Source organism: Vicia villosa, linkage group LG7 (assembly GCF_029867415.1).
Source record: "Vicia villosa cultivar HV-30 ecotype Madison, WI linkage group LG7, Vvil1.0, whole genome shotgun sequence".
Taxonomy (NCBI): Eukaryota; Viridiplantae; Streptophyta; class Magnoliopsida; order Fabales; family Fabaceae; genus Vicia; species Vicia villosa.
The window spans coordinates 85,607,917-85,752,095 of record NC_081186.1 but is presented as its reverse complement, the minus strand read 5'-3'; the positions used below and the strand labels follow the sequence as shown (position 1 = coordinate 85,752,095).

General features: G+C 36.6%; 7 protein-coding genes across 13 annotated transcripts; 6 read left to right on the top strand and 1 right to left on the bottom strand.

The window, feature by feature from the left end:
• The first annotated feature begins 547 nt into the window (after nucleotides 1-547).
• On the top strand, nucleotides 548-3,060 carry LOC131617686 (dormancy-associated protein 2-like). Its single transcript, XM_058888949.1, has 2 exons — nucleotides 548-700; nucleotides 2,582-3,060. Exons 1-2 carry the CDS (start codon nucleotides 586-588, stop codon nucleotides 2,887-2,889), a joined length of 423 nt encoding a protein of 140 aa, XP_058744932.1. The 5' UTR covers nucleotides 548-585; the 3' UTR covers nucleotides 2,890-3,060.
• A 28,302-nt stretch (nucleotides 3,061-31,362) lies between these two features.
• On the bottom strand, nucleotides 31,363-64,713 carry LOC131621055 (uncharacterized). 3 transcript variants are annotated; one of them, XM_058892265.1, is made up of 5 exons: nucleotides 63,995-64,713; nucleotides 63,733-63,838; nucleotides 61,815-61,975; nucleotides 61,567-61,673; nucleotides 31,363-33,330 (listed from the first exon to the last, which is right to left on the bottom strand). In XM_058892265.1, exon 5 carries the CDS (start codon nucleotides 33,298-33,300, stop codon nucleotides 31,450-31,452), a length of 1,851 nt encoding a protein of 616 aa, XP_058748248.1. In that variant the 5' UTR covers nucleotides 33,301-33,330; nucleotides 61,567-61,673; nucleotides 61,815-61,975; nucleotides 63,733-63,838; nucleotides 63,995-64,713; the 3' UTR covers nucleotides 31,363-31,449. The 3 variants fall into 3 exon arrangements, 2 of the variants coding, with proteins under 2 accessions (XP_058748248.1, XP_058748247.1); XM_058892264.1 differs by having other exon boundaries at nucleotides 63,990-64,712; XR_009289422.1 differs by lacking the exon at nucleotides 31,363-33,330 and adding an exon at nucleotides 60,965-61,063 and having other exon boundaries at nucleotides 63,990-64,688.
• Nucleotides 48,428-49,817, top strand: LOC131621056 (abscisic acid and environmental stress-inducible protein-like). The gene is made up of 2 exons (XM_058892266.1): nucleotides 48,428-48,612; nucleotides 49,425-49,817. The coding sequence occupies exons 1-2, from the start codon at nucleotides 48,498-48,500 to the stop codon at nucleotides 49,766-49,768; spliced, it is 459 nt and encodes a 152-aa protein (XP_058748249.1). The 5' UTR covers nucleotides 48,428-48,497; the 3' UTR covers nucleotides 49,769-49,817.
• On the top strand, nucleotides 56,740-57,776 carry LOC131621057 (glycine-rich protein DOT1-like). Of its 2 annotated transcripts, none has more exons than XM_058892268.1 (3): nucleotides 56,740-56,929; nucleotides 57,014-57,097; nucleotides 57,386-57,776. In XM_058892268.1, exons 1-3 carry the CDS (start codon nucleotides 56,836-56,838, stop codon nucleotides 57,616-57,618), a joined length of 411 nt encoding a protein of 136 aa, XP_058748251.1. In that variant the 5' UTR covers nucleotides 56,740-56,835; the 3' UTR covers nucleotides 57,619-57,776. The 2 variants fall into 2 exon arrangements, with proteins under 2 accessions (XP_058748251.1, XP_058748250.1); XM_058892267.1 differs by having other exon boundaries at nucleotides 56,743-56,929; nucleotides 57,014-57,103.
• A 518-nt stretch (nucleotides 64,714-65,231) lies between the features above and the next one.
• LOC131617685 (uncharacterized) lies at nucleotides 65,232-66,453 on the top strand. 4 transcript variants are annotated; one of them, XM_058888948.1, is made up of 4 exons: nucleotides 65,232-65,390; nucleotides 65,553-65,963; nucleotides 66,135-66,209; nucleotides 66,243-66,453. In XM_058888948.1, exons 1-4 carry the CDS (start codon nucleotides 65,297-65,299, stop codon nucleotides 66,290-66,292), a joined length of 630 nt encoding a protein of 209 aa, XP_058744931.1. In that variant the 5' UTR covers nucleotides 65,232-65,296; the 3' UTR covers nucleotides 66,293-66,453. The 4 variants fall into 4 exon arrangements, with proteins under 4 accessions (XP_058744931.1, XP_058744929.1, XP_058744930.1 ...); XM_058888946.1 differs by having other exon boundaries at nucleotides 65,556-65,963; nucleotides 66,135-66,453; XM_058888947.1 differs by having other exon boundaries at nucleotides 65,553-65,957; nucleotides 66,135-66,453.
• Nucleotides 66,454-74,862: 8,409 nt separating this feature from the next.
• Nucleotides 74,863-75,546, top strand: LOC131617683 (uncharacterized). Its single transcript, XM_058888944.1, has 2 exons — nucleotides 74,863-74,984; nucleotides 75,075-75,546. Exons 1-2 carry the CDS (start codon nucleotides 74,900-74,902, stop codon nucleotides 75,410-75,412), a joined length of 423 nt encoding a protein of 140 aa, XP_058744927.1. The 5' UTR covers nucleotides 74,863-74,899; the 3' UTR covers nucleotides 75,413-75,546.
• Nucleotides 75,547-97,888: 22,342 nt separating this feature from the next.
• LOC131617682 (uncharacterized) lies at nucleotides 97,889-98,800 on the top strand. The gene is made up of 2 exons (XM_058888943.1): nucleotides 97,889-98,003; nucleotides 98,358-98,800. The coding sequence occupies exons 1-2, from the start codon at nucleotides 97,919-97,921 to the stop codon at nucleotides 98,732-98,734; spliced, it is 462 nt and encodes a 153-aa protein (XP_058744926.1). The 5' UTR covers nucleotides 97,889-97,918; the 3' UTR covers nucleotides 98,735-98,800.
• The last annotated feature ends 45,379 nt before the right edge of the window (nucleotides 98,801-144,179 follow it).

The window sequence follows — 144,179 nt, the reverse complement described above, 5'->3', positions numbered from 1 at the left end:
GTATAAAATCTTTGTCTTGAAAATGGAGCTTTGTAGGGGAAATTACTCATTCCAATTGTAGTTTTTACGAATTTAACAAAGATCATTTGTTATACCTTTCGCAAATCTAATTGATTTGTAATTTCTTCTGTCGCAGGTTTCTCCCGTTTCTTGTATAAAAAGGCTTTGAAAACCCTTAGTTCTCTCTCCTGCATATAACACTAAATTCGTTGGGTTTATTAACTCATAATAGAAAAAGAAAATTAGTAAGTGAATCAATTAAAACCGAATTCTAATTAACTCTAGGTACCAGCTGTACTATATCAAAAGCTTACAGAGGACCACCTGAGCCGTTCTAAATAGTGTGGGCATTATTTGAAATGTATCTGCATGAGACAGCACGAAGACATATATAGGACGGTCAATAAATTCTACGCTTCATAGGCTTTGATTTTAGTTCTCAAAAATAAATTTGAACAAGACGAATAAAGATTACTTGTTAATCCATACTTCCCTCCACTATATATACCACATAATTTCTTACTAGATTTTTCATCGTTTACTAACACATTTTCTAATTGATTCAACTTGTCTAGTTTAAAAGTAATGGATTCGAAAAATGCTATAATTCTCATCCTAGGTTTCTTTGCTACGATTTTTCTTATCTCCTCAGAGGTGTCAGCAAGGGACTTAACTGAGACTTCCTCCCATACTGAAAAGGGTGAGCTATCAATTATTTTTCTTAATTTAGGCTTGAAAAATGTTTTTCAAGGGAATTTATAGGAATTTTAAATTGATATAAACTTTTGTTTTCTATAAAGTTATTCAATAGCATTTATTTACAAAATTGTAAAATTTGACTGAATCCACCGTCATATAATCTCATATAGCATTAAAATAAATTTAATGTAGGGTGGAGATAACCCTTATAAATACTTTAGGTCATATATTATCTTATATAACATTCTTAATATATCTCCTCAAATAGAGAATAGAATATTTGGAGCGTGAAAAAATGTTGGATAAACTAATAGCAAACATTTAATAGTAGGTAATTCATCGAATTTTAAACGAAATTTTTGATATCATAATAAAAAATGTAGTGTGGTCTAATTAATTAATTTATATAAAACATATTTATAAGGTGACGATAACTCCAACTTATAAAAACATGTTAAAATCTCTTAATATTTTTCTATGTGATTTTGGATAAATTGGTTTTAGTTAAAAGTGAGATCAATATTAAAATTATAGGGTTGTCTTAAATAGTTTAAGAGTTCTGCTTTAATTTAAAAATTTAGATAATTAATACAAAAATGAGAAATTTTTAAAGAAATATAATATATTTAAACTTTAAATAAAATCTAAAATTATAGAAAATTAGAAATAATTTTAAAATATTTCAATATCAATATAAATTCGAGTCTCATAAGTATCGTTTCATTTATGCTCTTAAAATTTCTCTATTTAAAGAATATTTGTCCGGTATCAAACCCCTTAACCAATGTTGGTGATTTTAGTATCATCAATGCAATTTTGGTAGTAATGTGATTTACTGAAGGCCGATGCAATTATGCGTTAAGCTTGAAACGAGTTAGGGTAGTGCGGAGTGCACGCTCGTCGAACCAAACGCGTAATTGAATATGAATAATAGAAACGGGGTTCCAAGGGGCGGAGCCCCTGGCGGGGTCCAAGGGGCAGCGCCCCTGGCGGGGTGCGGGGCAGCGCCCCGTCGGGGTCCAAGGGGCGGAGCCCCTGGCGGGGTCCAAGGGGCAGCGCCCCTGGCTGGGGTCCCTTTCCCAACGGACTTAACCGTTTTACCGAACAGATGCTTCGTTTCCAACCAACATAACTGTTTTTTACCGAACAGGTGTGTCTGTTCGTTGCTATTATTGGTCTCCTATATAAGGAGTCTTTCGGTCTCGATTTGAAATACGAAATCATACACTTCCTCTACATTCTGATCTGTTCTCCATTGTCAGAAACAGATTGATTCTTCAAGAATTATCCCCGCAAAGATTTCGTGAACCCAGACAAGTATAGGGTCGAAATACTTTGTTCGGAAAGTGAACGAACACGATTCTTGAAGATATCCAGGATTATCATACCATTTATCTAACAACCAATTATAACAAAGTGTTCATTTATTTGTATTTTATTTTTATAAGCAATTATTTTATCAAACCCCTTACCCAATTTATTAACAAAGTGTCAATTTATTTTTTATGCTCCAACACTTTTACAAGTAAAAACAACTTAAACAATCACAACTTTTTTAGATACGCGATTGGAAATTTAGACTATTCATAGACATTACAGATACATATTTTTCAATTTAAGTTGGACAACAATTTGAATTTCAATTTTAAGTTTGAACTTAAAATTCTAACTTATGTTGGTATGAATTTTAGATGCAAGACCAATTATTCTCCTATAAAATTAATTTTAACTCATTTAAAAGTTAGAAATTCAAACAAACATATAAGCATTTAATATCACATATAATTTCAGTTTTGACATTTGTTACCTTTGAATGAAACCAATTGGATATATATCTGTAACATTAAGTAAACATATAATTTACATAATATTGTATTTGCAGAAATGATGGATGAAAAGACATTTGGTGGTGTCGTATATCATGGAGGCTACTATGATAATGGTTATCCAGGAAATGGTGGTTATTTTGGCGGTAATCCGCGTAATAGAGGCAGGTACAATGCTGGTTATGATGGTGGTTATGGTGGCTATAATGGTCGATATGGTGGTGGTTATCCAGGTAATTATGGTGGCTATAATGGTCGCTATGGTGCCGGTTACCCGGGTATTGATGGTGGTTACGATGATGGTATTGGCGGATATGGTGGTGAAGTTGTAGATGGGCAAACTAAAGACAACACGCATAATTGATAGTCATATCATCATACATGAAATTTTTAGTAATAAATTTCATGGATAAATAACTTATGTACACAGCATAGCATAAAAGGTATAGATAGACAACAATTTTTATTGTTATTATCTATCTTGCCATATATTGTATAAAGATTTCACTAGTAGAGATCTTTTATAAATAAATCATTGTTATGTATCTATAATGATGAGTTGGTTTTCAGGTATATAATATACAAAATAATCGCTATTGCATAATTCGAATGAGGCTGTTTTAAAAAAATTCTACCTACTAACAAAATATTACTCTTTTGTTTAAAATAAGATTTTCCTTAACTTTTTAAGCACAAATAAAGGAGACTTAAAATGAAAGGGAAAACATAGAGCACCAAAGTGTTTTTTATAAGCAGCATCAAAAGTGTTAAATGATCCATCCACAAAGAACATAATTCTAAAAGAAAGAAAACTATAATAGAAGAATAAAAAGACTGAACTGTTGCAACGATATTTTTGTTTAATGATATTTTATTTAATGGGAGACACAAAGATCTAAATAATATAGTTTTTTGTTTTTTGTCTGCTGTATTTGTTTTTTTTTTTTCATAAGCAAGGGATTATATTAATAGAGAACTAGGGGTTCTCAACCCGATTACAAAGATCAACGGGAACACCCGACAAAAAGAAAATTACAAGCCAATTACACTTACGAAAGGAAGCCCAAAGGGTCCTTACAAAAATCGTAGAAGTTGTAATTGGAATTAGTAATATTCCCGCAAAAAGACCAACGCCACACCGTAAGCTTTATATTCCAAACAATATTATTTACGCTCCAACCATCATTCCGGAAACAAACGCCATTTCTAGCGATCCAAAGACACCAAGTAACCGCTAACCAAACCATTCCCAATTTACACTTCTTAACTTTCATGAGTTTAAAGAATGAATGCCACTCCATAAAACTAGGTAAACATTCATCCTCCATTCTATCTCCTATACCAACCCATAATGCTATATCATTCCAAATCCTTTTTACCACCCAACAACCAAAAAAAGTATGCCTAGCCTTTTCTACATCCACACCACAAAAAGAACAAAATAAATTATCTAAGGGGAGAGAGATACCTCTAATCAACAATAAATCCTTTGTAGGTAGTCTATTGTGAAATAATCTCCAACCGAACGCCTTGATCTTGAACGGAACTTCCAACTTCCACAAAATCCCAAAAGCTTCATAACTTTTACTAGGAGGGCCAAAAGGAGTTAAACTCTTCAAAAGAAAAGAATAACAAGAAGCTACCGAAAACTCAAGATCCTCGTTGTTGCACCACTCCACTTCATCTCTCCCCTCATTCCGGCCTTCCGCACCGTCCAAGTAACTCCTCAAAACCGCCCCCTCCCCTCCATGAGTATCCGCCTCTAAACCGAAATCTCCCCATTTCCATCCGTCACAACTCCACCCTCCCATTGCCGCCACGGAAACAATTTTTAATTTAGATGCTTCGAAAAGGTCCGGAAAAAGGACTTTCAAAGGAGCTCCTCCCCACCACTTAGCAAACCAAAAAGGGGTATTAAAACCATTGTTAATGGAAAAACTACAACATTCTACAATCGGGTCACAATACCTACCATGGGAAATATTAATGAGATCCCTCCACCAAAAAGAACTACTCAAAGAAGGGGACGACCCCTTATCCCCACTCAACATCTTGTAAGAAAGATCACCATAGCGGGCTTTCAATATAGAGAACCAAAGGGAATCGGTGCCTTGAAGAATCTTCCACCTCCATTTGAAAAGAAGAGCCAAATTAAACAAAGCAATATTTTTAACTCCCAAACCTCCCTTATCAAAAGAGAGATTTACATCCGCCCACTTCACCCAATGAATCTTCTTTTTATTCTCCACTCCCCCCCATAGAAAATTACTTTGAATGGTGGTAAGCTTTCTTAACACTTTCGGAGGGACTTTGTAAAAGGACATAGTGAAAATGGCTAAAGAACTAAGAACAGATTTAAGAAGAGTGATTCTACCTCCCAAATTAAGAAACCGGTTCGTCCACCCTTCCAAGCGATTCTTCATCTTCAACACAAGCGGGTTCCAAGTATTTTCCTTCCTAGGATTAAAGCCGATAGGAATACCGAGGAAGTAAAAATTGCTCTCTTCCACTTTGCAAGAAAGGACATGGGAGGCCGCATCCAAGAAATGGGTATTAGAATTAATTCCAATAAGCTTGCTTTTTTGGTAATTAATTCCGAGGCCTGAAACCACCTCAAACGCACGGAGCACCACCTTAATAGCCCTAATATGCTTCCAACTACCTTCCCCCACTAGTAGAGTATCATCCGCAAATTGAAGAATATCCACCCCACACGATCTCTTAATGTCAAATCTAGCATAATCCCCATTCTCCATAGACCTTTTCACCAAAGCCGATAAACCTTCGGCAACCAAAACAAAAAGAAAAGGTGAGAGAGGATCACCTTGTCTCAAACCTCTAGTAACCGCAAACTCTTTTGTTGGACTCCCATTGACAAGAATCGACATATTGCTATTAAACACCAATAGCTCCATCCACTTCAACCATCTTTGGCCAAATCCCATTCTTTTCATCATGTATCTCAAGAAATTCCAACTAACTTTGTCATAAGCTTTCTCAAAGTCAACTTTAAATATTCCAAAAACTCCAATTAAAAAAAATTGTTTAAAGGAATAAATTTATAATTTTTGAAATATTGTTTTTTGGAATAAATAATTGGAGTTTTTGGAATATTTATAAAATATATTTAATTTATTAAAAAAAATTAAAAGAGTTAAATTAATTTATAATAGGAGGTTATAGGTGGTTATCTCTTATACACATGAACATGAGAATGTAATTAGATTCTCACCCTTTTGTATGGAAATACAAAATATCTAGAAAAAAAAATTAAAATAACCATGTTTAATAAAAAATATACAAGAAAAACCATGTTTTCGGATTATTTACCAAACTGTCTAGGTTTGGGACCGACTGGAAGTGAATGCGCCAAACCATTTGGCGCATATATACCTAACTAGCCAATCCATTTGGCGTAAACCCTAAAAAAATTAGGGCAAAGGGAAGTAGCCAATCCAATTGGCGCATGCACTCCAAAAACAACACATAGGCGCCATTTCATTTGGCTCCTATGTGTTGTGCCTATTTTTTTTTTTAAATTTTACCTGTTTCGGGTATTTTCGCGCACCGGTTCGGGTATATGTCTGATAAATCGATTCCGGAAAATGTCTGATAAATCGATTTTGGAAAAACAGAAGAATATGTTTGAATAATGTTTGCCTTGGCAATTTCGGTTATTCACTAAAGCACAATTTATTGATGAAAGACGGAGGCAAGGTTACAAGAGGTGGTAAGCGAAACTGATACAATGCTTTAAAAAAAAATACAGATTATACTAAACTTGCGACGAGCCCGAGCCACGATTAGGGCATCTTTTTATATTGTGCCCCACCTGACGACAAATGCTGCATTTTCGTTCCATTTTGTCGTGGACGTCCATTTCGGTTCTAATCCGTGTACTAGTGGGACGCCCTTTTTTCTTTCGCCGCATTGCGTCGTTGTGCCAAACTACCTCTCCTTCATAGTCAGGCCAGTAATCCTCCTTGGCCACCACAGGAAACGCAACACTGTAAACTCTAAGCAATGTCTGAGTCTTGTAAATCGGAGACAGTAGTGATATAGCGTCGCGGTGGGTATACGCACATGCTGCTATGACGTGCGAGCAAGGCATACGAAAAGCTTGAAACCTTCCACAGTCGCACCAATCTTCGTCAAGAAGAACCCTATATTGTTGTCTTGGCAATCCCTCATTGTGGTCAATTGTCTCGCGCACACTGAACGTGCGACTGAATCGGTCGAAAGAAGTTACTTGGTGAGTGTTTGCTTTTGCCGATTGTTGTTGCATAAATTTCATGCAGCTATCACTTAAAAGTTGGCCAGATTGCCTAACATCACCCCATCTCCTGCCTCTTGTTGAGAACAGTGAAGCCATCCTAAAGTATGTGGCCTCCACCAGTGCTGTGATTGGAAGGTTACGAATGCCTTTGAAAATGCCATTCATGGATTCCACGAGATTGGTTGTCATATGGCCCCATCGCACGCCTTTGTCGTAAGCCCTTGTCCATTTCTCCCTGGAAAGATTATCTACCCAACTACCTGCCTCTGGATTTGTCATTACAATCTCACTCCGATAATGCTGGAATGTGGGTTGGGTCAATGCATAACCAGCATTGACCAGGGCCTTTCTTAGATGTCTGTCCTTGATCTCCCGCATGAAGTTCTGGGCGATGTGGCGAATACAATAGACGTGTTTTGAAGGGGGGTCATGCCATCCGTTTGCTGGATTATTATAAGCACTCTCTATGGAAGCGTGCCTATCAGAGATTAAACAGATGTCAGGCTGAGGAGCAACATGTTCTCGGAGGTTCCTTAGAAAGAAACTCCAAGCCGCTGCAGTTTCACCTTCGACGATTGCAAACGCCACTGGAAATATGTTGCTGTTCCCGTCTTGTGCAACCGCCATGAGCATGGTGCCTTTGTATTTGCCGTATAACCAAGTCCCATCAATTTGAAGTATGGGTTTACAGTGTGCAAACCCTCGTACACAAGGTTTGAACGCCCAAAAAAGCCGATGGAATATTCCGTTTCCTTGGACAGGGTTTCCATCCGGGGCATGCGCGGGCAATGTCTCTAGAATAGTAACAGTGCCAGGTGCGTAACTATGTAGCGCATTGAGGTATCGGGGAAGTATTTTGTATGACTCCTCCCAGTTGTCGTAGACTGTCTCAATTGCCTTTGTTTTTGCAACCCACGCCTTTCTGTAAGATGGAGTGTAGTTGAAGGTTGTAACAATGTGTGATATTATATTTTTAACCTTCAGAGACGGATCAGAGCTTATGAGAGGCAAGATCTCCTGACATATGAGATCGGCACTGAGTTTTGTATGATCCTGGGAATTGTTAGGGTTGACACACGTGTGTTTCTGCGTAATCGACCCTATTTTCCATGCATTACTTCTCTTCCTATAAGAAGCCAAAAGTCTAAACCCACACTCTGGATTTTTACAAGTGATTACATACCGTTCCAGGTTTGAACGATCTACGTCAAAATCAACATTGTTCGCCATGTGCCATTTTTTTATTCTTCTCAGACAAGCCTCCTTAGAAGGAAACTTGTCTCCTTCCTTTAATTCTTCTTCATTTTGGATGTAGGGTGTGAAGAAGATGTCAGATGATGGTTCGTCACCTTGCAGGTTCAAGTTACTCATATGTGCTGGAGGTGCGTACGCATGAGCTGGAGGCACCAACGTTTGCTGATCGTCGTCGGATTCCTCGTTGACCATGTCGTCAAATTCAGTTTCCAGATCGTCTTCTTCCTCGTCTATGACGTCAACCTCGTCTTGCTCGTTGACTGGTGGGTCAATAACTTGTGACTGGACAACATTAGTTTCTTGTGTCTCAACCTGTAGAGTAACGTACAGCTCGATGGATTCCAACCCAGAGTATTCGTGGGTGGTAAACATATCTTGGAGGTCTTCGTTAGTGGCAATCTCCATCTCGTAAAACTTGACGGTGTTGTCTTCATTGAAATGTGGACATTGGTAAAAAACACTTGCAATAGGACCCATTGCAATCTTAGAGTATAGTCGCTGAATGAAGTACGAAAATGTTGCTCTTTTGCTTAACAACAATGGTACAACCTGAGTGTTTCTCATCACAAAACCGGCTATTTCATGAGAGTAGGTCTCCCCGTTCAGATGGGCATGCACAAGGTACTGGGTTGATGAAGTCATTTTGACGGGGAAAGTGTTTGGGTGTTGTAAGCTCAAGTCAGATTGGGTAAAATTGTTGGTGGGGGCTGTAATGTTTAGAAAATATTGGTATGCCTTATAAATTGTGCTTCTTACATCCTTGCCAACACATAGACACGCTGATCTATGTCAAGTACCCCATCACGCGTCTGATAAGATTCCTGATAAGATTCCTGCAACGATTCCTGATAAGATTCCTGCAATGATTCCCCCTAGACAAAGCATGCATGCAGCCCTACATCTAGCAGCTAGTTCTGAAATAAATATTTATTTATATATATATAATAAAATATTTATTTATATTTATATATTTATTTATTTATATATATATATATATATATATAACTATTTATTTATATTTATATATTTATTTATTTATATATATATATATATATATATAAATATTTATTTATATTTATACAAAACATGCATGCGTCTGTATATGTCCTGAAACGATTCCTGATAAGATTCCTGCAACGATTCCCCTAAACAGAGCATGCATGTAAACCTATCTGGCAGCTAGTTCTGATAAGATTCCTGAAACGATTTACTTATATATTTATATATAACTAATTATATAAAAATAATTATTTATTTATATATATATATATATATATATATATATATATATATATATTTATATATATAAATATATATTTATATATTTATTTATTTATTTATATATTCATGTATATGTTTTTATTTATATCAAAGCATTCATGCAGCCCTACATCTAGCAGCTAGTTCTGAAATAAATATTTATTTATATATATATATATATATATATATATATATATATATATATATATATATATATATATATATAACTATTTATTTATATTTATATATTTATTTATTTATATATATATATATATATATATATATATATATATATATATATATATATATATATATATATATATATATATATATATAAATATTTATTTATATTTATACAAAACATGCATGCGTCTGTATATGTCCTGAAACGATTCCTGATAAGATTCCTGCAACGATTCCCCTAAACAGAGCATGCATCTAAACCTATCTGGCAGCTAGTTCTGATAAGATTCCTGAAACGATTTACTTATATATTTATATATAACTAATTATATATAAATAATTATTTTTATATATATATATATATTTATATATATATATATATATATATATATATATATATATATATATATATATATATATATATATATTTATATATTTATTTATTTATATATTTATTTATTTATTTATATATTCATGTATATGTTTTTATTTATATATATACATAATATATATATATATATATATATATATATATATATATATATATATATTTTATATATATATATATATATATATATATATATATATAGTTATCAACACATCCTATTTATTTTAACACAGCGACCACATTAATTTTAATTGAACGATCCGGTTTTGGCAACCCAAAACAACCGGTATATCACAATATTACATTGCAAAATAACACATAAAAACTTGTAGTACACGCTCGATCATTGCAACAAAGACAACAACACTTTATCTAAACTACTCAAGTATCACTGCAAGAACAAGTTGATCTTCAACGCCACGGTTAACCTCTCCACTGTGTGTCCAAAACATTAGATCCACGTCCACGTCGTCCTTCACACGGTCCCAATAATACATGTAGGTGCCTTCTGGATTATTATCCGTCAACGTAATGTATGGACAACGGTAATCTATCTGTTTAACTTTTCTGGTTGGACCATCTAGTTGACGAAACCCAGTGTTGATGGCTCTAACAATTCTCTGGAAATTCCAATGGGGGTTAAGGCAGACACGCATGTGACTACCTTCCTCAAAATAAACGACAGCCCAAACTGAGTTCATTTTTTAGTGTTTGCAGAAAGAATGAAGAAAGAGTTGGTACTTCAACTCCACACACTCATACCTTTATTTATAGTGGGTGAAATACAGGGGAAAATAACTTTGTTAATTATTAATAACTTAAATACTAATAGGAAACTTGGTAATGTTAAAAAAACATTTCATTAATATATGCTCAGAGCATTTAATTGGACGGTACAGAAGTAATTGAAAGGGTAAAGAAATTGCGACATCTAGGATATTACAACGGTTAGGACAATGTCTTCTCTGTCCTCCATCATTCGAGTGCATTGAATGTCGTCCTCCACAGTCTCCCACCAACGCTGTCTTTCAAGAAAAACACCGCCCCTTGTTCTAAGTCTCTTGATAGATCTGATTTGTTCGCCTGGACTCAACTCTCCGTCCAAAAACCTTATTAGGGTTCTCTTAAGCTGGTCCATAGTTTGAATGTTCCAAAACATCACCTGCATGGGAGGTTTGACGGCAGAGAAAATGACGTATCCAGTCCTTCGACGATAGTCCGGTTGATAGTCGAAACGCCTCACAGGGGGTGGAGGCTCTGAAGTCCGGTGCGAGCTATCTGGCCTTATTTGAGATCTCATTTTTGCTTGTGTGTACTAATGCACATAGTAAACCCTAATTTATAGAGGGACGGACGCCTTGCCTTAGGTCTGTATCACAATTAGGGTTTCGTATACAAGGCACACACGTAAACCCTAATTTTGAAAAAAAAAAACAGGGCCTTCTAATGCGCCAAATGGAATGGCGCATTAGTGAAAACAAACAACAGGAAGGCGCCAAATGGATTGGCGCATAAGAAGGAATTTTTGAAGAAGAAGCCAAATCATTTGGCGCATGTGTATTAGGTGTGGACCCCCCAGGGCCCCACATGGTCCCCACCTGTTTTCTGTCCTTCGCATGCGTCCGAAACGAGTTCCTGTACCCTAGCATGCGCCTGCATGATTCCTGCACGACTCCTGATAGATTCCTGCAAGGATTCCCCCTAGGCAAAGCATGCATGCAGCCCTAATCCAACAGCTACTTCTGATCTACATGCATATGTCTTTTCACCGAAAGTTAGTCAGCATGCATGCTAACATTTTCTGCACACGCAACACCTATCAACTATGGAAGTGTTGAGTTGTCCAACATGCATAATGTTACCGTTTTTGTGTGATGGGTATATAAACCACTTAGCTCTGCAGACAGACTCCTCACCACTTTCACTCATCTACTCCCACACTAAACCTTCTGCCTACAACTTCCAGATTTCATACTTCAACCATGTCTCTTTTAACAATGGGAGATACACACCGAGGAACACCAGAGAACATCGCTACCTATGTAAGTATTTTAGTATAACATTGATAACATGCATCTGCCTGAGAATATGTAACTGATTTTTTTTGCATACATTATTATCTCCAGGACGTTGGACGTTTCCGGACTCGTAGTCACTCTACTATCTCTCCAGACGACCGCATAAAACCATACTTGGAAGTGGCGGGTTTCGGACCGATTAGTACCATAGCCGAGTCATCTATTGACCACAAATTTGTTCTTGCGTTGCTAGAACGCTGGAGGCCCGAGACACACACGTTCCACCTTCCAACAGGGGAGTGCACCATAACCCTGGAAGATGTACACATGTTACTAGTGTAGCAACCTGCCTAAAAAATTTAGCTTAGAGAGTCGCCACCTATTCTGAAGGGCGAATAGGAAACCCTACGCAGTATAGAGATCAGGGTAAGATACTATATTCAGGTCGAGGGAAGGTGTTAGGCACCCTCAACCCTTTCCTATGGCTTTGAATCTAAGGTAAAGGTTTATAGCAAAAATTGAGGTTTATAGCTAAGGAAGTGAATAGAGGGAAAATTGAGATTTTGAGGAAGGGGACTCGCCTTGTTGCCAAGTGCCTACGTATCTCCTTATGGAGAATCAGAGTCAACGTAGTTCGGGGAAGGGTTGTACGCCTTTAGAATTTGAATTGAAGGTGTTTGAAATTGTTTGTGCTTTGAAAAGCGTTTTTGAATTGTCTAATTGATGAGGATGAAAATCCGTAGTTTGATTTGAAGTGTTTTGAATGTTTTGAGTTTTGGGCGTACAACCCTGATTTTATTTGTTACCATTAGTTGCAATAATCAATAGGTTTGATTACCATGGCTAACGGATTAAAGGGAGGATTGCTAACCACTATAATCGATTGATTCAATTATCGCGAATAGCAAATGCGCGTGTTTTAATTATCGTTACCCCTCATAATCGATAGATTCGATTAAAATAATAACGAATTTGGATGAAGAGAAAATGCTAATCATCGTAACCAATAAGATGGTTAAAACCATTTAGCAAAATAAATATTAGTATTTTAATTTATAGGATTTGATTAATTAAATTAATCGATTATTAATCATCGCGACCAATAAATTTAGTCGGAACGAATAATAATTTGAATCCTAATGTTTTGATACTTTAGCCCAAATGGGAGGGAGCAAACCCTAATATATTAATATATTTCTCTAGGGTTGTTGTGATTTATATAATTGTTTAAACCGATTAAATAAATTAAATCGGATTAGTCGGATGATCGAGAAAATAATCCTAAGCCTAAATCTAATTTAATTATATCAATCCTAATTTTATAAGTTAATTAAATTAAATATTAATATTAATCTAAATAAACAATAAAACAAATAAATAAATAGATGCATAGGAACCTGGAACGAATCTTATGTGGTTAGCCCTTGAATGCCCATGGTAGAGGTGCGGATGCTGTATGTTAGATCAGGACTATGGGAAATCCTGTGGCTGACACTGAGGGTGCGTGATAGTCTTGTGCTGGCTGTGCGCACTGAATTTAGGATTGTGAACCTGCAAAATAAATCCACAAAATAATGTCTGGGCTATGAGTAGAACCCATGCCCTTTGAGTCAAACGCGCCTTTGCTTACCACTAGGCCAAATCACGGACTTGTTAGTCATATGGAAACAATGATTGAAATAAAAAACAAACGCCATGATGGCTTAGTCAAAGAATAGTCTTCGTGGGCCCTTCGTTAATGGTGCTGCAGCCAATAAGAGCAGAGAGAGAAGTCTGACTTTTTGACCAGCCAACAATTTTGTTACACGCAGGATCAGACGGAGAGAGAAACCGAGAATAGTTTGACCAACCATTCCCAGCACGCCACACGTTGCGCGTCACTATTCCTCCTTCTTCTTCAATTAGCAGCACCCATTTACCTGCGGAATTTGTTTCGAAAATAGATGCAGATTTACCTGCGGTTTTTTTTGCATGTTCATCTTCTCCAATTCTGCAATCTTGTGCCTGCCATGAACAGCGTAAGACGACCTCAAAACTCACCCAGATCCACTGTAAAAGACCTCCTGAATCCAATGGTGCTTTCGTCTTCCCCTGAAACGCACTGTAAAAGCCAATACGAAGGAGAGCAAGCTTATGCCCTAGCAATGGTGGTTTATGGTTTCGGTCCCCAAACTCATACGTAAAGCATCATGATTATTCTAAATCAACTCAGAGACATGTTAGTAGTCTCAAATCTCATTATAACATCGTGATATATGATATATGAATTTCAAGAATATGAACAAAAGTGATACACATGGAACACGAATTCCACACGTGATTTAATGATGCGTATTACCTGGATCTACTCTATGACGTACCAGGAATGGAATAGGATGAGTTTTGAACCCTGAGATCACTTGGAATGATGGATATAAAAACTCACCTATTCTTGAATATTTTTGCACTTGAAACCCTAGCCTCCTTGACCAATTTTTCGTCCTCCCCTATTCTCCATGTTTTTTTTAGAATATATATGATCTTCTTAGGGTTTCTAAATGGGCTCTTGGATCTCTTTAGTCATGAGTTGGAAGTTTGATTGAAAAATATATATTATTTCCTTCCAAATTTGGAAATTCTTCCTCATCGACCATGCAGACGAATTCTTGTTATTTTATGAAGTTGTATGGGCCTTTTATTTGATTAAAAGTAAACTCCTATAATTTATTTCACTATTTTATGGTTTTATTTAATTTATTTTAGCATTTTAAATGAATAAAATCCAAATAAATCAAATAAATATCATAAACATGTGGGAATAATCTTATGGACCTTTACTTGTGTGTCAATCATGTTTAGAGTCCAAAACTCGGGCCTATTAATCCAAAAATGCCAAATTGTGCAATTAGGGTTTTATGCATCTTTTGAAAATTGACCAACTTCAACCATGTGCATCTCTCTCAATTTTAATCATATGAATGAATTCTAGGACTTTTTAGAAAGATAAAAGAGTCCTCTAAATGACCTTTTTGGTTTCATCTCAATTGAAGCATCCATGCTCAAGTTATGAGCTTTAAACTAAAAGGTATATTTCATTGACTTTTCGGAGGACCTGTAATGTTTTTGTCCATATCTCCCAAATGGTCCATTTCTTGATCTTGGTCCCAACATCAAAATTGTAGAGGATGAAATTTCCTTGAGAATAGGCTTTGGTTGGGCAATTTTTGATAAACCATGTGAGAGTTATGACCAATCAAAGTTGAGTTGACTTTCTCCTAAAGAAACCCTAATTTGAACCTTTACATTTGTTCATCTCTGAGTTTCTATTAATGGATCATGATCAATATTTGATCAAATGATGGATATAACCTCACATACTTGATGTTGACCAAAAATCTTGAAGCTTGACTGTACTTTGACTATAGTTGACCTTTAGGTCAACATAGTCGATTATCGATCATCTGAGTCATGGAGTGAGCAATCCTTGGAATTGAAGCTTGACTTTTGACCTGGAGATACTTTGAGACATATAAGATACCTTGAGATCCATTGGAGGCCTTGGAGATTCACAATCCTTTGATTGAATATAGGAGGGCAAATTTTGGGGTATGACAACTAGGCCTTCCAGTTGACGGTAAGGCAATTAATGGCTGTGTTATGCAGGCTAACTCCTTATGCTTTCAGGCTCTTGGCATAGACTTGGTAGAGGGACAGGTTGGTGCAAGGGGACAGGGCATTAACCTTAAGAGGTTAAAGCTTTATTATGATCGGTTTCATTTGGATGATACGTCTCCCCAAGAGACCATACTTCAGAAAACTAGGTGTTACATACTCCTGCTAATTGGAAACGTTTTGTTCCCAGATAGCACTGGTAACACGGTTAATTTTATGTATCTTAGTTTGTTAATGGATTTTACTAGAGTTGGTCTGTATAGCTGGGGGTCTGCAGTGCTGGCTACGGTCTACCAATCCCTATGCAAGACCTCCAAAGCTGATACTTGCACATTCTATGGATGCGCCCTGTTGGTGCAGGTGTGGGGGTGGTGGAGGATGCCCATACTGGCCCCTGTTAACAATGGCGATTGGGGCTTTCCGTATGCGTTGAGGTAATTTATTAGTATACCATAAATTTTAATACACAGTTGGTGGATTATGATCTACTCCAGACTAACTAATCCACTACATTTATGTTGTAGATTTTGCGTGAAAGGTATGGACTTCCAACTAAATCCGCGGTCAAATATAACAATGTATCGCACGCTGATTGATCACCTAGGACCTCAACAAGTATTATCTCTAACCTTTTTCTCTTTTATATGTTTATTTTTATAAATAATTTCCCGAGATAATGTATAACTCTTATGCATGCAGTTTATATGGAGACCGTATCTCGAATGTGAGCATTAGGGGTGGCAAAGTGGGCGGCCCGCCCCGTTTAGGCCCGCCCCATTTAAGCCCGTCCAAAAGCGGGGTGGGGCGGGGCGGGCCTACTTAGGTGTCCGAGCTCAAAAGTCATGCCCGCCCCGTTTACTAACGAGTTGGCGGGTTGGCGGACCGGCTGTCGCACGCTCGCGAAAAATGAACAGAGTCGCCACCAATATATTTATCCCATAAGGGAAAGGAATATCAGAAAACCTAACAAAGGAAGGAACAGGGTCTTGCGACCAGAGAATCAAGGTACGGGAGTCGGTTACGCGAGGGGAAGGTATTAGCACCCCTCGCGCCCATCGTACTCGATGGTATCCACCTATGTTTGTTTCTATCTAAAGGGTGTATAACTATGTCTATGTCTAAATGCGAAATGAATGCAAAATGTAGGGAAAATAAAGAATTGTACTCGCACGGGCCCTACCCCGCTGCCTACGTATCCTTTTCAGGAATCAGAGTTACCGTAGCTCGGCTAAAGATTTTCTGTTTGTTTTTGTGTTTTTTAGTTGGGCGGCGTTAACGCTCACGCTCTTGCATAAGGGGACAGCCTAGGATGCAATGGAGCGGAGATAACTTGCCCTTAAGAAAAGAAAAAAGAGATTGGTTTGTGTCTTTTAGGGTAATTCCATGATGACGAGAACCCACTACAAGGTCTCGCATCACTTCCTCACTTTTGTTTTAAGTCTGAACATTTATTAGGTTTTTTGAAGTGTTTTTGGTTGGTGTTTTTTAAGGGAAATTAATTTGTGACTTAGATCATACCAAAAAGAGTTTTGTTTTGCATATTTAGAGAAAGCACATCGAGGCCTACGCCACAATCGTTTCTCTAAATAACGGTTAAGAAATACATCGAGGTTTCACACCTCAATCATTTCTTCTCCGCTAAGTAAAAGAGATACAAAAAAGAGTTCTTTTGTGAATATTTAGAGAATGCACATCGAGGCCTACACCACGATCGTTTCTCTAAACAACGGTTAAGAAATACATCGAGGCTTCACACCTCAATCATTTCTTCTCCGCTAAGTAGGAAAGAACGTACATCGGGGCCTACACCCCAATCATTTCCTTCCTACTATGGAATATAGTAACGGTATGATCTTCATCGATATTTATTGAGTATTTTAAAAGTTGAAAAGAAAAAGAATGAAGGAAGGGAACTATTTCTAAATCTAATCTAAGTTGTCTAATATAAGGGATTTAAAATGAAAAACTATACAATTTATTAACAAAAACTATACATGAAATAGGTAAAGGAAAATCAATACGCGGCAAATAAAATTGAGAATTATAGCAAACAAACGGTATTCACAAACACACATATATCAATTAGTTCTGTAAAAAAAAGCAAGACTAAAATTAATTCCTAAGTCTATTAACAAGTTTATTTACAAGGAAGTGATTAAAACAAAGAAATTCAAATATATTGTGAATTAAGAGATTTATTAAAAGGATTAAAACAATTGAGAAAAATTAACAAAAATCATGACAATTATTTACACACCCTAAAATATCTAAAACAAATTTTTATGTATTTTTATTTGAATTAAAAAGAAATTTAAGAAGCAAAAATAAAAGAAAACAAAAAATAAAAGGAAAACTAGAACTAAACTACCAGGGGGTGCACTAGCATTTTCAAATGAATTAAAATCAGTTGTGGGCAAAATACAGGGCCCAAAATAGGGGGTGTGAAAAGTAAGGGCGCTCAGGCCCGGTCCATTGGCTCGTGAGTGTATTAGCAAAACGGGGGTATAATCCACAAAGTAACAGAGCCCACTCAATTCCGTGGCCCAGTCACACTAACTACTCACTTCCATCTTTTATTATTCCCCTTTATTTTTAGTCAGCAAAGCAATTATTTCTTTTATTCTTGTTGTTCAGCAATTATTTTCATGTGGTTTTGTGTGTGAAACGTGATATGGCACACACATTATATCAATTGGTCAAAGATTTTAAGTCACAAAAGACAAAAACAAGCCATAGGCCAATCAACAGCCAACACACAATATTCCAATCATTGCATAAAAGACAAAAACGGAACAAAATAATGAGGCCTAAACCACTGAGTTACTGCCACGTCAGCCAAAACGGGATAAACCCTTGACCTGTGCACAGACGCCGGAGACAAACTCCGGTCGTCTTCTCCGGCGAGTCCCATGGTGGCGCAAACTCATCGTGCCCAGAAATACACGAACTCAACGTCAATCCACTCGGAATCTGCTGCTGATTCCAAATCTTTCATTACAAACCTCTAATTCTTTCTCTCATTCAAACAGTCAAAACACCAACGATTTTATGCAAACCGAAGTTAAACAAAAACTGAATCTCAAATGTGTATGCATCTACGGTAAGCTACATGAGATATAACGAGTTTCAGATCTTACCTGAGGAAGATCTTTGATTAATCGCCGAGGAAGTATTTCACACTCTTCAAGCTCCTCGTCGCCAGTGATGAACTATTATGGAGTGGACCTGATTCCCTGAGATCTTCTTTCTGATGCCTGAAAACCGAGGATCTTTCTCAATGAAGATGGTGATGATGCTTCAGGATGTATCTTCCAACGCGAAGTGAACTCAGTTCATCGTTATTCGTAAGACTTGTAGTGCGGCGATGAGGAAAATGTGGATGCAGAGGCAGTGATATCAAGATGATCAATGATGGAGGTTGAAAGGTGATGAAGGTGGTTAGGAGGTTGGTTTGTGATGATGCTGATCAGTAATGGTTGAAGGTGGAAGAAGAAGATGGAGGTGGTGGTTTTGAGATGAAGAAGTTTGTTAGAGTTTGTTACACTTTTGTAACAAACTTTACGAAGGGAGAGAGATGAGCGAAAAAGAGGGAAAAGAAGAGTGAAAAGAGAGAGAAAAATGGGAGAGGAGAGAGTGATGTTGTGATGTGAAAACTGAAAATGGAGAAAATGAAAGTGTGTTTTTGTGAGTTGTGAAGGGAGTTGCTTATATAGTAAGGTGAGGTTGCATGGAGTGTTATGGTGTGGGTGTTGTATTGTAGTATTTTGCATGGGCATGCATTAATGTGATGGCGTATGTACGCTGCGTGGGCCTGGAATCTTGGCTCGACTGGATGTGCGGCATACGTTTTGCGAAGGCATGACTTTGACGACTCGTGACGGTTTCGTTATACACCCAATAGACTCCATCCTCGTCTCATGCTGTAAAGGGCATGGAGGAGAGTAGAATAATACCAAGGTTGAGTTTATGGGATACTTGTGGAGTTCAAGAAAGGGGTCTCAATATGGCACGCCATGTGTTTGTCGTAATGCGCGCGTGTGCCTTAAGACTAAGGCCCGGTTTGCCACGCAAGACCAACTTGACGGGGACACGACTTTAAAGCCTCGTAATTGATTCAATACACATCCAAATGATTTGGTTCTTGGCTTGTTGTGTAGAACACATAGAGTAGAGTGGGGGCATACCGAGCTTGTATTAGATAGACCCTCGTATCGCTCTGGAATTAGTTCCAAAAGTGACGCGCCACATGTTTGTAAAAATGCTTGCGTGTGCCAAGAAACTTATGCCCAGCAATCTGACTTGAGTAAGTGAGAATTTTCCATCTTTGACCTCCCATAACTTTCAAACCATGATTCAAATGAAAAACTTCCCAACTTCAAAATTGTAAAGGGCCATGAGATGAACAAAATTGATGTTGACATTGTCTTGAAACAAAGACTTTTGCCACGTGTAAATTTGTCCTAAAGTCAGCTGATCAATCAATCTTAAAACTTCAAAAATTTTCTAAGTATTGAACATAAGTTCAATATGTTTCTTCCAACTTTCCATCCTTTTATCTCCTTAACCAAGCCTTGAATGAGAAAGCCTTCAACTAGAGAATTGTAGTATGCCGTGATCTGAGTATTTTTGCTTTTGAACTCGACTTGAAATGATGCCTCGAACCATGCAAAGTCTGGACCTGAAGTGGGCTGCTCATCAAGTTTTAAGATGTCAAAGTATTTTCTAAGTGTTGAAACTTTCCATTTTTGTCATTTTTCTATTTTTGGCAACTTTTTGTCAGACCCCTGATTTCATCCATTCTTTGACTTTTCTTGACCGATTCTCCACCTAAAGTCAAAATTCGACTAATTCTTCCGATTTCGACCCAAAAGTCAACTGTCTTGATTTTTCCGACTATTGATGAAATTCCCGATTAAATCTCTTCCACTCACATCCAGTCAAACAAACACATCCACACGGTCAGTATGAGAAGTTTTCCACACATAGAAGCCGCTTCTGATTAAATGTTGACCAAAGTCAACTGGTTGACTTTGGTCAAAGAAACCCTGATTTAAAGAACCAAATGATTTGCAAGCTTGTACCCTCTAATCAATGCCCTGATTTGAAGCAGAGAGACACCCCGATCCAGGAGGACTTCAATGAACATAGAGCCACATGATTATACCTCAGTTTCCTCATTCTCTGATCAAACTTCTTTGCAATGGAGCCTTTTCTTGCTAGCCTTTGAATAGTACCCATGGTATGGATGCATGAGTTGAATGACCTAAGTGATGTAAGTACATGAATGCAAAGCCTAAGCCAGTTAGAAGTAAAGGGGTAGGACAAATTTGGGGTATGACAGCTGCCCCTATTTAATCGTCTTAAACCTGAAGGTGAGATTGGCGTTAGCCTTTCGAACATTCAAGGTAGAAGAAGGTTAAATATCAAGACCTGAAATTTGTCCTGAAGAAAAGATAGCGTGAGTGTTATTTTTGTTTGATATCTGCTGGGGAAAGAGATTTTTGTTTTTCTGATGGAAATATTTACAACGGGTAATGGGTTCGAATGGTGGTATCCGGTGATGTGGTAATGGTGCCGATACAAGGTTCTCGGAAAAGGTGGTATTTACATGGAAATGATCGGGAGAGAAGCAGGTTTGACAGAAAGATAAGGTGACATAGACAATTGTTTTGAGGGAGATACAGACGAGCATCAAAAGGAGGTACAGACGAGTATTGAAAGGATGACACATACGAGCATCAAAAGAGATACAGACGAGCATCAAAAGAGATACAGACGAGCATCGAAGGAGATACAGACGAGCATCAAAGGAGATACAGACGAGTACAAAAGAGACACAGACGAGCATCAAAAGAGGTGCAGACGAGCATCAAAGGGAGATACAGACGAGCATCAAAAGGGATACAGACGAGCATCAGAGGAGATACAGACGAGTATAAAAGAGACACAGACGAGCATCAGAGGAGATACAGACGAGTATAAAAGAGACACAGACGAGCATCAAAAGGAGATACAGACGAGTATAAAAGAGACACAGACGAGCATCAAAAGAGATACAGACGAGTATAAAAGAGACACAGACGAGCATCAGAAGGAGATACAGACGAGTATAAAAGAGACACAGACGAGCATCAAAAGAGATACAGACGAGTATAAAAGAGACACAGACGAGCATCAGAGGAGATACAGACGAGTATAAAAGAGACACAGACGAGCATCAAAAGGAATACAGACGAGCACAAAGAGAGATACAGACGAGCATCAAAGGAGATACAGACGAGTATAAAAGAGACACAGACGAGCATCAGAGGAGATACAGACGAGTACAAAAGAGACACAGACGAGCATCAGAGGAGATACAGACGAGCGCAAAGAGAGATACAGACGAGCATCAAAAGGAATACAGACGAGCACAAAGAGAGATACAGACGAGCATCAAAGGAGATACAGACGAGTATAAAAGAGACACAGACGAGCATCAAAGGAGATACAGACGAGTATAAAAGAGACACAGACGAGCATCGAAAGAATGACACATACGAGCATCAAAAGGGATACAAACGAGCATCGAAGGAATGACACATACGAGCATCAAAGGAGATACAGACGAGTATCGAAAGAATGACACATACGGGCATCGAAAGAAGATACATACGAGTATCGAAAGAATGACACATACGAGCATCAAAAGAGGATACAGACGAGTATCGAAAGGATGACACATACGAGCATCAACAGGAGATACAGACGAGTATCGAAAGAATGACACATACGAGCATCAAAAGGAGATACAGACGAGTATCGAAAGAATGACACATACGAGCATCAAAAGGAGATACAGACGAGTATCGAAAGAATGACACATACGAGCATCAAAAGGAGATACAGACGAGTATCGAAAGACTGACACATACGAGCATCAAAAGGAGATACAGACGAGTATCGAAAGAATGACACATACGAGCATCAAAGGGAGATACAGACGAGTATCGAAAGAATGACACATACGAGCATCAAAAGGAGATACAGACGAGTATCGAAAGAATGACACATACGAGCATCAAAAGAAGATACAGACGAGTATCGAAAGAATGACACAGACGAGTGTCAAAAGGAGATACGGACGAGTATCGGAAGAATGACACATACGAGCATCAAAAGGAGATACAGACGAGTATCGGAAGAATGACACAGACGAGTGTTTAAGGAGTTTGGTAGATTGAATTACTGGGGATTGGGATACCAAGTGTCGGCACCATGGTTGGAAGAGATTTGCGATGGAGTAGCAGATATCAAGTGAAGTTTATACGGATGACAACTTCTGTGAGGATGCACCATCGGCTTGATTGAGTGATGATTTGTACTGTCTGGCTTATGCTTGGAATGCATGCTTGAATTTTCTATGGCGTAATGATCCACTTTGACGGATATGCTACGCTTTTGGAGATGCAATGTTATATGCAATGAATTCTATATGCAAAGTGCCAAATAAAGGCATTCGGTGGAACCGGAGAGTAGGATCATTGGGGTCCGTTGCCTTGTGATCTTGAACCGTCATCGTGAATTGATATTGGAACCCTACAGTACCAAAGATTATTGGTAACTGCGTTGAGGGTTGGAATATAGCCCTGCTGGGGAGGAAGTGACTTTACTCGACTTTCCTTACATCCTATACTGCTTGGGGAATCATGAGTTCTTTGGGGGACCATTCTTTGTCTGCCGGATCGAAGAGGGATATGGACCTTTTCAGGCGCTCCGTGCTTACCAGTACTGATGAATTACCCTTTGGAACTTTCACGTGGAATGATGATGACCTTTGTGACATATCATGAGCCAAGATGATGGCTAGAACCTGCAACCTGCACAGAAAACAACGTTTGGATGCAGATGGCGCCCCTTAGAGCACCTTTATGTTTATGTAACATCATGTTTCGTTTTAATTTTATGATTATTGCCCCCATGTTCTCAATGCAATGTTTAATAACGAATTAAATCACACCTCGCATGCGTAAAAGTGAAAAGAAAGAAAGAAAGCTTTTGCATCAAAAGATCATTTTATTGATGGAATGCCCGTGAACAGGCTTCTGTACAAGGAAGCAACTCCTAAATGAGGTAGTTGCGAAAAAGAAAATACAAATGCAAAGAGCAAAATGGCAAAGAGAAATGCTCGGATTTCCACTAAAACTGATATTGCTACAGTTCCCATATCCTCGATCCTCTCAATGCTTTGCTTCAGAAGGGTAGTGGTTGGATTGATCTGTCCGTTCTGCCAAGGGCGTATAGTGGTCTTTGTGAAAGATATTCAGACTACAGCCTCTCGCTTTTGATCCCTAACTTTTGCCTGGATCGCCCTTTCGGGTTTTCAATCCAGCGGGATGCCCCTTTTTTGCCTAAGTCGCCCTTTCGGGTTTTCAACTTAGCGGGCTATTCTTTTTTTTTGTTTTATCCCTAATTTTTGCCCAAACCCTTTTGGTTTGCCGGGATGCCCTTATTTTTGCCTAGGTACGTCGACCTAGCGGGTCTTTTATGCGTAGTATTTTTTGACTGAGTCTGAATTGACTGGAAGCGGAACGTCTTCCCCATCCATCTTTGTCAGGATTAAAGCCCCACCTGAAAATGCTTTCTTCACAATGTATGGTCCCTCATAGTTGGGAGTCCATTTGCCCCTTGGATCGGTATGAATTGGCAAGACCTTCCTTACGACCAGGTCACCTGTGTGGAATTCTCGAGGCCGAATCTTCTTGTCATACGCTTTCTTGATCCTCTTTTGATACAACTGGCCATGGCAGATAGCAGATAAGCGTTTCTCCTCAATTAGATTGAGATGATCAAGCCTCGTTTGAACCCATTCTGTTTCATCGAGTTTGGCGTCCATCAGGACTCTCAACGAAGGAATTTCCACTTCGACAGGTAATACAGCCTCCATGCCGTAGACAAGAGAGAAGGGAGTTGCCCCAGTTGAAGTACGAACAGAAGTTCTATAGCCATGCAAAGCAAATGGCAACATCTCATGCCAATCTTTATACGTTCTAACCATTTTCTGGACAATCTTCTTTATATTCTTGTTAGCAGCTTCGACCGCGCCATTCGTCTTTGGCCGATAGGGCGATGAATTGTGATGTTCAATCTTGAACTCTTCACACAACTCTGCCATCATTTTGTTATTAAGATTGGACCCATTATCAGTGATGATCTTGTTTGGAACCCCATATCGGCATATGATCTCTTTCTTGATGAAGCGAGTAACGACTTGCTTAGTCACATTCTTGTAAGAAGCAGCTTCAACCCATTTGGTGAAGTAGTCGATAGCAACAAGAATAAATCTGTGTCCATTTGAAGCTTGTGGCTCTATCCGTCCAATCATGTCTATGCCCCACATAGCAAAGGGCCAAGGCGACGTCAGGACATTCAGAGGAGTTGGGGGAACATGAATTCTGTCAGCATACACTTGACATTTGTGACATTTCTTCACGTACACATAACAATCACTTTCAATCGTCATCCAGTAATATCCTGCTCGCAAGATCTTTTTGGCCATAGAATGTCCACTGGAATGAGTTCCGAAAGATCCTTCATGAATTTCCCGCATGATCAGTTCTGCTTCGTGTCTATCCACGCATCTGAGCAAAACTGAATCATAGTTTCTTTTGTACAGGACGTCTCCTGACAAGAAGAACTTGGATGCTAACCTTCGAAGCGTTCGCTTATCACCAATCGTAGCATCTTCGGGATACTCTTGCTTCTCAACATACCTCTTGATGTCGTAATACCATGGCTTTTCATCATACACATCTTCAGTAGTGAGACAATGAGCAGGGAATACATGGGCAGGTTCCTTGTAACGGAGGATCGTTATGTCTGGTACTTCTTTAGGAGAGCTAACTCTGAACATAGCCGCCAAAGTAGCCAAAGCATCTGCCAATTGATTTTCCTCTCGGGGGATGTGATTGAAAGTGATTTCCTCGAAAGCGGGCAACAACTCCAAGATATAGTCCCTATAAGGAACTAAATTGGGGTGTCGTGTTTCCCAATCACCTCTTACTTGATGTATAACCAGGGCAGAATCCCCATAAACCTCAAGGATCTTGATCCTCATATCAATGGCCGCTTCGAGACCCATTATGCAAGCTTCGTATTCTGCGACATTGTTTGTGCAATCAAAGCATATTCTAGCTGTGAAAGGGATGTGGGTTTGACGGGGAGAAGTCAAAACTGCCCCAATACCATGGCCCATAGCATTTGATGCACCATCGAACGTGAGAGTCCATCGCTCTCCTGGTTCGGGTCCTTCATTATCATCTAGTTTCATGATATCTTCATCAGGAAAGTCAAACTTCATTGACTGATACTCTTCTAATGGCTGATGAGCAAGATGATCTGCAAGGACACTTCCTTTGATGGCCTTCTGTGTGACATACTGGATGTCGTATTCTGATAAAAGCATTTGCCATCGGGCTAGTCTTCCTGTAAGAGCTGGTTTTTCAAAGATGTACTTTATCGGGTCCATTTTGGAGATCAATAGAGTGGTATGAGTCAACATATACTGCCTCAGTCGGCGAGCAGCCCATACCAAAGCACAGCAAGTTTTCTCGAGTAGTGAGTAGCGGGATTCACAATCGGTAAACTTTTTGCTCAGGTAATAAATGGCGCACTCTTTTCGACCAGACTCGTCATGTTGGCCCAGCACACACCCCATAGATCCTTCAAGCACAGTTAAGTACATAAGAAGCGGTCTTCCAGGAACCGGAGGCATGAGAATTGGTGGTTCTTGGAGATACTGTTTAATTTTCTCAAAAGCTTCTTGACAATGATCATCCCAACGGATATCTTGATTCTTGCGCAGCAGTTTGAAGATGGGTTCACAGGTGTCAGTGAGATGAGAAATGAACCTGGCTATGTAATTCAATCTCCCAAGGAACCCTCGGACCTCTTTTTCATTCTTTGGTACTGGCATATTCTGTATTGCTCTTACTTTGTCAGGGTCGACCTCAATCCCTCGTTGGCTCACAATGAATCCAAGTAATTTTCCAGATCGCACTCCGAAAGTGCACTTGTTTGGATTAAGCCTCAACTTGAATTTACGCAAACGAGCAAACAGTTTCTCAAGATATACCAAGTGTTCCTCCTCAGTTTGGGATTTGGCAATCATATCGTCGACGTACACCTCAATCTCTTTATGGATCATGTCATGGAAGAGAGTCACCATCGCTCGTTGATATGTTGCACCAGCATTCTTAAGACCAAAAGGCATTACTTTATAACAGTACGTACCCCACGGAGTAGTAAAGGTAGTCTTGGTCATATCTTCAGGAGCCATTTTTATTTGATTATAGCCAGAAAAACCATCCATGAAGGAGAATACCGAATACTGAGCAGTGTTGTCGACTAGCACATCAATATGGGGCAGAGGGAAATCGTCCTTCGGACTTGCCCTATTCAAATCTCGGTAGTCGACACACATGCGTACCTTTCCGTCCTTCTTAGGAACGGGTACTATGTTTGCAATCCAAGGAGGATACTCACACACAGATAAGAAACCAGCCTTCAACTGTTTTTCAACTTCTTCCTTGATTTTCAAAGCCATATCAGGTCGAGTTCTTCGTGGTTTTTGTTTTACCGGCGGACATTCTGGTTTGAGAGGTAGCCTGTGCATAACTATATCCGTGTCTAAACCAGGCATGTCTTCATATGACCAGGCGAAGATGTCAACATACTCTCGAAGCAACTCAATCAACCTTCTTTTTACATCACTTTCCAAAGCGGCACCTATCTTGACTTCTCTCTTTGCTTCTTCTGTACCGAGGTTGATGATTTCTATGGCTTCCTGATGTGGCTGAATAGATTTCTCTTCTTGTCTCAAAAGTCTCGCCAATTCCTCGGGGACTTCACAGTCTTCCCCACTATCCTCGTCAGCTTGGTCAATTGGATTCTCAAGGATATTAAGACGTGGAACTGTAACATTATCATTTTTGATGGAATTCGAACCAGATCTGCACGATGGATGATTTATGCCTTAGAATGCAACACATAAAAAGAAAAGGGAAAAGAAAAGCTTTGCCATTTTTGAAAAAGTTTTTAAAGTAAAAAAACAAAAATGAAAGAAATGGAACAGTAATTGCATGCGAAGATATGATTTTCATTCAATATTAAACAAATTGAAACAACATGGGGGCCCTTCTTTATACAAGCGGTCAAAATGCTTAGGGCGAAGCATATGACTTATCGAAACAAGAAAATTACATCTCCATAAAAGTGACTCTGGGGACGTCCAAGATAGTCCAATTGTTGAGCTCCTGTCCAGGCGCAGCATGGCAAATGAATCTGGAGAGATCTTCTTCATCATCATCATCCACGGCGAGAACCTGACTTCCAGAACTGGTGCTTGCATTGACGAACACTTGAGAAATGGGGGGAATCACCTTCTTTCCAGGAATTATGCTGAGCTGAGTAGAGGAAGATGGTTGATACCCAAGGCCATACTTGTCTCGTTTCTCATAAACATCAATCAGCTCGCCCCAGGCACTATGGGGAGTACCAGCTTTTAAGAAGGCCTTAGCATCATTCAGAGACGAGAGGGGTGCTCCGAGTTCCTTCTTATTTTCAACCACGGGGAGTTTATCAACCGACACAATCTCTAAGGCCTGAAAAGGTGTCTCTTGTATCTCTCCCTCCACTTCAACATAACGGTATGACGCCAGATTATTGACAATCAAATCCTCTTCACCAGTGATCACAACAATCTTGTCATTCACAACGAATTTCAAACACTGATGGAGGGTAGATGTCACAGCCCCAGCAGCATGGATCCAGGGACGACCCAAGAGGCAAGTGTATGAAGGACTTATATCCATGACATAGAAGGCAATATAGAACATGTGAGGGCCAATCAAAACAGGCAGATCAATTTCCCCTTCTACGGACCTTCTGGAGCCATCAAACGCTCTGACACTCACAGTGCATGGTCTCATCATAATCCCATCCATACTCAGCTTAAACAAAGTAGTCTTGGGCATCACATTAAGAGAAGAACCAGTATCAATCAGAACTCGAGACAACACAGCATCCAGACACTTGACGGAGATATGCAACGCTTTGTTGTGTGCCCTACCCTCAGGTGGAAGCTCATCATCAGAAAAACCCAAACAATTACCAGCAGCAATGTTGGTCACAACCCCTTCAAACTGAGGCACGGTAATGTCTTGAGTTACGTGAGCGGAAGCCAGAACTTTCATCAGAGCATCACGATGAGCTTCAGAATGTACCAAGAGAGACAAGATGGAGATCTTGGCTTGGGTCTGATCGAGTTGGTCAATCACTTTGTAATCACTTTTCTTAATGATTTTCAAGAGTTGCTCGGCATCTTGTGCATTACGTGTCACAGGAGGATCAACAGCAACTTGCTTTCCTTTTGCTTGTGTACTAGCCTCTTTATTGGTCTCTTTAGGAAGCGGAGGAGGGGCAGCAAAGATCCGACCACTACGGGTAATGCCACTAGTGCCAGTAATATTAGTGATGCTCGAATTACCCACCGGAGGACAATCATATTTCTTCCCTCGAATATACACGGCATTATAACTCCAAGGAACAGCCTTAGAATCATTCACAGGAGAGGGAACAATAGACGAGGTTGAAGGAGTCGAAGGAACATTTGGAACCTGAATAACCAATGGAGTCCTCGGAGCTTGAATGACCAAGGGAGTACTCGGAGCACGAACGATCAAAGGAGTACTCTGATTCTTTGACACCTCAGCAGGATGGTAAGGTATCTCTAGAGTAGCCACATCTTCGACAGGAACGACCCTTTCCACTCTAAGAACACCTTCATCCATTAGTTTCTGAATTTCTTCTTTCAACCTAGTGCATTCCTCAGGGTTAGAAGAACATTGCAAACAGTAGTCATGTAGTTCACACAAAACCTTTTGTTGCTCAAGATACTCTCTGACAACTGCTAGCGGCATCCTTACCTCATTAACATCACTTACTAAGATCTGATCATCACATAACTCAATAGCATTGGTCGCACCGGCATGGGGAGGCATAGGATTATTCTGCACATTAGGACCAGTAGGAGTGAACGAGATGAGTTTGCCATCGAGAAGATCCTGGACTTTCCACTTGAATGCCCTGCATTTCTCAATTGTGTGGCCGGGAGCCCCAGAATGAAATTCACAATGAGCATTCGCATCATACCCAGGAGGAAGAGGGTCAGGTGGAGGACCCATTTCGCGGAGTTGCACTAATTGACCAGCAAGTAATTGGGGAAGAAGCTGAGCATACGGCATTGGAACCGGATCTATACGCCTGTCAGGGTATCTTTGCCTCTGTGGACCTCTTTGACCTTGAGGCCTAGGATTCTGTTGGCGACTCTGAGAAACAGCAGCTTGTTGTTGTGGTACGAAAGGCTGTTGGGGTGCCATCCATGGTTGTGGAAGAGCAGCAGCATATGCTTGAGGGACATACGGACCTGGAACAGCATAAGGCATCGGATAATAAGGAGGTGGAACAGCAGAATATGCAGGAGCTCGACCTTGGTCAACAGAGGCAGTGCTAGTCTCACCTTCCTTCTTCTTCACAAACCCAGAATACGGCTTCTTACCATTACCACTTGAGTTGCTAGGATTAGTAACACCTTGAATGGTACCAGCTTTGACACAGTTCTCAACCCTCTCACCAATGATGACCACATCCGAAAAGGAGGGAGAAGTATTACTAACCATGTGCTGAAGATACGGCCCTTTCAGAGTCCCCATAAACAGATCAATCAACTCGCGGTCCAAAAGAGGAGGTTGGACACGGGACGCAAGTTCACGCCACCTCTGGGCGTATTCTTTAAAAGACTCTTCAGATTTCTGTGACATATTTTGTAGCTGGGCACGGCTGGGAGCCATAGCAGTATTGTAGTGGTATTGTTTCAAGAAGGCGTCGACAAGTTGTCCCCAAGTACTGACATTAGACCTCTCAAGTTTCATGTACCATTCCAACGGGGCTCCAGTGAGACTATCCTGAAAGAAATGCATCAGCAGAGGCTCGTTCTCAGCATGAGCAGCCATCTTACGGCAGTAGGAACGAATGTGAGTCTCTGGACAGGTGACTCCCTTGTATTTATCAAAATCTGGCACTTTGAATTTCGGGGGAATAACAATCCCGGGTACCAAACACATAGCAGCAGTGTCGAAACTCGAAGTTTTAGCAACCTCAACAGCCTTAAGACGTTCTTCAAGAGCTTGGTACATCTTAGCAGTCTCAGTCAACTCAGCAGTAAGATCATGTTCAAGATCAATAACCTCATGGTGGTCGTCCACTACTTTCAGTGTCTCATTAATAGGAGTCTCTTTAGTTTTCACCCCTCCGTCAGCAGAATTGGTAGGAGTATCCTTGACCAAACTAGCGACGCTCTTTCTGAGTTCATCCTGTCCTTGAACGACGGCATGGAGAGTCTCCATAAGTTGGGCCATTCTTTCCCCCATAACATCCATATCCCTACGGAGGGCAGCTTGATTCTGTTCAAATTGTTCCATGATTCTCTCGTTACTCCTGGTGCGGTAAGGATGTAAGAAAGTCAGCTTCGTCGTCGGGAAAGAAATCTGTTGCTGAAAAGGACCCCAATCAGTTTCTTGTGCAATAACCTGAAAAATGCAATGTGATAATGTGAATGTATGAGTGCATGTGTGCATATGACGTGATGTGCCATTTTCAGAGTATCCAAGATTTAATATTGATCCAGAATAGCTAACAACGTGACAAAAGGTAAGTATCAAGAGAAACTAGTTCTTTTTTATTCATAACAGGAATTTAAACTTGGGCAAGCCATACATCAACAAGATAGTTCAACAAGGGAAATAAAAGACCCCATCCAACAAGTCTGGTGGTGGTCGAAACATACAGACTCAAACATCAATCCATCTGAATATAAAACAGAGGTCCTCCTTGTCTGAAGTGCTCATCGCTCCACTTCTTAGTTTCATCAAACAGCTTCTTGGTTGCTTCTCGATCTCTTCCTTTAAGAAGGCTTTGGATCACCTCATCTTTGCGAAACAAATGCCCATCCAGCTTCTTGCAGCACTCCCTGAGTTCGTCACATCCTTTGCATTCTGGGAGATAATCCTTCTCAGATATGTCTTCCATCATTCGATCTCTGAGCTTGGCATTTTCTTCTGTTAGTCGAGTATTACGAAGGTGACTTCCTTTCAGTTGAGTCTCAATTGCCATTCTTTTAGTGGTCTCTTCTTCCAGTTTCTTTTTCAGATTCTTCACTTCAACTCTAGCATCCCTTTCTATCTTGAGCTTATAAGCTTTCAAGTCTTCTCGGTACTCTTGCTTGAGTTTCTCTTCTGCTTCTTTCATGGCCCTTTTTAGGATCTTCTGGTGATCCTCGACAATAACAGTAGTATCTCTTTCACCTTTTTCCGTTCTAGCCCTCTTTTGAACTCTGGAAGATCCTCCCTTCAGCATTTTGGCTTCGTGTGTCAACTCAACTCTTTTCTGGTCCACAAGACAATGTTTCGGTTGCACATCCGACTTCTTTTCGTGCAATTGGGTGCTTTCCATATTTACTGGGACGCAATTCTCAGCAGGCATAGTGGCAATTGGAACCTTAGATGGTTGCTTGTACAATGGGTTAACCTTCGGGAAAGGCAACAGGCGATCTTTAACTCTATTTTCAACCCAATCTGTGTAGGCTTGTTTGGCAACGGCATTCTTTTCACCAAGAGAAATCTGATCATTTGTATGGATGTCATTCCAGGCACTCACCACTTTTTCTAGCCCCTTTGGATTGGTTCCCTTTTCAAAGCAAACGGATTCAAATATTTCTTTGTCTAAAGGCTTGTTTTCAAGTGCAAAACCCAATTGACGCAGCGCTAGCTTAGGATTGTAATTGATAACACCTTTTGTTCCTATGAGGGGAACATTGTCAAAAGTACCACAGCTAGTTATAACTTTCTCTACGTCCATCCCAGTAGGACACCAGACAATGTCATTTCCAGTAAGCCCCATGATCCTTTGATGCCATTTCTGAGTAGAAGTAACGAAAGGACCACTTGTAGGCAGGTGAGACTTAAACCAGGTGTATAACAGCGGCAAACAATTTCTTATGGCTCCTCCTTTCCCATATCGAGAGTGAACAGAATAGTACGTATCGGCTAGCAAAGTAGGGACCGGATTCTTCTCCACAAAAAGACATATAGCAGCCAGATCAACGAACTTGTGAATGTTAGGGAACATTACGATCCCATAAATCAAAACGGCCAGAAGGGCGTTGAAGGCCTCCCACATCTTTTTGTTAGCCAACTCTTGGGCCTTCTCAACCAAGAAACTCATATAGAAACCCTGAGTGCTACCATTCTTTTTCCAATTTCCATGAACATCTCCTATGCTCAAATAAAGAGCATTGGCAATGTGGTCCAAATCAGGTTTCTCTGGGACGCAAACGAAAGGAACCTTGTGTTGAATCTTGATATTGAGAAAGTGAGAGTACTCCTCGAGAGTGGGAGCCAACTGATAGCCTGAGAAGGTGAAACAACGCAAGTCAGGATCATAGAACTGGAGAAGAGTAGATAAACCCCATTCGTCGACGTGTGAGTCCAAAAGAGTCAAGATGTTTCCATAATTCTCAGTGAACACAGTTTTATTATGACCAGTGATCAATCCACCCAATTGCCCCAACTGAATCAAGCCTTCGCGATGGAAACTGTAAGTGTGAGTACGCCTTGTAGCTTCTCTGGTAGCGGTCACGTTGTTAGCCATCCTGGATGAAAAGTAATAACCTCGGATACCCTGAAAAATGGCATGCATATGAGAAATAATACTATTTTCTTTTTTCCTTTTTCTTTTTTTTTATTACATCTTTTCTTCTTTTTTCTTTGGAAAATAAATATGCCATGATGAAAATGATGCAATGGAGGTTCTCCCAATATGAGAGAGTTGTTGTGTCGTCTCTGAGCAGAATCACAAGTCATAAGGTCAAAGGTTCGGCATAGGTGCCACACAGCCATAAGAACAATAGTCACCAACAGAACAGAATAGTCACCAACGGTACCTGTCATGTATATCCCTCCCCACTCACAGGTGAATCTAGGTCAGGGTAAGGTCATGAAACGCAGTATACGGTCCGCCCGAAGGTAAGCATCATCACAGCGCGGATGCGGGTGACGATAATACCTCCGTTTGAAACCACTACTCTGCTCGTAGTCACATGATCCATCCCGAGACGTACACCTCGAGACAAACCATGCTCCCACTCTATCCTAGGGTACCTAAAGTGCACTCATAGCCTGGGTATTGGGCCTTTTACCTCATAGAACATCCCACCCAACCTGCAAAACAGAACAGAAGACCCCAAGGAACACAGAATATAATCCATATGCATGATGTGCAGACAGAAATAACATGATATGCAAGCAGAAAAATAAACGTGCAAGCATATATACAAGGTATAGACATAAAAGCAAATAAACACCCAGTAAATAAACAAACAAACGCAGGCTAGGATCGACTCGCTAAGGATGGACCAGCAACAGGTCTAGCAACATCCCCAGCAGAGTCGCCAGCTGTCGCACGCTCGCGAAAAATGAACAGAGTCGCCACCAATATATTTATCCCATAAGGGAAAGGAATATCAGAAAACCTAACAAAGGAAGGAACAGGGTCTTGCGACCAGAGAATCAAGGTACGGGAGTCGGTTACGCGAGGGGAAGGTATTAGCACCCCTCGCGCCCATCGTACTCGATGGTATCCACCTATGTTTGTTTCTATCTAAAGGGTGTATAACTATGTCTATGTCTAAATGCGAAATGAATGCAAAATGTAGGGAAAATAAAGAATTGTACTCGCACGGGCCCTACCCCGCTGCCTACGTATCCTTTTCAGGAATCAGAGTTACCGTAGCTCGGCTAAAGATTTTCTGTTTGTTTTTGTGTTTTTTAGTTGGGCGGCGTTAACGCTCACGCTCTTGCATAAGGGGACAGCCTAGGATGCAATGGAGCGGAGATAACTTGCCCTTAAGAAAAGAAAAAAGAGATTGGTTTGTGTCTTTTAGGGTAATTCCATGATGACGAGAACCCACTACAAGGTCTCGCATCACTTCCTCACTTTTGTTTTAAGTCTGAACATTTATTAGGTTTTTTGAAGTGTTTTTGGTTGGTGTTTTTTAAGGGAAATTAATTTGTGACTTAGATCATACCAAAAAGAGTTTTGTTTTGCATATTTAGAGAAAGCACATCGAGGCCTACGCCACAATCGTTTCTCTAAATAACGGTTAAGAAATACATCGAGGTTTCACACCTCAATCATTTCTTCTCCGCTAAGTAAAAGAGATACAAAAAAGAGTTCTTTTGTGAATATTTAGAGAATGCACATCGAGGCCTACACCACGATCGTTTCTCTAAACAACGGTTAAGAAATACATCGAGGCTTCACACCTCAATCATTTCTTCTCCGCTAAGTAGGAAAGAACGTACATCGGGGCCTACACCCCAATCATTTCCTTCCTACTATGGAATATAGTAACGGTATGATCTTCATCGATATTTATTGAGTATTTTAAAAGTTGAAAAGAAAAAGAATGAAGGAAGGGAACTATTTCTAAATCTAATCTAAGTTGTCTAATATAAGGGATTTAAAATGAAAAACTATACAATTTATTAACAAAAACTATACATGAAATAGGTAAAGGAAAATCAATACGCGGCAAATAAAATTGAGAATTATAGCAAACAAACGGTATTCACAAACACACATATATCAATTAGTTCTGTAAAAAAAAGCAAGACTAAAATTAATTCCTAAGTCTATTAACAAGTTTATTTACAAGGAAGTGATTAAAACAAAGAAATTCAAATATATTGTGAATTAAGAGATTTATTAAAAGGATTAAAACAATTGAGAAAAATTAACAAAAATCATGACAATTATTTACACACCCTAAAATATCTAAAACAAATTTTTATGTATTTTTATTTGAATTAAAAAGAAATTTAAGAAGCAAAAATAAAAGAAAACAAAAAATAAAAGGAAAACTAGAACTAAACTACCAGGGGGTGCACTAGCATTTTCAAATGAATTAAAATCAGTTGTGGGCAAAATACAGGGCCCAAAATAGGGGGTGTGAAAAGTAAGGGCGCTCAGGCCCGGTCCATTGGCTCGTGAGTGTATTAGCAAAACGGGGGTATAATCCACAAAGTAACAGAGCCCACTCAATTCCGTGGCCCAGTCACACTAACTACTCACTTCCATCTTTTATTATTCCCCTTTATTTTTAGTCAGCAAAGCAATTATTTCTTTTATTCTTGTTGTTCAGCAATTATTTTCATGTGGTTTTGTGTGTGAAACGTGATATGGCACACACATTATATCAATTGGTCAAAGATTTTAAGTCACAAAAGACAAAAACAAGCCATAGGCCAATCAACAGCCAACACACAATATTCCAATCATTGCATAAAAGACAAAAACGGAACAAAATAATGAGGCCTAAACCACTGAGTTACTGCCACGTCAGCCAAAACGGGATAAACCCTTGACCTGTGCACAGACGCCGGAGACAAACTCCGGTCGTCTTCTCCGGCGAGTCCCATGGTGGCGCAAACTCATCGTGCCCAGAAATACACGAACTCAACGTCAATCCACTCGGAATCTGCTGCTGATTCCAAATCTTTCATTACAAACCTCTAATTCTTTCTCTCATTCAAACAGTCAAAACACCAACGATTTTATGCAAACCGAAGTTAAACAAAAACTGAATCTCAAATGTGTATGCATCTACGGTAAGCTACATGAGATATAACGAGTTTCAGATCTTACCTGAGGAAGATCTTTGATTAATCGCCGAGGAAGTATTTCACACTCTTCAAGCTCCTCGTCGCCAGTGATGAACTATTATGGAGTGGACCTGATTCCCTGAGATCTTCTTTCTGATGCCTGAAAACCGAGGATCTTTCTCAATGAAGATGGTGATGATGCTTCAGGATGTATCTTCCAACGCGAAGTGAACTCAGTTCATCGTTATTCGTAAGACTTGTAGTGCGGCGATGAGGAAAATGTGGATGCAGAGGCAGTGATATCAAGATGATCAATGATGGAGGTTGAAAGGTGATGAAGGTGGTTAGGAGGTTGGTTTGTGATGATGCTGATCAGTAATGGTTGAAGGTGGAAGAAGAAGATGGAGGTGGTGGTTTTGAGATGAAGAAGTTTGTTAGAGTTTGTTACACTTTTGTAACAAACTTTACGAAGGGAGAGAGATGAGCGAAAAAGAGGGAAAAGAAGAGTGAAAAGAGAGAGAAAAATGGGAGAGGAGAGAGTGATGTTGTGATGTGAAAACTGAAAATGGAGAAAATGAAAGTGTGTTTTTGTGAGTTGTGAAGGGAGTTGCTTATATAGTAAGGTGAGGTTGCATGGAGTGTTATGGTGTGGGTGTTGTATTGTAGTATTTTGCATGGGCATGCATTAATGTGATGGCGTATGTACGCTGCGTGGGCCTGGAATCTTGGCTCGACTGGATGTGCGGCATACGTTTTGCGAAGGCATGACTTTGACGACTCGTGACGGTTTCGTTATACACCCAATAGACTCCATCCTCGTCTCATGCTGTAAAGGGCATGGAGGAGAGTAGAATAATACCAAGGTTGAGTTTATGGGATACTTGTGGAGTTCAAGAAAGGGGTCTCAATATGGCACGCCATGTGTTTGTCGTAATGCGCGCGTGTGCCTTAAGACTAAGGCCCGGTTTGCCACGCAAGACCAACTTGACGGGGACACGACTTTAAAGCCTCGTAATTGATTCAATACACATCCAAATGATTTGGTTCTTGGCTTGTTGTGTAGAACACATAGAGTAGAGTGGGGGCATACCGAGCTTGTATTAGATAGACCCTCGTATCGCTCTGGAATTAGTTCCAAAAGTGACGCGCCACATGTTTGTAAAAATGCTTGCGTGTGCCAAGAAACTTATGCCCAGCAATCTGACTTGAGTAAGTGAGAATTTTCCATCTTTGACCTCCCATAACTTTCAAACCATGATTCAAATGAAAAACTTCCCAACTTCAAAATTGTAAAGGGCCATGAGATGAACAAAATTGATGTTGACATTGTCTTGAAACAAAGACTTTTGCCACGTGTAAATTTGTCCTAAAGTCAGCTGATCAATCAATCTTAAAACTTCAAAAATTTTCTAAGTATTGAACATAAGTTCAATATGTTTCTTCCAACTTTCCATCCTTTTATCTCCTTAACCAAGCCTTGAATGAGAAAGCCTTCAACTAGAGAATTGTAGTATGCCGTGATCTGAGTATTTTTGCTTTTGAACTCGACTTGAAATGATGCCTCGAACCATGCAAAGTCTGGACCTGAAGTGGGCTGCTCATCAAGTTTTAAGATGTCAAAGTATTTTCTAAGTGTTGAAACTTTCCATTTTTGTCATTTTTCTATTTTTGGCAACTTTTTGTCAGACCCCTGATTTCATCCATTCTTTGACTTTTCTTGACCGATTCTCCACCTAAAGTCAAAATTCGACTAATTCTTCCGATTTCGACCCAAAAGTCAACTGTCTTGATTTTTCCGACTATTGATGAAATTTCCGATTAAATCTCTTCCACTCACATCCAGTCAAACAAACACATCCACACGGTCAGTATGAGAAGTTTTCCACACATAGAAGCCGCTTCTGATTAAATGTTGACCAAAGTCAACTGGTTGACTTTGGTCAAAGAAACCCTGATTTAAAGAACCAAATGATTTGCAAGCTTGTACCCTCTAATCAATGCCCTGATTTGAAGCAGAGAGACACCCCGATCCAGGAGGACTTCAATGAACATAGAGCCACATGATTATACCTCAGTTTCCTCATTCTCTGATCAAACTTCTTTGCAATGGAGCCTTTTCTTGCTAGCCTTTGAATAGTACCCATGGTATGGATGCATGAGTTGAATGACCTAAGTGATGTAAGTACATGAATGCAAAGCCTAAGCCAGTTAGAAGTAAAGGGGTAGGACAAATTTGGGGTATGACACCGGCCCGCCAATTTTTATTTATTTATTTATTTTATAATTTGATTTACCACATAATTTACAAAAAAATTAATTATAACCAAAAAGGTTGATAAAATATATTTTTAGAAAACGCACAATAAAACTTCAACATATCTTAAGTCCAAACAGTTCAAAAAATAAAACAAATAAAGATCAATTATAACAAAAAAATAACGAAATAAACTCAACCACAATAAAAAAGCGTATCAAAATGAATAAATAATACATATCACTTTAATCTTATTTAAAAACTAACTACTAAAAAACTCAATTAAGCATTTACATAAAATAGATAGGGATAACAATTACACCGCATAATACATTACGGTGCATAAAATAGTACTGCATAGAATATCAACACCTAACTTTCTCACTAATTACTTCATATAAACTTTTATATTAACCGATTCCTTAATAGTTAAATCTAAAATTTGTCACACTTATAGACTCATCAAATTCCTCCTTTTCTTAAAATCAACATCTATTTATAAAGAAAACATGTGAATTAATGTATTAACAACGTAATAATTATGCATGTTATACAACTTTTCTTTTATTTCAAGTTTTTCCAATCAACACATGTATTAGAAAGTTATAGAAAGAACGTTACAACTATAATTCAATTTGTATGTATAATAATTTAGAATACAATTCAATCAATATAATTCTAAGAGAAGAGTGTTATTTTTATAGTTAAAGTTGTTTTAATTCTAAATAAAAAATAATCTTTTTAACAAAAAGCCCGCGGGCAAAACCCGCCCCGCCCCGCCTCGGCCCGGTTTTTTAAGCGGGTTAGGCGGGGCGGGCCTACTTAAGGTACCGAGCCGAAAACCTCAGCCCAGCCTGCCCAAAATGGCGGGTCAAACGGACCGCCCCGGCGGGCCAGACCCGTTTTGCCACCCCTAGTGAGCATGTGCCTAGAGCTCAGGATGCAGAAATTTGGACCACAAAGTGTTGCATAATCCGGTACAACATCATTGAAATGCATCATAGTGACCGTGTTATGCTACAGTTCAGAATGCGCCAACGTATACCAGACCCTCCAATTGACGTGGGACGGTGGCACCTCAAACGAGTCAATCATCAATGGACACACCAAAACTGGAAGGATTTTGCACCCGAACACCGCCAGATGTGGAAGGACCGTCGCCAATATGTCCTCAACTTCCCCGTCAGTGACCATGAGATGAAACCGACCGCCGAGTACATGAGTTGGTATCGTACAGCTACATCCCCTAACCTGTTTCTTGCAGCTCCGTTCTATTTGATTGATCCCCGTGCTCACAATTACATCTTACCACAACAACAACCTGAGGAGGAAGAAGAAGTAGAAGAAGAACAACAACAACAACAACTACGACAACAACTACGACAACAACAACGGCAACAACAACGCCTACAACAACGCCAACAACTACAACAACAACAACAACAACTGCAGCAGCAACAACAAAATATTTTCAACACTCCGTCCCGTTCCGCACACAACTACCGACATCCAAATATGTTCCAATCCCAGTCCCAGCCTTTTCAACAATCTGGAAACCACCATCATTCCTCGGGCCAATATGAGACCCATTCACAACCATTAGGATTTACAGCGTTTGCAGGGTCCTCAAGGCCTTTCGGCCACAACCTTACGCCCAGTTCTTCTAGCATACATCTAAGTCCCGACGATGGTCCTTTTGGTGATTCCTCTCACCGAGGCACCCCCTCCGGATATGCAACACCATCGAACCAATTCGGATTTGTTCAAGGTAGTTCTAGTGATGCTGGATGCTACGCACCTGAAATCTTTTCCCAAACCACTCCACAACCACGACTTAACGCTTTTGAGGGGATGGGTCACCGACTTTACAACAGCCGTTTACCGGAAAATTATGGGGGCGTGGACGAATTCATAGACAGCGACCCACGAGACATCCCAATTCCAGGCCCAGTGACACAGACCCAACAAGAAGCACAAAGGGGCAGGGGCAGGGGTCGAGCTAGGGAAAGGGGTGGTGCCAATCTTCGCGGCGGGATGAACGATCGCGGCAAACGTGTGATAACAAGACCAGGGTGCGGAACGGATGGCTATCTTGGTGATGGACGCCATTGAGGATTTAGTTGTGTTTTCTTCAATCAATTGTGTCAATGTATCGTTTATTTAATCAGTCGTAATCGATGTTTCCTTTCTTTAATCTATTATAACCAATGTTTTGTTTTCGGTTATCAAATTTCATTTTACATTTTGTGCACTACATTTTTACAAATAATACAGTATTTAATCATCGATATATATATATATATATATATATATATATATATATATATATATATATATATATATATATATATATATATATATATATATATATATATATAACATAACTATAAAAAATGCAATTTTAAAACTATAAACCCTAAAAAATTAGTTTTAGAACAAGGTTAAAACCTATGTATTTAACAAAACTTTACAAAATAAAATTTGGAAAAAAAAGAAAAAAAAAATAACTTAAATAATTTAAAAAAAATTTAAAAGAAAAAAATATAGTAACATTACTTAAAAAAAATATTGAAAAAAAAAAAAAAGGGGGAGCACACTTAGGCGCCAAATGGTATGGCTATTAGGGCAAAATGCCTAGCCTAATGCGCCATTCCATTTGGCGCATACACCCACATTTTTAGGGTTAGCCAAATGGTTTGGCGTATTCACCTAAAATATACACCTATGCGCCAAACCATTTGGCGCATTCACTTACATTCGGTCCCAAACCTAGACATTTTGGTAAATACCCCGAAAACATGGTTTTTTTGTAATTTTATTATTAAACCTGGTTATTTAAATTTTTTTTCTAATATCTAACTCAAGTTTAAATCATATTTCGAATAATAAAAGATACCCGAGTATAATTTATTAAAACTTAAACCAAACGTGCGAATATGATTTCCAACCTCACACATTCATGGGAATAAAATTTACTAAGTAGGTCGGAATCGGCGCGAAAGAAAAAAAAAATTAAATCCATGAAATAGAAACACCCTTAAAACTCTCTCTTGAAAATGGGCAAGTGCTATATATATATTTAAGGGAGTTTTTAATTGTGAAAGGAAATATCTTCTCCACTTAAGATCTCATACCTAAGATATATCCTCGTTACAGCCCATTTATTCACCATAAGAAAATAATTATTTTAAAAAAGCTTTTTAATACATCCTATAAGGTGAAAAAGAATTTTATAAAAAATTAAAAAGTTCTCTCAGTTTGCGGAAATACATTTTTGGGCGCACTATTTATATAACACAACACGCACAAAGATACCGTCGTAGCCAAAGAAAATTTTATCTCACTGATACATCTCTGTCACATACTTCCTCTATTTTTTTTATTATAAGTCGCTTTGGAACAAAGTTTATACCACAATATAAGTCGTTTTATAATTCTAATGAATAATTAATGATATTTTTCCTATTATATGATTATATCCTTAAATATTTAATATTTTCTCGCCTTTTAATTAAGTAAATTTATCTTCCACATGTCATTAATAAAAGATAATTTTGTAAAATTCTTTATAATTTCTCATTTTCATACAACAATCATTATTTTTCTTAATATGTAAAAGTAAAAAACGACTTATAATAAAAACCGAAGGTAGTATTATGAAATGAATATTGTTTATGTGTTCCAGTGAGTTACTCGAAGATGTATCTTCGAACAATTGAAGGGGGAATTTGATAATCTGTCACCTTTGCATGTCAGATTTTTCCAAATATGCATCCTCGAAAAAATCAAATGTGTTATGGCTAAAAACAGCCACCTGCATGATCAGACCCCATATCCATTTTTCTATAAACCCTTTCCAAAAACCCTTATATTCTCAATCAAGATTTTCACTCCAAAACTTCATTCTTGTGTTTCATCAAATCAAAAGGAGCAAAAAAAGTTGGAATTCAAGATAAAATTCATTTATTTCAAGCCTCATTGCTCACATTAATCATGTTTTGAAGCTGAAAAAAGTTACGTAGTATCCAAAAATGTAGAGTTTGCTATACACTTATGCCTTTTCCTCTTCTCTAAAACCCTTTTTTTCTGAAACTCTTTTAAGTTGCTTATTTGTTATGTTGCATTAGGGATTAAAAAATTCCTTTAAATAGTTTTCAAATGGATTTAGCCCAAATAAAACAAATCTAATAAAATCTTTTTTCCTTTTATTTTTTTGCTAAATAAATGGTGGGTCCCACTTTATGAGTGAGTTCAACCTACAAATCTCCCCTCACGACTTAAGTGGGAAGGAGTTTCTCCACAATGCCCGCCTTCTTTTTGTAGTTGATCATCTTTATCGCAGGCAAAGTATTTATCATCATATTTGAACAATTCTCGTTAGTATGAATCATTTCAAGTGAAATTTTTTTGTCTCCGATGCATCTTGTATCAAATGATACCGCACCTTAATTTTCTTTGATCTGGAGTGATATGTCGGGTTCTTACCAAGATGAATTATACTCTAGCTGTCATAGAACAACACAAACTTCTCTTGTTCAACACCTAACTCTTGAAGGAATTTCTTCATCCACAAAAGTTCTTTAGCCGCTTCAGTTTTTGCAATATACTTAACCTCGATAGTAGATAAATCAACACAATTTTGTAATCTTGATTTTCAAGACATCTCCTTGCAAAAGTCATCATGTATCAAGAAGTGAATTTTCTAGAATCAATATCACTAGCCATATTTGCATCAGTGTAGCCATATAACACATGATCACCGCTCCCAAAGCATAAGCACACTTTGAAAGTACCTCTAAGATATCCGAGAATCCACTTCACTGATTGGCAATAATCTTTACCACGATTGGAGAGAATTTGACTGACAACACCAATAATGCAAGCAATATCTATCCTTGTGTATATCATAGCATACATCAAGCTACCATTTGCAAATGCATAAGAAGCATTCTTCATATTTTCTTTGCCTTTTTCACTTGTAGGACATTGTTTAAAATTCAATTTAAAATGACTAGAAAGTGGAATACTCACAGGTTTTGAATTGGTCATGTTAAACCTCTTTAACACCTTCTCAAGGTAATTGTGTTTAGACAACCACAAGATACCTTTCTTCCTGTCACGATAAATTGTCAACATTTACATGTCATTAACCTATAACAAAAGAATAATAAAATCACCATTGGAGAATTTCTTCACAAACACATAATGATCAGTAGGAGTTTTACCATAACCATTTCTTTCCATGAAAGAATCAAACAATTTATACCATTGTGGCGAAGCTTTCTTGAGATCATACAAACTTTTCTTCAATTTACAAACAAGCTCTTCTTTATCTTTGACTTGTAAGTATGAAGTGCGCCTAAGAGGGGGATGAATTAGGTTCTTAAAGTTTTTATCGGTTTTTGGTGATGTATGGATTATTTTTCTGGTTTATGGTGAAGTTATGGAAAGAGTAAAATGCAGAAAAATAAATGACACAAGGATATATCATGGTTCCCCTCACAATCTGAGAGTACTCCAGTCTCCTTACGCAGTAAGAGATTTTACTATTGTTGGTAACTTGTACAAGACAAACCAATTAAAACACGAAGAATAATCCTCTTGGATTTTACACTAAGTCCACTAAGAGAACGATCCTCTCAAAGTGATTCTCTTACTTCTAACAATCCTTGATAGCAAGGTATACACAAAGTATTTCTAGTTTTTACAAGAGTTTTGAAGTTGAACAATATATCAATCACTTGATTGATCTTCTCTTTCAAGCAAAACAATTCATAAACATATATTAGTGCTCAAGTTTATGAATATATGAGAATGTTTTATGAAATTTATATGGAATGATGTGCAGAAAATTTCTCAATGAAAGTTTAAATGTATAGAACACTTTGTTTGAAATTTTTGTGAGAAAAAGTTTGTAAATTATATGAAAGAGGCGAGGATTTGAAATCTGATATGCACGGTATTTATAGGTGAATATATGTCCTTTAGAAAGGTTGTATATTGATAGAACAATGCAATGGTTAATGGTTTAAAAGAAAAATTCGTTTGGACATGCAACAGGAAAAAAATGTCACACTGGTTCAGTGGTAACCGGTTACTTGAAATGAGGTAACCGGTTACTCTGTAACGTAGAAATTTGAATTTTGAGCCCAGGTAACTGGTAACTTAGTTGAGGTAACCAGTTACTTCACCTAAAATATGCCTTTTTCACGTAATCAGTGGCTTTGTAATTTTGAGGTAACGGTTACTTGGTTTTAGGTAACCGATTACTCTAAAGCAAAAAAATGTGAAAAACTTATGAAAATTACTTGGAACCAAATGCAATGTTATTTCTTTGAGAGGGTAATGCATATGTATGAAAATTTGTAATGATTAATACTTTAAAAGATAAATTCGTTTGGACATGAAACAGAAAAAAAATGTCACACTGGTTTAGTGGTAACCGATCACTTGAAATGAGGTAACCGATTACTCTATAACCTTGCCTTTAGAAATTTGAATTTTGAGCCCAGGTAACCAGTTACATAATTGAGGTAACTGGTTACTTCTCCTAAATGCAATGTTACTTCTCCTAACTGGTTCCAGGTAACCGGTCACTTGAAATGAGGTAACCGATTACTCTATAACCTTGCCTTTGTAATTTTGAGGTAACCGATTACTTGCTTTTAGGTAACTGGTTACTCTGAAGCAAAAAAATGTGAAAACTTATGAAAATTACTTGGAACCAAATGCAATGTTATTTCTTTGATAGTGTAATGCATATGTATGAAAATGTGTAATATTTGAGCATTAGGATATCAATGTTTAAGGTTTAGCTGTTACCCACTATTTTGAAGATCAATCACAAAGCTAATCTTCATTAAAGTTGCCATTTTGATCCAAATGCCATCATAGTTATTTTTCTCATCCTTTTAATATTTATGTTGACTTTATCAAAACGAGTGCTTCATGCAAATATAAAGAAGCTTGATATTACATAACTTTGAAACCTTCAGGTCGCTCAATATAGATCTCTTCCTCCAAATCACCAAGAAGGATGTCAGTCTTTTCATCAAGTTGTTCAACATCTAGATTCAAGCTTGTTGCTAATCCTAGCAACTCAAATAGATTCCATCTTCACCACAAGTGAGAAAATTTCTTCAAAGTCAATACCTTTTCTCTGATTAATACCATTCACAATCAATCTTGCTTGGTATCTTGGTTGATATTTATTCTCTTCAGACTTTATCTTGTATACCCATTTATTCTTTAGTGTTCTTCTAACCTTGGGAAATTTCACCAACTCAAATGTGTGATTCTTATGCAAGGAATTCATATCTTCTTGCATGACCTACAACCATTTTTTTATCAACATTTGAAATGGCCATTTTGTATTATTCTGTCTCTCCATTATCAGTGATCATCATATACTCATGAGGAGGATATCTTTGAGAAATTTGACGCTCTCTAGTAGATCTTCTCAACTCAAGTTCAACTGGGGGCTCAGATGGAACCTCTTCAACTTGCTCATTGTGATAAGGTGCATGCTCATTGGTTACATTATCATCATCTACTTGTATATCTACCCCATCAACAAAATTTCCACTAGGAGGTTTAGGCATAACATAAGTGTAACTTCTACCATCAGTTTTGGCTTCTATATTTTATCAAAATCTCCATTAGCTTGGTCTTCAAGAAATATCACATCACAACATCTGATAATTTTATCGTTAACTGGATCCCATAATTTATATGCAAACTCTTCATGACCATAGCCCATAAATGCACATTGTTTAGAACTTTTATCAAGGTTGGGATCTCTCATCTCTTGGAATGTGAACAAAAGCCCTACAGCCAAAAACTCTCGAGTAACCATAAGAGACATTTTTCCTGTCCATACTTTTTTTTCACATCACCTTCAAGTGGAACAAAAAGAAAAACGAGAGGCTTTTGATAACTTTGCATGAGATAGCATACACTTCACTTTGTCATTAATCGTGATTCATTCTCTCTACAATTCCATTATGTTTAGGCGTCTTTGGAACCTTCTTCTCTAGCTTGACTCTAGGATCTTTACAATACTTTTCGAATGGACCTCTATATTCACCACCATTATCATCTCTAACACGTTTTAGCTTCCTTCCTATTTATCTTTCAACACTTGCATTAAAGTGCCTGAAAACATCGAGTACCTGGTCTTTAGATTTCAAAACAAAAGCCCATACTTTTCGAGAGTAGTCGTTAATAAAAGTAACAAAATACGATGCACCACCTAAGGAATTACCGCCATCATTCAAACATCAGTGTAAACTAAATCTAGAATATTTGGCTTCCTATGAGAACCATTACTATTAAAAGAAACTCTATGTTGCTTATTAGAAAAACAATGAGTGCATGTTTTTAGAGGAGTACCTTTTACCTGAAGAAAATTTTTCTTTGCAATTTTGAGTCCTTTCTCACTCAAGTGACCAAGACGTGTATGCCATAAGTCACTAGATGTGTCTTCAACCGCATTCACTTCCTCCTTGCATAGCTTTATAGGCATCCTGTAATGAGTTGTGGAACTTTTCTCCTTTGCTATCTCTAGTGTCCCTTTAGTGATTTTACATATGTCACTACTACCAAAGTAAGTGTGATAACCTTCAATATCCAAGGCTTTGACCGAAATTAATTTGAGACAGAAAATATTTCGTACTAACAATTTCACAAACTCCCTCATTTCCCATTTTTACCGTTCCAAAATCACCAAGTGTGTAAGATGAGAAGAAAGAACGCCTAGGAGTAACATGGTCCGAGGCACTTGAATAAATAATCCAAGTTGAATCTTAACATGCAAGGTTTATGAATTTATCATCATAAACAATGTAGACATCACTATCACGTACAACTGTTGCCGTGTTTTTATAATTTTCCTTCTCATTACCTTCATATTTTTTCCTTGGATATTCTCTTTTGAGAAATCTGCAATTCAGTTTTATGTGCCCCACCTTGTCACAATTGTAGCATAAAATTTCTTTTCTAGTTCTTAAATTTCTTTTTGACTTGTCGGGACTCTCAGATTTGTCACGCTTATGAAAAATTTTAGTTTTGCTTCTCCCTATTGTCTCGGTAGCTAGAACTTTAGACTGATTACATTTCTTTTTTTTTTTTATTAACTTCTTCATTAAACATGCTATCTTTAACCGTTGAAATTACCAATTTCTCATTAGCCGAATTTGTAATTGTCACTACAAGAACTTTTCAATTATAAGCAAGGAATTAACAATAATAAGACTTGCAATTTCTTAGTCATCTTCTCATGGATTCTCTCATGCTTTACTACGCTGCCATCTCTCTTTTTCATTTCAATAATTGATTGATCAAAGAAAATAATAATGACACGTAAAAAAATTAAAAAAAAATTATTGATATTAAAATTTAATGGAAACATGAGCATTGAGAGTATCTAAATCTATATAAAATTTAAAAAAAAATCTTAGTGTTTTAACTATTCACCATCCATCACCTTATTTTTTACTAATCTTTGGCTTATAAACTTATAATAGAAAAAGAAAATTAGTAAGTGAATCAATTAAAACAGAACTCTAGTTAACTTTAGGTACCAGCTGTACTCTATCAAAAGCTTACAGTGGACCACATTTGCTACTCTAAATAGTATGGGGATTATTTGAACGTATCTGCATGAGATAGCACGTATACATATATAGGACGGCCAATAATAACTTCTACTTTTCATAGGCTCCAATTTTACTTCTCAAAACGAATACGAATACAATAAAAACAACTATTTCCTTCCAATTTTAATACATACGAGCTACTTTTCACCTACCAAGTAATAGTTACGTGTTAATCTATCCTTTGTTCAACTATATATAGCACATAATTTCTTACTAGATTTGTCATCGTTTACTAACACATTTTTCAATTGATACAATTTGTCTAGTTTGAAAGAAATGGCTATGAAAAATGCATTAATTCTCGTCCTAGGACTCTTGGCTATGGTTCTTCTAATCTCCTCAGAGGTGTCAGCAAGAGACTTAGCTGAGACTTCCTCTCATACTAAAAAGGGTTAGCTATTCGTTATTTATCTTAATTTAGACTTAAAAAATATGTTTTTTCTAGAGGGATTTAATATTAATATTTCTATAATAATTTTCCTTTACTAATAGTAAATTTATGCTTCCTATAGAATTATTCAAAGGCGTTTATTTAAAAAATAGTACAATTTGTTTGAATTCATATTAATATTATCTCACATAGCTTTCAAATAGATTTATTCTTCATTGTGAACACGTAGGTTTAGTAATAATTTAAAATAAGTTTTAAATAAATTGGTTGTTGAAAATGAGTTGGATATAAAGAATATATAGCACTCATGTTAAATCAGATTAGTTGATAGTTATATAGAGATATATCATAAGTAAAGTGTAAGTTCGAATCTGCATATATTTGTTATTCATCTTTTTGTGAATTTCAACCATTTTTCTAATTGACTTAAGAAAATAATAAAGAATATATGGCTGTTTTAAACAATTTAAAAGTTCTATTTTAATTTTAAAAATAAACTCTTAATAAAAAAATTCAAAAAGAATAAAACCAAGTTTAAAAGTCCTATTCACATTCATAAAACCAAGTTGTTCTATAATACTATGTTTGGCTAAACTAAGCCAAGTTGCTCTAAAATATTTCTACCTATAAATTTAATTTATTGATTCTTTTTAATATATTATTATTATAGAATAAAATTCAGCAATACATCATTAAAATAAAATATATATTTTTTAGTTAAAAAGAAACATAATAGTTCATTAAATATTTAAGTATAGAAACATGTGGCAAAATTTGACTAAATTTGACTAATTTACATATTGTATATGTAGAAACTGTTGAAAAAACCATACAAGGTCGTGGAGGCTACAACGGTGGTAGTTACAATGATCGTTATTCTGGTAATGGTGGTTATGCGAGTAATGGAGGCAGGTATGGTGGTTATCCGAGTAATGGAGACGGGTATAATGGTGGATATGTTGGAGGTTATCCGGGTAATAATGGTGGCAGTTATAATGGTGGCAGTTATAATGACGGTTATTCAGGTAACAATGGTGGTTATAATGGTGGTATTGGCGGTGGTTACCCACGTAATATTGGTGGTTACAATGATAATCGTGGTGGTTATGGTGGTGAGGATGTTGATGGACAAACTATAGACAAGACACGCAACTGATAACCATATCATCATACATGATACTTTAATAATAAATTTCATAAATAAAAGACATGTGTACATACCATAAAAGGTTTAGATAGACAACAATTTTTATTGTTGTTATCTATCATGCCATATATAGTAACGAGACTTCACTAGTAGAGGATATCGTTGATAAATACATCATCGCTATGTTTATGTATATGTGCTGATGAATTTATTTTTAAATAAAAGTAGTGGATGTATGTTATCATGTGTGTAGGATATACAAAATAATAATAATAATTATTATATAGTTGTTACGAGTTATTTAAAGAAAAGTCCACTTACTAATAAAATATAAATCTCTCTTAATGTTTGAGGTGTAACTCCACATTCATTGTTTTCTCGTGTGTTTTGGGCTTTATCTAGTTGGCCTAATATGAGTTATTGTATTTTACTTTGTAATGATATAGAATATAATAATTTATTGTAACTATATTTTAATAGAGTAAAAGTTAGTTACAGTTTCTCTTTTTTCTCAGTCTCTTCTACCATCATCATCTTCATCTTCATCTCCAACCATCTACTCTAACTATAGGTATATAAAATTCCGGTTTGGATTCATAGGAAGTGAAACACGAGTGTACGTGAGGTTTGTGATTGTTTTAATTGTAGATTCATTTAATTCATAGTGAACTGAAGATCAGAATCGTTCCAGAATCACATTTCTTGATTTCGAGAGATCGTGAAACACAAGTGTTTGGTGAGATCTGAGTGATTTCTTGCACAATATCGAAGATGAACAGTGAAACAGTAGTTTGAATATAAAACTTTTGGTGTTTGATAGAAAGAATTAGAATCGGTGGATGATTCAGATGTGTGTATTGTTTAGCGTTCAAGATATGCTTGATCTCGTCAACAATGGTTACACGTCAGTTGTTGTGGTTGCAACAGAAGCACAAAGAAATGCACAACGATAAAGAATGATCAGAAAGCGTTATTCTACATCCATCAGTGTGTGGACGCAAATGTGTTTGAGAATATCTTTAATTCGACGACAACGAAGGCTACATGCAGGGACACAATACAGTACTATTGCGGTGATGCATCAGTGAAAAAGGTGAAACTTCAGTCTCTACATAAGTAGTATGAGAATCTCAACATGAAGAACAATGAGAACGTACCTGAGTACATCTCCAGAGTGACTCTGATCACTATTGAGATGAGAACTTGTGGAGAAACATTCTCAGAACAAGTGATTATTGAGAAGCTACTGAGACCACTTACTCCTCAGTTTGATTATATTGTTGTAGCTATTGAACATTCTACGGATCTGAGCACCATGAGAATTGAAGAGCTGTAAAGCAATCTAGAACCACAAGAGTTGCGTCTAACAGAGAGAACTACTGAGAGAGAGGTAGAGCATGCTCTGAAGGCATCTTCTGGTAGAAAGAGTTAGAAGCCTTTTTTGTCAGGAGACAAGAAGAGACATGGTAATTGTCAGAAGTCAGAAACGTCCAATTCTGATGAGAAGAAACATCAGAAAGGGAAGGGGGAAGCTTAACAACAGATGTAATAATTTTGGTCATTACGCTTTTGAGTGTTGGTCAAATAAAGAAAAGAAGTCAGAAGAAACAAATATAGCCAGAGATTATGATGATGAACCTCTGATATTGATGGCTTCTGATTTTGATAATAGTGAATTGTCATAACGGTGATATATGGATATTGGCTGCTCAAATCGCATAACTAGAAACAAACAATGGCTAATAGACTTTGACTCTAGAAAGAAGACAAAGATTAGATGTGTTGATGATAAGTTCCTTAATGCCAAAGGAATAGGAAATTCCATAATCAAAGTAGAGAATGGTAATACAGTTTTAATCAAAGATGTTTAGTATGTTTTAGACATGAAGAGCAATCTAATGAGTGTATGTCAGCTAATTGAGAAAGATTTATTAGTTACTATGAAGGATAATCTCTTGAAGTTGTATGATTTTGATCAGAAGATGATTATGCAATATGAACAGAGAAGCAACAGAACATTCAAGCTGAATGTGGATATAGCTGAAACTAAATGCCTCAATGCATAAGGCGATGAAGGTTACAATGAGTTGTGGCATAAGAGATTGGGGCATTTGAACTTCAGAAGCTTTGGGCATCTGAATTCTATAAAGTTGATACATAGCATTCCAAAGATTGTGCAGCCTAAGAGATTATGTGAGATATGTATGAAAAGTAAGCAACCTAAATTGTCATTTGCATCATAAATGGTTCCAAGAATAAAACATGCTTTGGGAGTTATGCACTCTGATATATATATATATATATATATATATATATATATATATATATATATATATATATATATATATATATATATATATATATATATATATATATATATATAGTTATCAAGACTTACTCCTTATCATGATCATTGATTCTTCTCAATCTAATGGTTAAAATTAATGAATATTATTTTTCTCTCTCCATATTTAATTACTTATTAATTTTTACCATAAGATTGAAAAGAATCAATGGTCATGATGAGGAGTAATTCTTGATATATAACTTAATTACTCTTGGAGTAAGAATATCCTTCCTATATATATATATATATATATATATATATATATATATATATATATATATATATATATATATATATATATATATATATATATATATTTCACTTTGAATAATATATGTGTTAAATGGTAATTTTTTATATTAAATATAATTTATTGTTTTAGTGTTATTCTATTAGAATTTAATTTGTTAATCTAAATATATTAAAGTTTACGATATGAATTTTGATTTGAGCAGAAATGAAATGTAATTGATTTTCAAACTCATAGAATTGGTGGTTGATTATGAAGTCTTATTCTTTTTGTTTATCTTTTAATATTAATTTGCATAAGAGATTATAACTGTATCGTGTTATGTAAATCTATGGAATGATAAATTGAAATTAAAATTTTAAAATATGGATTGTAAATGACTAAAGTGGTCAGATTTATCAAATATTTATGATTCCAAATTATGCGATTGAACTTTGATTCGGATTTATGTGAACTTATTAGCATGTTAACTCGTGGAGGAAATAAGTATTTTATTACCTTGATTGATGCCTACTCTAGATTCACATATGTATATCTTTTAAAGCATAAAGACGATGTTTTCAATGCATTTTAAATTTTAAAGCGAAAATTGAAAATCATTTAAATAGAAGTATTAAAGTTCTTATGAGTGATAGGGGTAGAGAATATTTTTTTATTGAGTTTAATGCATATTGTGAGGAATATAACATTATACATGAATGTTTCGCACCTCATGCACCATAACAAAATGGTTAAGCCGAAAGAAAGAAAATGACTAAGTTAAGTCCTCGAGGGATCAAATATGTCTTTGTAGGCTATTCACTTAATGTTAAAGCATATATACTTTTGAATTTGGAGTCTAATGTAATTATTGAATTCATAAATGTGGAATTTTGAGAACCTTATCACAGAGGACAAGGATTTCGAGATTCCCACAAATAAAGAACCTCGTGAGAAAGGTTCTTCACGGATTATTGAATCACAAACCAAAAGTTCTTCACAGGTTGTTGAAACACAACTTGAACTTAGGATACGCTAGAGTTTCTGAAAGGCTAAGGATCAATGACTGAACAAAATCAATTATCGACTTATTTCTTTTATCTAGTAGAAGAAAATAGTGAGAATTTTGTTCATAAAATTCCTATTATTCTTCAAGTGGAAGATAATCTTAAGACTTATAAGGAAGCAATAACTTCAAGGCACTCCTCCTTGTGGAAAGATGCTATATAAGACAATGGATTTAATAATGTCAAACCACACTTGGGAACTTATCGATCTACCTAAAGGTTTAAGCCCCATTGGATAAAAGTGGGTGTTTAGAAGGAAGTATCATATTGATGGTACACTAAACACTTACAAGCATATAGACTTCAGATACGAAGAAAAAGAGCCATTATTCATAAAATATCTCAGGGAGAAAAAGCTTTAAATCTTTTGAAGTAAAACACGTACTCAGGGAGAAAATCTTGAAGCCGACCTTCTGTTCAAGCTTGTCTGCTCGAAGACGACGGGGTACAATTAGACAGTAATACAAGAGACTCTCAACGCCACCTATATTGTGGAGGAAGAGATATGGACCTTGGAAGTAGCCCCTGATTCAAGTTGGATGTCACCTATAATGAGTTATCTGCAGGAGGACGAACTCACTCAAGATGAATGCGAGGCATAATAGGTCCGGATGCAAGTTTCCAAGTATTCTCCCTTGGTAGGAAAAATCTATAAGACAGGAAGAGCCTCCCTAATGCTGCAATGTTTAAAGGAACATTAAACTGCCCTAGTCCTCGCTGAGGTTCCTCAAGGAGCATGTTTTACCCACAATGGCGGCAGGGCTCTCGCCCACAAATTACTTATAGTAGGTTACTATTGACCTATCTTATAAAAAATAGTGTAGTGTTCTTCATGAAATTTGAACAATGTCAGAGAAACTATGACCTACATCACTCCCTAACTGAGTTTCTCCACTTTATGATTAAGAATTTTAACTGCCCCGACGCTAGAGGGGATGCGATCGAAGTATGACCCAAGAGACTAAAGTTAAAATTCTTGCCTAATGGTTTGGACCAAAGTCCAGCCTGAGTGACTCAACGCTTCTCCTGAGGGTCCTAGAGTCTCATCAAACAGGCTTAATGTATAATCTCGCCTAAAAAAATTAGAGTCCCAACAAATAGGGTCATCTCAATATGTTGCGTAAGGGAGTTAGAGTCTCATTAGATAGCCTCTATGAATAATCTTGACTGAAGTACTTAGAGTCTTGTTAAACAGACTCATCTAAACGCCTCGCCCCATTAAACAGGCTCATCTAAACGTCTCTCCTGAGGGACTTCAAGTCTCCTCAAACAAGATATCCATCCTAAAGTCTTAGCCGAAGGTTTAGGAAAAAGTCTCTCCCGAGAGAGTCAACACCTTGCTTTAGGGATTTAGAATCTCATCAAACAAGATCAATGTATAACCTTGCTAGAATAACTTAGATTCCTACCAAACATGCTCATCCAAACACATCGCCTAAGGGACTTGAAGTCTCATAAGACAAACTCAATGTATAAGCTTTCCTGAAAGAGTTAGAGGCCCATCAAATAGGCTCATCTTAACGCCTCACCTAAGGAACTTGAAGTCTCCTCAGACCATATCCAACCCAATGTTTCGCAAGAGGGACACGACCCAAGTCTGGCCAAGAGACTTAACTTAAAAACCTTGCTTGAGGGTTTGGACCGATGTTTTTCCCAAGAGACGCAACTCATTGCTAGAGGAACTTAGATTCTCACTAGACATGGTCAACGAACAATCTCGCTCAAGGACTTAGAGTCCCATCAAACAAGATCATTTAAACGCCTCATTTAAGGGACTAAAAGTTTCCCCGGACAAGATCCAACCTGAAGTCTCTTCCGAGGTACGCAACCGAAGTCTGACCCAAGAGACTTAACTTAAAAGTCTTGTCTGAGGCTTTTGATCGAAGTCTCTCCCAAAAGACTCAATGCCTCACATGAAGTACATAGAGTCTTATCAAACCTGCTCATCTAAATGCCTCGCCTGATAGACTTGAGGTCTCCTTGGACAAGATCCATCCAGAAGGACGCGACTGAATTCTGACCCTAGAGAGTTACTCCCTCCGTTCCAAAATATAAGAAAAAAATGCATTTTCTTGTCCCAAAATATAAGAGAAAAAAATCATCATTCATTTCTTTCAAGGTAAAATTAAATGCAAATTGCATTTAACTTACATTCTCTCTCATCATTTCAATAACCAACAATCAATTAGATTTTTTTTTACATCTTCCAAAACACTTTATTTCAAGAAAATCATAAGTCAAATGATTGTGTTTTTACTTTTCTTAATAAACGTGATTTTGTTTTTTTCTCTTATAATTTGGGACGGAGGGAGTAACTTATTAGTCTTGCCTGAAGATTTAGACTGAAGTCTCACGTGATAGACTCAATGCCTCGCTTGAGGGACTTAGAGTTTCATTAGACATGCTCAACATATAAAATCTTCTAAGTGACTGAGAAGGAATTAAAGCACTTTGGCCTTTATCAATGTCCTTGTGCTTGAGGGATTTGATAGTGATATATTTGTAAAGACCTGTAAAGGGCGAGGAAATCATGGACGCCCTTCTACCGCCCGCAATTGACGCCTTTAATGCCCCTTACTCAACCCATGAAAACCCGGAAAAAGACACCTCTCGAGTATAAAGAATTCAGAGTCAATAGACAAAATTAATCTGCATCTTCATAGAAAGTAGGGATTCAACTATCCACTACTATGACTAAGTCAATGATTGTCATTCTCAAAAAAGCTTAACTACAGGCTCATTGACATCTACAAAATACCTAATTCCTAGCATGAGAAAAAATATCTCAAATACACACAAAATATCATCAATAATACATAACTCCTCACCTCACTTGAGTTTGCTCTCTCTATAACAAAAACACTATCAAATATGGTTTCTCACCACTACGAACAAAGCCTAAACCACCAAAAATTACTAAGGTTTTGGACTATCCTAAAAGCTCAGAGGTGTCACACTTTTTATTTTTTTACAATTTCACAAGTACACCTATGCAAAAATATAATTAATTTAATTAACTATTAAAATTATGATCACTGTTTCATAAATTTATCATATTGTAACACGCTCAATAGAATTAAATATTTAACTAATTGAAATTATAATATTTTTGTACACTGTTTTGGGTAGTAGAAAAAATGTATACATCTAGCATTTTCTGGAAAGTTATATTTGACATTTGCCACATGCCATTTGTTGATAAACTTGGTAACCATAATAACACACATGTCTCATTCAAACACTTCAATTGCTAAGCCAGTGATGATGAGGATTCACAATATTCACATATCCATTGTCCCCACAATCTGGAAAATGAATTTCTTTTTATTCTTCATCGTGTCTTTTCTTTTCATTTAATCACTATAAATAGAATGTCCACAACAACAATATTCATACTTGCAACAAAACTTAACATATAACCCAAGTTGCAAAGATGAATATCAAGCCCATTATCTTCTTGTTCTTCCTCTCCGCACTACTTCTTATCGCTTCTGATGCAAGTGAACCGTCAAAAGATGAAAAACAAGGTATTTTATCTCAAAGCACTAATAAAATTTTCTAACAACGTATAATGATAATAGCATTATCTAAAAATGTTTGTATATTTGCAGCTACAGTAGAAGCATCCAAAACAATAGGTGGATCACATGGTGGACATGGCGGTGGACATGGAGGTGGGCATGGCGGTGGACATGGTGGAGGTTTAGTATTATCCTATATAGATTATTTTCGTCGTTTTTCTCATAAAATTGTGTATTTTGATTAATTTTAATTAAAAATAACATAAAATTGTGTTATTTTTAATTTTAATTAAAAATAAAGAATAAGTATATCATAAAGTATTAATTTTTTCTATTATAAAATTTTCTAAATCTGCTACACTACTGATATATCTAATCTACTTATAGTTCTTAATAATTTTGAAAAGAAATATTCTTATATTAGTAATATTTAAAAAGTGTATGTATGCATATATGCTGCAGATAAAACAGAAGAATCCAAAACAAAAGTTGGGGTAGATGTCTGGGGACCCCCTAGCGGCGGTGGACCCGGCGGTCATGGAAGTCCTGGCGGTGGACCTGGTGTTGGACGCAGAGTACCTGGAGGTCCTGGTGGAGGTTCCGGCAGTTCCGGTGGTAAAGGAGCAGGAGGATCAAAAGGTGGTGGAGGAGGTGGGACAGGAGCAGGAGGATCAAAAGGTGGTGGAGGACACTAAGGTGGCAAACAGGGAGAGCCTGTAGGAAGTCTATGAAAACAATGACACGCTCATACATGCGTATGTGTAATGTGAATGTAAAAAGAAATGTAAAATAAAGCATGGAGTGAATTTGTTAGGATGAATGTTCACTTTTAACGAGACATTATATCTAATAACTAGTAACTAACCCGTGCGTTTGCACGGATTCTGGTACGGAACGCACATTTGTTTTAGATTTATATTTTTTAATAGAAAAATGCTTGGTATCCATAAAAAAATAATAATGGGATGTATAGAAAAAAATCTGGTACCCATGAAAAAATAATAATTGAATGTATAAAAAATATCTTGTACCCGTGAAAAAATAATAATTGAATGTATAGAAAAAATTTTAGTACCCATGAAAAAATAATAATTGAATGTATAGAAAAATATCCGGTACCCATGAAAAAATAATAATTGAATGTATAGAAAAATATCTGGTACCCGTAAAAAAATAATAATTGAATGTATAGAAAAATGTCTGGTACCCATGACAAAAATAATAATTGAATGTATAAAAATGTCTGGTACCCGTAAAATAATAATAATTGAATGCATAGAAAAATGTCTGGTACCCGTAAAAACATTTCGATCAATAAAATTTTCAATACAAAATATAATTTTGTTATTAAATATGTTATTAGCAAATTATAACATATTTAATAAAATTTTCAATACAAAATATAATTTCGATCAATAAAATTTTCAATACAAATTATAATTGAATCAAGAATATAAATTAAAAAAAAAATTCATTGAATTAAAATGAGCAAATATTTTAAATTCATATTGAAAAATAAATTTATTTTAAATTCTTCTTGTAAGAAATTATGTCTTCTCTTTTTTAAGGTTTCTATAGCAAACATATGATTAGGATTTAACTATAGTAGAATTTTGAAAGAAAAAAACAGGAAAATATATTTTTGTTGATATGAGTTGTCAAACTGTATGCACAGGAAAACATAGAATGCTAGTACATGATATTTGCAAAAATAAATTAAATGTGGGTCTCAATGTATTTTAGTCTTTCTAGATCTGACATTGAAATGACAACATGTTGGTCTCTTAATAGTAATAATATATTGAGTATCTCTATTTTTACATTTTCAATAATGAAATATCACATCAATTTTAATCTCATATCTTTATTCAAAATAAAGTGTTTTAATGATCATAAATGAAATAATAAATAAATTATTTTACATTATTATGAATAATATTAATAAAAAAAGGAGATAAAAGAGATAAAAAAAATTAAAAATATAATTTATTTACTTCATAGAAGAAAAATAGACAAAAATCAAGAACTAATCAATGTATTTTTTAGCAAATTGTTTTACCAAAATTGTTTACAAACTATAATATTATAAAACAACACCAAAATACTATGCACTCCCATAAATTCAAATATTATATATACTCAAAACACCAAAACTATAATAAAAAATTTTACCAATTAATTTCAAAATTTTACCAATTTATTATTCAAATATGATATTTTTTTATGAGATAAAAAGAATAATAAAAGATGAATTACAGTGATTTAGTTATATAATACTCAAAATTTAAATATTTCTCCATCAATTTTATTAATCATTTCTTTAAAAACATTGTATTATTTAAATATGATATTTTTTATGAGATAAACAGAATAATAAAAAATGAATGTTGATAAAAGAATAATAAAAAACAAATGAGATAAAGAGAATAATAAAAAATATTAAAATATTAATTGATAAAAAAAAAACAATTTAGAATGGAAGATGAATGTTGATGTTTATTGTATCCTAACAAAAAAAAAATTTAAAAATGAGAAAGGCACATTTGCATTAAAATATATTTTGTCATAACAAAAAATAATTTATACATTAACTTTTTGCCTTTTTACCTAGTTTGCGTGTATTATATCCTCCCTACCCCTACTTCGGAATTACGTGGTGCGGTCTGTTGCGTGTATTACATCCTCCCTACCCCACCACTTCCTTTATACAGTATACACAATGCTTCTATGTTTTATAAATAAATTTATATATTATAATTCAATAATTGGTCAGGTTAATATTGAACGTTATAATCTTCTATATGTGAATTATTTAGTTATGTTTCAATATTAGGAAGAAAAAAATAGTGACAATAAGACAAATATTAAGAATATTAAGAGTAAAGATTCTAAATACAAGAGTTAATAGTGATATGAAGTTTTTTTAGTGACATTCTCTCACACAAGGTTTGAGATTTTAGGTTTTAAAATGATTAGACATGTTGAGTAAAGGTATAAGCATAGTTGTGTTTTCAAGAAAGATAGCAATCAGAAAAGATTTTGGTTTGTTCCAAAAAGCAAATTTTCAAAAAGTAGAGATTGAGATGTTGAAGACAAATAGGAAACGTAAGAAGGAAAGGAATGCAAAGAACACTACAACATTTTGAGCCTACGACAACGCCTAATTTATGGGAGGTAAAATAACCGTTCTCGTAGAGTGTAATAGGGAACAAATTATATATTTTGTTGCGATAGTGTATATACTTTTTAGAAATGTTATGCAACGGCTGAAAAGTGTTCTTGTATATGACAAAGAGAAATATTTTTATTAATAACAGGTTAAAACCATTCTCATATAATTTTTATTTATTTAAATAAAAAATTAATTTTATAAGGCCGTTCTCTTATGTTTGATTAAAATAAATTTTATTTGTGAAAAAAATCCTCTAACTGGATCGAATAGTGGTGATCCTCTTGCTAGAGATTTTTTTGGAAATAAAAAAAATTATTATGTCCATCAACATAAACATCAGCCGTTGCCGTTCCGCTTCCTAGGTCATCTTGCTAAAACAAATTATTTCCCTATCTATCCGAAATTCAGAGCGCTAAAACAAAAAAGTTTCATTCCTTTCTAAAATCCAGAGCGCTAAAACAAAAAAGTTTCACTCCCTTTACAAAATCCAGAGCGCTAAAACAAATTTTTTGGTTCCCTTTCTGAAATTCAGAGCGTTGAAACTGAAAGTGAAAATTATTCTATCCAGACTCATCAAACCTTAACCCTAACGCTTTCTTTCCTCCCCATCGATTCTTTCAAAGGTGTGAACGATTCTTCTCCCGAACCCTAATCCTTACCCTTTCTTCCCTTCTTTTTCTTCTCAAATCCTTCAACTTGCATACACATAGTTAGGATTTTAGGGTTTATCAAGGGTTTCACGAAACTCAAGTACTTCACGAAATTATGTCATTTAACGGTTTTAGGAAGTATCTCAATAAAAGGTTTGAAGTAAGTCTCTCACGAAGACAATGATTTCCCTGAGAGATGCAAGGGTCATATCACACTGTGAGGGGGAGTTTTCCATTTTCAAGTTGTGTACGATTCGTCGCTCTGATAAGATCTTCCTTCAAATTCCATACAATTTCTCCTACAACTTGCATTGACTACTGTGATTCACAATAAAAATTAGTTATTTTGACTATAGTTTATGACTTAATCAGTTTTTTTTATGTTTTATCTGGTGTAGAAATAACTTTGCTCTGCCTTGCTGGAACTACTAGTAGCTGAGACAATGTGTTTCCTGGTGGAACTACTCGCAGTTGAGACATTGTGCGAGAGCTCAATTCGTCCCGGTAAACAATTTAGTATTACATTATTATTTTGAGAAATTTGTGTCTAGTGATTTGGAGTTGTGGTACTTGTTGAGTCTACTGACTTTTAGATCAATTTGTTTGCTCTGCCTTTTTTAGTACTTTACTGTATTGTGAAAATGATGCATATAATTTGTTTGTGAATATGATAATAACTAGCTTCCTAGATGAATCTAAATGATACATACAATTAAGAAGCAAAAATCTTAATGTAAATGATACCATCCTACATGAATAAGACAATCTATATGAGAAATGTTAATAAGCAACAAAAATCTATTTTATAGAGAAAAACATACCGCTGGAAGTTTGCTACGGAACTATACATCCAAACGTGCATCAAGTGTATTTTCAACGGCCACGATAAAACGGTTTCGGAAGGTATTGATACCGGTACTGTTATTCACTGTTTTTATGACAAAGAATAAATTATAAATAGGAGAATTAATAATTACATATTCTTATAAAATTATAGGTTCCTATTGAAAATATACTAGGAAAAATCGAGGGTATAACTACAAGGTACAATATTAAAATTCTAACCAACCTGAATAATGAGTTTTTTTAAGAGGTTTCCGTATAATTCCAGATCACCACTCACATTCCAGAGTTCCTTGGTTGCAGCCTTTTTCATTTTATTAACCAAATCATCTTGATAATGCTTCAAGAACTTTTATCCGTGAATAATTCAATTGCATAGAATACTCACTGCAACAAACAAATGTTTATGCAATTTAAATCATCTCAAGTATCACTATTTTTCAAGTTAGAAAAACAAATACAAAACATTTGAATAAGAACAAAACTAAACCGCAACAAAACTAAGACATTTTCGTTCTTTGGGAAAAACTTTCCATTGATTCTGCTGTAAATGAGAGGTTCAAAGGACCATAGTGAAAAGGTGATCCGTTAACAGACTTGTATCATCGTATTTATCATTGTATGCCTGAAGTTTACACTTACAATGAACCAAGGGTAATGCAGGGTCATATTAAGTACCTTTCATTTCTAAGCCATGTAGCTCAAGAATCTGAATTGAATTATGTAAATAAACTCTTCAAACAAATTGAGTGATATGATAAATTTAAGAAAATTAAATTAAATACATTGTTTATTATAGAATTGAAAATTGAATAACTTGAAAGACTCAACGGTGAAAAAAAAGAGATTTAAACTAGAGTTATTTGAATCTTATTCAATAACTTACATCTTAATTTACATTTCAAATTAACTACACAATGGGTGGTAGAAAACAAATGGTCACGCTAACCTATTTTAATTGAGATTCCATCTTAATAGTAACCATTTTGTTATATCACAGCACACACCAAAGATAATGCAGTTTAACAAAACTAGAATACATGTGAATTTAACCAACTAACACTTAGTTTAAAACTGAACTAACATTCTAATCTAATGCAGTCTAAACCTCCCAATAATACACCATATTCAAATCTCAGAGGCTCGCAAACCACTTTCAACGGCTTCCACTCAGAATGGAAGAAGGTGTTATCGCTCTCAAATTTGATCAAAACGGACACGACTAGCCTAAGCTCCACCATTATGTGTTCACTGTTGTTCCAGTCTATGTGTTTCATGCTGACATCAACAAAAACCAATGGATTCATCAGTGTCAACATCAAGCATTCGATAGTGAATGATTGCAGAGAAGAGTTATCTATAGACTTTCATTCATATAAAACACTTAGGAATTGATACGAGTGTTGTCGTTGGCGTTTTGAATGACAATTGAAAGACTCAAATCTGCTGGGAGTTGGGTATTGTTTAACTGCCTGGAGTGAAGTATGTTTGAATTGACACATGTATTAGGGAGTTATGATTCATCTAATTCGACATATGACTTGTAATAACTATGATGAGAATGAGAGGGATATCAACCATGAGAGTCAAAAGAAAGTGACGCATTTTTTACAATCACAAAGAGCAGTAACACTTGTCAATGCTGAAAAAGAAAATCTTAAAACTTTAGTTACTTTACTGAAAAATAAAAATGAAAGGTGAAACTCCTATAACAGAAGTTAAATTCAAATTGTGAGTTGGATGTTGAGAAGAAATTGTACTATCACAATGAACAAATCTGAACTTCTGAACTTTGAACTTCAGTTACTCTTTCCCAAACATGAAAGTCATAATATATATAAAATAAATATGAATGGTTAATAGAGATGGAAAGGTGAATCTCTTATAATTGATATATCTTCCGACTTTACTTCTTTTTCAAATACTATAAGTTATGTATGTCATTTTCACAGTACAGTAAAGTACTCAAATAAGTTATCATATTCACAAACAAATTATATGCATCATTTTCACAATACAGTAAAGTACTAAAAAAGGCAGAGCAAACAAATTGATCTAAAAGTCAGTAGACTCAACAAGTACCACAACTCCAAATCACTAGACACAAATTTCTCAAAATAACAATGTAATACTAAATTGTTTACCGGGACGAATTGAGCTCTCGCACAATGTCTCAACGGCGAGTAGTTCCACCAGGAAACACATTGTCTCAGCTACTAGTAGTTCCAGCAAGGCAGAGCAAAGTTATTTCTACACCAGATAAAACATAAAAAAAACTGATTAAGTCATAAACTATAGTCAAAATAACTAATTTTTATTGTGAATCACAGTAGTCAATGCAAGTTGTAGGAGAAATTGTATGGAATTTGAAGGAAGATCTTATCAGAGCGACGAATCGTACACAACTTGAAAATGAAAAACTCCCCCTCACAGTGTGATATGACCCTTGCATCTCTCAGGGAAATCATTGTCTTCGTGAGAGACTTACTTCAAACCTTTTATTGAGATACTTCCTAAAACCGTTAAATGACATAATTTCGTGAAGTACTTGAGTTTCGTGAAACCCTTGATAAACCCTAAAATCCTAACTATGTGTATGCAAGTTGAAGGATTTGAGAAGAAAAAGAAGGGAAGAAAGGGTAAGGATTAGGGTTCGGGAGAAGAATCGTTCACACCTTTGAAAGAATCGATGGGGAGGAAAGAAAGCGTTAGGGTTAAGGTTTGATGAGTCTGGATAGAATAATTTTCACTTTCAGTTTCAACGCTCTGAATTTCAGAAAGGGAACCAAAAAATTTGTTTTAGCGCTCTGGATTTTGTAAAGGGAGTGAAACTTTTTTGTTTTAGCGCTCTGGATTTTAGAAAGGAATGAAACTTTTTTGTTTTAGCGCTCTGAATTTCGGATAGATAGGGAAATAATTTGTTTTAGCAAGATGACCTAGGAAGCGAAACGGCAACGGCTGATGTTTATGTTGATGGACATAATAATTTTTTTTATTTCCAAAAAAATCTCTAGCAAGAGGATCACCACTATTCGATCCAGTTAGAGGATTTTTTTCACAAATAAAATTTATTTTAATCAAACATAAGAGAACGGCCTTATAAAATTAATTTTTTATTTAAATAAATAAAAATTATATGAGAATGGTTTTAACCTGTTATTAATAAAAATATTTCTCTTTGTCATATACAAGAACACTTTTCAGCCGTTGCATAACATTTCTAAAAAATATATACACTATCGCAACAAAATATATAATTTGTTCCCTATTACACTCTACGAGAACGGTTATTTTACCTCCCATAAATTAGGCGTTGTCGTAGGCTCAAAATGTTGTAGTGATAAGAATTATAATTTGCACACATGAATGTGTTGTGCTCATTTATGATAGAGATTCTTGAAAATTATCCTATGATAAAGGGCTATGTTTTCCACTTGCCATTGTTTAGATAAACTTGGTTACTTGATATTACTCACGTGTCTCCTCCTAACACTTCAATTTCTAAATCGGTGATGATGAGGATTCAATATTCCTATATCCATTGTCCCCACAATCTGCAACATGAGTTGTCTAACCATATTCTTTTTGTTCTTCATCTTACTTATCTTTTTTTTTTCTTCTTTATTTGGCCACTATAAATAACATGTCCACAACAAGAATCTTCATACTTACAACAAAACTTAATATATTATAACAAAAGTTACAAAGATGAATGTCAAGCCCGTTATCTTCTTGTGCTTCCTCTACGCACTACTTCTCATCGCTTCTGAAGCCACTGAACCGTCCAAAGATGAAAAACAAGGTTCTTTAACAATTCTGAATAACTTAAAAACGAAACCCTTTCCTATATATTAAAGAATATTATGAACAACTTAAGCTTAGAAATCTTTTTTCGTACCGATTTTTTTTAAATAAATACTATATTGACATTAGCAATATTACAAAAGTGTTTGTATATGTGCAGCAGATGAAGCAGAAGTATCAAAAACAAATGTTGGTATAGACAGCTGGGAAGCAAAACCTCTCAGAGGACCAGGCGGCGGAGGTCCAGGTGGAGGAGGTCCAGGCGGAGGAGGACCAGGCGGCGGTCCAGGTGGAGGAGGACCAGGTGGTGGCGGACCAGGCGGCGGTCCAGGTGGAGGAAGACCAGGTGGTGGAGGTGGAGGACCAGGCGGCGGTCTAGGCGGCGGGCCTCACGGAGGCCGCGGTGGCGACGGACCAGACAGAGGTCCTGGCGGTGGAGGGCCAGGAAGAGGCCCCGGTGGAGGAGGTCCTGGTGGAGGAGGGCCAGGAAGAGGTCCCGGTGGAGGAGGACCAGGCAGAGGTCCAGGAGGCCCTCCTGGCGGAGGAGGAGGTGGAGGACACGGTGGTAGAGGTTAGTACTCTGATATATATTATTAAGCATATCCTAAACTATATTTTTTTTTTTTTCCAATTATAGAATTTTCTAAATCTGCCGCACTATATATCACGAAGAGTGAAGCATCTTATCTTCTGCCAATATATTGATATTAGGAATATCTAAGAAGTTGTTGTATTTTTGCAGCGGAGAAAAGTGAAGGATCCAAAACTAAAGGGGGATCACATGGAGGTGGTGGAAGTGGACACAATGGTGGAGGAGGTGGAGGAGGTGGAGGACACGGTGGTGGAGGAGGTGGAGGACACGGTGGTGGCAAAAAAGGAGGACGTGGGGGAAGTCCATGAAAACAATAACACGTGCACACATGCATGCATGTGTGTAAATAAAGTTGAAGTAAAAAATGTAAAATAAAGCATGGAGTGTATCATCATATTTCATGGCTAGTTTGTCATAGGATGAATGTTCCGTTTTTTAGTTAATAATGTTGCTACTTATATCTAGTTAACTACTTGATGTTTAAAGTGGTTGATTAAGAAATATATGAAATTTAATAAAACAAAGCCGAGTCAAATAATGAGTAAATAAAAGAGAGAACAAAAGTTTTTTCAAATTATATTTTATCATACACAATAAATAAATTTAAAAATAGAGTTAAAAAGATGTTGATTCTATTGTTGGTCGATCGATCTAAATTTTTAAAATGGTAATTTTTTTAGTTCTTAAAAAAAAAAAAACATTAGTGTTCGCAAATCAAATTTAGAATAATCTTACCTAATCTTGATCCTTGATTAAAAAGTAGTCCACATAGTGAGAAAGGTCTAAGATAAAGATATTTGTGGCATTTTATACGCTTTTTTTTACCACTCTCTCTAATACTCATATTCGTTGAAATATGTGTGGGCTTCTCACTTTGAAAATGAATTCTACATGAAGTGGTAGGACTCACACATGTTTCAATTAAAAAGAAGGGAGTGTTGGAGAGAGTCTTCAAAAGAGAGTTGTACGAATAAATTTCTTACCTCTTAAGGGTATGAACAATTCAAATGAATTTTTTACAATTTCATTCCTCTCCATTCCTCTTCATTCCTCGAATTGATGGTGGTTACTTTGACGGTGTTTTGCAGTGACGACGTGAGTGGCTGGGAGAAATGCTTTGAAAGTGATTCTCCTTTAAGCGTGAGCGGTCTTTGACGGTGTTTCTAAAAATAAGAGAATTTAAAACATAAAAAGTGGATACAATTTTAGGGAGAAAGATGCATTTAGAGATGACAACGGGTGGAAACACCGTCGCAAAATTTTTATCCGTGTGAAGGTTATGGGTTGGCGACGGTAGATTTACTGTCGTTCCATTCGATAACTGTTTTGTAATTGTGGGCGACAGTTGGTTCACCGTCGTGAAGTTTGCTAACTTTTAAGTAAACGGGCGCGACGGTTGGTTTACCGTTGTGACCTTTGATGAGTTTCTCATGGTGCATGGCGTGTGTTATTTGATTTGGTGGGCGAGGGTTAATTTACAGTCGTAAGATATAATTTAGGACGATTTTTATACCGTCGTGAACTGATTTCTAGGGGGTAGTTGTATAACTGTCGTTATATTTAATAATTTTTTTAAAATGTAAGGACGGTGGGTGTATACCGTCGTAAGACACGTCACTATATTAGAATTGTGACAGTTATCAAGTAACTGTCGCAAGTTTTGTGTCGTAAAACGCTAATTTTCTTGTAGTGTATATCTCAAAGGTATGAACAATCCAAATGAATTTCTTAACAACTTCATACCTATCGTATATGACGATCATTAACTTAGACACCATTGAATTATTGTTTATCGGAAACATAAATAATGTTTTTTAACATATTTTTTAAATACTCATTGAATGCTAGATCGATGGAGAAGACTGACACTTAACCTCTATCATGCATGATCAATAGAAAACATGGTCGTCAGAGAAAATCTTCGGCAAGAAGAGGAACTCTTCATGTTTTGGCCAAGAGAACCAAATTCAACAACATCAAAAATTTGAGGTTGCCCACCCTCTCCGAGAGAAGATATATATGCTTCTGAGGTTGTCCAGGTAGATCCACCAATAAGAGGCAACACCATTGCTCACGATCAACTAAACGAAGGCTATTTAATTGATTGAAAAGTAAACGTACTATAAAGGAACCTACTTGTGAAAATAGTCATACAATTTTGAGACATTAGAACAAATAGGAAGATGTCTCAAATCTACATCGTATCCTAAGCCTTAGATTCCAAGACGATATGGTCACTAATCACAACGATTGCTCTCCCTTGTATAGAGGAGAATGGAGGGATAACTAGAGGCGTATATCCATGTCGAGACATGAGGGTGACTATGTTATTCCTCATACAAAGGGGGTATACGGCCAAGAAGAAGAGAGGTGAAGAGATTCATCAAAGATTCTAGAAGAAACAAGGATATTGCAAAGAAATCTATTCCAATTGAGAAGGAAAAGGAGCATCTCTGGCAATAAATTGAGATTATAAGCCTTTTGATTACTTTAAAGGAGCACATCCTTTAGGAATGCATTAACGCCGAATTCAAAGAAGATAATGTAAAGGTATTAAAACTTATTTATGAGTGTCCCAAAGTGTAAAATATAGGTATCGTCGCTTCCATCGTTGCGATTGTTGATGTAAATCTTGAAGGCCAATAGTGTTTTAAAACTTGATACATATATCTAATTATTTATTTGTAATAAAAAGGAACTCCTTTGTTATCTTTTAATAGTCCATAAAATAACTAGTACGCTTAATAAAATATTAAATGTGACTTTATCATGAGATTCCATTAAAGTTAAGAACACAATTCTTAAAGTATTTGTAATCGAGCTTTATTGTAAAGTGGGATAACATTATAGCATCGAGACTATTATGTGGATAGACTGGTGTTCATATCTCATAGATCATGAATAAAGAGTTATCAAGTATTCACACATGTATGAATATTATGAGTAATCTTTATACTATATTGACCCACAATGAGAAAACTACGTAGAATCTTATTCAAGTTTCATAAGTTATTCTCATGATGATAGTAGTGTATATCATCCATTGATGTGAACCCACTATGGACCCTATATGTGGAGTCCAATATTTTATTGCTATGAAAATATTATTCATTACTGGGTGACCATAAAGATAGTTAATGAATACTCCATAAATTATGCTAAGGGATATGGGTGTCCTAGATAAAATTTATCCATCATGCATAACAAGATAAATGTCTAATGGCTCAACATTTTAATAGACAAGAGTGACACAGTCTATATCTTGTGTTCAATATAGCTATGGGGGAGAAGGGAAACTATACATACATACATTATTACATAAAGATTTTGTCATATCACATGACATTTTCGTGACTTGGATAGTAGTGATGTGTTGCTAGAAATTGCTCATTGTTTATTATATTAAACATATAATTTAGTATAATTTCCAATGTCACAAGAATCTACATGGTCACATGCATAAGGACAAATTAATAAGAAATGAAATGAATAAGTTACATACAAAACACTATAAAGTACGACGTACTTAAGTGGATTTTAGAACACCGTAAGGTACAATACAATTAAAAGTATTACAGAATATCATAAGGTAATGTGCACCTAAGTGAAATGTACTATACTGTAAGGTATGTTGTACTTAAGTGGGATTTTTAAGCATGCAGCCAACACAAGCGATTTTATAAATAGAACTCTCGGGTAGAAGTTTTTACCCTTGATGAAATTTGGGTTTGAATCTTACTTGTATTCTATATCTCTCTCCCTCTCCCCCCCCCCCCCTCTCTCTCTCTCAATCACACACTCTCTCTCTCTCTATCTATCTTTCTTGTACAATATTTATTAGTGTAACTTGTACTTCTAATATAACTTAATTTATCATATTATTGATTTCTAAATCAAATTGAAAGGTTATATGTTTAGTGATCAATTGAGGAAATAAGCATTTCACATAAGTTATAATAAACTCAAGTAAGCATATCACCACAATTAAAATCTAGGACCATAGTGAAATGTTGTGTGTTAAGTCTTTCATTATGGTTGGAGTTTAGGATCGCGGTGAAATGTATTAAAGAAATATGAAAAACTCCATGAGTTGGGTATCGAAATCCTGGCCTCAACTTGTTACTATGGCTGTTTTAAAAATTTGTAGTGGTATGTTACGTGCTTTTGTGTTTTTACCACGTCTAGTAGCCCGTGGTTGTAAAGAGGGCACCTACAACCACACCCTACTTTACTACAAACCATTGTCTGTGGTAGAATCTTTCTCCTAACCGTGGTAAGATATTCTATTTGTAGTAGTGCTTTTTGGATCATCCTTTCCAATCTCCTAAGACCAGAGTGTCCTCTTCCATTCTGAAAATACTTTTGTATTCCTTTGAGTCCATCCATCTGTTTCTTTTTTGTCTCAAAATATTGTTAATTGTGAGCATTTTCTAGCTCACAACTTTTCTTTTAAATCTTTTGACGGTATTATTGAAATTACTTACATTATTCCAGACATTACAAACCATGGCTTCATAAGAATCTTCTAGGAACCATGCACTCTAAAACCTTAATCTTTTCTCGACTCTCCTTGCTTCCGAGTCTTGAAAAGTGATGAGAAGAGGATGGTGATCAGATAAATATAGTAAAACTATGACCTTCATAAATGCATTAGGAAATTATATTTTTCGAATTTCATTTCACAAAGCTCTATCAAGCCTCTCGTAGATTCTTGATCCATATGACAAATTGGACTTGTCCAGTTGAATATAGCCAACAAATACAAGAAATTTTAAAAAATTTGCATTTCCTTATGGAAGTCGGGGATCCTCCCCTTTTCTATGAGAAATTCATAATGTTATTGAAATCTCCAACTAATAATCATCCTTGATTCATCCAATTAGAAATCTTACTCAGCTCATCTCACAGATCCTTCCTCCTATCTTCTATTTGGCTGGTGAATATGGGAGGGAAAAGCCACTCCATATCACCCTTAAAATTTAGCTTGGCATGCATGAATTGAAAAAAATTCTATTATTTTGACTTATACTCTCTCTAATTGAAACACCATAGTTATCCCTCCTACAAAAACCATAATATCAATGAAATCATAACCATCAAACCACAACAATTTGAACATTTTCTCACGCTTCCTTACGTCCATTCCGGTATCCATAACAACATAGATGCTTGACTTGATCCATTACATGTATTCCTGAAAAAATCTCAAAAAGTCTTTATTCACTTCCCATCTAAAATTCCACATAAAAAATCTTATGATTGTCGTAACCCATATAACACAGTTATAGGTTTGTTCCAAGCCTTTGTTCTTGGCTTAAATTCAACAACCACCATGTATAAGTCATCCATTTTAGAAACAATTCATGTTCTCTACATCTAAAATTTCTTATTTGTATCCATGGTTGCCATTAACAAATGGGGCTAAAGATTTTTTTTAAAATCTAACTAGGGCTCAATAGTTTTAGTTCCTTCCAATTTGTGATTTACCTGAATTTTTGGCCTAAAACTTTTTGGGTTAATAGTAGTTTACCCCCAATAATATGAGCGTGTTTCGGTTTACCCCCCACCGTTACCAAAGGCATATTTTGGCAACGGTTTTTTGAAAAAACCGTTACCAAAAGGTAGGGAGGGGGAAAAGCAAAATTCGCTAACATTATAGGGGTGAATTACTATTAACCCAAACTTTTCTTGTCTTGCTCTATCTTCACTCATGCTTATTTTCATCCAATATAATACGTTCTCTTCCAACATTTTGCCAATAATACCCATATTCTTTCTAAATGCCCCCTCATTCGTCTCTCTTTAATATTTTTGAAATTTCCTCACCAAGAACATTAAATCGGGATCCCTTGTTCTTCTCAATTGGCAAGATTGATACTCAGACTGAGATTTCTATTTGTTCTATAGCATCATTTGCATAACAAACGTTAGCACCTCATTCATTAGCAGAGAGATAATAATCATAGATGAGGCATGTACCTTTCATCAATGTTGTATATTGATCTTCCCTCACTAGTGAATGTTACTAAGTACTCTTCCCACCTAAGGTTCACTATGCTTAAAACTCCTCTCCTTACCCATATTTTCTGAAATATAATTTCAAAGGTTTTGTACCCAATTCTACGGCCAAGAATTTTCATGATATCTTCTTTCATCCATGGAATTGCTATCATATTTTCCTCCTTCTCCGAGAGCATGAACTCAGGGCATTCACACTCATAAAATTTCCTTCCCTCGGCCCTCAAACCTCTGATCATGTCCTTCCAAGGGTTTTCCTTTTCTAGGACTTGTATTCCTTCGTCTAAAATATCCTCCTGGGGTATCATTTTCTCCGACAACAATGGCTATATACGAGAAGGCCACCCGCTTCCATCTCCCATTTTGTGGATAAAGCTTAAGTCGTCATACATAAGAGGTTGTGTCGTTTCAAAAGAAAAACTTGTATCTCCACCTTTGACCCTCTTAGTGCTTCGGTCCTTCTGATCGTCCACTTAAGTTTTGTTTAAATGGTTCTCAATTTCAAGCTATCCTTTAGAACGTCTTCCTCAAATTTGTTCAAATAATTCTCACTCCCAAGCTAATAAAGCGTGCATTTATCATAATTCTATTTAGAGCCTACTTATAAGGCTTTTGGGTTATTTCCATGTGTTATGGTTGTGTCCATATAAGAATTTTCCTAACTACAACAAAGAAATACTTAGATGGACACAACCATACCACCTGGATTTACACACAACCAATCACATTTTTTTATTAATTAAATAATAAAATTAAAATTATCTCTCTCCTCCATTATCACAACCACCCTCCATGTTGGCAATTAAAAACGAAATTAAATTTTAAATAAATTTAAATTCTCTCTCTTCTTATTAGTTGTTCCTAAATATATGAATTTAGGGTCGTGTCCATGCAAGAATTGCTCCTAAAACAATTATAATCTTTTAATATGTTCTTAAAAGTTATTATTATTATTATTATTATTATTATTATATTATTATTATTATTATTATTATTATTATTATTATTATTATTATTATTATTATTATTATTTATAAAGACATTTTTTAAACTCCATTAAAGACATTTTAAAAAGAAGTATCAAATATAAAATAATTAATACATTTTGATATAAAAGGTTATGTGCATATAAACAACAACAATTAATGAATAATGTTGAAAAAAAGTTAAATTTTACGAATATTCCCTTATTTTTTATAATAAGAAAATTTTAATTTTTTATTGTTATATCATTGATGTATTAGTCCAAATACATAATTTATATAATAAATTTAAAAAATTATAATTGTCTTATAATAGAGAATTGAGTTTTTTCTTTTTATCTTGCCAATTATGCTAAATCAGCATAAGAGTATAATTACCAATAATGCGTTAGTATTATTTTTTTATTGAAAGGAACCAATAATGTTTTATCGTTTAATCTAAATTTAATGAACTTATATGTAACACCCGCCATTTTAATTTTATCAATGTGTCCGTTTATTTTACCTTTAAAACATAGATTTCTTTTTTGTATTTTAAAAAAAATAAAAATGATTTTTTTAAAATCATATTTAAAATTTGATTTTAAACATTTAAAAGACTAATTTTAAAATCGTATAAAATAAATAAATATTTACAAAGGCATCGTTTGACTGAGCTTTTTCAATTGTAAAAGTTACTTTTAAGTTAAAATTAAAAATAAGAGCTTTATAAATAAATTTAAAATTATTTGGTAATATTAATAATTTTTCAGCTTTATAAATGAAAATATTTTATTTAATATATAGATGAAATAATATAAAAAGTTTTAAAAAAATATGATTTTTGTTCTAATTTTAATATATTATTTGTAGTGAAAGTACTGATTTTTGTTTATATTTTTAAAAATTATAAAATATTAAATATGTATGTAGAAATATTTTACACAAAAATGATTACAAATTAAAATAAAATACTATTATATTACTAAAAGATATGAAATAAGTTAAAATAATTAATTAAATATTTTTTATAAATATTTGAAAATATGTGAAGATAATGTTGGCGCGGATGAATAAACTTTTTTGAATTAAATATTAAATAAATTAATATGGGAAGAATTATGAAAATGAATGTTGGAGTGAAAAATTAAAAAATAATTTATAATAATGCGATAGTATAAATTGTATTTACTGGGATTCAAAGATATATATAGTTATGAAAATATTTTGAAAATTTATTATAAAGTAATTTTCAACAATTTTAATAAAAGCTTCTTAAATTATATTTTTATTCTTAAAATAAAAGTCACTTTTTTTTTTATAAGGAATTTTTTTTAAAAAATGTTTGGCCCCTTCTCCTTTAAACAAAAAGTCAGGCCTAATGGTACCTTAATTATTATTATTATATTTTTAAATTCAAAAATAATTTTTGTAAAAAAACTATATGATATTGCTTGAAATATAAGTGATTTCTTAAAAAATTTATACTAAAAAAATTTTGAATAATAACTATTTAAATCAATTTGTTTGTTTTAAATAAAATTTCTTAAACACAAATACGTAACTATAAAAGTTATTTTAAAAAAATTAAAAACAAATATACCCATATGCATCGAATTTAAAATTCTTTAATAAGAATTACAAGAGAATAAGATATTGAATTCCATTTATATGTTTTAAGAATCAAATTATATCTTATGAGTCTTATTTCATACCAATTATGCTTAATAGGCATAAAATAATGACTAACCAATAACGTTTTAGGAATTAACATTTTTTTTTTACAAATCACCCTTAAAATCAAATTGAATGAATCTAATTTTAATGGACTTGTCTACTCTTTATCCCTCTTATAAATAGAGTTCATTTTGACACTAAATTTCATCAGCAAACTTCTTCTATATATCTTATTCTAATTTTATTTTACTCAAGAAAATGTTGTCTACAAGAGCCATGCTCATCCAAGGCTTCTTGGTCATGACTGTTTTAATCTCTTCCATGGGGGAAGCTAGACAATTGAGTAAGAATTCCTCAATCTTTATAACTTGTTATATCTTCATTATTCATAAACTATGTGTAAGTTTGAGTTATTTTGGTTTATGTTTTGCAGATGAGTATAAAGATCAAAATGGGCCCAATTTTGACTCTTTTATACCTAGCCTTCCGAACATACCAGGACTTCCACCCCTACCAAACATTCCAGGAATTCCAGGCTTTCCAGGATTACCATGCATCCCTGGCGTACCAAGCATTCCAGACTTCCCATGCAACCCGGACATTCCATTCCCAGGTTTTCCATGCATCCCAGGCATACCAAGCATTCCAGGCTTCCCATGCAATCCTAATTGGCCGAGTCCACCAAATACACCTTCTGAATCTCCAAGCTCACCTCCTAAATCAGATGATTCAGCTGCTCAATCTCCTAGTTATCCTCCCGAATCCTCCTAATTCTTATGATGAATCGTTGAGTTTGCTTGCTAAATTCCTTAGTTTACATCCTTATAATTGTGATATTGCAAAAGTAATATGGATTGTATCATTTGTGATATTAATGTGAGAATAATAACAATAATTTTAATTAATTATCAGAATGCATGACAAAAGTTTTACTCAATTTATGCAAGCATATAATATGTGAAATACTCGAAATATTTTTCCATATTATACTTATCTATTAAAATCAAGTCTCACATATACTAATCAAAATAAGAAGTAATACTTTTTTTTTCATATTAGAGACATGCTATTTTTTTTTGGTAAGCAAGCACTACGTCAAATTTGGCTTTTAGCAGCACAGCTACGAAAGCGCTTTTAGGAAAAAGTGCTGCTATAGATTTCGCTAAAAACAAAACTAAAAAACAAGGAACAAGGAGAAAAAGCGCTGGTATAAGTGATCCTACGAAAGCGGTTTTGAAAAACGCTGCTATAGGCTAGCTTAAGAAAGCACTTTATAAAAGCGCTGCTATAGGTAAGTTTTGAAAGAGCTTTTAAAAGCGCTGCTATAAGGGTACGATACGAAAACACTTTTATTCTAAAAAGCGCTGGTATAGGTTGGATATAAAGGCGCTTTTGAAAAGCGCTCTCGTAGCTAATTTAAAATTAAAATTTCTAAAACAAAATTAACAAAACACGCTATTTGCCTTCACTGTTCTTCTCTAAGATAAGGAAACCCTATCGCCCTCCGCGCTACTGCTACTGTTCATCACTACTTCTCGCCCAAAATACGGGAAAACCCGAAACAAAAAGAAAAATCACACGCCAATTATGAAAACATTACGAGAGAAAAAGAACCGGATCCTTTCTAAACTCGTAAAAAGAATAATTAGAATGTGTAATTTTTCCGCAAAAAGACCACTTCCAAACAAGAAGCTTAATGTCCCACACAATGTCGTACGTTTCAACCCTCCTCCCGGAAGCACACTCCATTCCTCGTAATCCAAAGAGTCTAAGTTATAGCCAACCAAACAACATCTACCTTGCTATCTTTTAACTTTTGTGTACAAAAGAACAAATGCCAATCCATAAAATTTGACAAACACTCATCCTCCACACTACCCACTTTACCAACCCAAAGAGCAACTTATCTCCAAATAATTTTCACCACTAAACAACCAAAAAAGGAATGGTTTCTATTCTCTACATCCACTTCACAAAAAAATGCATTTTAAATTATCTACAGGAATAAGAATACCTCTCATGACCAAAAGATTCTTGGTTGGAAGTCTATCAAGGAGGAGTCTCCAACCGAAAGCCTTGATTTTGAAAGGCACCTCCACTTTCCAAATGATCCGAAAAACATCATCAAATTTGTTAGGTGGTCCATATCGAATAAAATCGTTACCGTAGAAGGCGTAACACGAAGCAACAAAAAATTCCAATCTATTTTTGCTCACCCATGAAACCGAGTCCTTTCCCTCCTTAAATCCACCATAAGTGCCCAACAAAAGACTAAAGGAAACGACGCCTAGCTTCGGTTTCTCCCATAACCGCCATGGGTAACCCAAAATCTCCCTACCTCCATAACTCGTCCGACCAACCACCCATTGCCGCCACCGACACCCCCTTTAAAAGAGAAACCATATACAAATCCAGAAAAATATCCTTCAAAATAACTCCATCCATCCACTTTGCTTCCCAAAAAGGTGTACTGAAGCTATTATGAATGTCAAAAACATTCTTATTCGTAAATTCTTCTATTAAATAAACATAATTTGATATTTTAGTTAGTAAACCTAACTTATTCATAATATGTTCCTACAACTTCTGAAATATAAGAAAATAATTTCTAATCAATATTATTGGGTAAGCCGGACTCACCAAATAACAGACACTAAAAGCTCAAGCCATCCAAACATCATCGGCATAAGGTCGTATATTAGGAAAAAACACACCTTCTGATATTGATGGCTCAGGAACAAGATATGATCCTTCTATCACTCATAGTAAGAACATGGATATGTGAAAATATTACGAGAAAGAAAATTATCGGGATGAGTTGCATACTAATTCGCTTTTTTATGATGTTTCGCCGTATTGCTAATAAGTAGGTGAAACAGTCGAGTTTCGACAACATCTCTTGGATAAAACAATTCATTCAAATTTATGATAATCACTTGCACTGTAATAAATCGTTCGAAGAGATAAAACTTCAGATGGTGTTTAAACCACTTGTTGGTGGCGTGATAAGCCACTTGAAATAACAGAAACGAAAAATTTTAGATGAAGCGAAGTAGAGAAAAAGAGAGGAGAGAACTCGAATATGGAATTCTGGAGTAGTTTGTAAATAAATTGAGGAACTCTATTCGTATGCAAGATATTTAACTAAGTGAAGAAAAATTTGTGGGAGGAAAATGCGCGAGCGAGTGGAAACGGCTCAGTCAAAATTAATTGTTTTTCACTTGGTCAACAAGTCACACGTTTAAGTCTTGGAGGGCAAGGAAACCAGTAAACAAATTAGAAAACTTAGTTTTTGTGAAGGACATGTCACCATTTTTGTAATTAATATTAAATATTAATTAATTTCAACTATTTTTAATTAAATAAATGTAATTAATTTTCATCGAATTAATTAATTATTAATAATTATTTTCCACCAATTCGGATCTCAAAAATAAATGGTTAAGATCCAAGCCCAAGACCGGACCAGACCAAACTGAACCAGCCGGCCAGACGGCGGCGGCGGACGCGAGTGTGTTATTGTTCATGGTTGTTTGTTCTCACCCATCCATAAAATTGGGTACCCCTTAGGACCTAACCCTATTTTTCCACTTGGAGTATATAAACACTACTAAAGTGTGTTATCCCTCCTATGTGAGACTCGAATGAACCTTTTCAAATTCACTAACACACACTCTAGCCCATACTTATGTTCATTTATTGTCAATTTAATGTCAATCAATTCTTCCAAGTTCCCACTCAAAGGTTTCATCATTCTAAGAGTTTCAATAATCCCCCATTTGAATTTAAAAAGGTGATTTTAGAAGTAATGTCAAACGTTTCCAAGATTATGCATAAGCATAGGTGTCTACGACTTGAAACTTTCTGAAGCAAGTAGGATTCTGATTCAACAAGAGTGACACAAATGTCTTGAACTCTATCTTAGAGACCAAACTCGCACAACCTTTTCTTAAGGTGTATTCTAATAGCCCGTGCTTTAATGGCCCTGTTGTTAAAGTATAGGATAAGTATTTCTTTTATCGTCTCCTCAGGGATTGATGCGATACTATCGTCGTTCTACAGTTTAGTGGATTTTGAGTTAAGGTTGGGTAAAAGTTTGGTGACATAAAATGTAGGGAGCATGAAAAGTAAATAAAAACAATAAAATAGGGTTTGAAAACGATTTGAGAAAATTGTGCCAAGATTAGTGTTCATTAGTTTGCTTCATATGTACTATAATGATCATATATATGAACCTATTAATGATTAATACAACCACGTATCCTCTCGATACCGTTTATCTCTAAAGTAATATCGTGATTATTATCATATTAACCATAAGATGATCTCTCATGCCGACAATCAACATGATAATCCTAAAAGCTTGATACAAGTGATTATCAACTCACAAATCTATCTCTAGAGTTTGTTTATTGATAGATGAGTATCCTTTAGGTCAAGATTTGAAACATATCTCTTAATAGTGATCCAAAACAACAAATAAAACATGAATAACAAGATATTAACCATATATTAATCATCAACCAAGTTCATACACAAAAGATCAAAGAAAATACATATTTACAAACTAACTACCTCTAATCTTGACATAAGATAAAACTTAGCTCTCCATAGCCATGAAAGCTTCAACAACAAGTAACAAAACAAGATTTGGTAGCATCAAACTCAAAGAGAGATGAAGGAAGATGCTTTGAAATCTTGAAGATTCACTTGAAAAATGGTTTTCTCTCTTTCCTTTCTCTTGCCTTAACTGTCATACCCCAAAATTCGCCCACTATTTTTCAAGCTTTGATTCACAAAGCAGCTCAAATGGTCAACAGTCGACTAGTTTGACCTAAAAGTCAATTGTGGTCAAAATTCTTGATTTTTGGTCAACATCAACATTTTAATGTTAGGTTCATCATTTTATCAAAGGTTGATCATGAGTCATCAAGAAAAGCTCCAAAATCATCAAAACCCTAAGTTTCTAAATTAGGGTTTTTAAGAAGAAAGTCAACCCAACTTTGACTAACCATATCTGTCTCATACTTTCTCAGAAATTCCCCAACCAAAGCTCATTCTCAATGAAATTCGATTCTCTACAACTTTGGTGTTGGGCCCAAACTCAAGAAATGCACCATTTGAGAGATATGATCCAATACATTATAGGTCCTTCTAGGAGCTCGCAAAAACCAGTTTTTTCTCAGAAGCCATATCATCAAGATAAAATCTCCAAATGCAAAATTTGTTCCAAAGTGGCTTGTAGGGGACATCCCTAGATTTCCAAAAAGTCCTAGAACACATTCATATGATAAATATTGAATGAGTTAGGGCTTGCACAAGTTGGGCGATTTTGAGAAAATGCACAAAAGGCAAAGTGGAGAATTTTGAGTTTTTAATTAAATGGGCCTAAATATTTGACTCGAAACTTGTCCATGGGCCTTAAAATGATCCTTAAACTAATTATTTTATATTTATAATATTTATCTTATTTACTTGAATTTTAATTCATTTAAATATTGAATAAATCATTATAAAATATGAAAAAATTATTTTTAATCAAAGATTTGATTTCCAATCAATTTAAATCAATCAAAAAGGGCCAAATATATGATTAAATTAGTGGAGAGAGAAAGATGTAAGATTGAGGCGAAAAATAGCATGATTTTTCATATTTTTCAATCTTTTTTTATCAAATATTGTTTCAAGAAATATATGGGGTCTAAGCCCAAACCTTTAACCTAATGGTACTCATATATATATATTCTAAAACACATACTGAAAAAGGGGGGGGCGAAATTTAGAGGACAAGGAGGCTAGGTTTCAAAAGCACCAAGATCTCAAAGAAGAGAAAAATCGTCGAGAAGGTTCAAGCAAGTTTTAGAGCAAATATATCACTTCACTCCACTCAAAAGGTAATATAAGGTAGAAACATATCATTAGACAAGCCTCATAATGCATGTGTTTCGTGTTTCATTCCTACCATAACCATTCATGTTCTTGAATTCTTATATCTCATGTGTTAATGCGTTTTAATCAAATCTAACCATTTGTTTAAGCTTCTGACATGTTATGGAAGAGATCTGGAACGTTAGACTTGAGCTTTGGCGTGTATAATGAAAAGAACCATTGTTAGAGCATGGAGTTTTTGATCTTGCGTTTTTATCCATGCGTGAGGTTTCAGGCCAAAACGACCCCTCCATTGAGTCCGTGGGGGTCCACTGAGTGGATCTGGGCGCTTTAATTGTTTTGTTAACGTGTATTTTATAGTTTTTATCAAGTGCATAATTTCGCTGTGAAATTTGCAAGAAAAATCGCAAGTAAATCCATGGCTGAATCCGCAGGAAACAAGGAAAGAGACAATGAATAGTACTTGGGACTTGTTGACCACGCGTTTGACGCTTTGAGTGGCAGGTCAGCGTTTCCAGGTTCTCTCCCTTCATTCCATTGGCCGGTCAAACAATTTCAAATCTCTCTCCCTCATTCATTGGTTATGAGCGACGGCGTTGGGGCCCACACGCTGTCTTGTTTGACTTTCCACCAATTGCTTTTGTTTTTATATTTATTTTTTGTGGCCTAGTTTTTTAACATCAATTTCAACAAGCTCACTTGGTAAAAGGGGCGTTTTGCAACTGAGTGTAAGGGCCTGGGTTCAAACCCCACCCTTGACACTTTATTTTTTATAAATTGAATTTCCTTGATTGATCACGGATCCGGTACGCCTCTCCCACATGCCTACGACATGCACCCTCCTCATACAACCATCAGATCGTTCCATCATCCAATCTAACGTTCCTGGAAGCGCACGTCCACCATGCACCACCAGGAAGCTACCACACAGGATTAATGCCCAGGTTTTTTAAACCTTATTATTTTTATTTTATAATCTATTTTATCTATATTTTCTTTTCCAATTTTAGAATGGAATTTAGGGTTTTTATTTTATAATTTTAATTTAGGTCTTAAGTGGTTAAAATAATTAGGTTTAAATAATTAATATTTGGTTCGATTATATTTAATCATCGCTGATTATTAATATTTAATTTATTGAATAACATATTCAAATGGGGTTTATTTACTAAAGGTTTTAACCGATTCAATTGGTTATGATGATTAGTAATATTCATAGATTCGTTATTTGTTTTAATCAAACCTATTGATTATGATAATTAACGATAATTGAAAATCCTTCATTAATTTGTTAATCGTTTTAATAAAATTAATTGGTTGCGATGGTTAATAATAAAATAATTCAATGCCGAAAACAATTCAAATAATCTATTAAAACACATTTATTTGCTAACGGTGATAATCGAATCAATCGATTAGAATAATTAGCAATCCTTTATTTTATTTGTTAATTATGGTGATCAAACCTATTGATCATCGCGATTAATGGAACATATTATAATTAGGGTTGTACGCCACATCAAAACACATCTCTTTCATAAACTACGAATTTTAAAACTACGATAAGGTAATTCAAAATACCTTCACACATTCTAAATCTAAGGCGTACAACCCTCCCCGAACTACGTTGACTCTGATCCTCCCTAAGGAGGTAAATAGGCACTTGGATAACCAAGGCGAGTCCCCTTCCCCAAAATTCTAATTAGGTTCGAATTTTTCCATTCAACCTTTAAACCACAAACCTTACCATAATACTCTTACAAACCTTAAATGCAAACCTTAGGAAAGGGTTAAGGGTGCCAAACACCTTCCCTTAACTTGATTATAATAACTTACCCAAAATTCTCTTTAAACTTCGTAGGGTTTCCTATTTGCCCTGGCAGAATAGGTGGCGACTCTAACATCTAATTTTTTAGGGCAGGTTACTACACTAACATTCTCTAAAAAGTGTGTTCTGTTGTTAATAATAAGAACCACACAAATATCATGTTTAAGTGCCTAATCACAAGTGACTAAAAAGTAGGTCCGTTAAGCGCCCTAGGTCTGCTAAGCGGATACACCAAAATATCTGATTTATCTTCAGGGTCTGCTAAGCGGAGGGGGTCCGCTAAGCAAACTCAACTTTGGTGTTCGCCTCTGCCAAGCCCCGCTTCTGCTCCGCTAAGCGGACTTGGTTTTGATTTTGATTCGGTCAAGCTTCTCTTATGGTCCGCTAAGTGGACCTTCTGGTACATATCTTCTGCTTTAAGTATCCCAACCTCCTCACAAGCTTATTCTATCAAACTCTTTCATTCCAAGCTTTCCAAAATAATCCATACCTATAAAAGAAAGTAAATAAAAGTCATAAAACTAAACTTATGTACAAGATAAACAAAATGTTATTTATTTACATGCTATTACACAAAAAGTAATCAAACTTGGCGAAAGAGTTAAGAAATACCACAAAATCAATACAAAAAATATGTACAATTAGGATTCTAACAACTCTCCCCAACTTTGACCTTTGTTTGTCCTCGAATAAAGCTAGATCAAAAGCACAACACTAGTATTCACAAAAGGTTAGTAACATCAATTGAATGGTTCAAACTTGAATTACATACCTACAAGATAAGTCTTCCTTGCTTGTACAATATTCTAATATGACTATGAGCCAATTTCTAAACACAACCATTTCAACACAAATGCATTAAGGAAATAATGTTCATGAATGAATCTCCTAAGCTTCACTTCACAAAATATGAAGGACAAATGAAATAATAGCATAAGGGACTTATCACACTCACTAGCAATGATGCACATAAAAAACAATTTATATATTCATCTATACTATACACACGAGACAATAAAAACAAAGATCATTGAGGGCTTTTTTCGGTTGTAACTTGGCCTGGGTTCCCAATAAATATATGTACATGGCCATTGAAACAAAAAGGGTGAATGATCATAGAAAGCATTTATTTATTTACACAACTACATATTTGTTACCCTTTTGTTCTTCACCACACAATGCATTCCTTTCATTTCTTTGAATCATTTAGATTTTTCTTCTTTCTTTACTATTTGTTCTTTCTCTTTTTTATTTCTTCTCTTTTTCAAAGAATGCATTGCACCACCATTTTCTTTCTTTTTCTTATTTTTTGTAGACCTCTCTCCCCAACTTTAAACATTTCTATCTATCAAGACATCAATGCTTTCCATTCAAGGTTCAAGTGCTATTGGGTTAAATGTTTACCAAAGAAAGTTTTCAAGTGAATCAAGACTTTTCTATTATTTTTCAAAATTCATTGTATTTTCCTTTGATTCACTTATCAAAAACAAATTTTTAGGCTTAAAATTCGTTGCAAATGATCGCACTCTCACGGGTAGCCCTTTTTATGGTGGTTTTTCTCGTACTACTAAAAAAAAATTGCCTCGATCCTTTCTAAGTCCTAATGTCTCATAACAAAGCAAGATTAAACATGAATCATTTTAGACACAAGTGGGGAAATTAGCGAAGCAATTGGCGGAAAAGCAAACCGGGCCATCATTTTCGGCACATACTCAACCAAATCCTAAGGAGCATTGTGAAAGAGTATTGTGGTGTACTTTTCGTTTATATCGTATCCACAGGGATTATTGCAATATCACCGCCGTTCTATAGCCTATTTTGTCTTGAGTTAATGTTACTTTGGTTTTGGGTTTGCAAAAGATCATTCAACAATTTTAGTAGCAAAGAGTAAATTAATGAAAGTTCTAAGTTAAAGAAAATGTATCAAGATTCGATTTCATCGACCTAAATTTGTATGTCTCCTTATAAATATATGTATATGAACTCGTTAACGATCAATATAATTACGTATCGACGTCTATACCGTCCGTGTCCGCAACGATATAGCTAGATTTACCGTATTGTTTAACCGACGATTTCTCCACCGTTTAAACAATACAAATAACGTTTTAAAACCGATATTAAGTAAACATCAAACGCTAAATCCATGTCTGTAATTTATAGTTTGATAGATGATAAAGTGAGGTCTAGATACAAACATTGATGTCTCAAACACTTATACCAAAGAAAAGCTTTAATAAACAAACTAAACCATCTATATTGATCATCACTTGTTCATACATAATATATTCACAAGAAATACATACAAAAGGCTAGGAAGATTACATCTTATCTTGATACAAAAGAGATTTAGCTATCCATGAGAATGGTAGCTTGCTCAAGAAGGAAAGGATGAAGAACAACAAGCATCTACAGCGATTAATCGACGATCAAAGCTTCGATTCTTCAATTCTCAGTTTACTACAGTAGACTTGGTTCCTTGAGCTCTAAAGATGATCAAGAAGAAGGGAAAATATCTGAATTTCTCTTTATATAGCATTTCTGAAATCTGTCCAGGGCGCGTCGCGCCCTCCAGCGTGCTACGCGCCAATACACTTAAAAGATAAACCGCCCAGACGCGCGACGCGCGCAACTCTCTGCCTCAAGCTTCACAAAATATCTTGGCCAGGGCGCGACACGCCCATATCACCGCGCGACGCGCGCATACTTCTGCCCAGCGCTCTTCAATCAAGGCCAAAACAAGCTCCAAACTTTCCAAAATTGGCTAAAACCTACAACATCATAACTAAAACACATATTAACATAAAATGAAAGCTTAAAATTATAAACTATAAATAATTATCTAAAACTTCAGAGAATTAAAAGCATACTCGATAAAATCGGTCGAAAGGTGCCACTAATTAAACTAAATATTACCGGGAACACAAAATATCACAAATGAAACAACTAGGCAGAAACAAGAACAATGGTTCAAATTCCAAAAGTACACAAAGATCAATCCTTACCAATTTCCATCAAAGTACCATGATAACAATGCTAATCCTATATACAAATTCTATGTCAGAAATTCCACAAGCAAAAGAAGTTCAAGAATGAATTACACCTACGCACTTCTCTACTGAGAGAACAAAAATGGAGGATCCTAACACTCACCAGACAATGACGCTAACATACAGAATTAATTATGAACTCATCTAAGCATAAGATATAAAAAAAAAGTATAAGCATGAATCACTAAGGACTTTCGGGTTGTAGCTTGGCTTGGTTACAAAGAAGTGTCATATCTCACGGCCATTGAAACGAAAGTGTCAAAACCTAAGAGAGCATTCAAATTCAATTCAATTATCACAACCTAACAACCAAGTTCACCACATTATTCTTTACTTGCTCAAGGGTTACAAATAATTTTTTCTTTCTTTCTCTTTTTTTTTTCTTCTTTTTTTCTATATATATATTTTTTTTCTTTTTTCTTTACTATATATATATATATATATATATATATATATATATATATATATATATATATACCCCTTGAGCAATATCTTTTGATTTATCCCCACCAACGTACACCTTGTCATTCTCCCCAACTTGTATATTACCAAGACATCAATAAGAATGCTCCCTATTCTAAGGCAAAAAGGAATCAATCCTTACCATATCTAATGGCAACAGTTCAAGGTAAAAAGAAAGCCATCAAGATTCTATAAAAAATCGGTATAGAGATCTATATACAACCTAAGCTTAACCGATAAGAATCTTGGCAAACGGCTCAAAGTGGTTAGCAAATACTCACACACTCACCGGATAGGTTACATTTGGATAGGAAGTTTTTCTCATAGTGCGGAACAAAACGCCTTGATCACTTTCATGCTTAACACAATTTAATAACAATGCAAGATTAATCATAAGAAAAACGAGTTAAGACGCACATTGCTGGTATCCAGCACAATTATTATATATCTACACAGTGGAAAGTCTCCTCACAACTACAGCTAGGCTAAAGTGATTCACAATTGAACTAATTTTATCAACAGAAATTAATGACAACTAATTTGTACAATTAAAAGCATCAGAATCAAAGGTACTTGATAAATAAAACGATAAAGGATGTACCTTGCGCGTACAGTTTTCAACTAATATCATCACCACTCAAATTGTGTTGAATCACCCAAATTCATTGTGACAACAAAAATTCGTGTTCCAGCTAATTAATCATCAGGACAACTTATCAAAAACCATTATTTATAAAATATAAACACTAAACTAAAAATTAAATTACTTAAAAATAAATAAATGCAAAAAATAAAATAAACTGAACTTATATAAAATAAAAACCACACCAAATGGTGTTAACTATCCAACGGCGTAAACTTAGCCTTTCAAAGTACCTCATCCAACAGGATGGAACAAAATTAAAAACAAAAACAACTAAAAATTGTTCTAACATAAAACTAAAAATAATAAAACATAAAGCAATAAAAATAAAGTCTACTCCTCATCGGAAGTCTCCGGATCATCCTGCTCCATCCCCTCCTCAGGATCTGGCCTGCCCTCAGGCCATGAAGCATAGGCAGATAAATCATCCCTGGAACCAACAGGCTGTTGCAGAGACAACTGTCGGATAGAATCCTGCAAAAACATAAATGCTCTCTGATGCGCCATGTGCATCTGATAGTTCCAATCACCTGAATCACCATACTGAGAACCAGCAGGCGGTGCAGCAGCAACTGGAACAGCTCGAGCGGCATCAGGAATGTCAGGTGCATTAACAGCAGCACCAAAAGGACGGCCTCCAGGCAAACAGTACCTGTTAGCAAAAATATCATCGATAACACCATCCATGGGAATCATACCCCCAGATGGAAACCGGACACCAGCTTTCCTGCATAAACCCACTATCAGACCAGGAAAAATCAACCTACACTTTACCCCATCGCCATGAGGAGTCCCATTCAAGGCGACTCTCTTCAGCTCATTCGCCACAATCCTCTACACATCAATATTATCACCATTCAAGATACCTTGAACCAGGCCTGCAATATCAATGGTGATGGAGGAAGTGTGACTTCGTGGCCTTATGTTGTAAAGGACCACCGAGGTCACCAACTGAGCCTCCTCCGTCAAATGACTACGAGTAAAAGTCTTCGGTAGCCCAGCCCTAGTCAGAGTATATGTAAACCCAGGACGACAAATCTTCTCCCTAATACTCTCCACATCCCAACTTCCTCTATTCAATTTGGGATGGTACTCACATTCTTCCACCAAAGCAAGAGGATTGTCAAGAAAATCAAAAATTGCCTCTTTGCTAAAGTCAATAGCCTTATCTCTCACCCAAGTTTTAAATGGGTAAGCCTTAGTGCCCACCCAACTGCTCGGAGGCAAGGCGTTCGCATAGAATTCTCTGACAATCTTCACCTGATAGAATTGCCCTGGAGCGAACAATTTGTCCCAGTACGTTTCAGACAAAGCAGTCCACGCCCTTTGGAAGTGGCTGTGGTCAATAGGAACTACTGTGCGCTCGCTCCACACGACACGGCTTTCTAGCTCATGGTACCTAGCCTCTTGATCCGGTCCTTGAAATTTTGACTGATCAAACCTGGCAGCTTGTGAGGAAGATCCCTCACCAGAACCAGCCTTTTTCCTTTTCAAAAACGGTGCCATTCCTGCACAATTTAAATCAAACCAAACACACACAATTTGAAACAAAGTTAGCACATCCTCTCAACTAAAAGCCCACATCAGTCCACATTCATCATTGTTGAGGCGGTATAGCGGCAAGCAACAAAAGATTTGGAAGTATTCATCCGGGAATTATCGTGTCCACAGAGATTGGTGAGAAGAACTGCCGTTCGACTATCTCGCGTTCTAAGTTTCATGATTGGGTGCGGAAAGTAAATGCGGGAAAAGTAAATAAAAGCAGATAAACAATCTCAATAGTCTAAGAGAAATAGTTATGGAATTGCATTTCGTTCTACCCGTCGAATACTTAAATCTGAAGATCTATCGCTCGACACTCACAATACGCATCAACATCACCGGGCATCACTCGAGATGCCACATCGGTGCCCATGTCTGCAACACCGATGAAAGCTCAACCGTACTATTCACATCAGCGATTTCTCCACCGACACAAACAACACGGAGGCATTAGACTCGATACCCACTACGATTGTTAGTCCTGAATCCATGTCTGCAACCCAGAAACTAACAGTTATCATTCCTAATCAAGATCTATGGTGTCCATGTCTGCAACAACACAAATCCAGAGCATTTAAGCAAAAAGATCAAGAACAACAACAATGATGATTTGTAAAGCGAATATATAAACGATCCCAAGATCCACAAATATACATACAATAAGAGTAGAAACATACATACAACACCCACCATTGGAATGAAACAATGGGAAGAGAGAAGATGAACCGGAAAGATCTCACCGGTACAATGAAATCGAGTCAGATCCATGATCAATCCACATGACGTCGCACCCAATGGTGTTTCCTAAGCCTCTAAACTACCAAAAAAGGATCAGAGCTCAACTTGTCAAGAAGAGGTGATAAAAAACCTAAAAAAATCTGTTATTAACTATTTATACAAAACTGAGTTTCGCAGTGGGCGCGACGCGCCCTACTTCGGTGCGACGCGCCCTGTATAAATTTACCAAACCGCCCTAGAGCGCGAAGCGACCTAATCCGGCGCGACGCGCCCTAACTTCTGCCAGACTATGTTCTTCAAACTCATAGAGGGCGCGACGCGCCCTACAGCGCGCGAAGCGCCTTGCACCAGAACAGCAGAATTATTTTCTCTTTGCTCTCGCAGCCGTGTCTTCGACACTTTATTCCTCAAGGCTCCGAAAACGCAAGAATACCTACAAAAATACAACAAAACTATCAAACGGTATAAAAGTATATGAAAATACAAGTATTCGTAAAGTAAACGTAATTACACAAAAACGGGGAATTATTCAAACGGTATTAACAAAAAGCATTGATAAGTGCCACTATTTACATACACAAAATAACTACAATTTGGCACTTAACAACTCTCCCCAACTAGAATCTGTTTGTCCTCAAACAGCGCCAAACACTCAAATCGCAAAAGTAAAAATCCAAAGAATCAAGAATCGACAAGATTTGGAAAAACAAAACAATTGTACGGTTCAAACAAAAACGCACAAACAAAGTAAATACTTACCACTATCCTACAACGACAACATGAAAACGAAACGAATCCTAAGTACAAAAATTCATACAAAACATCCTAAAACAAAACAAACTCAATAATGAATCACGCCTAGCAAAAACTCATCGGTAGATGAAAAACACCGAAAGGTGAGGACTTTGAACACTCATCCAACAATCTTGCAAACAATAGACAAAATTATGCATTCATCCAAAAATAGCATCGAAAATGCAACGGCACGAATCACAAGGGCTTTTAAGGTTGTAATGTGGCTCGGTTAACAAACAAGTGATAAGTCCTAAAGCTAATCGAAACAAAAACTTGCCTAAACCTAAGGGAGTAATTACTTCCACAAAGTTTCAAACAATACAATTTCAATCCAACTTTTCTCTTCATCACAAATTTCACACCAAACACAAAACTTATTAGCACACTCTTATTCAAAACTCTTTTTGTTCTTTTCTTTTTCAAGCTTTTCTCTTTTTTTCTTTCTTTTTCTTTTCTTTCTTTCTCACTTTTTTTTTTCTTTTTCTTTTCTTAACCTCACATCAATCACAACATAAAGAGGCAAACACCTTCTCCCCAACTTGAATTCAACCATAACATAAAGCGAATACTCCCTACTTTCTAAGGCAAGGTAAAAATCCAACTAAACATTATAGTTAAGGTCAAGAAAACAAAGATAATCAAAATCCATCAAAAAGGGTGAACTATGTCTCAAGTTCAAAAACAAAATGGACAATGACAAAAAAGCTCAAAGGGGGTACGAATGGTCACACACTCACAAGGTGAAATGACATTTGGCTTAAGGTAGTTGTGCTTAAAATCAAACAAGTGCCTTGATCACTTTCGTGCATTCACAAAAACAATACAAACGAAAGATTAAACATAATAATATCCTGTTAAAACAAGAAATGTCGGTCACTCGCATATATATACAATGGAAAGCCACCTCACATTTATGGTAAAAAGGAAAAACTAATTGTGATTCAAGTCATGAGCAAGTTATGCAAAAAGAATGAATAGTATGAAAATTGTACAAATGAAAATCTCATAAACATGCTATGCTATAGAAAGCGATAAACGAGTACCTTGCAACGGACAAATTTGAACAATCATTACCGCACAACCGGCATGTTGAATCAATCAAAATCAAAGAATTACCAAATGCGACTCCAAGTAATCGGACCAAAATTTGAGTCTAAACACAAACAAAAGAATTAAAAATAAATCGATAGAATACTATACTATAAATCCTTGGTGTAAGTGGGAAAAAGGCGAGCCGAGTGACCCGTTAAAAAGAGGTCACTGGCCAAAAGCAACCCAGCGCGCGACGCACCCATGAGCGCGCGACGCGCGCTACACCAGAAAAACCAGACCAGTCTAAAAAGACAGATTTTCCAGTGAGCCACCACTTAACACCTACACAACTCAATTACAGAAAAACAGAAAAATAAAACCGTTGGGGTGCCTCCCAACAAGCGCTCGTTTAACGTCGTTAGCTCGACGCCTTTATTGTTTCGCGAATGGTAAGAAACTTCCTCGCGGTACGCCAATGCTTTCGCCTCAAACGCAACCTAAAGAAAACGTCCTGCCCAAACACTTAACAAACGAAACGTAAAACATAAAACCATCGCAATGCGATTAATCTCAACCAATCCCCGGCAACGGCGCCATTTTGTTGAGGCGGTAAAGCGGCAAGCAACAAAAGATTTGGAAGTATTCATCCGGGAATTATCGTGTCCACAGAGATTGGTGAGAAGAACTGCCGTTCGACTATCTCGCGTTCTAAGTTTCATGATTGGGTGCGGAAAGTAAATGCGGGAAAAGTAAATAAAAGCAGATAAACAATCTCAATAGTCTAAGAGAAATAGTTATGGAATTGCATTTCGTTCTACCCGTCGAATACTTAAATCTGAAGATCTATCGCTCGACACTCACAATACGCATCAACATCACCGGGCATCACTCGAGATGCCACATCGGTGCCCATGTCTGCAACACCGATGAAAGCTCAATCGTACTATTCACATCAGCGATTTCTCCACCGACACAAACAACACGGAGGCATTAAACTTGATACCCACTACGATTGTTAGTCCTGAATCCATGTCTGCAACCCAGAAACTAACAGTTATCATTCCTAATCAAGATCTATGGTGTCCATGTCTGCAACAACACAAATCCAGAGCATTTAAGCAAAAAGATCAAGAACAACAACAATGATGATTTGTAAAGCGAATATATAAACGATCCCAAGATCCACAAATATACATACAATAAGAGTAGAAACATACATACAACACCCACCATTGGAATGAAACAAAGGGAAGAGAGAAGATGAACCGGAAAGATCTCACCGGTACAATGAAATCGAGTCAGATCCATGATCAATCCACATGACGTCGCACCCAATGGTGTTTCCTAAGCCTCTAAACTACCAAAAAAGGATCAGAGCTCAACTTGTCAAGAAGAGGTGATAAAAAACCTTAAAAAATCTGTTATTAACTATTTATACAAAACTGAGTTTCGCAGTGGGCGCGACGCGCCCTACTTCGGTGCGACGCGCCCTGTATAAATTTACCAAACCGCCCTAGAGCGCGAAGCGCCCTAATCCGGCGCGACGCGCCCTAACTTCTGCCAGACTATGTTCTTCAAACTCATAGAGGGCGCGACGCGCCCTACAGCGCGCGAAGCGCCCTGCACCAGAACAGCAGAATTATTTTCTCTTTGCTCTCGCAGCCGTGTCTTCGACACTTTATTCCTCAAGGCTCCGAAAACGCAAGAATACCTACAAAAATACAACAAAACTATCAAACGGTATAAAAGTATATGAAAATACAAGTATTCGTAAAGTAAACGTAATTACACAAAAACGGGGAATTATTCAAACGGTATTAACAAAAAGCATTGATAAGTGCCACTATTTACATACACAAAATAACTACAATTTGGCACTTAACAATCATCAATCACAAAACAGGCCTAAACAACTACTCAGAATGCCTAAAAAAATTTCAAAGTTGAACCCAGGGCGCGACGCGCGCTGAACAGGGCGCGACGCGCGCTGAACAGGGCGCGACACGCGCTCTGCGAAACCCAGAAAAATCCTTCAATTTTCTTCAAAACAGAAGAGGAGAATAAGTTTCTCCTCCCTTCTAAAGGTTCCAGCATGCAATATATACATCAATAACATGTTTTCTACCATAGTTTTTCAAAATTTATCAAAAAAATCCTAAATCTAAAAACCTAAACTTCTAAAACTAAATTAATGGAAAGAGAAGAGAAGAAAGACAAACCTTTGATGATGATGACAATGGAGAGACGAAAATAGTGAGGAAAATTGCAAGAAACTAAGAACAAGAGTGTGTGTGTTGTTTTCTTTTCTTGAAGTAAAGAGGAAAAGGGTAACAATGGAGGCAAAAACCTCCAAAAACCCTAACTCCCCCTTCTAAACGCGTACTGGGTCGGGCCCAGCATGGGTGGGCCCAAACAAAATTATATTAGCTCTAAATCTATCTGTAACATCCCGGGCCTTGCAAGGGGCCCGGGATGTTACAGATAGATTTAGAGCTAATATTCTTTATGGGTATCTATATTATGCTTTCATGTTTGAGTGGGGCGAGAGAGATCACCGACGCAAGAATAATGATGTACTCGCAACTTCGCATTAGAGATAATCTTAGTTGTGAATTGTCTTGTTGGTGCTTCAGAGATGAACACTAATTTGAGAGATATGTTATGACATATACGACTATCGTAGGTTGGGTTAACTGGTCTATAAGTTTAAGTTTGTGAGAAGTAGATCATAAACAATACTTGATAAGTGATTTTATCTAATGAATGAATTTTCTTATGTTCATATTTACTTTTCTGTTTTTATATGTTTGTTCATTCATACTTGAGTTCAAAATCATAGAAACCGTTGAATGGTATTCTACACCATTTTCTGTGGACACGATAATTCTCGGATAAATATTTCCAAATCTTTTGTTTCTTGCCGCTATGCATGCTTCAACAAAATGGTGTCATTGCCGGGGAATGGTTGTTAGAATTGCATCGCAATAGTTCCTGTTGTTTTGAGCTTTGTATATATCCTACATATATTATATATTACTTGTACATGTTTACTCATCTATGTTCACCATAAATGTTTACTTGTATATGTTACTTATAAGTATATTTTTGTTGGTGAATGTTAGAAACATGTTGATCTCGAATTAGCTCTTTAATTACAAATCTCCACTTGTCAACTTGTATATCCAACATTCATGAACTTTCTCTTTCGTATGATAATAGTTGTATGTGTTCATACTTGTACAAATATATGTTCTTTAATATTCGTGTAATTGTTGTATATATTTGTACTCGTAACGTTTGTTGAGTGTTTTGGTTAGGACACTTTCTTTAAGTTTGTGCGGTGAGACATCACCATGGCATTATGAGAGGAGGTTACTTTCCAAGCACATCATAACAATAAAGGCGTCGAGCTAACAACATAAAACAAGCGCTTGTTGGAAGGCACCCAACGGTTGTAAGTTTTGTTTAATTTTCTGTTTATGAGATATTTAGGTGAAGTGGACTGTGGCTGGAAATGCAAAATTCTGTTATAATTTTTCTAGTTTCTATTGTCATTGCTTAGCGAGGCTAGTTCACTTTGCAAGCACTGAAGAAAATATGCCACTTTGCCTTGTATTAGTGGGATTCCTATTTCATGTGGTTCATTCTTTTTTTCCCACTCTCACAAAGGCTAATTATTAGTAGATACTAGTTTTTTTTTCTAATTCCTTTGTTGATTGTTTGGACTCAAATTGTGTCTGTTAATCAAATATTTTTGAGGTGATTCTCTAAAGTTTGAGTGTTTCAACTTGCGTATGTATGGTAGGATATTGTTTTTGAAGTTGTATCATTCAAGGTACTCATTTATTGCTTTCTATAACATAGCATGTTTAGGAAAATTTTTATTTGTACAATTACCATACAATCCGTTCATTGTGCATTACTTGTTTGTTGATTGAATCACTTTAGTTCCCAAACCATAAATGTGAGGAAGCATTTCATTGTTTCATATATGCTGGAGGCCACAATCTCTGTTTTAACTGGATTTTATTAGTATTTTGTTTATGTTGATTTTATGAAAGTATGAAAATGATCAAGGCATTTTGTTTCATTTTGAGCACAACCACCTTAACCAAATAGTCAATTCACCTTGTTAGTGCGTGATCATTTGTTAACCCCTTTGAGCTTTTTGTCAACATCCATGTTATTTCTCGAACTTATTTTTGTATGGATGTTAATTTTTTTCTTTAACCCTCAACTTTGTGTTGTTGTATAAATTTTTGCATTGCCTTAGAAAGTAAGGAGTATTCATACTATGATGGGGTTGAATTCATGTTGGGAAAAAAATGATTATGTACTTATTTGGTTGTTGCTATGAGGTTGAAAAGAAAAGAAAGAAAATGTGAAAAGGAAAGAAAAGAAAAAGAAAGAAAAAAAGAAAAAGTTTTGAAAAAGAAAAAAAAAAGGGTGTGGAATAATTGTGCTAATAAGTATGGTGTTTTGGTGTGACAACTTGGAATAAGGAAATAGTTTGATTAGAATTGTGGTGTTTGAACCTGTTTGAATTGATCACTCCTTTTGCTTAAAAACTCATGAGTGAGAATAATCAGTCTACCTCAATGAATCATAAGATACATGAGTAACATACAAAGAAGAACACAAAAACCTTAAAAGACTCCCAAAACTTAAACCCTTATTTTGCACCCACGATTTGTTGTTGTGAATGCTTGCTCGTCAAGGTTTAGCAAGTCCTTATTTATATACTCTTGCAGCATGGGCTTGGACTTGAATCAAATCCTATCTTCTTCCTTTCAATCAACTGCAAGATCTTCACAAATATTAGGAGCAACTCAAATCAAATCAGAGTTTCCTAAAAAGTCTCCAAGATCCTTTTTATGAAACTAAATCAAATATGCATTGTCCCTAAAACATCCTTGATTGGGCGCGCATGTATGAGTACCAAAATCTTCTAGAATCTCATATTTTCCAACCAAATTTCCAAGGATTTAAACCAGCTGTACTGTCATGATGTTCTGGTGTAACATGTCACAACATCTGGCAGATATCTATAAAAAATACATGACAACAGAACTTGTCAAGACAGTTAGTCAAGATGTTACTACATCTTACTCAACATCAGATAATAACCATGTTTTAGCAAAATTTATACCAATCATAAAACCATGGAACTAACATCTTCCATCAACCATGTTGACTTTAGTGATAATAGTAATGAATTTCTCATTAGTCAGGTTAACCCGTGCATTAGAGCCAGTAAGAGACTTAGGTGTGCTCTTACATCTCTTAACCATATGACCCGACTTTCCACAAATATAACAGATGAACGCTAGAGCGCTATTTCTCTGGGGTGGTGGTTGCTGCCACGCTGTCAGAGAAGATAAGGCCATAAAAGGATTTCCATTCTTAATTTTATTTACCGCATTGCAGTTCTGATTCTTTAATGGTTTGCTTGTAGGCTTCAGAGCCGCACTGCATTTTTTCGTTGTTGTTTGAAACAACTAATATTTCATCTTTTAGATCTTCTCTCGGAGATTCTTCTTCAATTCAGAGATGAGTAATCATACTCTCAATTGAAAATTCTTTAGTTTTATATCGAAGTAAATTTTTGTAGTCTTTCCAACTAAGGGGTAGTTTGTCAATTATAACAATAATTTGAAATTGTTCATCGAGGGACATCCCTTCAGTTATGATTTCTCCGACAAAAATTGTTATATACAAGAAGGCCTCCCTACTCCCATCTCCGATTTTGTGGATAAAGCTTAAGCAATCATACATATATAAGAGATTGTGTCGTTTCAAAGGAAAAACTTATATTTCCACCTTTGAGCGTCTTAGTGCTTCGTCTTTCTGATTGTCCTCCTAAATTTTGTTCAGATGATTCTCACTTCCAAACTATCCTTGTGATCGTCCTACTTAGTCATGTTCAAATGATTCTTTTTCCCAAGCTAGTACAACGTCAATTACCATAATAATTCTATAAAGAGGCTACTTATAAGGTTTTTGGTTCGTTAACTAAAACATTTATAAGCTTTTAATATGTTTTTAAAAAGTTATTATTATTATTATATAAAATTAAATTTTACAAAAATATTCTCTTATATTTTGTTATAAGTAAATTTTTATTTTTTAAATATTTTTATTGTTATATAATTGATCGATGTATTAACTTTGTATATAGTCATAATACATTATTAAATAATATTATTAAATAATGAATTTAAAAAATTTAAATTTTCTTCCAATAGAAAATCTTGTAGTATTATTTTTATATCTTGCCAATTATGCTAAATCAGCATAAGAGTATAACTTACTAGTAATGTTTTATTATTATTTTTTATTGAAAGAAACCAGTAATATTTTATGAGTTAAAAACAATTAACAAGTATATGAGAAAGTCAAATCGTTTAACCTAATCTTGATGAACTTATATGTAACACCCTCTATTTCTATCAGTCGAGTTTAATGTCTATTTATTTTATCTTTAAAGAAATAGATTTCTTTTGTATTTTTTATAAATGATTTCTTAAATTCGATATTAATCTTTTAAAGGACTAATTTTGAAATCGTATAAAATAAATATACATTATTGAAGATTAAAACATGTCTGAATTATATATTTTTTTAAAAAAATATCTCAAGAGATTTTTGTACTATTTGAAATTGCTTAAAATTTAAGTGATTTTTACAAACATTATACTCAAAAAAAAGTTACAGTAACATAATAAAATATCTAAAATAAAATTTTAATAATAACTATTTAAACCAATTATTCATTAATATTTTTTTTAAAAAATATTGAAATATTTTATACACAAATACATAACTAAAAAAATTATTAAAAAATAAAAATTAAAAACAAACATACCATTATTATCTATACAGCTTTAATATTTTCTATAGGCTCAAAGGATGTATAAACTAGGTAGTTACACTGGAAAATAGTTATCAATGCATCGAATTTAAAATTCTTTAATCAGAATCACAAGAGAATAAAATATTGAATTCCATTTATAAGTATTAATTAATAAAAGGAAGTAGTTACGAATCAAGTTATGTTTTTTTGAAGCTTATTTCTTGCAAATTATGCTTAATAGGCATAAAATCATGACTAACCAATAACGTTTTAGGAATTAGTTTTTTTTTTTTTTTACAAATCTCCCGTAAAATCAAATAGAATGAATATAATTTTAATGGACTTGTCTCCTCTCTCTCCCTCTTATAAATAGAGTTCATTTTGACACTAAATCTCATCAACAAACTTCTTCTATCTTATTCTAATTTTATTTTTTACCAAGAAAATGTTGTCTACACGAGCCATGCTCATCCAAGGCTTCTTGGTTATGACTGTTTTAATCTCTTCCATGGTGGAAGCTAGACAATTGAGTAAGAATTCCTCAATCTTTATAAATTGTTATATCTTCATTTTGCTTTTTAATTTTGTGTCTACCATGTTTTTTTTCCAAGAAACCCTAATAATTAGGGTAATCAGATATTCTCACATCTTTGACTCTAATAGAATACTTTTTGTATCGGGCACTTTTACTGTCTTATATATTTTTTTTATCCATAGAAAATTTAAGTAAACATCTCTTGCACCTACAAATTTGTTGACTGATGTACAAAATATAAACTATGGCCAACTAACATTGTGTTAATTATTCATAAACGACTAATTAAAATGTAAATTTGATGTAAAATATGTGTAAGTTTGAGTTATTTTGGTATATGTCTTTGCAGTTGAGTTTAAAGATCAAGATGGGGCCAACCTTGAGGCTTTTATACCTGGCCTTCCAGACATACCAGGACTTCCAGACATACCTGGCCTTCCAGACATACCAGGACTTCCACCCCTACCAAGCATTCCAGGAATCCCAGGCTTTCCAGGATTACCATGCATCCCTGGCGTACCAAGCATCCCAGGCATTCCATGCAATCCAGATATTCCATTCCCAGGTTTTCCATGCATCCCAGGCATACCAAGCATCCCAGGTCTTCCATGCATCCCTGATTCGCCGAGTCCGCCAAGTACACCTGAATCTCCAAGCTCACCTCCTAAATCATCTGATTCACCCGCTCAATCTCCTAGTTATCCTCCCGAATCCTCCTTATTCTGATGATGAATCATTGAGTTCGCTTGCTAAATTCCTTAGTTTACATCCTCATAACTGAGATATTGCAAAAATAATATGGATTGTATTATTTGTGATATGTATTTGAGAACAATAACAATAAATTTGATTTAGTTATAAGAATGCATTGCAAAAGCTTTTACTCTATCTATGCAAGCTTATAATATATTGATAGTTTTCCATATAATACTTATCTTATAAAATCAAGTCTCACATCTATCCATCAAAATAAAAAGTAATAAGATTCTTGCATATTAGAGACATACTATGATTAACATTCTTATGTGTAAATTCTTCTATTAATAAACCTAAGAGACATACTATGATTAACATTCTTATTTGTAAATTTTTCAGTGTTGCGGCGTGTCTTCCACGTCGCTGAAGAGCATATTTTTTTGTAGTGATGCCAGAGGTACAATCACAACGATTATGTAATCCTTAAGCTTAACATAATCAAATGTTGGCTTTGTTGTATCTATATAACCGTTAAAATTTGAATCTAATCATCCAATCACTTAAATAAAATTAGATTTCACATAACATGTGGAGGTTTTATTAGGAGTGATGAGATTACTCAGTCTCATCTTTGCATGGAAGAGGCTAGAATCCTCATTAGGACAGAATACATGGAGCTGCTAAATGCCAAAGTCAAAGTGGTTATTGATGGAGTACCATTCTTTTTATGTATGAGAGAAGATCCTTCTCTAAAGACAGATGCAATGGTGAGCAGTAGCGGTGATGAAGATGGATCGGTGTCCATTGTATCCTCATCGGAAGACTTTTCTGATAGGGAGGTTATGGAGGATGTTTCTTTAAGTCCGAAGGAAATTGAAGAGGTGGAGGTTTCCGATCATACGTTGAAAACCGTGAAAGTAGGGCAAAGGCTAAGTGCTGCTTTTCAGGCTGGTTCTGCGGATAGCACTGCTCCTTCTCTTTTTAAGGAAGTTTGGTACGATAAGGATGGTAAGGTGCCTGCGGTTGAGCCTTGTGAGAACGTTTTGCATGAAAAAGTTAATCCAGAACCCGCTTCATTAAATGCTCCTATTATCGAGGAAGGTTTTGAAGAAGCAAGGTCTCCAATTTCTTTAGGATCGGGTACAGGTGCAGAATGCAGCATTTATGAGGGTGGGACCAAGGTGAGAGAGTCTTTTGCTAAAGGGTGGAATGAGGACGGTATGGGCCAAAGTGGGACCAATGCATCTTTTAATGATTCTGTCAACGAAAAGGGGCCAGAATTTTTAATTGGAAGCCCAATTAATTCAAGTGGACCGGAGGTGAATAACGTGGAGCATGCTGGACCAATTTCTTTTGATACAGCCTGCAGAAACATTAAAAATAAGAAAGCAAAAACTCTGCAAAAATTGAAAAAACGAAAACCGATTCTGGATTTTGGGAAAAAGGTGGAGATAGCGCCCTCATACTATGCCTGCATTGCGCCGAGGACGGGAGGCTCGTCGAAGTTCATCAAAGCGTCGGCAGCCACTGCTAAGGCGAAAAGTGACTCCATCTCTATTGGTGAGTCGCTCTCTTCTTCTTCTATTTCGGACTCGGATATTATTCGATGCAATCATAGGTTGTTTAATAATCCGTATTCTGATGTGGGCAAGAAATTATGGAGTTCTATTTCTAGATTAGGTGTTTCTGGTGTGGTGGAGGACTGTATGAGTATTAAATTGATAAATGTTTTAGAGAACAAAGATAGGTTGTGTAATGAGGGAGTGAAGAAGGTTTCAAACCCTTTTCCATGAATCTTCTCTCCTACAATATTAGAGGTGGGGGTACTCTTTCGAAGAGGAAGAGAGTGAGTTTTCTTATACAGTCTTTCAGCATTGATATTTGCTTCATTCAAGAGACCAAAATACCTTGTTTTAATGAGACTTTTGCAAAGAATTTTTGGGGCAGCAGTGGTGTAGAGTGGACTGCTTCTAATTCGTTAGGAGCAGCGGGAGGTATGGTGATTCTTTGGAGGAAGGACTCTTTGTCTCTCAATTTCAGTTTTATTGGTAAAGGATATGTGGGCATAAATTTCTTGTGGAAAGGAGTTGTTCATAACCTTGTAAACGTGTACGCACCGTGTAGTGTGGCGGAAAGAAGGGTTTTGTGGAGGTCTTTATTGGAGAGAAAAAGAAAGTGTGGTAATGAGGAATGGTGTGTGGTGGGAGATTTTAATGAAATTGTGAGAAGGGAAGAAAGAAAAGGGGAAGGTTTTTGTTATAATGCAAGAGGGATGACGGAGTTTCGTGAGTTCATTGAGAATATGGAGTTGGAGGACATTCATTGTGTTGGAGGGAAGTTTACGTGGTTCAATGATAACGGGAAGGCTATGAGTAGATTGGATAGGTTCCTAGTCTCGAGAAAGATGATAGATTTGTGGGGAGTGTTGGATCAAAGAATTGAAAAGAGAGATATTTCGGATCAGGCTCCAATCCGGTTGAGTGTTGGAGTGATGGATTGGGGGCCTAAACCTTTTATGTTCAATAATGCTTGGTTCAAACACAACGATTTCAAGACTTTTGTTAAGGAGGAATGGGGGAAGTTATGTGTTACCGGAAGGGGGGATTTCATTTTATTTGAGAAGCTTAAACGGTTGAAAATTCGTCTTCGGGAGTGGAATAGGGAAGTGTTCGGTTGGATAGACTTGAAAATTAAAGAGGAGGTGGACAATGTTAACGATTTGGATAATTTGTTGGTGGAGTGTATGGGTGAGAATGTGGAAGACTTGGTAGTTAGAAGGAGAGAGGCAACAAAGGAGGTTTTGAATAATTTACAATTGAAGGAGAGTATGCTTAGATTAAAGTCTAGGCAATTGTGGATGCATGAGGGAGATAGAAATTCAAGCTTCTTTCATAATTCTATCAAGGAAAGACAAAGAAGGAAAGTGATTTCGGTGTTGGAGGGGACGAATGGAACGGTTGAGGGTGTTGAAAATATTAAGAAGGAGATTTTTAGCTATTTCGAAGCTTTCTTCAAAGAAGAAAATGTAAAGAGGCCGATTCCGGAGGATTTATCTTTTGGATGTTTGAATGAGGGTGATGCGTCGTGGCTTGAGAGACCTTTTTCGGAGGATGAGATCAAGGATGCCGTGTGGGCGTGTGATGGCAATAAGAGTCCCCGGCCGGATGGTTTCTCTCTTGAGTTCTTCAAAGGTAATTGGGAAGTGGTTAAAGGAGATGTAGGTAGAGTAGTCTTGGATTTTTATGACAAGGCAAGGCTCACGAAAGGGTGTACTTCTTCTTTTATTACTTTAATTCCTAAAGTAATAAATCCTCAATCTCTTTTCGAGTTTAGACCAATTTGTTTAGTTGGAAGCATTTACAAGATTATCTCAAAACTCTTGGCGGCTAGATTGAAATGTGTTATTGGGAAACTTGTTTCAAGCACTCAATCGGCTTTTGTCCCTAATAGGAGTATCTTGGACGGTGTTCTTGTTGTGAATGAGGTGATGGATTTTGCTAAAAGAGAGAAAAGAAGTTGTGTGGTTCTAAAGGTAGACTTCGAAAAGGCCTATGACCGTGTTAGTTGGAATTTCATGAGATTTGTCTTGGTGCGGATGGGGTTTGGAGCAAGATGGATGAGATGGATGGAATGTTGTATTTTCTCTAGTAGTATGTCCGTTCTTGTTAATGGGAGCACGACGAAAGATTTCAAGGTTGAGAAAGGGTTTCGTCAAGGGGATCCTTTGTCTCCCTTTCTATTCGTTTTGGCCATGGAGGTGCTTGCGGCGCTTGTGCGAAAGGCGAAAGATATTGGAGACTTCCGGAGTTTTAAGGTAGGTGTGAATAAGGAGGTTGACTTACTCCAATTTGCGGATGACACTATTATGATCTCAGAGGGGGATACGGCAAATTTATGGAGTATGAAAGCCATTCTTAGAGGTTTTGAGTTAATGTCGGGTTTGAGAATTAATTTCCTTAAGAGTAACATTTATGGAATTAATGTGGGTGATTGGTTCCTTGAGGCGGCTTCTAGTTTTCTCTCGTGTAAGGTGGGAAGTCTTCCGTTTAAATACTTAGGAGTCAAAGTGGGCGGTAACCCTAGAAGTACTTCTTTGTGGATTGATCTAATCGGTGTCATTAGGAAAAGATTAACCGTTTGGAGAGGTAAGAATCTTTCTCTAGCGGGGCGTGTGGTCTTGATCAATGCCGTGATTAATGCAATTCCTACCTATTATTTATCTTTCTTCAAAGCACCGTCTAAAGTGATCAATGAGATTCGTGCGATTTAAAGTAATTTCCTTTGGAGTGGTGGTGCCATGAGAAAATCGATTCATTGGGTGTCTTGGGATACCGTTTGTAAAGCTAAAGAGGAAGGTGGTCTAGGAATAAAAAATGTTGAAATTATGAATGTGGCTCTCTTAAATAAGTGGAAGTGGAGGATCTTAAATGAGAATGAAGCGGTGTGGAGTGGCATTCTTAAAGCTAGATACGGTAATGTAAAGCTTAAGGTTCTTGTAGGTGATGCTTCGGTGGTGGGACCGAAGGACTCAATTTGGTGGAGAGACTTATTGGTGTCGGACAATTACGAGAGACTTCTTGACAATCATTTTTCTCAAGCGGTTAATTGTAATGTGGGAAACGGAGAAGATATACCTTTTTGGTATGCTTGTTGGATTGATAATCAACCTATTATGGAGGCATTTCCGGAATTGTTCAAAGAGGCGAAGGACCATTTAATTTATGTGGCGGAGGCGGGTCGTTTATCGGAGAACAATGGCATTTGGAACTTGCAGCAGCTGCTGCCCGGGGTTGTTAGTGGCATGCTGCCAGCTAACAGTACTAACTTTTTTTCTCTTTTGCAGGAACTCCAAGAGCTGCTGCGGCAGTGGTGCATTGTGGCGGATGTGCAAGACAATTTCTCGTGGATGGAGATGCCGACGGGTGTCTTTAGTGTGAAGTCTTGTTACGATAAATTCAAGCCTTCGTTATCGGGTCCTCCGCTTCAAGCTTCTTTGGTTAAAGCCGTGAATTTTCTGTGGAAGGTTAGAATTCCGTCAAAAATCCTTTTTTTGGTTGGAAATTTTTGCACAATAGAATTGCCACAAAAGATGAATTGCTTAAGAGGGGGATTTTGGTGGAAGACATAGACTTACTATGTGGCATTTGCATGAAGGAGAATGAATCTTTAGATCATTTATTTGGTGAGTGTGAGATAGTCCAAAGTATTTGGAGGAAGGTGTATGGTTGGTTAGGTTCTTCTCTTGGATTGTCGTTTGAGCATTTTGTCTCTTTTTTTCGGTACTTTGACATCGTAAAGGGTCCGTGTAAGAGAGCAATAGTAGGGGTGGTTTGGCTAATTACTATTTGGTGTATTTGGTTGAAGAGGAATGCAATTATTTTCAAGAAGGAGACCTTTAGCTTTTCGGAATGTTTGTCTTATATTTATATGCATTCTTGGAATTGTTGCTTAGCATTCTATAAGCTAAGAGAGTTATGTAATTTTCATACCTGGAATATCTTGCCGCTCTTTTGTTTCGAGTAGCGAGGGCTTTCCGTTTGTTTTATTGTTTGGGTGGAGTATCCATTATACTCCCTAGTTAATATCATTGCTTATTTAAAAAAAAAAAATCTCAATATTTTTTTTTGTTTTGATTCCAATTCATTCTTGGGACATTGTATAAGACTAATTAATTATCTTTATTATATATTAAAATGAAAGATATTGAATATTATTCATTCAAAATCTCTCTAAAACTTTGTGATATATGCTTTCTGTAACACCCTTCTAAACCCGGCGACAATTTTTTTTTTAAACAATTATATTAGAGTAAAACATAAACACAAGGGTGCCACAATTATATAAAATAACTAAACCCATCATGGTCAAGTCATGCTTCATTAGGAAACGGTTCACCAAAACATAATCATGTTTATCACAGCGGAATACTAAACATCATCAAATACAACCAAATGAAATCATAATTCAACATCAAATAAAATGGATAATTTCATAAAAAACTCTATAACTATCGTTCCCCAGTGTTACAGATCAGAGCATGACCGACACGGCCCAACATAAACGGATAAACTCTATAAGTCATCCTCACCAAGCACTAATGCCGCTACTCCTCAATCTGAAAATGACAACATGTAAGGGTGAGTCTCATTCTCAATTAGTAAATATTATGCGATTCATAAGCAACAAGCATCATAATATACCGTTCACCCAATTATATATATTCAGATTCACATCCATTATTAATTCACACAATAATAGATTACAACACACACTACAGAAATCCATACAATCATATTATGACAAAATGCATATGACACAACTGACACTATGCATGTGATACCAATAAACCGTGGAATCAATCCACCTAACCGATCTACGCCTCATCGAGATACGGCCCACCGACACAATTTCCACACAATGGGAAATATGTCCACCAACGATCCAAACATCACCGGGATCCAACATCAATGCATATGAATGAATGAAACACATATAACATACTTAAAACACACCGAATCACGATGAACAACTCATCTCAACACCACATCACCAAATAAGTATGTACATGTTTTCAACATCATTCAAATAGTCATGCATCCATCACAATCATAATAACAAATCACAACCAATTCATCATCACATCAAACACATTGTCACACCTATCTCATATGCACACAATGTTCAATTCTCATCAAGTAGTTAAATCTAGTTTTTAAGGAAATAAAGTCGGCTATTACCAATATTCATTATCCATCTTATAAAACATTTAATTACTTGCACAACGCCCAAAACGGCACTAAGAAATGATTCACGGATCAAAAGATACGTTATTTTGAAGTTTGGAAAAATTCACACACAGCAAGGTTCGCTCAGCGGAGCAAGATAGAAGCGAAATCCTTCAGACCCCCGCTCAGCGGACCTCAAGCGACGTCAAATAGGAGCGAACTACGTTGGGACCTCCGCTCAGCGGACCTGCGATTTCAGCAAACCCCAAGTCTGCGATAGACCCTGCGATTTCACCCCCTTTTCACCCAAAAACGATTCCAGACATCACATACAGGCATATAATCATCATACATTCAATTATACACCATAAAACATCATCCAAACTCATTATTAACCAAATAGTTCACACAATTATCATCAATTCAATCCAATTTTAACACCCTAACCTAACAATCCCAATACCTAATTGAACCAAACCATACATCAATCTACCTATCACCTAAGACCACATAAGAGATACTAAAAGGAAGAGTCCCCCCTTACCTCGATGAATTTCTTGAATGCTCTCCTTGCGGTTTCACGTTCTTGCCTCTTTCCCTTCTCTTGCTCTTTTCACGTGTTCTTCCTTTCTCCCCAAATGGTTCCTTTTTCTTATTTTATGAAAAATAAAATAAAATAAATTAACCACAACTTAGTAAAAGGCCTAACTAATTAGCACCCCTCTTTTACTATCACCACACCATAAGCCCAATAGCTCTTACTCCCTTATTTTCCAATTAAATCCAATTTAAATTCTAAAATTCCAATTATTTAATTTAAATCCAAATTAAATTAATAAATGAAATTACGGGTGTTACAACTCTCCCCCACTAAAAGAGTTTTCGTCCTCGAAAACATACCTTAGACGAAAAGTTCCGGGTAAGAGTCCTTCATCTGGCTCTCTAACTCCCATATAACATTTCCACCGGCTGGTCCTCCCCAAACCACTTTCACCGTTGCTATATCTTTACCTCGCAACTGCTTCACTTTACGATCTTCAATCCTCATAGGTAACGTCTCTACAGTCATATTATCTCGCACCTGTATATCATCTACTTGAATCTCATGAGACGGATCCGCAATGTATTTCCTTAACTGGGATACATGGAACACATCATGCAAATTAGCGAGTGCAGGCGGTAAAGCAACCTGATAAGCAACCTTTCCAATCTTCTTAGTAATCTGAAATGGACCAATGAAACGCGGAGTCAACTTCTTCGACTTCAAGGCTCTCCCAATACCAGTCATCGGGGTAACTCGCATGAATACATGATCTCCTTCCTTAAATTCAATATCCTTCCTTCTTTTGTCATGGTAACTTTTCTGACAACTCTGAGAAGCTCGCATATTTTCCTGAATCATCTTGATCTTTTCTGTAGTTTGTTGCACAATCTCCGGTCCAACCACCGTATTTTCTCCAGATTCGTACCAACACAAAGGTGTTCTACATCTCCTACCATACAATGCTTCAAACGGAGCCATACCAATACTCGAATGATAACTATTGTTGTAGGTAAACTCAACCAAAGGTAAATAACTATCCAAGCACCACCTTTCTCTAATACACAAGCTCGTAACAAATCCTCTAACGATTGAATCGTCCTCTCCGTCTGACCATCTGTCTGCGGATGATAAGCAGAACTCAACCTCAACTTAGTACCTAAGGCTTCCTGCAATCCTGTCCAGAACTTAGAAGTAAATCTCGGATCTCTATCCGACACAATACTAGCTGGAACACCATGCAAACTCACTATCTTCTCAACATACAACTGGGCCAACTTCTCCATCGGGTAATCCATTCTTATTGGAATAAAGTGAGCAGATTTCGTCAACCGGTCTACAATAACCCAGATAGAATCACAATTCCTGCTCGTTCTAGGTAAACCAGATACAAAGTCCATAGAAATTCCATCCCACTTCCAATCCAGAACAAACAACGGTTCCATCAATCCAGACGGTTTCTAATGCTCAATTTTCGACTTCTGACAAATTAAGCAAGCATAAACAAACTCAGCAATTTCCTTCTTCATTCCAGGCCACCAAAATAATTTCTTCAAATCATGATACATCTTGGTAGCACCAGGATGAATGCTCAATCCACTCCGGTGTCCTTCTTCCAGAATACTCTTTCTGATCTCAGCAACATCGGGTACACACACTCGGTCTCCAAACCTTATAACACCATTCTCGTCAATTCGGAATTCACCTCCTCGACCTTGGTCAATCAATGTCAACTTATCTACCAAGCCAACGTCAGATTTCTGTCCGTTTCTAATTTCTTCAAAGATACTATTAGTTAACTTTAACATCCCCAACTTAACGCTATTAGAAGTACTTTCGCATACCAGACTCAAATCTCGGAATTGCTCAATTAAATCCAATTCTCGCACCATTAGCATAGACATATGCAATGACTTCCTGCTCAATGCATCAGCAACAACATTTGCTTTACCAGGATGGTAATTCAAACCGAAATCATAGTCCTTCAAAAATTCTAACCATCTTCTCTGTCTCATATTGAGCTCTTTCTGATCGAAGAGATACTTCAGACTCTTATGATCGCTGAATACCTCAAATCGAGAACCATAGAGATAATGTCTCCACAACTTCAACACAAACACCACAGCCGCCAATTCCAAATCATGAGTCGGATAATTCTTTTCATGAATTTTCAACTGTCTTGAAGCATAGGCCACTACCTGCTTATCTTGCATCAAAACACCACCTAAACCCATCAGTGAAGCATCACAGTACACATTGAAAGACTTCGCTGGATTAGGCAAAATTAAGATCGGAGCACTCGTCAACCTCTTCTTCAACTCTTGAAAACCTTTTTCACATTCTGAATCCCATACAAATACTTGTCCTTTTCTTGTTAACTTAGTCATTGGTAATGCCAACTTCGAAAATCCCTCAATGAACTTTCTATAGTAACCTGCCAGACCAAGAAAACTACGAATCTCTGAAGCATTCTTCGGCGTCTCCCACTGAGATACTGCTTCTACCTTCATAGGATCCACTGCGATACCGTCCTTCGTAATTACATGGCCAAGAAAACTTACTTCCTCCAACCAGAATTCACATTTAGACAATTTCGCATACAATTTCTTCTCCTTCAATAACTCCAACACCACTCTTAAATGATCTGCATGTTCTTCATCACTCTTCGAGTAAATCATAATATCGTCAATGAACACTACCACGAACTTGTCAAGATACGGGTGAAATATCCTGTTCATATACTCCATGAAAACACCAGGTGCATTAGTAACACCAAATGGCATAACAGAATATTCATAGTGTCCATACCTCGTTCGGAATGCCGTCTTTTGAATATCTTCTGCCTTCACACGAATTTGGTGATATCCAGACCTCAGATCAATCTTGCTAAACACACAAGCTCCAACCAACTGGTCCATCAAGTCGTCAATCCTCGGCAAAGGGTATCGATTCTTGATTGTCACTTTGTTCAGTTGTCTATAATCAACACATAGCCTCATTGAACCTTCTTTCTTCTTAACCAACAGTACCGGCGCACCCCACGGTGACACACTAGGACGAATAAACTTCTTCTCCAACAATTCTTCTAACTGTTTCTTCAGTTCAGCCAATTCTGATGCCGACATGCGATACGGTGCCATCGACACAGGACTAGTTCCAGGAATCAATTCTATAGCGAACTCCACTTCTCTTTCAGGTGGCAACTCACTAACATCTTCTGGAAACACATCCGGATACTCATTCACTACCCGTAGCTCACCAGTGTTATCGCTCCCTTTCACTTCCATCGAGGAGCACAACATAAATACCACCGCTCCATCATTGATAGCCAAATTCATCTGTTTGACTGACATAGTCAAATCCTCAACACTAACCTCTTCAGGAAAGATAACCGTCTTCGTAAAACAATTGATTTGAACTCGGTTAAATTGCAACCAATTCATCCCTAAAATGACGTCAAGTCCTTCAAGAGGAAGGCATACTAAATCCATTCCAAACTTCCTACCAAATATGTCAACAGGACAGTTCACACAAGCACAAGAAGTAGTTACTGAACCCGACGCAGGAGTGTCAATAACCATACTTCCATGAATAACAGATATTTCTAATCCCAATCGTTTAGCACAATCCAATGAAATGAACGAATGAGTCGCTCCAGTATCTATAATAGCAACTAAAGGTGTGTCATGGATAAAACACGTACCTTTAATTAGACGATCTTCTGGAGCAGTCTCTGACCCAGACAAGGCAAAGACTTTTCCACCAACCTGATCCTTCTTTGGTTTAGTGCAGTGCGGACTGATGTGACCCTCTTCGCCGCAATTATAGCAAGTCACAATCTTCATCCTACAATCTGAAGCAATATGACCCGCCTTACCACACTTGAAGCATTTCTTCTCTCCACTCTTGCACTCATTCCTTCTATGCCCGGTCTCACCACAGTTGTAGCACCTAACGGGAGCACCAGAATCTCCCCCACTAGGCCTCTTCCAATCCCCAGCTCTAGGATTTCCTCTACCATATGGCTTACCTCTATCCATAGGCTTCTTACCTTTCTTTTCAACCAACTCGCGAGAGTGAGATGACTTCAGCTTAAGGTTATCCTCTTCAAAGATCCTACTACAGTCCACCAAATCGACAAATCGCCGAATTCTCTGGTACCTGATCCCTTGCTTGATCTCATCACGAAGACCATTCTCAAACTTGATGCACTTTGAGAATTCACTAGCCTCGTCATTGTTGTAGTGAACGTAGTACTTCGCCAACTCGACAAATTTCGAAGCATACTCTGGTACTGTCATATTACCCTGAGTCAGCTCCAAAAACTCAATCTCTTTCCTGCCTCGAACGTCTTCAGGAAAATACCTCCTCAGAAACTCTCTCTTGAACACAGCCCAGGAAACAGCTACACCATCAGCATCCAATTCAGCCCTGGTAGCCATCCACCAGTCATCAGCTTCTTCAGACAACATATGAGTACCATACCTCACTTTCAGGTTCTCAGCACAATCGATGACTCTGAAAATCCTCTCGATCTCCTTAAGCCATTTCTGAGCACCTTCAGGATCATGTGTGCCCTTGAACAACGGAGGATTGTTCCGCTGAAAACTGTTCAGCTGCCTGTTAGCACCAATACCAGCCCCATTGACATTCCCTCCCAGTACACCAGCAATCATGCCCAGAGCCTCAGCAACTGCATCGTCGTTTCTTCCTCCTCTTCCGGCCATTGTTCTACTAAATATCAAACAATATTCATTAGAACAAGATGTATCGATAGTGTCAACCTTACACTATTCGCATACGAGGGATTAACTGGCAGTAAGACTCTGACTCAAACGACCGACTATGCTCTGATACCACTATTGTAATACCCTTCTAAACCCCGCGGCAATTTTTTTTTTAAACAATTATATCAGAGTAAAACATAAACACAAGGGTGCCACAATTATATAAAATAAATAAACCCATCATGGTCAAGTCATGCTTCATTAGGAAACGGTTCACCAAAACATAATCATGTTTATCACAGCGGAATACTAAACATCATCAAATACAACCAAATGGAATCATAATTCAACATCAAATAAAATGGATAATTTCATAAAAACTCTATAACTATCGTTCCCCAGTGTTACAGATCAGAGCATGACCGACACGACCCAACATAAACGGATAAAATCTATAAGTCATCCTCACCAAGCACTAATGCCGCTACTCCTCAATCTGAAAATGACAACATGTAAGGGTGAGTCTCATTCTCAATTAGTAAATATTATGCGATTCATAAGCAACAAGCATCATAATATACCGTTCACCCAATTATACATATTCAGATTCACATCCATTATTAATTCACACAATAATAGATTACAACACACACTACAAAAATCCATACAATCATATTATGACAAAATGCATATGACACAACTGACACTATGCATGTGGTACCAATAAACCGTGGAATCAATCCACCTAACCGATCTACGCCTCATCGAGATACGGTCCACCGACACAATTTCCACACAATGGGAAATATGTCCACCAACGATCCAAACATCACCGGGATCCAACATCAATGCATATGAATGAATGAAACACATATAACATACTTAAAACACACCGAATCACGATGAACAACTCATCTCAACACCACATCACCGAATAAGTATGTACATGTTTTCAACATCATTCAAATAGTCATGCATCCATCACAATCATAATAACAAATCACAACCAATTCATCATCACATCAAACACATTGTCACACCTATCTCATATGCACACAATGTTCAATTCTCATCAAGTAGTTAAATCTAGTTTTTAAGGAAATAAAGTCGGCTATTACCAATATTCATTATCCATCTTATAAAACATTTAATTACTTGCACAACGCCCAAAACGGCACTAAGAAATGATTCACGGATCAAAAGATTCGTTATTTTGAAGTTTGGAAAAATTCACACACAGCAAGGTTCGCTCAGCGGAGCAAGATAGAAGCGAAATCCTTCAGACCCCCGCTCGACGGACCTCAAGCGACGTCAAATAGGAGCGAACTACGTTGGGACCTCCGCTCAGCAGACCCCCCTCCGCTCAGCGGACCTGCGATTTCAGCAAACCCCAAGTCTGCGACAGACCCTGCGATTTCACCCCCTTTTCACCCAAAAACGATTCCAGACATCACATACAGGCATATAATCATCATACATTCAATTATACACCATAAAACATCATCCAAACTCATTATTAACCAAATAGTTCACACAATTATCATCAATTCAATCCAATTTTAACACCCTGACCTAACAATCCCAATACCTAATTGAACCAAACCATACATCAATCTACCTATCACCTAAGACCACATAAGAGATACTAAAAGGAAGAGTCCCCCCTTACCTCGATGAATTTCTTGAATGCTCTCCTTGCGGTTTCACGTTCTTGCCTCTTTCCCTTCTCTTGCTCTTTTCACGTGTTCTTCCTTTCTCCCCAAATGGTTCCTTTTTCTTATTTTGTGAAAAATAAAATAAAATAAATTAACCACAACTTAGTAAAAGGCCTAACTAATTAGCACCCCTCTTTTACTATCACCACACCATAAGCCCAATAGCTCTTACTCCCTCATTTTCCAATTAAATCCAATTTAAATTCTAAAATTCCAATTATTTAATTTAAATCCAAATTAAATTAATAAATGAAATTACGGGTGTTACAACTCTCCCCCACTAAAAGAGTTTTCGTCCTCGAAAACATACCTTAGACGAAAAGTTCCGGGTAAGAGTCCTTCATCTGGCTCTCTAACTCCCATGTAACATTTCCACCGGCTGGTCCTCCCCAAACCACTTTCACCGTTGCTATATCTTTACCTCGCAACTGCTTCACTTTACGATCTTCAATCCTCATAGGTAATGTCTCTACAGTCATATTATCTCGCACCTGTATATCATCTACTTGAATCTCATGAGACGGATCCGCAATGTATTTCCTTAACTGGGATACATGGAACACAACATGCAAATTAGCGAGTGCAGGCGGTAAAGCAACCTGATAAGCAACCTTTCCAATCTTCTTAGTAATCTGAAATGGACCAATGAAACGCGGAGTCAACTTCTTCGACTTCAAGGCTCTCCCAATACCAGTCATCGGGGTAACTCGCATGAATACATGATCTCCTTCCTTAAATTCAATATCCTTCCTTCTTTTGTCATGGTAACTTTTCTGACAACTCTGAGAAGCTCTCATCTTTTCCTGAATCATCTTGATCTTTTCTGTAGTTTGTTGCACAATCTCCGGTCCAACCACCGTATTTTCTCCAGATTCGTACCAACACAAAGGTGTTCTACATCTCCTACCATACAATGCTTCAAACGGAGCCATACCAATACTCGAATGATAACTATTGTTGTAGGTAAACTCTGAAGGATAGAAAAACACTTAGAAAGGGGGGGTTTGAATAAGTGTAGCTTTAAAAACTTGACAGATAAAAATAAATTGCACAGTTATTTTTATCCTGGTTCGTTGTTAACTAAACTACTCCAGTCCACCCCCGCAGAGATGATTTACCTCAACTGAGGATTTAATCCACTAATCGCACGGATTACAATGGTTCTCCACTTAGTCAGCAACTAAGTCTTCCAGAGTCTTCTGATCACACACTGATCACTCCAGGAACAACTGCTTAGATACCCTCTAAGACTTTTCTAGAGTATTCTGATCCACACGATCACTCTAGTTACAACCTGCTTAGATAACCTCTAAGACTTCCTAGAGTATTCTGATCCACACGATCACTCTAGTTCCTTACAACTTAATGTAATCAATTCTAAGAGTATTACAATTGCTTCTTAAAAGCTATAATCACAAACTGTGATATTTCTCTTAACGTTTAAGCTTAATCTCACTAATATATTACAACAGCAATGTAGTGAGCTTTGATGAAGATGAAGATTCTGAGCTTTGAGTAGAACAGAGTTTCAGCAAGTTAATAGGCGTTGTTTTTGTTCAGAATCGTTAACCTTGCTTCTCATCAGAACTTCATATTTATAGGCGTTGGAGAAGATGACCGTTGAGTGCATTTAATGCTTTGCGTGTTCCGTACAGCATCACATTTAATGTTTATACGCTTTTGTCAACTACCTCGAGCCTTGTTCACGCTGTGTCTACTGACGTTGCCTATAATAGCTTTTAACGTTCCTTTTGTCAGTCAGCGTAGCTTGCCACTTGTACTTCCTTCTGATCTGATGTTTGTGAATACAACGTTTGAATATCATCAGAGTCAAACAGCTTGGTGCAAAGCATCTTCTGATCTTCTGACCTTGAAGTGCTTCTGAGCGTGATACCATCAGAACTTCAGTGCTTCTGATCTCATGTTCTATTGATGCTTCCATAGACCCATGTTCTGATTCTGCTTCGACCATCTTCTGATGTCTTGCCAGACCATGTTCTGATGTTGCATGCTGAACCCTTGAGACAAAGCTTCTGAGCGCTGAATTATGCATACTCTTTATATATTTCCTGAAAAGGAAATTGCATTGGATTAGAGTACCATATTATCTTAAGCAAAATTCATATTATTGTTATCATCAAAACTAAGATAATTGATCAGAACAAATCTTGTTCTAACAATCTCCCCCTTTTTTATGATGACAAAAACATATATAAATGATATGAATTTGCGATCAGAAAGAGCAGACGGTAAAAGACAAATTACACAGCTATAGCATAAGCATATGAATATGTCTCCCCCTGAGATTAACAATCTCCCCCTGAGATAAATAATCTCCCCCTGAAATAAATACTCGAAGAACTTTAATAAAAGACTTCCCTGATTATTTCGGTAGAGACGATCACATAAGCTTCTGTCTTCAGAGAATTCATAGCTTCTGACTTCTGCTTCCATTGGACAGCTTCAGAACTATAATTTCTTTAGATCCCTAGAACACTCACAGCTTCTGATTCCTGCTTCCATCTAGGACAGCTTCAGAACTTGAATTTCTTTGATCTTCAGAACATTCACAGCTTCTGATTTCTGCTTCCATTTAGGACAGCTTCAGAACTTGAATTTCTTTGATCTTCAGAACATTCACAGCTTCTGATTTCTGCTTCCATTTAGGACAGCTTCAGAACTTGAGTTTTCTGGATCTTTAGAACATTCACAGCTTCTGATTTCTGCTTCCCTCGGATAGCTTCAGAGCTTTGAATTTCTACCAACATCACTTCATGCTAGATTTGTATCAGAACATTGTTGAATGTACCAGAGCATCATCAGAGCATCTCTACATCCTGAAATGTTACAGAACAAAAAAAAAACTAAACGACAAAAGTCAGCATGAACGAGTCAGAACATAAAATGTATATTAGAACACATGATATGTATCAGAGCCATATAGGCTAAAATAATGTATCAGAGCAAATAGAATTTTGTCAAAGCAAATAGACAAATATGGATCAAATTCTATTATCAGTGCTTCTGATTCATTCTTCTGTCTTGCTTCTGATTTCTGAAGCTTGACAGCACTCAGCTTGCTTCAGTTTCCATGAGTTTATTCTTTTTACAGAATAACACTTCTTATGTTTTTGCTTCTTGTGTTTGCTTTGAAGATTCTCTTCACTTCTTTATACCTGCAAAACACTTAAACCATATAGAACTTGCAGTTCTTGTTAGTAAAAGCAACTGATTAAATCAAATCATTTATCACATATTTCTCCCCCTTTTTGTCATATCATCAAAAAACAAAAAAGATTCAGAGACAAACAAAACGAAACACACGGAGGAAGAAGATGATTTCATTGAAGTTCAAACAGCAGGTACAAAAGTACATGAAGATAAGTAAGATCAGATGCACAAAGACAGATGCAACGAAAAGAAAGAAACAACACAGACTCAATCTAAGATGGCCCTAGCCTTGACAAGATCTTGGCCAGCATCTCTTGAACCTCATTGTTGTGTCCATCTTGCCTCACCATGAAAGCTCTATACTCAGCATTGAGTGAGCTTTGCTCATCCTGTCTCTTCTGAATTTCTTCTAGAGTCCTTGCAAGACGAGAAGATTCATCAGAAGAAGCTTCACCGCTTTCAACCACAGGAATAGCAACTTGATCTGTAGCTTCCATGGATAGATCATTTGCAGGGATTTCCTCAACAGGATCTGATTCAGCAACATGATCTTCAGCATCTGCTTCTTGCATGGAAGCATCTCCATATTCTGCAGCAGGAATTTCCGAGTCTCCATTCTCAAGTGCCTGAAGAATGGCAGCTAGATTCCTGGGAGCAGAAGGACCTTCAACTTCTGGTGGGTCAACAACTTCTGGAATGACCAAGCTTGGGTCTTTCTCCGAAGGGTTTTCCCTCAGATAGTCAAAGAGAGTCTTGAAGACTCCGAGCAGAACAGGATAATCAGGAATAAATATAACGATATCCCTGCATGGATTTGCTTCCATTTCAGCAGCCAGTCTTGCTACTTCCAATTCATCCACAAAGGGCTTCTCCTCAGCACCAACACAATTTCTGAGAGGATGGTAGTATATACCATTATCATCCTTCAGAAGGTAACCAGGGTAACCAGGGGCAGCAGCCACTAATCTTTTCTGTACTCCCATTGCTTCTACTTGAAAATCCTTGCGAAATCTTCTCCAGAGATTTCTTGTAGAAACATCATCCAGAACATTTAGAAATGCATCCTTCAGAAGGTTTAGACTGCTAATCACCTCATGTCTGAAAAGTTCCAGGTAGGTATAGGGTTCAGGTTCAGGCGGATTGAAGGTGAATTTGTAGTCAGGGTAGAGAAGACAGTAAGGTTTGGATTTTCTGGTAGGTAAGGGATGGGATATAGAAGGTGGAGGTGCGGTGGATGAGGAAGAAGGGATATCTGAGAGAATGATTGATGAGGATGGAATATCAGAAATGATAGATTGAGACGAGGATGGAGTATTTGTAAAGGGAATTGGTGAGAAAGATTTATCAGAAGGAGTTGGGGGAAGAATACTTAAAGGTGTGGGGTTTAGAATGGGAGAGGAGAAGGATGATGGAGAAGGATTTGGTAAGGTGAAGTTTATTTTTGGTTCAGATGGAGGTGATTGGAAAGATGGTTTAGGGACAGAAGGAGGTGGAGTAAAAACCTTTCTGGAGATTTGTACAGAAGAAGAAGATCTGGTTCTGCGAAAGGAATCTCTGATCCTTTTATCTCTTCGTTCTTCAGAGTCCACCTTGTCAGGATCATAGGTGACCCTCAACTTCTTGGCTTTCTCAGCCTCATCTTCTCGGGCTTTTCTTTTTAGCCTAGCCTTTAGTGTAAGTTTAAGAGTGCGCCTAAGAGGGGGGGTGAATTAGGACTTTGAAAATTTATCCGGTTTTATGAGAATGCTTGTACTTATTTTTCTGGTTAAGTGTTTGAAGGTTCTTGAATAGTTCTTTTCTTTTCTTGATAATAGTGATGGAAGCGGTAAAATGCGGAAAAGTAAAGAACACAACGATATATACTGGTTCCCCTCACAATCCGAGAGTACTCCAGTCCCCTTTCAAACACGAAAGAGATTTTACTATTGTTAGATCTTTGTACAAGCCTATACTAAGACTCCTCCTACAATCTTCTAACAAAACCACCAAGAACAATCCTCTTGGATTTCAATAAGTCCTTAAGAGAACACCCTCCCTAAGGATACCTCTTGTTTCCAAAACTATGGACAACAAGGTTACAACTACCAAGAACAATCCTCTTGGATTTACCAACTTGATTATGAGAACAATCCTCTCACTAATCAACAACCCTTACTTCCAACAATCTTGGATAGCAAGTCAAAAATAACAAAATATAGAAGTTTTGATACAATTAATCAATCACTTGATTGATCTTCCCTTTCAAGTAAACAAATCTATTAATGTAACACAAGTGTTTATGAATGGTATGAAATGTTTCTTTGCAATATTAAAAGAAAATATATGCAAGAGGTTTCAATGAAATTTGAAGTATATGACACTTGGTGTTTATATGAAGATTTCTTGATGTATAAGATTTGTATGAATTTTTGAATGAAAGAGGTAATTTGATAAATCTGAAATTCTGTGTTTTATAGCCTCTAAAACACCCCTACAAAAGATCATAATCCATGGAAGGTTGCCAATACAAAGGGTGAAGAGGTATGACATAAAAGCTGTTGGAAAAAATATAATTTTTCAAACTGCGCACAGAGGAACCGGTTCCCAAATTCTGGAACCCGGGTTCCCTAACCCAACGTTAAAAAGAAATTCAAATTTTGAACTGGGGAACCGGTTCCCAAAATCTGGAACTCGGTTCCTGACTCTTTTAGCGTAAATAAAAGTTGGCAGAAGTCTTGGGGAACCGGTTCCTCCAATTTGGAACCCGGTTCCTAAGAAAGAAAAACTCAAAATCCTTTATGGAAAGGTTTGAAATGATTCTAGGATGTATGTAAGATTTATAGATGATGTATATATGTTTGAAAACACTTGTTATGCATTAATAGACTTGCTTTGCCATAAATCTTAATACCTTAGATCAACCAAGCTTGAAACCATTGAGGAAATCTTGAATCTTGTTTCTTTTAAAAATACTTGATCCATTGCTTATTTGATCTTTTTGCTCATCCTTTATTGATGCATACTTATGATAGTTGTCTTCATCAAAACATAGTATTGTAGAAGCTTGCCTTCACATTCTCCCCCTTTTTGATGATGACAACCTTTGAAATATGAAGTGTAATGCTTGTTATGTGAATGCTCCCCCTAAATTTGATAACTCCCCCTTGATCAAAGCTCTCCCTTGATTCTTGAGAAATATTATTTCTTTGTGGCTGCAAATGTTAGGTACAAGCAAGCATACACATATACACAAATATCTTCTCCCCCTTTGTCATTATCAAAAAGGATGGGAAAAAGATAAATTATTGAAAATAAAATATGAAAAATATTACTTCTTTACCTATGAGTTTTACCTCATGAGTGGCTTCATCAAATATTCATCCTTAACGAACTTGAAGCAATTGTCACAAAGTTGGATTTTTCTAAGAAGATTTTGCTTTAGTCCTTCAACATAAAGAATATCTTCAATGGATGTGAAAGTTAGTACTTCAACTTTGTCTTTACCAAGAGTTCTTCCTTTAAGGTATTCCCCATATTTGAAATAACTCTTGGATTTTAGAACTGGATTTGAAAGTTAGTATATGTCTCCCATCAAAAGCTTAGAACCACCACTTGATAAAAACACCATAGATTTTAAGTGGTCCTCAAGCAAACCTACAAAACAAATTAAGTTTCATTTGGTACCCAATGTGCTTTGGGTCCATCATAGTTAGTTCCTTTCTTCACCCATACATAATGTCCACTAGGAACACTAAAGTTCCTTACATAACAAGCATTGGGTGTGTGACCAATAATACCACAATAAAAACAAGTAGGTTCAAAGTTATTTCTATATCTAGGAACATATGGTTTCTTTTTAGGAAACCTTTTAGGATGATGATGAACCTTTTGTACTTTATTCAATTTGTTGAATTGTTCACTTGCCTTCACAACGATAGTTTTACTAGTACTTGGTTTAGACTTTGCATATCCAAGACCACTTTTATCATTAGGAAATCTTTGTTGCCTAAGGACACCTTCCAACCCAATTTGTCCTTTTTCATACCTTTCAAGGACTCTCTTTAATTGAACAATTTCAAAAGAAAATGATTCACAATTCTTGCATGCAACACTATCTTCTTGAACACTAATCATTTTTTCCTTGTCATCTTTTTCTTCTATTATCTTAACCTTCTCTTCTAAAGATGATATTATTTTCTTTTGAGATGAGATAGTTTTATAGAGAGTTTTGCACTCATTTAACAATTCATTTATAGCATCTTGAACATCTTTATCAAAAAGAGAAAATTCATTACTAACCTCATTGTCTTCATCATCGGAGTGGTGGGTTGCTACCAACGCAAGATCCACATGTTCTTCATCTGAAGATGAACTTATTTCATTGTCATCCCATGCTACATATGCTTTCTTTGATTTTTTATCCTTATTTTTCTTGAAGTATTTGTTCTTCTTTTCAAGTTTAGGGCATTCACTTTTGACATGTCCTCTTTCTCCACATTCAAAGCATTTAATCTTCCTTGTTGGTGCTTCCTCTTTAATGATCTCCTTTTTCTTTTCTTTTCTTAGAAATTTTTCAAACTTTTTGATAAACTCATTATCTTCTTCACTAGTGGATTCATCCTCTTGATTGCTATCATGATGCTTGACTCTTGTCTTCAAGGCAATATCTTTTGAATCTTTCATTTGAATTTCATGCGTTTCAAGTCTTCCGAGTTCTGTTTCATATTCTTGAAGTTTACCGAACAAGGTTGCGGAAGTCATCTTTGATAGATTCTTTTTCTCGGATATCGCCGTTACTTTCGGTTGCCATTCTCTTGTTAAAGATCTGAGCACCTTTAAATTTAGTTCTTCGGTAGGGAGAGTCTTACCGAGTGCCTTCAAGTGATTTGTCAAATGAACGAATCGTTTTTGCAATTCGAGAATAGTTTCTCTGGGCTTCATTCTAAATAGTTCGTACTCTTGGCTTAAGGTATTCAATCTTGATCTTTTAACTTCAGCGGTACCTTCATGAGTTTCTACAAGAGTATCCCAAATTTCCTTTGATGTTGTACATGTTGATATTCGGAAGAATTCATCCATACTAAGAGCACCATGAAGAAGACTGATCGCCTTTTTGTCAGCAAGAACTTTCCTTCTATCATCATCGTTCCATGAAACTTTAAGCTTTGTTGATTCAACACCATCAACGATAGTTGTAGGAACAAAGGGACCATTTTGGACTGCTTCCCATACTTCTTCTCCTTTTGCTTCTAAATGAGCCTTCATTTGGATTTTCCAAAAGTCAAAGTATTCACCACAAAATAATGGAGGCTTGTTGTTACTACCACCATCTCTAAAAACTGGATTCTGATTTGCGGAAGCCATTCTGGATCTTTAGGAACAAGTTACCTATAACTTGCTCTGATGCCAATTGTAAGTTTAAGAGTGCGCCTAAGAGGGGGGGTGAATTAGGACTTTGAAAATTTATCCGGTTTTATGAGAATGCTTGTACTTATTTTTCTGGTTAAGTGTTTGAAGGTTCTTGAATAGTTCTTTTCTTTTCTTGATAATAGTGATGGAAGCGGTAAAATGCGGAAAAGTAAAGAACACAACGATATATACTGGTTCCCCTCACAATCCGAGAGTACTCCAGTCCCCTTTCAAACACGAAAGAGATTTTACTATTGTTAGATCTTTGTACAAGCCTATACTAAGACTCCTCCTACAATCTTCTAACAAAACCACCAAGAACAATCCTCTTGGATTTCAATAAGTCCTTAAGAGAACACCCTCCCTAAGGATACCTCTTGTTTCCAAAACTATGGACAACAAGGTTACAACTACCAAGAACAATCCTCTTGGATTTACCAACTTGATTATGAGAACAATCCTCTCACTAATCAACAACCCTTACTTCCAACAATCTTGGATAGCAAGTCAAAAATAACAAAATATAGAAGTTTTGATACAATTAATCAATCACTTGATTGATCTTCCCTTTCAAGTAAACAAATCTATTAATGTAACACAAGTGTTTATGAATGGTATGAAATGTTTCTTTGCAATATTAAAAGAAAATATATGCAAGAGGTTTCAATGAAATTTGAAGTATATGACACTTGGTGTTTATATGAAGATTTCTTGATGTATAAGATTTGTATGAATTTTTGAATGAAAGAGGTAATTTGATAAATCTGAAATTCTGTGTTTTATAGCCTCTAAAACACCCCTACAAAAGATCATAATCCATGGAAGGTTGCCAATACAAAGGGTGAAGAGGTATGACATAAAAGCTGTTGGAAAAAATATAATTTTTCAAACTGCGCACAGAGGAACCGGTTCCCAAATTCTGGAACCCGGGTTCCCTAACCCAACGTTAAAAAGAAATTCAAATTTTGAACTGGGGAACCGGTTCCCAAAATCTGGAACTCGGTTCCTGACTCTTTTAGCGTAAATAAAAGTTGGCAGAAGTCTTGGGGAACCGGTTCCTCCAATTTGGAACCCGGTTCCTAAGAAAGAAAAACTCAAAATCCTTTATGGAAAGGTTTGAAATGATTCTAGGATGTATGTAAGATTTATAGATGATGTATATATGTTTGAAAACACTTGTTATGCATTAATAGACTTGCTTTGCCATAAATCTTAATACCTTAGATCAACCAAGCTTGAAACCATTGAGGAAATCTTGAATCTTGTTTCTTTTAAAAATACTTGATCCATTGCTTATTTGATCTTTTTGCTCATCCTTTATTGATGCATACTTATGATAGTTGTCTTCATCAAAACATAGTATTGTAGAAGCTTGCCTTCACATTTAGTTCCTTCTGATCCTTCTTCAGAAGATCAGCCTTGGACGGAAGTACTCTGCCACGGATCCAAGCAGGATCAATATCTGATTGCTTCCTAACACAATCTTCCAGGTAAGACTTGACAACCTGATGCAGTTCTTCTTGAAACAAGGGGGCAAAACCTTCAACAGCAACTCTTCTTGAGAGAATGTCAGGAAAGCTTGGGCACACAGAAGGTACATTTTGAATGAGTTCTAATCTGAACAAATCCACACCATTAAAAATGGGACCTTGAACTACTCCAAGCAAATGGGATGCATTGAGTTTTCTGATGGAGTCCAGCACTTTGCTTTCAGTAAGAATGTCTGAAATCATTCTTCCAAACGAAATAGTCGTTCTTGAAAGATGAGGGTACTTCGCCCTTTCCTCTTCTCTTGACTCAAGGATTGAAGTCTTTAGATTTTCAAACAGAATGTGAGAAATGTTGATCTCAGTCTTTTTGCCAATGCAGAAAAGAGTGTGCTTGTGATCTGGACTGATGTAAGAAGAGGAGAGCATCCTTTTTCTGTGGTGAAGAGAACCCAGAATAATCTCAGCCCATACTCTATAAAATGGCCTCAAGGTGCCTGTGTTATTCGAGTCAATCCCAGAAGACTTAGAGATTTGTTTTTCAACTATCGACCAATCAACAGATGCATGTCGAAAACCAGACCAACCTTCTTCATCATTCAGATTGTATAGCTTCCTGATCAGTTTTTCAGAGATAACCACTTCATGCCCTAGCACGAATGAAATGATGGCCGTTGGGGTAACCGTTGCATGTACCCAAAAATCCTTCACGAGATCAGGATAAATTGGACCAACCAATCTATTAAGGTACTTGGACCATCCTTGCTCAAGGATTCTTGCATCACACTTAAAGCCATTCGCTTTAAGATTGTTTAAGTCCACAGCAGTTTCACATAAAACCTCCAAGTCCTTCGTGGGTATCAAGCAAGTTTTCAAAGGAGCATATTCATAATTTCGTAGAAGGATTTGTGAAGAAGTAAGCCTTTCTTTTGAGGAAGATGAACAAGAGGACGAGTTCATGATGATTATGTCGTAAGATTAGAGCAAAGACTAGGGTTTGAAAACGACAAACAGATGCAGCGAAAAAAAATGTACGGCAAAATAGAGAGAAGGAGAAAAGAATGAAGTTGAAGCGGGCTATTTAAAAGATTTGAAAAAATTTAAATCATTTTGCATTAAATGTGAAATGACATTAGGAGAGATAGCATGGTAAATGAAATGATTTAATACAGTTACCTAGGTCGGCGTCTTTTCAACTGCACGCTTCGTACTGACCGTAGAGACACGTGTTCATCATCAGATAATGGATGACAGGTGTGAAATATTCAATAGGCTTTACGCCTTCTGATTCCAATCACTGCTTCTGAATTGATCAAGTTTCTCTTCTGGAAACACTCCTTTTGAAGTGTGCTGATATAAATCTGAATGATCTTCTGATCCATTACTTCTGATATACACAGCTTCTGGAGATTCTTTTTTTTTTTTGTTCTGCAGCTTCTGATAAGACAAAACTGTATCTGCAGAAATTCTTAAGCTGCTTTGTTTCATCAGAAACAAGTTTATCATCAAACCAGATATTTATTGATTCGTCCACAATCAATGTTTCAATATTGTATATTCTGTAGCATTTAGAGCATTTAGAATACTCAAGAACGAAACATCAATGCTTTAGAAACAAACAAAACAGATGGTTCCAAGACTAATAAACTATCTTTTCTGATCTCCTACGAACATAGTTTCTTCAACAGATTTAAGTACCAGAACTTGGAAGACAGTCCTTCTTCCCTTCAAGTGTTGAGACCAACTTGAGTCCAGGTGACATGACATGTTGACTTTTATCTTTTTTTGTCGCCAAGAGAATCTGCAAAAGAAATAGTCTTTTTCTTTGGTACCCACATCTTCTTGGGTCCTTTCTTGTTAGATTTTCTCAAGTTCTGATTGAACTTGGGTTTAACATTGTAAGCAATAGGAGGAACAGCATGATAATTTTTAATGTGAGTTTCATGATATTTCCTAGGTTGTGTCACATGCTTTTTGGTGTGTGTTATGTGAAAACTTTGAGCATGTGAAGTGTGCCTAATATCATGGGAGTGGCCGTACTTGAACTGATCATACAATGGCTTGTATGTGAATTTCATTTCATCAACAGGTTCAAGTTTGTATGGGGTTTCACCCTCAAAACCAATGCCGACTCTTTTGTTTCCAGACACAGCATATATCATAGAAGCTAGCTGACTTCTGCCAATACTTCTAGATAAGAACTTCCTGAAACTTAAATCATATTCTTTCAGAATATGGTTTAGACTAGGAGTGGATTTTTCTGAATCAGAAGGAGATCCAACATTATTGGATAATTTTAAAAGTTTTTCTTTTAATTCAGAATTCTCCAACTCAAGCTTCTTTGTTTCAAATTCAAATAGCTTTTTCAGCTCTTTGTATTTGAGACTAATCTGAGACTTGAATTCCAGAAGTTCAGTTAGACCGGAAACTAACTCATCTCTAGTAAGTTCAGAAAATACCTCTTCAGAATCTGATTCTGATGTAGATTCTGATCCGTCATCTTCTGTCGCCATCAGCGCACAGTTAGCCTGCTCATCTTCAGAGTCTGAATCATCTTCTGACTCATCCCAGGTTGCCATAAGACCTTTCTTCTTATGAAACTTCTTCTTGGGATTTTCCTTCTGAAGTTTTGGACATTCATTCTTGAAGTGTCCAGGCTCATTGCATTCATAGCACATGACCTTCTTCTTGTCAAATCTTCTGTCATCAGAAGATTGTCCACGTTCAAATTTCTTTGAACTTCTGACGCCTCTGAACTTCCTTTGCTTGTTCTTCCAGAGTTGATTTAGCCTTCTGGAGATCAAGGACAGTTCATCTTCTTCTTCAGATTCTGATTCTTCAGGATCTTCTTCTCTAGCCTGAAAAGCGTTAGTGCATTTCTTGATATTGGATTTTAATGCAATAGACTTACCTTTCTTTTGAGGCTCATTTGCGTCCAGCTCTATTTCATGGCTTCTCAAGGCACTGATAAGCTCTTCCAGAGAAACTTCATTCAGATTCTTTGCAATCTTGAATGCAGTCACCATAGGACCCCATCTTCTGGGTAAGCTTTTGATGATCTTCTTTACGTGATCAGCTTTGGTGTATCCCTTGTCAAGAACTCTCAATCCAGCAGTAAGAGTTTGAAATCTTGAAAACATCTTTTCAATGTCTTCATCATCCTCCATCTTGAAGGCTTCATACTTCTGGATTAAAGCGAGAGCTTTAGTCTCCTTGACTTGAGCATTTCCTTCATGAGTCATTTTCAAGGACTCATATATGTCATAGGCCGTTTCCCTGTTAGATATCTTCTCATACTCAGCATGAGAGATAGCATTCAGCAAAACAGTTATGCATTTATGATGATTCCTGAAAAGCTTCTTCTGATCATCATTCATTTCTTGCCTTGTCAGCTTTACGCCACTGGCATTTACTGGATGTTTGTAACCATCCATCAGAAGATCCCATAGATCACCATCTAGACCAAGAAAGTAACTTTCCAGTTTATCTTTCCAGTATTCAAAGTTTTCACCATCAAATACCGGCGGTCTAGTATAACCATTGTTACCGTTGTGTTGCTCAGCAGAGCCAGATGTAGATGCAGGTGTAGACTTTGCAGATTCATCAGCCATCTTTTACTGAAGCGTTTTTCTCTTCCTGAATCTTTTCTAAACACGGTTAAGTGCTTGCACCTTAGAACCGGCGCTCTGATACCAATTGAAGGATAGAAAAACACTTAGAAAGGGGGGGTTTGAATAAGTGTAGCTTTAAAAACTTGACAGATAAAAATAAATTGCACAGTTATTTTTATCCTGGTTCGTTGTTAACTAAACTACTCCAGTCCACCCCCGCAAAGATGATTTACCTCAACTGAGGATTTAATCCACTAATCGCACGGATTACAATGGTTCTCCACTTAGTCAGCAACTAAGTCTTCCAGAGTCTTCTGATCACACACTGATCACTCCAGGAACAACTGCTTAGATACCCTCTAAGACTTTTCTAGAGTATTCTGATCCACACGATCACTCTAGTTACAACCTGCTTAGATAACCTCTAAGACTTCCTAGAGTATTCTGATCCACACGATCACTCTAGTTCCTTACAACTTAATGTAATCAATTCTAAGAGTATTACAATTGCTTCTTAAAAGCTATAATCACAAACTGTGATATTTCTCTTAACGTTTAAGCTTAATCTCACTAATATATTACAACAGCAATGTAGTGAGCTTTGATGAAGATGAAGATTCTGAGCTTTGAGTAGAACAGAGTTTCAGCAAGTTAATAGGCGTTGTTTTTGTTCAGAATCGTTAACCTTGCTTCTCATCAGAACTTCATATTTATAGGCGTTGGAGAAGATGACCGTTGAGTGCATTTAATGCTTTGCGTGTTCCGTACAGCATCGCATTTAATGTTTATACGCTTTTGTCAACTACCTCGAGCCTTGTTCACGCTGTGTCTACTGACGTTGCCTATAATAGCTTTTAACGTTCCTTTTGTCAGTCAGCGTAGCTTGCCACTTGTACTTCCTTCTGATCTGATGTTTGTGAATACAACGTTTGAATATCATCAGAGTCAAACAGCTTGGTGCAAAGAATCTTCTGATCTTCTGACCTTGAAGTGCTTTTGAGCGTGATACCATCAGAACTTCAGTGCTTCTGATCTCATGTTCTTCTGATGCTTCCATAGACCCATGTTCTGATTCTGCTTCGACCATCTTCTGATGTCTTGCCAGACCATGTTCTGATGTTGCATGCTGAACCCTTGAGACAAAGCTTCTGAGCGCTGAATTATGCATACTCTTTATATATTTCCTGAAAAGGAAATTGCATTGGATTAGAGTACCATATTATCTTAAGCAAAATTCATATTATTGTTATCATCAAAACTAAGATAATTGATCAGAACAAATCTTGTTCTAACAAACTCAACCAAAGGTAAATAACTATCCCAAGCACCACATTTCTCTAATACACAAGCTCGTAACAAATCCTCTAACGATTGAATCGTCCTCTCCGTCTGACCATCTGTCTGCGGATGATAAGCAGAACTCAACCTCAACTTAGTACCTAAGGCTTCCTGCAATCCTGTCCAGAACTTAGAAGTAAATCTCGGATCTCTATCCGACACAATACTAGCTGGAACACCATGCAAACTCACTATCTTCTCAACATACAACTGGGCCAACTTCTCCATCGGATAATCCATTCTTAATGGAATAAAGTGAGCAGATTTCGTCAACCGGTCTACAATAACCCAGATAGAATCACAATTCCTGCTCGTTCTAGGTAAACCAGATACAAAGTCCATAGAAATTCAATCTCACGTCCAATCCGGAACAAACAACGGTTCCATCAATCCAGACGGTTTCTAATGCTCAATTTTCGACTTCTGACAAATTAAGCAAGCATAAACAAACTCAGCAATTTCCTTCTTCATTCCAGGCCACCAAAATAATTTCTTCAAATCATGATACATCTTGGTAGCACCAGGATGAATGCTCAATCCACTCCGGTGTCCTTCTTCCAGAATACTCTTTCTGATCTCAGCAACATCGGGTACACACACTCGGTCTCCAAACCTTATAACACCATTCTCGTCAATTCGGAATTCACCTCCTCGACCTTGGTCAATCAATGTCAACTTATCTACCAAGCCAACGTCAGATTTCTGTCCGTTTCTAATTTCTTCAAGGATACTATTAGTTAACTTTAACATCCCCAACTTAACGCTATTAGAAGTACTTTCGCATACCAGACTCAAATCTCGGAATTGCTCAATTAAATCCAATTCTCGCACCATTAGCATAGACATATGCAATGACTTCCTGCTCAATGCATCAGCAACAACATTTGCTTTACCAGGATGGTAATTCAAACCGAAATCATAGTCCTTCAAAAATTCTAACCATCTTCTCTGTCTCATATTGAGCTCTTTCTGATCGAAGAGATACTTCAGACTCTTATGATCGCTGAATACCTCAAATCGAGAACCATAGAGATAATGTCTCCACAACTTCAACACAAACACCACAGCCACCAATTCCAAATCATGAGTCGGATAATTCTTTTCATGAATTTTCAACTGTCTTGAAGCATAGGCCACTACCTGCTTATCTTGCATCAAAACACCACCTAAACCCATCAGTGAAGCATCACAGTACACATTGAAAGACTTCGCTGGATTAGGCAAAATTAAGATCAGAGCACTCGTCAACCTCTTCTTCAACTCTTGAAAACCTTTTTCACATTCTGAATCCCATACAAATACTTGTCCTTTTCTTGTTAACTTAGTCATTGGTAATGCCAACTTCGAAAATCCCTCAATGAACTTTCTATAGTAACCTGCCAGACCAAGAAAACTACGAATCTCTGAAGCATTCTTCGGCGTCTCCCACTGAGATACTGCTTCTACCTTCATAGGATCCACTGCGATACCGTCCTTCGTAATTACATGGCCAAGAAAACTTACTTCCTCCAACCAGAATTCACATTTAGACAATTTCGCATACAATTTCTTCTCCTTCAATAACTCCAACACCACTCTTAAATGATCTGCATGTTCTTCATCACTCTTCGAGTAAATCAGAATATCGTCAATGAACACTACCACGAACTTGTCAAGATACGGGTGAAATATCCTGTTCATATACTCCATGAAAACACCAGGTGCATTAGTAACACCAAATGGCATAACAGAATATTCATAGTGTCCATACCTCGTTCGGAATGCCGTCTTTTGAATATCTTCTGCCTTCACACGAATTTGGTGATATCCAGACCTCAGATCAATCTTGCTAAACACACAAGCTCCAACCAACTGGTCCATCAAGTCGTCAATCCTCGGCAAAGGGTATCGATTCTTGATTGTCACTTTGTTCAGTTGTCTATAATCAACACATAGCCTCATTGAACCTTCTTTCTTCTTAACCAACAGTACCGGCGCACCCCACGGTGACACACTAGGACGAATAAACTTCTTCTCCAACAATTCTTCTAACTGTTTCTTCAGTTCAGCCAATTCTGATGCCGACATGCGATACGGTGCCATTGACACAGGACTAGTTCCAGGAATCAATTCTATAGCGAACTCCACTTCTCTTTCAGGTGGCAACTCACTAACATCTTCTGGAAACACTTCCGGATACTCATTCACTACCCGTAGCTCACCAGTGTTATCGCTCCCTTTCACTTCCATCGAGGAGCACAACATAAATACCACCGCTCCATCATTGATAGCCAAATTCATCTGTTTGACTGACATAGTCAAATCCTCAATACTAACCTCTTCAGGAAAGATAACCGTCTTCGTAAAACAATTGATTTGAACTCGGTTAAATTGCAACCAGTTCATCCCTAAAATGACGTCAAGTCCTTCAAGAGGAAGGCATACTAAATCCATTCCAAACTTCCTACCAAATATGTCAACAGGACAGTTCACACAAGCACAAGAAGTAGTTACTGAACCCGACGCAGGAGTGTCAATAACCATACTTCCATGAATAACAGATATTTCTAATCCCAATCGTTTAGCACAATCCAATGAAATGAACGAATGAGTCGCTCCAGTATCTATAATAGCAACTAAAGGTGTGTCATGGATAAAACACGTACCTTTAATTAGACGATCTTCTGGAGCAGTCTCTGACCCAGACAAGGCAAAGACTTTTCCACCAACCTGATCCTTCTTTGGTTTAGTGCAGTTCGGACTGATGTGACCCTCTTCGCCGCAATTATAGCAAGTCACAATCTTCATCCTACAATCTGAAGCAATATGACCCGCCTTACCACACTTGAAGCATTTCTTCTCTCCACTCTTGCACTCATTCCTTCTATGCCCGGTCTCACCACAGTTGTAGCACCTAATGGGAGCACCAGAATCTCCCCCACTAGGCCTCTTCCAATCCCCAGCTCTAGGATTTCCTCTACCATATGGCTTACCTCTATCCATAGGCTTCTTACCTTTCTTTTCAACCAACTCGCGAGAGTGAGATGACTTCAGCTTAAGGTTATCCTCTTCAAAGATCCTACTACAGTCCACCAAATCGACAAATCGCCGAATTCTCTGGTACCTGATCCCTTGCTTAATCTCATCACGAAGACCATTCTCAAACTTGATGCACTTTGAGAATTCACTAGCCTCGTCATTGTTGTAGTGAACGTAGTACTTCGCCAACTCGACAAATTTCGAAGCATACTCTGGTACTGTCATATTACCCTGAGTCAGCTCCAAAAATTCAATCTCTTTCCTGCCTCGAACGTCTTCATGAAAATACCTCCTCAGAAACTCTCTCTTGAACATAGCCCAGGAAACAGCTACACCATCAGCATCCAATTCAGCCCTGGTAGCCATCCACCAGTCATCAGCTTCTTCAGACAACATATGAGTACCATGCCTCACTTTCAGGTTCTCAGCACAATCGATGACTCTGAAAATCCTCTCGATCTCCTTAAGCCATTTATGAGCACCTTCAGGATCATGTGTGCCCTTGAACAACGGAGGATTGTTCCGCTGAAAACTGTTCAGCTGCCTGTCAGCACCAATACCAGCCCCGTTGACATTCCCTCCCAGTACACCAGCAATCATGCCCAGAGTCTCAGCAATTGCATCGTCGTTTCTTCCTCCTCTTCCGGCCATTGTTCTGCTAAATATCAAACAATATTCATTAGAACAAGATGTATCGATAGTGTCAACCTTACACTATTCGCATACGAGGGATTAACTGGCACTAAGACTCTGACTCAAACGACCGACTATGCTCTGATACCACTATTGTAATACCCTTCTAAACCCCGCGGCAATTTTTTTTAAAACAATTATATCAGAGTAAAACATAAACACAAGGGTGCCAGAATTATATAAAATAAATAAACCCATCATGGTCAAGTCATGCTTCATTAGGAAACGGTTCACCAAAACAAAATCATGTTTATCACAACGGAATACTAAACATCATCAAATACAACCAAATGGAATCATAATTCAACATCAAATAAAATGGATAATTTCATAAAAACTCTATAACTATCGTTCCCCAGTGTTACAGATCAGAGCATGACCGACACGACCCAACATAAACGAATATACTCTATAAGTCATCCTCACCAAGCACTAATGCCGCTACTCCTCAATCTGAAAATGACAACATGTAAGGGTGAGTCTCATTCTCAATTAGTAAATATTATGCGATTCATAAGCAACAAGCATCATAATATACCGTTCACCCAATTATACATATTCAGATTCACATCCATTATTAATTCACACAATAATAGATTACAACACACACTACAAAAATCCATACAATCATATTATGACAAAATGCATATGACACAACTGACACTATGCATGTGGTACCAATAAACCGTGGAATCAATCCACCTAACCGATCTACGCCTCATCGAGATACGGCCCACCGGCACAATTTCCACACAATGGGAAATATGTCCACCAACGATCCAAACATCACCGGGATCCAACATCAATGCATATGAATGAATGAAACACATATAACATACTTAAAACACACCGAATCACGATGAACAACTCATCTCAACACCACATCACCGAATAAGTATGTACATGTTTTCAACATCATTCAAATAGTCATGCATCCATCACAATCATAATAACAAATCACAACCAATTCATCATCACATCAAACACATTGTCACACCTATCTCATATGCACACAATGTTCAATTCTCATCAAGTAGTTAAATCTAGTTTTTAAGGAAATAAAGTCGGCTATTACCAATATTCATTATCCATCTTATAAAACATTTAATTACTTGCACAACGCCCAAAACGGCACTAAGAAATGATTCACGGATCAAAAGATTCGTTATTTTGAAGTTTGGAAAAATTCACACACAGCAAGGTTCGCTCAGCGGAGCAAGATAGAAGCGAAATCCTTCAGACCCCCGCTCAGCGGACCTCAAGCGACGTCAAATAGGAGCGAACTACGTTGGGACCTCCGCTTAGCAGACCCCCCTCCGCTCAGCGGACCTGCGATTTCAGCAAACCCCAAGTCTGCGACAGACCCTGCGATTTCACCCCCTTTTCACCCAAAAACGATTCCAGACATCACATACAGGCATATAATCATCATACATTCAATTATACACCATAAAACATCATCCAAACTCATTATTAACCAAATAGTTCACACAATTATCATCAATTCAATCCAATTTTAACACCCTAACCTAACAATCCCAATACCTAATTGAACCAAACCATACATCAATCTACCTATCACCTAAGACCACATAAGAGATACTAAAAGGAAGAGTCCCCCCTTACCTCGATGAATTTCTTGAATGCTCTCCTTGCGGTTTCACGTTCTTGCCTCTTTCCCTTCTCTTGCTCTTTTCACGTGTTCTTCCTTTCTCCCCAAATGGTTCCTTTTTCTTATTTTATGAAAAATAAAATAAAATAAATTAACCACAACTTAGTAAAAGGCCTAACTAATTAGCACCCCTCTTTTACTATCACCACACCATAAGCCCAATAGCTCTTACTCCCTCATTTTCCAATTAAATCCAATTTAAATTCTAAAATTCCAATTATTTAATTTAAATCCAAATTAAATTAATAAATGAAATTACGGGTGTTACAACTCTCCCCCACTAAAAGAGTTTTCGTCCTCGAAAACATACCTTAGACGAAAAGTTCCGGGTAAGAGTCCTTCATCTGGCTCTCTAACTCCCATGTAACATTTCCACCGGCTGGTCCTCCCCAAACCACTTTCACCGTTGCTATATCTTTACCTCGCAACTGCTTCACTTTACGATCTTCAATCCTCATAGGTAACGTCTATACAGTCATTTTATCTCGCACCTGTATATCATCTACTTGAATCTCATGAGACGGATCCGCAATGTATTTCCTTAACTGGGATACATGGAACACATCATGCAAATTAGCGAGTGCAGACGGTAAAGCAACCTGATAAGCAACCTTTCCAATCTTCTTAGTAATCTGAAATGGACCAATGAAACGCGGAGTCAACTTCTTCGACTTCAAGGCTCTCCCAATACCAGTCATCGGGGTAACTCGCATGAATACATGATCTCCTTCCTTAAATTCAATATCCTTCCTTCTTTTGTCATGGTAACTTTTCTGACAACTCTGAGAAGCTCTCATCTTTTCCTGAATCATCTTGATCTTTTCTGTAGTTTGTTGCACAATCTCCGGTCCAACCACCGTATTTTCTCCAGATTCGTACCAACACAAAGGTGTTCTACATCTCCTACCATACAATGCTTCAAACGGAGCCATACCAATACTCGAATGATAACTATTGTTGTAGGTAAACTCAACCAAAGGTAAATAACTATCCCAAGCACCACCTTTCTCTAATACACAAGCTCGTAACAAATCCTCTAACGATTGAATCGTCCTCTCCGTCTGACCATCTGTCTGCGGATGATAAGCAGAACTCAACCTCAACTTAGTACCTAAGGCTTCCTGCAATCCTGTCCAGAACTTAGAAGTAAATCTCGGATCTCTATCCGACACAATACTAGCTGGAACACCATGCAAACTCACTATCTTCTCAACATACAACTGGGCCAACTTCTCCATCGGATAATCCATTCTTATTGGAATAAAGTGAGCAGATTTCGTCAACCGGTCTACAATAACCCAGATAGAATCACAATTCCTGCTCGTTCTAGGTAAACCAGATACAAAGTCCATAGAAATTCCATCCCACGTCCAATCCGGAACAAACAACGGTTCCATCAATCCAGACGGTTTCTAATGCTCAATTTTCGACTTCTGACAAATTAAGCAAGCATAAACAAACTCAGCAATTTCCTTCTTCATTCCAGGCCACCAAAATAATTTCTTCAAATCATGATACATCTTGGTAGCACCAGGATGAATGCTCAATCCACTCCGGTGTCCTTCTTCCAGAATACTCTTTCTGATCTCAGCAACATCGGGTACACACACTCGGTCTCCAAATCTTATAACACCATTCTCGTCAATTCGGAATTCACCTCCTCGACCTTGGTCAATCAATGTCAACTTATCTACCAAGCCAACGTCAGATTTCTGTCTGTTTCTAATTTCTTCAAGGATACTATTAGTTAACTTTAACATCCCCAACTTAACGCTATTAGAAGTACTTTCGCATACCAGACTCAAATCTCGGAATTGCTCAATTAAATCCAATTCTCGCACCATTAGCATAGACATATGCAATGACTTCCTGCTCAATGCATCAGCAACAACATTTGCTTTACCAGGATGGTAATTCAAACCGAAATCATAGTCCTTCAAAAATTCTAACCATCTTCTCTGTCTCATATTGAGCTCTTTCTGATCGAAGAGATACTTCAGACTCTTATGATCGCTGAATACCTCAAATCGAGAACCATAGAGATAATGTCTCCACAACTTCAACACAAACACCACAGCCGCCAATTCCAAATCATGAGTCGGATAATTCTTTTCATGAATTTTCAACTGTCTTGAAGCATAGGCCACTACCTGCTTATCTTGCATCAAAACACCACCTAAACCCATCAGTGAAGCATCACAGTACACATTGAAAGACTTCGCTGGATTAGGCAAAATTAAGATCGGAGCACTCGTCAACCTCTTCTTCAACTCTTGAAAACCTTTTTCACATTCTGAATCCCATACAAATACTTGTCCTTTTCTTGTTAACTTAGTCATTGGTAATGCCAACTTCGAAAATCCCTCAATGAACTTTCTATAGTAACCTGCCAGACCAAGAAAACTACGAATCTCTGAAGCATTCTTCGGCGTCTCCCACTGAGATACTGCTTCTACCTTCATAGGATCCACTGCGATACCGTCCTTCGTAATTACATGGCCAAGAAAACTTACTTCCTCCAACCAGAATTCACATTTAGACAATTTCGCATACAATTTCTTCTCCTTCAATAACTCCAACACCACTCTTAAATGATCTGCATGTTCTTCATCACTCTTCGAGTAAATCAGAATGTCGTCAATGAACACTACCACGAACTTGTCAAGATACGGGTGAAATATCCTGTTCATATACTCCATGAAAACACCAGGTGCATTAGTAACACCAAATGGCATAACAGAATATTCATAGTGTCCATACCTCGTTCGGAATGCCGTCTTCTGAATATCTTCTGCCTTCACACGAATTTGGTGATATCCAGACCTCAGATCAATCTTGCTAAACACACAAGCTCCAACCAACTGGTCCATCAAGTCGTCAATCCTCGGCAAAGGGTATCGATTCTTGATTGTCACTTTGTTCAGTTGTCTATAATCAACACATAGCCTCATTGAACCTTCTTTCTTCTTAACCAACAGTACCGGCGCACCCCACGGTGACACACTAGGACGAATAAACTTCTTCTCCAACAATTCTTCTAACTGTTTCTTCAGTTCAGCCAATTCTGATGCCGACATGCGATACGGTGCCATTGACACAGGACTAGTTCCAGGAATCAATTCTATAGCGAACTCCACTTCTCTTTCAGGTGGCAACTCACTAACATCTTCTGGAAACACTTCCGGATACTCATTCACTACCCGTAGCTCACCAGTGTTATCGCTCCCTTTCACTTCCATCGAGGAGCACAACATAAATACCACCGCTCCATCATTGATAGCCAAATTCATCTGTTTGACTGACATAGTCAAATCCTCAACACTAACCTCTTCAGGAAAGATAACCGTCTTCGTAAAACAATTGATATGAACTCGGTTAAATTGCAACCAGTTCATCCCTAAAATGACGTCAAGTCCTTCAAGAGGAAGGCATACTAAATCCATTCCAAACTTCCTACCAAATATGTCAACAGGACAGTTCACACAAGCACAAGAAGTAGTTACTGAACCCGACGCAGGAGTGTCAATAACCATACTTCCATGAATAATAGATATTTCTAATCCCAATCGTTTAGCACAATCCAATGAAATGAACGAATGAGTCGCTCCAGTATCTATAATAGCAACTAAAGGTGTGTCATGGATAAAACACGTACCTTTAATTAGACGATCTTCTGGAGCAGTCTCTGACCCAGACAAGGCAAAGACTTTTCCACCAACCTTATCCTTCTTTGGTTTAGTGCAGTGCGGACTGATGTGACCCTCTTCGCCGCAATTATAGCAAGTCACAATCTTCATCCTACAATCTGAAGCAATATGACCCGCCTTACCACACTTGAAGCATTTCTTCTCTCCACTCTTGCACTCATTCCTTCTATGCCCGGTCTCACCACAGTTGTAGCACCTAACGGGAGCACCAGAATCTCCCCCACTAGGCCTCTTCCAATCCCCAGCTCTAGGATTTCCTCTACCATATGGCTTACCTCTATCCATAGGCTTCTTACCTTTCTTTTCAACCAACTCGCGAGAGTGAGATGACTTCAGCTTAAGGTTATCCTCTTCAAAGATCCTACTACAGTCCACCAAATCGACAAATCGCCGAATTCTCTGGTACCTGATCCCTTGCTTGATCTCATCACGAAGACCATTCTCAAACTTGATGCACTTTGAGAATTCACTAGCCTCGTCATTGTTGTAGTGAACGTAGTACTTCGCCAACTCGACAAATTTCGAAGCATACTCTGGTACTGTCATATTACCCTGAGTCAGCTCCAAAAATTCAATCTCTTTCCTGCCTCGAACGTCTTCAGGAAAATACCTCCTCAGAAACTCTCTCTTGAACACAACCCAGGAAACAGCTACACCATCAGCATCCAATTCAGCCCTGGTAGCCATCCACCAGTCATCAGCTTCTTCAGACAACATATGAGTACCATGCCTCACTTTCAGGTTCTCAGCACAATCGATGACTTTGAAAATCCTCTCGATCTCCTTAAGCCATTTCTGAGCACCTTCAGGATCATGTGTGCCCTTGAACAACGGAGGATTGTTCCGCTGAAAACTGTTCAGCTGCCTGTCAGCACCAATACCAGCCCCGTTGACATTCCCTCCCAGTACACCAGCAATCATGCCCAAAGTCTCAGCAATTGCATCGTCGTTTCTTCCTCCTCTTCCGGCCATTGTTCTGCTAAATATCAAACAATATTCATTAGAACAAGATGTATCGATAGTGTCAACCTTACACTATTCGCATACGAGGGATTAACTGGCACTAAGACTCTGACTCAAACGACCGACTATGCTCTGATACCACTATTGTAACACCCTTCTAAACCCCGCGACAATTTTTTTTTAAACAATTATATCAGAGTAAAACATAAACACAAGGGTGCCATAATTATATAAAATAAATAAACCCATCATGGTCAAGTCATGCTTCATTAGGAAACGGTTCACCAAAACATAATCATGTTTATCACAGCGGAATACTAAACATCATCAAATACAACCAAATGTAATCATAATTCAACATCAAATAAAATGGATAATTTCATAAAAACTCTATAACTATCGTTCCCCAGTGTTACAGATCAGAGCATGACCGACACGACCCAACATAAACGGATAAACTCTATAAGTCATCCTCACCAAGCACTAATGCCGCTACTCCTCAATCTGAAAATGACAACATGTAAGGGTGAGTCTCAGTCTCAATTAGTAAATATTATGCGATTCATAAGCAACAAGCATCATAATATACTGTTCACCCAATTATACATATTCAGATTCACATCCATTATTAATTCACCCAATAATAGATTACAACACACACTACAGAAATCCATACAATCATATTATGACAAAATGCATATGACACAACTGACACTATGCATGTGGTACCAATAAACCGTGGAATCAATCCACCTAACCGATCTACGCCTCATCGAGATACGGCCCACCGACACAATTTCCACACAATGGGAAATATGTCCACCAACGATCCAAACATCACCGGGATCCAACATCAATGCATATGAATGAATGAAACACATATAACATACTTAAAACACACCGAATCACGATGAACAACTCATCTCAACACCACATCACCGAATAAGTATGTACATGTTTTCAACATCATTCAAATAGTCATGCATCCATCACAATCATAATAACAAATCACAACCAATTCATCATCACAACAAACACATTGTCACACCTATCTCATATGCACACAATGTTCAATTCTCATCAAGTAGTTAAATCTATTTTTTAAGGAAATAAAGTCGGCTATTACCAATATTCATTATCCATCTTATAAAACATTTAATTACTTGCACAACGCCCAAAACGGCACTAAGAAATGATTCACGGATCAAAAGATACGTTATTTTGAAGTTTGGAAAAATTCACACACAGCAAGGTTCGCTCAGCGGAGCAAGACAGAAGCGAAATCCTTCAGACCCCCGCTCAGCGGACCTCAAGCGACGTCAAACAGGAGCGAACTACGTTGGGACCTCCGCTCAGCGGACCCCCCTCCGCTCAGCGGACCTGCGATTTCAGCAAACCCCAAGTCTGCGACAGACCCTGCGATTTCACCCCCTTTTCACCCAAAAACGATTCCAGACATCACATACAGGCATATAATCATCATACATTCAATTATACACCATAAAACATCATCCAAACTCATTATTAACCAAATAGTTCACACAATTATCATCAATTCAATCCAATTTTAACACCCTAACCTAACAATCTCAATACCTAATTGAACCAAACCATACATCAATCTACCTATCACCTAAGACCACATAAGAGATACTAAAAGGAAGAGTCCCCCCTTACCTCGATGAATTTCTTGAATGCTCTCCTTGCGGTTTCACGTTCTTGCCTCTTTCCCTTCTCTTGCTCTTTTCACGTGTTCTTCCTTTCTCCCCAAATGGTTCTTTTTTCTTATTTTATGAAAAATAAAATAAAATAAATTAACCACAACTTAGTAAAAGGCCTAACTAATTAGCACCCCTCTTTTACTATCACCACACCATAATCCCAATAGCTCTTACTCCCTCATTTTCCAATTAAATCCAATTTAAATTCTAAAATTCCAATTATTTAATTTAAATCCAAATTAAATTAATAAATGAAATTACGGGTGTTACACTTTCTGATCATACCTGATCAAAATGACTCGTCAATGGTATACAAGCTGCTGGACTTTCTGTGAATGGAGGATACCTGCAAGGTACTACGATGCCAAAGTAAGAAAGAGAGCAAAGGAGCGCAAGTACCAGAATAAGAGTAGTAATGAATAAATATCTGACCCTCTAGTGAAAGAGAGTATTTATAGCCCCCTACGGTGAGCCAAAATATCCATATTGGACTAGAAGCTCAGGCCCAAGATGGAGACTGCCAGGATCTACTTGTATAGTGGAGACCAACACGTGGTCTCCATCCTCGGTAAACCGCTCGGAAGTATCAGGGGAGACGCGGTCTTCTCGAAAGCGCGTAGACTTCGCACCATTTGAAGGATTAAGGGTGAGAACCCTACGAGGAGGAGGGTCCTTGAAGGAGACGGACATACGGAGGCATTCGTGTGACGTGCCTGCCCGAAGCCCTTAAGGAGGTCTTGCTCGGGCCACAGAACTGTTCCTGAGGTTTGTGGACTCGCTAGGCTTAGCCAAAAGTGGCTCCTGTTCGGTGGTTGGGTAGCTGTAAGCCTACGCAAGCAGGAGCTCAGTTGGGTCTTTCCCTTGGTCAGGTTAGATTTGGACCTTGCACTATATTTGAGCCAATTGTCGGTCCAGTCCAGAACACTTTCTAAGACAAACTTAACAATATACTCAAATATACTTAGTCTCTAATATTATACTCTCTTCGTCTCATAATGAATGACTTAGTTCACCATTTCACATATATTAAGAAAAGTGGTTAAAAGTAAGAGAGAGAATAGTATTTTTACAATAGTACCTTTATTATGTATTGGAAATGATAAAGCTTTTATTAATTAGAGATTATAATTGGAAAAAGTATATTGAAAATTAAAATGAATCATTTATTTTGAAACATAATTTTATTCCAAATGAGTCACTCATTATGGAACGGAAGGAGTATCCTATAAAAATAAATTAATTTTCTATCTCAACTTAAAAGAGAGAATGTTAAATAAAAAAACTATTATGGCAAACGTACTGATTACCTTGTTTGACATTTGTTTACTATCTATTATTATTATTTATCAATTTAAGTGATAAAACTAAATAGATATCAAACTCTTATTACTGTAGCATGTTACATGTCATTTTGAATGAAGAACAATTTGTCTTTGAGTATGATTGCAATTTTCCTATGCAAAAAAATAGAATTATATGATTTTGATTAAAGAAATCGTCCAACATCTTAGTCACTTTCTAGTTGTCACGATCCCAAAAAAAATTATATTACCCAGGTTAACAAATATGTCCCAATATAACCCCTCAATGGCTCAATGGATGACCCATCAACATTGCAAATAATTAGCAAAATCTTATATTTTATATTTTTTATGTTGTATAATATATATCGTTATTATTTTATTGTACAATATATATTTGATCTTATCAACCTATTTTCATTCTTCTTATATTTATTTTGTGCCATGAGGATTATATAAAGTTGCTAATTATATTCCTATTTCACAAGAAAATATTAGTTGTAGCAATGATGAAAGCCAAGCCTTTTATCTTCTTATGCTTATGTGCACTGCTTATTATCTCTACTTTAGCAATTGAGCCTTCTGAGTACGATCCAATATTTCCTAACCATGAAGAAGAGGGCAGCAGTGGACATGATTGTACTTGTGGAAAAGGAGGTGGCAGTGGAAGAAGGCTTGGTAAAGGAAGAGGAGGTGGTAGAGGAAGAGGTGGCGGCGGTGGAGATGGAGGATGTGGTGAACATGCCACACCGTTACCCGGAGAAGGAATCAAGGACGGTTGTGAAAGCGTCGTACCGATACCCGAATAAAACCGGGTGATGGTTGGGGAAGCAAATCAGACATGGAGAAAACCTCCATGGAACACTAGACGTTTGCTATACATGTATGGTGTATCTAGGTTGAGATGATATAATAAGTTTTAAGCAATGTAAAATAAAGAATGAACCATGTAGTTATAGAACGATTCAATAATGATAATAATAAGATTCATGTTATATACACCACCTATAGTTAATTAAATCTCTTGCCAATTTTATATTCATTCTTCACTCTCCAAGCTCATCTTTATCCATAACTTGTTTTTACAAGATTTTGTTAGTGTAAAAGATATAAAAAATGTTATTGAAATTTTAAATCTTAGATACTATAGAATAAACTCAATAATAACTTGTTTCTCAGAAACAATATTAAAAAATAAAATAATTGTGATGCTGAATAACATTTTGCGAAATACACTAACAAAATAAGTACTTTATAATATCACTATTCCTAAAATGATATTATAAATATTTATCTTAAATTTAAGAAAACGAGCTTTTTTTTTTATTTCGTGTTTTTATGCTCGTCTGACCTCAACGAATTCACTACTTAAAAAAAAAAAAAAGATGTTTTAACTTCAAATATTAACATCGGCCCTGACTCTAACACTTCTAGAGTCGACTTTATGTGACATAGTTGACTCTAACTAAATTATTAATTTAATTTTAATTTTTGAAATGATTTTAACATCAACGTATATTATATATAACACACACTAAAAAGAAGCTAATAAAAATATTAAAAGAAGTAAAGTGTCGTTTTGGTGAAGGAATTTTTGTGCGGTCGGAAGATTGGATTCAGAACCTTTGGCCAGTTGGTTCCCCCCCTCTATCTTGTGGAAATTTGGTGACGGCACTTGCATTGGTTTTTGGCGTGATCGATGGATTAGTCCCTCACCTCTTTGCAACTTATTTTCATATATATTTTTGTTGGCGAATCTTTTGTATTCGAGGACTTCTCAAATGGGATAGGGGATTAATGGTGTCTAGGTGTGGACCATTAGGTGGAGAAAATGTCACGCTTAAGGGAAACAACTGCCCATATTCATGATTTATTACTTTTGTTGGTTTCAGTTTAATCACGGAGCTCTTTTGTTTGGTGTAGCAATGACAATGGTTTCTTTGTTAGTAATTCCTATGATTGCATTTTGAATCAGGATTCTTGTACTTGGGAGTTGGATGTTCTTCTTTCCTTGGCTTTCGTTGGTTTATGGAAAACAAAGGTTCCAAGTAGAATCCAAGGTTTTGGGTGGCGCTTATTGTGGAATAGACTTCCAACAAAATCGAAGCTTTGCAAGCGTGGGGTGCTGAGGGGGCACACAATTTGGTTTGTCCTCTTTGTTTTGAGGTGGAGGAAGACTTAGATCACCTTTTTTTTTGCTCCATTTTAAGAAGATGGTCGGGCAAGATTTGTCTTTGGTTTTGGATTGTTGATTCTTCTTCTTGCCTCATTTTAGATCGTCATCTTTCGTTGGAACAATTTTGTAAGCTGACTTTTGTTTTGGATTCGGGTTGATTTTTTGGTTTAATCATTTGTGTGGGTATTTAGAAATGTAGGAATGATATACATTTTAAAGGTCTCATTTTAGCAAATTTTGATGAGGTTTGTTTGATAAAACAACTAGCGTGGGAATGGTTCTTTCCGGGCTTTAAAGTCCCGCTTTCACTTTATTGGGCGGATTGATGTATCGACCCGAAAATGGCTTTCAATTGATGTTTAAGGAGTTTGTTTTTTGTTGGTTATTTTGGTTGGTTTTCTTTTTCCTCCATTTTTTTTTTTGTTTTCTTGTAACAACGGGTTAAGCACCCCTTGTGCTCTTTAATTTGATCCCTTTGCTTATAAAAAAATCATATTGTTACCTCTAGATTTCAAAGATTAACTTTAGTATTCCTGCACGTCATTTTATGTTTTATTTATTTTTCATTTTGGATCTAAATCTCATATAATTTTAGCTTATTTCGTTAATTGGAAATAATTATTCACTAATAATTATTATTTTTATTGTTATTCAATGGGGAATAATTAGTGAGTGAAGTGAAAATTTTATTTTTTCAATGAACAACTTTTAAGGGTGATCTAATAGGTAAAGGTGGGGGCACTACAGCAAAATATAGATTTTTAACAAGCTTTTTTTACTTCAGATGTACACAGGCTCCAATTAAAAACTTTAAAATTTGACATTTTTTTAATATTTAATTAATTACAATTCACCTCGAGACACTATAAGAAAAGTGTGATTTCGCTTCAAAAAATTTAGCATCAGTCATTTTTTGACGGTAATAGCGTCTATTTAGCATCCAATTATTCAAACACAAATGTTTTTTTTTTTTAATTAATTTTTTTACACTAATTTGAGTAAGTAGAATTAGACGTTATATAATATATTAGTTGACGCTAATTATTTCATAATTTAATTTCAAAATAACATCAACAACTTCTGATGCTAATATATTATTAAATTTTAATTTTATAATTAGTGTTTATTAGTTCAGAAGCTAAAACAAAATGGGCTAAAAAAAATTCCGTTTATTTTTACTTTTTCCTTTTTTTTAGAAAATATTTCCCTTAATTTTCTATGACCTAATATCAGTATCCACTCATTTCTCACATTCCCTCTTTTATTTCTCACGTTCTTTTCTTACGACCGCCACTCACTAGAAATCTCCGACCTCCGTTCCCCAGCAATTTTCGACGACCTCCGTTCACTCTGTTCACTCCGTTCACTATTCTTCGATGAAAAGGTAAGTAATCAAACTCCCAATCCATTTTCATTTTGTTATTTCTTGTTGCATTCACTACTGTTGTTTCTTCTCTTCTTCTCTAAAATCTATTGTTTTTCTTCTCTTCTTCTCTATTATCTTATATTTACATTTTGGGT

Excerpts from the sequence above, each read along its gene's own strand:
- LOC131617685 (XM_058888945.1), top strand. The coding sequence starts at position 65,297 with ATGAATGTCAAGCCCGTTATCTTCTTGTGCTTCCTCTACGCACTACTT. Across the intron at positions 65,391-65,552 it reads GTCCAAAGATGAAAAACAAG|CAGATGAAGCAGAAGTATCA; the intron begins GTTCTTTAACAA and ends GTATATGTGCAG. Across the intron at positions 65,964-66,134 it reads TGGAGGACACGGTGGTAGAG|CGGAGAAAAGTGAAGGATCC; the intron begins GTTAGTACTCTG and ends GTATTTTTGCAG.
- LOC131621057 (XM_058892267.1), top strand. The coding sequence starts at position 56,836 with ATGAATATCAAGCCCATTATCTTCTTGTTCTTCCTCTCCGCACTACTT. Across the intron at positions 56,930-57,013 it reads GTCAAAAGATGAAAAACAAG|CTACAGTAGAAGCATCCAAA; the intron begins GTATTTTATCTC and ends GTATATTTGCAG. Across the intron at positions 57,104-57,385 it reads TGGCGGTGGACATGGTGGAG|ATAAAACAGAAGAATCCAAA; the intron begins GTTTAGTATTAT and ends TATATGCTGCAG.
- LOC131617686 (XM_058888949.1), top strand. The coding sequence starts at position 586 with ATGGATTCGAAAAATGCTATAATTCTCATCCTAGGTTTCTTTGCTACG. Across the intron at positions 701-2,581 it reads TTCCTCCCATACTGAAAAGG|AAATGATGGATGAAAAGACA; the intron begins GTGAGCTATCAA and ends TTGTATTTGCAG.
- LOC131621055 (XM_058892265.1), bottom strand. The coding sequence starts at position 33,300 with ATGGCTAACAACGTGACCGCTACCAGAGAAGCTACAAGGCGTACTCAC.
- LOC131621056 (XM_058892266.1), top strand. The coding sequence starts at position 48,498 with ATGGCTATGAAAAATGCATTAATTCTCGTCCTAGGACTCTTGGCTATG. Across the intron at positions 48,613-49,424 it reads TTCCTCTCATACTAAAAAGG|AAACTGTTGAAAAAACCATA; the intron begins GTTAGCTATTCG and ends TTGTATATGTAG.
- LOC131617683 (XM_058888944.1), top strand. The coding sequence starts at position 74,900 with ATGTTGTCTACAAGAGCCATGCTCATCCAAGGCTTCTTGGTCATGACT. Across the intron at positions 74,985-75,074 it reads GGGGGAAGCTAGACAATTGA|ATGAGTATAAAGATCAAAAT; the intron begins GTAAGAATTCCT and ends TATGTTTTGCAG.
- LOC131617682 (XM_058888943.1), top strand. The coding sequence starts at position 97,919 with ATGTTGTCTACACGAGCCATGCTCATCCAAGGCTTCTTGGTTATGACT. Across the intron at positions 98,004-98,357 it reads GGTGGAAGCTAGACAATTGA|TTGAGTTTAAAGATCAAGAT; the intron begins GTAAGAATTCCT and ends ATGTCTTTGCAG.